The sequence below is a fragment of the Hemiscyllium ocellatum genome, chromosome 49, assembly GCF_020745735.1.
Source record: "Hemiscyllium ocellatum isolate sHemOce1 chromosome 49, sHemOce1.pat.X.cur, whole genome shotgun sequence".
Lineage (NCBI taxonomy): Eukaryota > Metazoa > Chordata > Chondrichthyes > Orectolobiformes > Hemiscylliidae > Hemiscyllium > Hemiscyllium ocellatum.
The window spans coordinates 15392007-15536185 of record NC_083449.1 but is presented as its reverse complement, the minus strand read 5'-3'; the positions used below and the strand labels follow the sequence as shown (position 1 = coordinate 15536185).

Below are 144179 nucleotides of genomic sequence, written 5' to 3'. Positions count from 1 at the left end.
GAGCTTGGTTTGGCTGTGTCTGCAGCGAGATTTATTCCGTCAGTGCTTCTTCTCCCGGACCAGAGGAGACAGGAAGTGAGAGAGATCTATTTTGCTGAATTTGCCGTTTTGCCAAGGGCGTATATTTGTGATGCTGCTGCATTGGAACAGTGATAAGTCATAGCTAAATAATCTGCTGTTATTATTACATCTCTCAATGGAAGTAAAGTTATGGTACTTCTTCTTTAAATACTTGCATTTCACGGTATTGTAAGAAGAAAGTGTGTTTTGCTTAGGACATAGTAATTTGTCGAATCAAATCACATCTGTAATGCGGAACTATACACTTGCCTTAAAATAAGATAAAACTTTAGGTCTCGGGCATTCTTTGATTTGGTCGAAGGGGCACGATGTTACCTTTCATATCAGTATGTCCAGACGTAAAATTATCAATTGATCCAACATCTACTGCCTCTTCTGGAAGGCAGTCCTGGTCCTGATTCTTCGTTCGTGCGTTGCAATCTCCCGAACACATTTTCAGAAGCATTCCCAAAATCAGAATGAAAAAGCATCAGAATAGTTCCCAGAATGAGAATTTTTTTTTCAGAAGGATAGATTGAAGGTGCTGCGGCTGTTCTCCTTGGAGACTTGAACGATGAGATGCAGACGTGATTGAGCAGTTCAGAACCACTGTTGTGACAATGCACATGTGCAGCAGATGGAGAGAATCTGTTTCCATTACGAGTGGAACTGGAAGGAGAGGGAAAAAAATACAAAGTGATTCACAAACGGAGCAAGCTGACGTGAGGAAAGCCTTTCTCAAACAGAAAGCAGCGAGGGTTTGGAATGCACTGCCTGGAAATGTGATGGTGTCATGTTCAACTGAAGCGAGAGGGCATTTAATGGTTATTTGGATAGAAATGGCGAACAGAGATATTTGGTAAAGGCGGGGTATTGGCCCTAGTTCATAAACTGGACCAGATATTGTCAGACTAATGGGTTCTTCCTGCGCTATAACGACACTGTGAAGGCTCTGGAATATGATCATGAGCAGTAACATGTACATATTGCTATTGCCTATCTACTTAACACAGAGGAGCCAGGAATTGTTGACGAGGGTCTGTGATGACGTTTCGTCAGTGGGACGTACTTGTTACAGTTTCAGAATTACTGGTCTCCACTTTTAGAAAATGAAAAGACAGAACAAATGCTCTCCAGAGAACGTAAAGAGTTGCTGAGCCATTTGCCCAGAAAGCCGATTGGAATCTGTAGCAGTGAATAGGAATATGTCCTGTTGAATATTTTCGAACGTGGGTTACAGAGATAGTTGATTAACAGTGGGGTAATTGGTTAATAGGGATAGGCAGGAAAGTCATTCTCGACCACATTCAGATAAATCATTACGTATGTCTCTGGAGAGGAGACACGAGGTCCCACCCGATCTATGTTTGGTTTTTTTGCCTCATGAACTTGAGAACAGGTAACTGAATGGAACGTTTAAAAATAATGTGGAATTGCTGAATAATTGTGTGGAACAGAAACCCTGGGTGGATTGTCCTAAATTTATTTGGATCCCTGTGTCGATTCATTCCACCCTAACGTACAGTTATTGATCAGAATCATTCTATCCATATCTGCCTTACCATTTAAGTGTGTGTGTGCATCCTTTTAAAATTTGGAAGCACCATTTTTCAGAAATAGTGAAAATAGCCAATGTCTGCGGAGACTCCCCTTTTTTCATTACTCTGATTGATCATATTGTGATATGTACAAAACATTAAAATTTCCACTTAACTGTTGAGTACCTTAAGTGGCTGTATGTAGGTCAAGCACAAAGATGACACAGACACACCAAATTCAATGTCTTAGTTGTTACAGATAGAAATTTCAGATTCCTACTTAGTGAAACAAACTGATGATCGTTGTGTTACCCTAATTTATTAATCTATGGTCACTCCTCATAGGCAACCTATTGACGATCACAGTCCTGTTACGGGGAAAGTGCGGCCTTACAAAATGTATTACTTGTTACTTGGTGGCCATGGCAACTGCGGATCTACTCGTCATTATCCTCGATGCAGCTTTGAGACAAATTCCTATCGTTTATGCGGCACCATGGTATTCGATTCAACGTTGTAACATCCACGCTGTCTTCCTTTACGCTGTCACTGATTGTTCTGTCTGGTTCACTGTCACTTTCACCTTTGATCGATTTGTAACCATTTGTTGTCAGAAACTGAAAATTCAATACTGTCAGCAGAAAACGGCAGCTCTCATTCTGGGTACGGTGACTGTCCTGAGCTTTTTAAAGAACATTTTCTGGTATTTCATGTTCACAAGCTTGTATTCATTTCTGAACAGTCCCTGGTTCTGTGTGGTGCTAGTCAGTCAGACGGAGTCATCGGTCTGGGCAACAGTTGAGTTCCTGCACCATATTATAACCCCATGTATCCCATTTGTTTTGATTCTTCTGCTTAATATTTCGACCATCAAGCACATTGTATTGAGCAGCAGAGCCCGGAAGAGACTCCTGGCCCATGGCGCTGGGGAGAAGGCTCGAGACGCAGAGATGGAGAGCCGAAAGAAATCTATCCTGTTGTTGTTTCTCATCTCGGGAAATTTTATCGTGTTGTGGTCATTGTTTATGATCTATTCTGTCTGGTACCGCATGTGGTATTTAGGTTATCGGTCTGTGTTTTTACCTCGTCCTGTTGCAGAACTGGGATTTATGTTGGAGCTTCTGAGCTGTTCGTCCAACACTTGTATCTATGCTGTGACCCAGGCTAAGTTCAGGGAGCAGGTGAAAGACGTGCTGACATATCCACTTACTCTGATTCCAAACTGCATCCAACGTTAACAGAACTGGACATTTCCAACTTTCGCATGAATTGAGAAAGTGAACGTGCTTCATATGGTGGGACCAAACATCTTTGTGATGGTTTGACAGTGTTCGATCAACATGTAACTGCTGTGTACACTAATGATCCTATCCCGAACACACTGAGGGCAATAACGTTAAACAAACCGCATATTCCCAATAAGATGATGAGTTGGAGTTTGATTTATTATTGTCACATGGACCGAGATATCGTGAAAAGTGCTGTTTTACTGAAGGTTTTATATAAAAAGGTGACATCGCAGCTCAGACAATGCATTGAAGGCGTGAGGTTAGAGTCAGTCTGTATTCCAACCTTGTGTCAGACCGCTCTATTTCCAAAATAGGAATGTATAAAATGTCACATGGACAGATTGTGTGCGTTTTGAATAATACAGAATGCGTCTGCAAATGCAAATTTGCATATGAAAATTCATAGCTTTACATGTGTTTGTGCGTGTGAGGGAGAGAGTGAGTGTTCGTGTGGGAGAGAGGGAGAAGAGAATACGTGTAAGGGAGAGGGAGAGATTATGCGAACGTGTGTGTGCATGTGAGTGCATGTTTGTATACTCGCCTGTGGTTTGATGGAGTGTGAGTGAGTGCAGTATATAACTGTGAGAAAGTGTGTGCATGAGTGTGAGTCTGCATGTGTATGAGAGAGAGAAAGCGTGCGTGTGTATACACAGAGGGTCTGAATCAGTGCTTAAGTGTGATCATGTGTAAGATTGTGTGTGCATGCGCGTGGATGTGTGATTGTGTGTGAGTGTGTGTATAAGCGTATCTAGAGCTGTGGAGTCACCTGTACTGTGATGTGAATCCAAGATCCCCGTTGAGGCGTTCCTCATGGTAAGCGAACTTCGCTAGCAGCCTCTGCTCGCCCTCTCTCTGTGTTGATGTATATCCACAAAGCCTATCTCAGTCCGACTGACTAGAATCCACACAGAACCAGGGATTGTTCAGAAATGAATAGAAGCTTGTGAACATGAAATATAGGGGACGATTACCCGAATATTGTATGGCAGACCCTTGTTCACGGCAAACTGCCTGGCCTTCAGGACCACATTGAATACAGCACCGTACAATCACTACAAGGTATGTCAGATTGTTGAAGTGAATACTACCATCACACAGACTTTTTTCTGGGATGATGACGTCAGCCTGTACGAGGGAACATAACTACAAAGTCTTTGATGGATAGATTTAAGACAGATGTCAGAGGCAGGTTCTTTAATCAGAGAGTGGTAAGGGCGTGGAATGCCCTGCCTGCCCATTTAGTTAACTCAACCACATTAGGGATCTTTAAACAATCCTTGGATAAGCACATGGATGATGATGGGATAGTGTCGGGTACGAGCTGAGAATAGTTCAAAGGTCAGCACAACATTGAGGGTCCATCTCTGTATTGTTCTATGTTCTATGTTCTATCTCACATTAGAAGCACTATTCACCAGGCACTCACGTGACTCGGCCAATGTTGTGTGTATCATGCGCTGCAGCCAAAGATGCCCCGAGGAATGGTACATTGGCGAGACCAAGGAGACGCGTTGACAACGGATGACTGGACACCAAGCAACAATCACCAGACAGGGATTTGTGTGTGTGTGCGTGTTTGTGTGTGTGTGTGTGTGTGTGAGAGCGAGAGAGATAGAGAAAGAGAGAGAGAGAGAGAGATTGTGTGTGTGAGAGAAAGAGACACTGAGAGTGTGTGAGTCTGAGAGAGAGAGAGAGTGTGAGTGAGAGAGAGTGCGTGTCTGTGAGAGTGGAGATTGCAAGTGAGGAATGGCTGGCTTGTTGACTAAGCCTTTGGCAATGTTGTGCTTATGGGATGCTGTTAAACTGAGTATTAAGTATAATGCTTCTTAAGTATTTTCATTGAGTTAGATTTACACCAAGTCTTCATTTGTTTATACTTTACCTGCTTTCTAGGAATAAACTATGTTTTGCTTCACGCCAAACATTGGGACAGTCGAATCTTATCTGGACCACAACACATTACACTTGCCTTCAGAGAAAATAAAACAGTGCTAGTGCATGTTATCACCTTAATATATTTTGAGGGTGTCTGATCTATCTCATGCGCTGCAGGCACAGATGCCATGAGGCATGGTACATCGGCGAGACCAAGCAGATGCTACAGCAATGGATGGCTGGACACCAAGCAACATTCACCAGATAGGGATGTGTGTGTGTGTGTGTGTGTGTGTAAGAGTGTATATGTGTGTGTTAGAGAGAGACACTGAGAGTGTGTGCGCGTGTGTGTCGAGGTGTGTGCGCGCGTGCGTGTGTGTGTGTGTGTGATAGAGAGAAAGTGAGAGAGAGAGAGTGTGTGTGAGAGCGAGTGTGTGTGGAGGAGATCGCAATTCAGGAGTGGCTGCTCTGTTGACTAAATCTTTGGCAATGTTGTGCTTTCGCAATGGGATGCAGTCATATTGACTCTTAAGTATAATGCTTATTAAGTATTTCTATTGAGTTAAATTTATACCAAGTCTTCATTTGTTTATACTTGACCTGTTTTGTTGGAATAAACTATGTCTTGCTTAAAGCCAAACAGTGGGCCAATCGAATCATAACACACTACACTTGCCTTCAGAGAAAGTAAAACCGCACGAGTGGAGGTTAGCTCCTTGATATATTTCGTGGATGTCTGGTGTGGTCCGTAACACTAGTTATCGACAGGAAGTAAGAGAGTGTTAGAGATACAAAGAGTTTTAGTTGATAAAAGCCCCAGAACATGAGGAATCGCAGAGGCATACAAAGTAATAATGTTTTAAAGAATACTAGAGAGTTATAACCTGATAACGATTCTCAGAGTCAGACAGATATGGACTCCTGGAGAGTTAGAAAGGCACCACCAGTCAGAGAGATGTTTAGAGATTTTAGATTCAGAGAGAGTTATAGAGCGACAAAATGTCGTAGAGTCATGTAGTGAGGGGCTTGCAGTCACAAAGAGTCAAAGAGAGTAATTGAAAGTCACTTAGTCACAGGGGGTCGCAGAGAAATATCGAGATTCATGGTGAGTAATGGAGTATCATTGAGCGTCATGGAGAGGCATGGAGAAATGTAGCCACAGAGATTCATGAAAAAGTACACAGTCATAGTTACAGGGTATCACAAAGGAAGGGATATGCATTCATAGAGTGACAAATTTGGAGAGTTCTGGAAACATTGATCATCATCGATTCCAAGAGAGTGGAAATCTATTATCTGATTATTGATAATTATTGGAGAATGAAGGAGTATTGAAAGACAGAGAGTGAAAAAGCAGGAGAGACATGGGGTCTTTGAGATCGATAACGATGCATAGATAATAATGCAGTCATAGAGACCAAGCGAGACTTGCAGAGAATCATGGAGTGACATAGATACTCACCGAGTCATATAGATATGCAGAACGGCAGATTCATAGAAAATCAAAGAGTCACATTGGCTTAGATTTAGAGACATTTGGAGAAAGTTACAGATTCATAAGGAGACATATTGTCAAACTCACAGAGGGACAACGAGTAGACGAGTCAAAACTCTTTTGCAGTCATCTTGTTAGAGAGAGTAACTGAGGGATTGTTGCCAATTTCATCGGGGTATCCCTGGGAGTCATCGAGTCGTACAGCATCAGGAAATGCAGTGTCAAAGTTGGATAACGTTGTCCGACTGAGACAGGCAAGGAATGGTAAGGTGAAGGAGTCTTGGATGACAAGGCAAGACGAAATTTTCCTCAGGAGGAAGAAGGAAGCTTACTTAAGGTTGATGAAGCAAGGATCTGGTACAGCTTTAGAGGATTACAGGGATGATAGGATAGAACTCAAAAGTGGACCGAGGAGATACGGAATGGGCACGAGAAAGCCTTGGAGGGAAGGATTAGGGAACACCAAAAGACGTTCTGCACTTATATGAGGAATAAGAGAATGATCAGAATGAGTGTTGAAGTGATAATGGAGGGAACGTGTGCTTGGAATTTGAAATGATAGGGGAGGCCCTAAATTAATTTATTGCTTCAGTATTCACGAGAGAGAGGAATCTTGTTGAGTGGGAGAACACCGTAGACTGGTTTAACCGGCTTGAGCAGATTGATATCAAGGAAGTAGATGTGCTGGAAATTCTGGAAATCATCAAGGTAGATAAGTCCCCAGGTTCGGTGCAGAAATATCCAAGGTTAGTGCAGGAAGTGAGGAATGAGATTGGTGCGCATCTGCTGATGACCTTTGCATCCTCACTCTTCACGGGATTAGTACCGGCTGTTTGGAGGGAGTGAATGCTGTTCCCGTGTTCACGAAAGGGAATAGGGAAATTGCTGGGATTCACCGACTAGTCAGTCTTACCTCTGTGGTAGGCAAGGTATTCGAAATGATTCTGAGAGATAGGATTTATGAGTATTTGGAAAAACATAGTTTGATTAAAGATTGTCAGCACGGCTTTGCGAGGGGCGGGTCATGCCTCACAATACTCATTGCGCTTTTGACCATGTGGTGAGACAAGTTGATGAAGGTTCAGCAGTGGATGTGGTGTCTATGGATGTCATTAAGCTCCTTGATAAGGGTTCCCATGGTAGGCTCTTTCAGAACGTTAGGAGGTATGGAATACAGGGGAATTTATTGTTAGACACAGAATTGGATGGCCAAAAGAAGACAGTGAGTGGTTGTGGATGGAAAGTATTCTGCCTGGAGGTTGTTGACCAGTGGTATCCCGCAGGGATATGGTTTTGGGTCTCTGCTCTTTCCAATATTAATAAACGACTTGGATGAAGAAGTGGAAGTCTGGGTTAGTAACTTTGACGATGACACAAAGCTAGGCGGTGTTGTAGATCCTGTCGAGGGCTGTTGGAATCTACAACAAGATATTGACAGGATGCAGAGCGGGACTGGGAAGTGGCAGATGGATTTCAACTTGGACGAATGTGAAGTGATTCACTTTGGAATTCGAAGTTGAATGCTGAGTACAGGATGAAGGAGAAACAGAGGAACGTTGGGGTCCATGTACATAGATGCCTCAAAGTTGCCACCGAAGTTGATAGGTTTGTTAGGAAGGGGTATTGAGTTTTGGCTTCCATTAACAGAGGAATTCAGTTTAAGAGTCGTGAGGTTTTGCTGGTTTCCAAAGCAATGGTTAGACCAGACTTGGAATATTGTGTCCTGTTCTGGTCGCCTCATTATCAGAAGAATGTAGATGGCAGCACCCCGAAGGGTCTGTTTCCATCTTTACGACTTTATGACTCTATGACATCATGCACAGCTTCTCAAAAGCCTGCCGGGATTTCAGTGTTACAATCAGCCTGAAGTAGAAGACCAATGGGTTGGGTCAAGGCGTTGAGAGCCGCCCCCCACTCACGTCATTACCAGCAATAACTCCGAGCTGGAGGTTCCACAAGTTTACACACTTTGGCTCCCCCATCACGGACAGTCTCACTCTAAAGTCAGAGATCAACAGACGGATCAGTCGGACAGCCTTAACATTCGTCAGCCTGACAAATAGAATCTGGGAGAACAGGAAGTTGATGATCCACATCAATTTTGCAATCTACTGGGCCAGCTCCCTCGGAACACTGAGGCCGGCACCTTGGCATAGTGGTTAGCACTGCTGCCTCACAGCGCCAGAGATCTGGGTTCAATTCACGCCTCAGGCGACTGACTGAGTGGAGTCTGCACATTCTCCCCGTGTCTCCGTGGGTGTGCTCCGGTTTGCTCCCACAGTCCAAAGATGTGCAGTTCAGGTGAATTGGCAATGCTAAATTGACCGTAGTGTTAGGTGAATAGGTGTGGGTGGGTTGCGGGTCAGTGTGCACTTGTTGGGCCGAAGGGCCTGTTTCCACACTGTAAGTAATCTACTGTAATCTAATCACACTGCTTCAGGGCAGTGAGACCTGGAGCCTCTACTCCATTCAAGAGCAGTGTCTCACTGGCTACCCTTTCGCAGCCTGAGACACATCCTGGACATAAAGTGGACTGACCGAATCATCCACAATGAGGTGCTGGCACACGCCCAGATACCCCGCCTCTTTACACTGCTTCAACAACGCCGTCTCCATTGGCTGAGCCACATACACTGCGTGTTAGACAGGAAGAACCTGAAAGACCTGCGGGACGGGGAACTGGCCTCCGCCCAAGGGAGCACAAGGCCAGCCCCATCTTCGGATCATAAATGGCTGCAAGAGAGACAGGAAATCAATGAACATGAACGTCGAGAGGAAGGAGGAGACTGTCAGTGATCACTCTGGCAGGAGGCTGGATTGACGCAGAGGTCTCAAAACGAGGAGAAGTGAAGCTGAGGCTTCCTGCTGATGTAAAGATCACCCACCGAGGAGACACAGCGCCAAGACAACACCGGAAGACAGTGCCTTCAGGTACAGCCGTCACAACCGAGACTGCCACTCCCGGGTGTGCATCTCCAGCCACAACCGATGCTGCTCGACCAACAAAGATTGAAGCAAAACTTCGCAGGGGCTGATCCATGGTCTCGCAGATGCCACCATTCAGATGCTTTAGAGACGGTCACAGAGGAGGTTTACTGGGATGCTGCCTGGATTGGAGGATTTGTCTTTCAAAGAGAAGTTGAGTGAGCTTGGACTTTCCAGACTGGACAGAAGGAAATGAGGTGACCTGATAGAGGTGCACAAGGTAATGGATGGTACAGATAGAGTAGACAGCCCGAGACCTTTCCCCAGAAAAGGCTGTCACGGCGGGTCATTACTGTAAGGTGATTGGAGGGAGGTATAGTGGAGACCTGAGAGGTAAGCTCTTTACTCAGAGAGTGGTGCGGGCGCGGGATGCACAGCCCGCGGTGCAAGAGGAGTCAGAGACATGAGGGAGGTTTAAACAAGTGCTGGACAAGGACATGGAGGGCAGTAAATTGAGGGGTGTGTCGGTTCGGTTGATGTTAGATTAAAATAAATACTCGGCACAATGCCATGGGACAAAGGACCTGAACTGTTCTTTGTTCTATGTCCTATAAAGAATCATAGCTCATCCTGATTTGGATAAAAGTAGAGTCTTGGAATATGGAAGCATCACAGGGTCCTGGAGCTTCATAGTTTTACGGAGAAGCACGAAGTTATGCAAATTCATGGGGGATTTCAAGATATCCCGACAGTGTGGATGTAGTCCATCCACCCATGCTGCATCCCATACTCGATGCCTACATTTGACATGCCTAATCACACAAGGATGGACAATTTAGAACGTCCAACCCACCTCCATACTGTGTGAGGAAACTAGAATACCCAGAATATAACCACGCAGACACGGGGAGAGTTTACAAACTCCACACAGACAGTTACCCAAAGCTGGAATCGAACCTTGATCCCAGGCGCTGTGAGGCAGCACTACAAACTGTTGAACCACCATGCCGCTAAAGTGTGACCAGAGTTAACCTGACATTGTTTTGTCGAAACATACAGATGAAGAAACGTCGATAAGAAATAAAACAAAATCTCAGACGTTCATCGAGTATCAGAGGGCCTCAGAGGTTTATAGAGAGTAATTGAGAATTACAGCCGTTCATTCATCGTATCTTAGAGAGTTATAGATTCATAGCTTCCCAGAGTCGCAGAGACTCATAAAGATTCAAAGCGTCATATTGATCATTATTGATAGACACTGAGTGACAAGATAGGAGCGTCATTAAGGGTGAGAGGGTAAGAAAGTTCAACAGGAGTCATATAGATTAATAGAATTATAGAGAATTGCAGTGTTGTTGCCAACCTTAAACTCTCATGTGGCAGCTGAGAATCATTGAGATTTCAACAGAATAATCAAGAATCACAGAGATATGCAGAGACTTGGAGAATCGGAGATTCATAGACAATCAGTGATGAACAGAAAATCAGAGAGTCGCACATTCGGACAGATGTACAGAGTTCAACGGAGAATTTTAAAAAAAGCAATGGGGAGCCATTTCGTCATAAAGGTACAGAAAATCATCAATTCATAGGGTCAATGAAGTATTGCATCATTGGGAGTCACAAAACATACTTTGTGTCTTAGAGAATTATTGATCGTCTTTGGGATTGATTGAGAATCATGGAGATAAATCGCAACCTAGAGAGATTAGGTGTGGTAAAGAGTCATAGGGTCATGGAGAGTGACAGAAAATTACTTGTCACTCAGTCATGCAATGTCGTAGAGAATCATAGCAAATCGCAGTGTCAGAGAGAGTGAATGAATTACAGAGCATAAGTGATCATGGGCAGCCTTCAAGTCGTAATATCAGTTTCATAGATTCATGGACCGGCATAAAATGATAGAGGTTTGAAACCTTATTTTTTTGATTATGCAGAGACAGTATGTGAGAGAATGATAAAAATTCACAATGTCAGAGACAGACATAGATTCATTGAGGCGAATATTCACGAAGGTATCTTGTTATTCAATTGTGGGATGTGTACTTCGCTCGCTCGCAAGCATTTATTGCCCATTCCTAGTTACACGATTTCACCAAAGATCCTCAGACAACACATTCCACACCCACCAAATGTATGAGAACACCACCCTGTGAAACTTCCCCTCCAAGCCAGTCATTATCATGACTGAGCAATTTATCTCCATTCCTGATTAAAATGCTGGAATTCACTCCCTAATGGCACTGTCGATCACTTAAAGCGGTTCACCAGTACTTTCTTAAGATCATGTGGTCTAGGGCACAGAGAGTCACAGAGCATCATTGAGAGCTGCCATGTCAGAGTGAACTATAGAGAGTGGTAGATCGGCAGATACACATCGAGATTTATAGATTGTCGTAGAGATTCATACAGCGCCATAGAGAATCATGGACAACCAGAGAAATTCACAGACATTCATAGATGTTCACGTCATGTCGTAATACAGTCATGAGTCGAGAGTGTGGTGAAGAAAAACACAACAGGGCAGGCGGCATCCAAGGAGCTGGAGAATGGACTTTTCAGGCATAAGCCCTTCATCAGGAATAAGTGCCATAGAGAGTTATTGATCATAGCATCGGATTCATCGAGAGTTATAGATACCTCATATTCCAGAATCTAAGCGTCATGGAGAGCCATAGCGAGCTACAACACTTTTGTGAAGTGAGGTTTTCAAGGCTGTGCGGCTGAACATTTTTAGGTGTCGTAGTTTAACACCAGAATGGGCGTGGCCAGTACTCTCAGGTCTGGTTTATTCAGTTGCAATAGTCACAAGGAGTTTTCAGTACCAGAAAAGTTGTAGGTTCCAGTCAGTGATGTCGCAGACTTTCTGAAATCTCTTTCTGTATGTTGTTTCCTCCCATCCTTAAGAATCGGTCTCTGAATTTGTCTTTTTGCCAAGGTTTGTGTTTGTGGGATGTTGCGAGATTGGAGCAGAGAGTTTTCCGTATCCATTCGGTTAATAATGAAGACACACTAAATTGCGTAGTGTTTAAATAAATTCGCTTTGCTTACAGCCCAGTGGTTGGACCAGTTGCATCACCACTGGAGCACTCACTTCACATCTGCCTTCCAAATAAGAGCAAGTCGGGTTGAAGGCTTCCTTCTAAAAATACTTTCAGGGAGTGTGACTTGGTCCCTAACAAGAGCCACAGAGAGATCGCGAGGGATAGTAACTCATATTGACATTGAATGTGGAGTGTCAGAGAATAGTGTCATGACGTCATAGAGATGTACAGCATGGAACCAGACCCTTCGGTTCAACTCATCCATGCTGACCAGATAACCCAACACACTCTCGTCCCACCTGCCAGCACCTGGCCCACATCCCTCCCACCCCTTCCTATTCATATACCCATCCAAGTGTCTTCTAAATGTTGCAGTTGCATGATTGCACAGACACGTATCACGCTCTGCATGAAAAATGGCCCCTCAGGTCTCTCTTATATGTTTCCCCTCTCACCATAAAACTATTTGCTGTGCTTCTGGACTCCCCCAAATCCAGGGAATAGACTTTGTCTGTATATCCTATCCATGATGCTCATGATTTCATAAGTCTCTATAAGGTCACCCCACAGGCTCTGACACCGCAGGGAAAACAGCCCCAGCCTATTCAGCCTCTCCCAACAGCTCAAATCCTCCAACCCTGCCAATATCCTTCTAAATCTTTTCTGAACCCTTTCAGTTATCGCAACACCTTTCCGATTGGAAGGAGACCAGAATTGCACGCAATATTCCAGCAGTGGCCTAACCAGTGTCCTGTACAGCCGAAACATGACCTCCCCATTCCTGTACTCTACACTCTGACCAATGTAGGAAAGCATACCAAATGCCTTCTTCAATATCCTACCTACGTATGACTCCACTTTCAAGGAGCTATGAACCTGCACTCCAAGGTCTCTTTGTTCAGCAAAACGTCCGAGCACCTTACCATTAAGTGTATAAGTCCAGCTAAGATTTGCTTTCACAAAATGCAGCGCTTCACATTTATGTGAATTAAACTCCATGTGCTAATTCTCAGCCCATTGGCCCATCACAGTTCTGCCCAATTTACTTTCCTGTTGCAATCTGAGGTAACCCTCTTCGCTGCCCACTACATCTCCAATTTTGGTGTCATCTGCAAACTTACGAACTGTACCTCTTATGCTCACATCCAAATCATTTATGTAAATGACAAAAAGTAGAGGTTTCAGCACCAATCCTTGTGGCACTCCACTGGTCACAGGCCTCCAGTCTGAAAAACAACCCTCCACCACCACCCTCTGTCTTCTACCTTTGAGCCAGTTCTGTATCCAAATGGCTAGTTCTCCCTGTATTCCATGAGACATCACCTTGGTAATCAGTCTCCCATGGGGAACCTTGTTGAACGCCTTACTGTTCACAACATCTTTCGGTTAGGAAGGAGATGGGGATTACATGCAATATTCCAAAAGTGGCTCACGGAGTCATTATGCAAACGTTGTCAATCACAGAGTTATGGAAAATGATCAAGAATTATAGATCCAGAGAGAGTCTTCGCGAGTCTTAGACAGACATTGAGTCATACAGTTATAGATGACTACAGCACGGAGACAGAGCCTTTAGCCCAATCAGGATCACTCTGACAAGAATCTCAATCCACAAGCACCCCGTTTCCCTGCACGTGCCCCATATCCTTCCAAACGCCTCCAATCCATGTGTCTGTCCAAACGACTTCTCAATTTTTGGCTTGAGTCCACCACAACCACTTCCACTGTTACCTCATTACATATGCGTACCACCCTTTGTGTAAAAACGTTGCCCATCAGGTTACCTTTTATTCATTCCCCCCTAACATTAAACTGATACCCTCACGTCCTTGCTTCCCTAACACTGGGAAGAAGACTGAGCACAGTCACCCTGACCGTTCCTCTCACGACATTATGCACATCTATTAGGAACCCTCCCCCCACCACCCCCAACCTGCCAGTCTCCTACACTCTGAAGAAAAGATTTGTTCGTTGTCTCCTTGTAAGTTAGATCCTCGAGTCTTGGCAACGTTCTTGTAAATCTCTTCAACACTCTTTCCAGTTTAACGACAGCCTTCCGAAAGTAAGTTGAGCAGAACTGAACACAACGTACTGTATAATTGCACATAACTTCGTAACCTCTACACTCAGTGAACTGGCTGAGGAAGGCCCGTGTACAAAAAGTGTTCCTCACTGCCCTGTACATGTGTGTCTCCGCTTTTGGACATGAACTTTCACGGGAGGTCTTTAAGCTTTATTGAGTCATAATGGTCTACATAGTCATAAAGGGCTCAGAGCCAATCAGAAATCTTAGAGTCACAGAGGCATTGAGTTATTGACAATCAGAGAGCATTGACATGCGACAGAGAATTATCATGAGTCAAAGGGATCATAGTCAGTCACAGAGTCAAAGAAATGTAGAGAGCATCGAGATCATAGCGAGTCATTAATTCATGAAATGTTGTCAATAATAACAAGCCATAGGGAGGCATGCAACATCGAGAGGCCTAGAAAACTTTTGAGTCAGAGAGAGGTGTCAGGTCAGACTTCATCATAGACCCATACACCCATGTGATCAGAGTCATAGAGAGTTTGAGGTTCATCGTGTCATGTGGACTCCAAGACCGTCCGAGTGTCAGAGTAATAGAAGAGAAACGTCATTGAAATTCTTAGAGTCAGAGTGAATTCTGGAGATGCAGAAGCAGTATTAGAACCAAAGAATCGAAGAGAATTACAGGGAGCCATAGAGGGTGATGGATGTCGTGACAGTCACAGAACCACAGAGACAAGTCCGATCTTGTAGGGTTGAAATAGTCATTATGAATTTAGGAGAAACATAGAGTGATACAAGAAGAGTGTTATGAAGATTAATTGAGTCAAAGAGAGCAATTAAGTGGTAGTCAGTCTGAGAATCATAGAGTCAGTGAGTCATAGTGTCGGGGAGATTGAGAGAGAGAGAGCCACAGATTCGTTGAAGTTTTGGGAGTTATTGAGTAAGAGTCAGAGGTAGTATGTCCATAGAGATGCAAAGAATGTTACAGGCATAAATTGTCATCGTGTTTCTTGCAGTCATCTAGACTTAGAGAACAATGGAGTATTTCATAGACAATTATGTTTCATAGATTTTTCTGAGCTTCCTGCTATCTGACAAAATGGATACATACAGATTCATGCAGAGTAATATAGCATCATAGAGAGTAGCAAAGACATATGTAATTGCAGAGTTAGAGAGAGTCAACGTGTCATTGTCTCTCCAAGAGTCATCGGATCTAATACCATGACAAAGAATCATGGACAGCCTTCAAGTCGTATTGTTATTTTCATAGATTCTTAGACAGGCATAAAGTGATAGAGGTTCAAAACCTTGTTTGCTGATTGTGCAGAGACAGTACGTGAGAGAATGTTAAAAATTAACAATGTTTGAGAGAGACATAGATCCATTGAGGCAAACATTCAGGAAGTTATCTTCTTATTCAGTTGTGGGATGTGCACTTCGCTGGCTGGCAAGCATTTATTGCCCAGTCCTAGTTGCACTTAGGAAAGCGCTAGTGAACCGCTCTAGTTGATCCACAGTGCCATTAAGGAGTGAATTCCAGCTTTGTAATCAGGAATGGCCATACTTTACTAAGTTAAAATAATGAGTGGCTTGGTGGGGAAGTTGCACGGGGTGATGTGTTTTCATAGTTTTGGTGGGTGTGGAATGTGTTTTATGAGGAACATTGCTGAAACCCTTCAGGATATCTTGTCGAATTTCTTGGTAGTGGGGCATTTAACGGCGATCCGTGTGCTTCCCATTGCTACTGTGTGCCTTTCTCTATGGAGCGTCTGTCAGCGCAGATCCACATATTACTTTCACCAGCACTATTTAGCTTTCAGTTCAAGCAAGTGCTTTGGATTTCGAGATGAAAAAAAACCTGAAAGTATAGCTCGCAGCTTGAGGCAATTCGTCAATAAATGTAGCCAGACTTCTGCGTTAACAGAAGTTGGTGAGTAGTGACAACAAAAGGACCACTCTGCAGTGTCTGTTGAGCGAATGGAATTGATGTCTGTCCCCACAGATCCTAATTGAAACATTGGGGATTTCGCCTTTCTTAAATGAGCTTCAAACATCAGTGCATTCTGCATTAGCAACAGTGGGAGCAAGATCTCTGCAACTTCACTGCATCAGTGGATCCAAGGAGGGACGTGATGGACAAGAGCCACACATTGAATATCGAGACTGAGGGTCCTCTCGTTAAGGTTCAGAGAATCTACTACCCCTTGCTCGTTGCTGTTGGAATTCCTGGTAATTTCCATATTAAGGCAGCAATTAACTGGCTAAGTATTCATGTCCCACGTTGTGCACAGAATAATTAATTTGCAGCTTTTTTTACACTGTCTGTCTGTTGTCATTGATATCAGTCAGTGAGTCCTGTTGATATATTTGGAATGCAGTGAAGTATGAGCGTGCAGTGCTCGGATTAACATTGAAAGGCGGGCATGGTGGATGAGAACAGGAACCTGGGCACAGACAACTGAATGCGGCATGTTAGGAATGCAGCAGATAGCGAAGTACGGAGTGTCCTTGGCTTTATCACTGAGGGTGTAGCATACAAGAGCAAGGAGGTGACACTGAACTGGTACCAGAGACTTGAGAGACCTCAGCTTCAACCTTACGTACAGCTGTGTGTGCCACGTTAGAAGAACAATAGGACGGTGATGGTGAGAGTGAATCTGTGTTTTTAAGATGGGCTTATTCTTTTCTTGGTGAAGATGATAACAAATCTGGTACTGAAGTCAATTCAATTCAATTCAATTCAATTCAATTTAATTCAATTCAATTCAATTCAATTTAATTCAATTCAAGTGTCTATTTCTCAGAATGCCGAAAACAAAACATCTTTCTCTTTAAAAATATGTAGACAAAGGGAGCGTGAATGGGTGGAGTTCCCCTCACACAGATACAGGTTCTTAGTATTTATTTCGGTTGTTGATTTTGGGGTTTTGGAATTGATGTTACCCAGCTATCTCTGTCTGCTTCCTCAAGAGCTTGGTTTGGCTGTGTCTGCAGCGAGATTTATTCCGTCAGTGCTTCTTCTCCCGGACCGGAGTAGACCGGAAGTGAGAGAAATCTATTTTGCTGAATTTACCGGTTTGCCAAGGGCGTATTTTTGTGATGCTGCTGCATTGGAACAGTGATAAGTCATAGCTAAATAATCTGCTGTTATTATTACGTCTCTCAATGGAAGTAAAGTTATGGCAATTCCTCTTTAAATACTTATATTTCACGGTATTGTAAGAGGAAAGTGTGTTTTGCTTAAGGCATAGTAATTTGACGAATCAAATCACATCTGTAATGCGGAACTATACACTTGCCTTAAAATAAGATAAAATTTTAGGTCTCGGGCATTCTTTGATTTGGTCGAGGGGGCACTATGTGTCCTATAATATTAGTAAGTCCAGGCGTAAAATTAACAATTGATCCAACATCTACTGCCTCTTCCGGAAGGCAGTCCCAATCCTGATTCTCAGTTCGTGCGTAGCAATCTTCCCGAACACATTTTCAGAAGTGATTGATAAGAATTGTTCCCGGAATGAGAAATTTTATTCAGGGGGATAGATTGAGATGCAGATGTGATTGAGCAGTTCAGAATCACTGTTGTGTCAATGTACACATGCAGCAGATGGAGAGAGTCTGTTTCCATTCCGAATGGAATAAGAGGGAGAGGGGAAAGATACAAAGTGATTTACATCCGGAGGCAAGATGACATGAGGAAAGCCTTTCTCAGACAGAAAGCAGCGAGGGTTTGGAATGCACTGCCTGGAAATTGAATGGAGTCATGTTCAACCGAAGCATTTAGTAGTTATTTGGATAGAAATGGTGTGCAGGGATATTTTGTAAAGGCGGGGAATTGGCCCTAGTTCATAAACTGGACCAGGCATTGTCAGACTAATGGGTTCTTCTTGCACTATAACGATACTGTGAAGGGTCTGGAATATGATCATGAGCAGTAACATGTACATATTGCTATTGCGTACCTACTTAAAACAGAGGAGCCAGGAATTGTTCAAGAGGGTCTGTGAAGACGTTTCATCAGTGGGACGGACTTGTTCCAGTTTCATAATTACTGGTCTCCCCGCTTAGAAAATAAGAATAAGGAACAAATGCTCTCCCGAGAATGTAAACAGTTGCTGAGACATTTGCCCAGTAAGACGAGTGGAATCTGTAGCAGTGAATAGGAATATGTCCCGTTGAATGTATTCGAGCGTGGGTTACAGAGATAGTTGATTAACAGTGGGGTAATTGGTTAATAGGGATAAGCAGGAAAGTCAGTCTCGACCACATTCAGATAAATCATTCCGTATGTCTCTGGAGAGAAGACACTAGGTCCCACCCGATCAATGTTTGGTTTTTTACCTGATGCACTGTAGAACAGGTAACTGAATGGAGCGTTTAAAAATAATGCGGACTTGCTGGATAATTGTGTGAAGCAGAAACCCTGGGTGGATTTTCCTAATTTTATTTGGAACCCTGTATTGATTCATTCCACGCTAACTTAAAGTTATTGATCAGAATCATTCTTTCCATAACTGCCTTACCACTTATGTGTGTGTGTGTGTGCATCCTTTTAAAATTTGGAGGCACCATTCCACAAGAAATAATGAAAATAGTCAATGTCTGCAGAGACTCCCCTTTTTTTCATTACTCTGATTGATCATATTGTGATATGTACAAAACATTAACATTTCCACTTAACTGTTGAGTAACTTAAATGGCTGTGTGTAGGTCTAGAACAAAGATGACACAGACACACCAAATTCAATGTCTTAGTTGATACAGAAAGAAATTTCAGATTCCTAATTAGTGAAACAAACTGATGATCGTTGTGTTACCCTAATTTATGAACCTATGGTCATTCCACATAGCCAACCTATTGACGATCACAGTTCTGTTACGGGGAAAGTGCGGCCTTACGAAATGTATTACTTTTTACTTGGTGGCCATGGCAACTGCGGATCTACTCGTCATTATCCTCGACGCAGCTTTGAGACAAACTCCTGTCGTTTATGGGGCACCACCGTATATGATTCAAGGTTGTAACATCCACGCTGTCCTCCTTTACGCTGTCACTGATTGTTCTGTCTGGTTCACTGTCGCTTTCACCTTTGATCGATTTGTGGCCATTTGTTGTCAGAAACGGAAAATTCAATACTGTCAGGAGAAAACGGCAGCTGTGGTTCTGGGTACGGTGACTGTCCTGAGCTTTTTAAAGAACATTTTCTGGTATTTCATGTTCACAAGCTTCTATTCATTTCTGAACAATCCCTGGTTCTGTGTGGTGCTAGTCAGTCGGACGGAGTAATCGGTCTGGGCAACAGTTGAGTTCCTGCACCACATTATAACCCCATGTATCCCATTTGTTTTGATTCTTCTGCTTAATATTTCGACCATCAAGCACATTGTATTGAGCAGCAGAGCCCGGAAGAGACTCCTGGCTCATGGCGCTGGGGAGAAGGCTCGAGACGCAGAGATGGAGAGCCGAAAGAAATCTATCCTGTTGTTGTTTCTCATCTCGGGAAATTTTATCGTGTTGTGGTTATTGTTTATGATCTATTCTGTCTGGTACCGCATGTGGTATTTAGGTTATCGGTCTGTGTTTTTACCTCGTACTGTTGCAGAATTGGGATTTATGTTTGAGCTTCTGAGCTGTTCGTCCAACACTTGTATCTATGCCGTGACCCAGGCTAAGTTCAGGGAGCAGGTGAAAGACGTGCTGACATATCCACTTACTCTGATTCCAAACTGCATCAAACGTTAACAGAACTGGATATTTCCAACTTTCGCATTAATTGAGAAAGTGAACGTGCGTCATATGGTGGGACCAAACATCTTTGTGATGGTTTGACAGTGTTCGATCAACATGTAACTGCTGTGTACACTCATGAACCTATCCCGAACACACTGAGGGCAATCGCGTTGAACAAACCACATATTCCCAATAAGATGATGAGTTTGAGTTTGATTTATTATTGTCACATGGACCGAGATATCGTGAAAAGTGCTGTTTTACTGAAGGTTTTATATAGAAAAGTGACATCGCAGCTCAGACAATGCATTGAAGGCGTGAGGTTAGAGTCAGTCTGTATTCCAACCTTGTGTCAGACCGCTCTATTTCCAAAAGAGGAATGTATAAAATATCACATGGACAGATTGTGTGCGTTTTGCATAATACAGAATGTGTCTGCAAAGGCAAATTTGCATATGAAAATTCACAGCTTTACATGTGTTTGTGCGTGTGAGGGAGAGAGTGAGTGTTCGTGTGGGAGAGAGCGAGAAGAGATTGCGTGTAAGGGAGAGGGAGAGTTTATGCGAACGTGTGTGTGCATGTGAGTGCATGTTTGCATACTCGCCTGTGGTTTGATGGAGTGTGAGTGAGTGCACAATATAACTGCGAGAAAGTGTGAGCATGAGTGTGAGTCTGTGTGTGTATGAGAGAGAGAGAGAGCGTGCGTGTGTAGACACAGAGGGTCTGAATCAGTGCTTAAGTGTGATCATGTGTAAGATTGTGTGTGCATGCGCGTGGATGTGTGATTGTGTGTGAGTATATGTATGCGCATATCTAGAGCTGTGGAGTCACCTGTACTGTGATATGAATCCAAGATCCCCGTTGAGGCGTTCCTCATGGTAAGCGAACTTCGCTAGCAGCCTCTGCTCGCCCTCTCTCTGTGTTGATGTATATCCACAAAGCCTATCTCAGTCCGACTGACTAGAATCCACACAGAACCAGGGATTGTTCAGAAATGAATCGAAGCTTGTGTACATGAAATATAGGGGACGGTCACCCGAACATTGTATGGCAGACCCTTGTTCACAGCAAACTGCCTGGCCTTCAGGACCACATTGAATACAGCACCGTACAATCACGACAAGGTATGTCAGACTGTTGAAGTGAATACTACCATCACACAGGGATGATGACGTCAGCTTGTACGAGGGAACATAACTACAAAGTCTTTGATGGATAGATTTAAGACAGATGTCAGAGGCAGGTTCTTGAATCAGAGAGTGGTAAGGGCGTGGAATGCCCTGCCTGCCCATTTAGTTAACTCAACCACATTAGGGATATTTAAACAATCCTTGGATAAGCACATGGATGATGATGGGATAGTGTCGGTGGATGAGCTGAGAATAGTTCACAGGTCAGCACAACATTGAGGGTCCATCTCTGTATTGTTCTATGTTCTATGTTCTATCTCACATGAGAAGCACTATTCACCAGGTACTCATGTGACTCGGCCAACGTTGTGTGTATCATGCGCTGCAGCCAAAGATGCCCCGAGGCATGGTACAATGGTACATCGGCGAGACCAAGCAGACGCGTTGACAAAGGATGACTGGACACCAAGCAACAATCACCAGACAGGGATGTGTGTGTGTGTGTGTGTGTGTGTGTGTGTGTCTGAGAGAGAGAGTGAATGAGAGAGAGTGCGTGTCTGTGAGAGTGGAGATTGCAAGTGAGGAATGGCTCGCTTGTTGACTAAGCCTTTAGCAATGTTGTGCTTATGGGATGCTGTTATGTTGAGTATCAAGTATAATGCTTATTAAGTATTTTCATTGAGTTAGATTTACACCAAGTCTTCATTTGTTTATACTTTACCTGCTTTCTAGGAATAAGCTATGTTTTGCTTCATGCCAAAGAGTGGGACAGTCGAATCATATCTGGACCACAACACATTACACTTGCCTTCAGAGAAAATAAAACAGTGCTAGTGCATGTTATCACCTTAATATATTTTGAGGGTGTCTGATCCATCTCATACGCTGCAGGCACAGATGCCATGAGTCATGGTACATCGGCGAGACCAAGCAGATGCTACAGCAATGGATTACTGGACACCAAGCAACAATCTCCAGATAGGAATGTGTGTGTGTGTGTGTGTGTGTGTGTGTGTGTGTGTGTGTGTAAGAGTGTGTGTGTGTGTGTGTGTAAGAGTGTGTGTGTGTGTGAGAGACACACTGAGAGTGTGTGAGCGCGCGTGTGTGTGTGTGTGTGTGTGTGAGAGAGAGAGAAAGTGAGTGAGAGAGAGAGAGTGTGTGTGTGCGAGAGCGAGTGTGTGTGGAGGAGATCGCAATTCAGGAGTGGCTGCTCTGTTGACTAAATCTTTGGCAATGTTGTGCTTTCGCAATGGGATGCAGTCATATTGACTCTTAAGTATAATGCTTACTAAGTATTTCCATTGAGTTAAATTTATACCAAGTCTTCATTTGTTTATACTTGACCTGTTTTGTTGGAATAAACTATGTCTTGCTTAAAGCCAAACAGTGGGCCAATCGAATCATAACACACTACACTTGCCTTCAGAGAAAGTAAAACCGCACGAGTGGAGGTTAGCTCCTTGATATATTTTGTGGATGTCTGGTGTGGTCCGTAACACTAGTTATCGACAGGAAGTAACAGAGTGTTAGAGATACAAAGAGTTTTAGTTGATAAAAGCCCCAGAACATCAGGAATCGCAGAGGCATACAAAGTAATAATGTTTTAAAGAATACCAGAGAGTTATAACCTGATAACGATTCTCAGAGTCAGACAGATATGGACTCCTGGAGAGTTAGAAAGGCACCACCAGTCAGAGAGATGTTTAGAGATTTTAGATTCAGAGAGAGTTATAGAGCGACAAAATGTCGTAGAGTCATGTAGTGAGAGGCTTGCAGTCACAAAGAGTCAAAGAGAGTAATTGAAAGTCACTTAGTCACAGGGAGTCGCAGAGAAATATCGTGATTCATGGTGAGTAATGGAGTATCATTGAGCGTCATGGAGAGGCATGGAGAAATGTAGCCACAGAGATTCATGAAAAAAGACAGAGTCATAGTTACAGGGTGTCACAAAGGGAGGGATATGCATTCATAGAGTGACAAATTTGGAGAGTTCTGGAAACATTGGTCATCATCGATTCCAAGAGATTGGAAATCTATCATCTTATTATTGATAATTATTGGAGAATGAAGGAGTATTGAAAGACAGAGGGTGAAAAAGCAGGAGAGACATGGGGTCTTTGAGATCGATAACAATGCATAGATAATAATGCAGTCATAGGGACCAATCGAGAATTGCAGAGAATCATGGAGTGACATAAATACTCACCGAGTCATATAGATATGCAGAAAGGCAGATTCATAGAAAATCAAAGAGTCACTTTGGCTTAGATTTAGAGACATTTGGAGAAAATTACAGATTCATAAGGAGACATATTGTCAAACTCACAGAGGGACAACGAGTGGTCGAGTCAAAACTCTTTTGGAGTCATTTTGTTAGAGAGAGTAACTAAGCGATTGTTGCCAATTTCATCGGGGTATTCCTGGGAGTCATCGAGTCATACAGCATCAGGAAATGCAGTGTCAAAGTTGGATAACGTTGTCCCACTGAGACAGGCAAGGAATGGTAAGGTGAAGGAGTCTTGGATGACAAGGCAAGAGGAAATTTTCCTCAAGAGGAAGAAGGAAGCTTACTTAAGGTTGAGGAAGCAAGGAACTGGTACAGCTTTACAGGATTACAGGGATGATAGGATAGAACTCAAAAGTGGACCGAGGAGATACGGAATGGGCACGAGAAAGCCTTGGTGGGAAGGATTAGGGAACACCAAAAGGCGTTCTACACCTATATGAGGAATAAGAGAATGATCAGAATGAGTGTTGAAGTGATAATGGAGAGAACGTGTGCCTGGAATTTGAAATGATAGGGGAGGCCCTAAATTAATTTATTGCTTCAGTATTCACGAGAGAGAGGAATCTTGTTGAGAGTGAGAACACCGTAGACTGGTTTAAACGGCTTGAGCAGATTGATACCAAGTAAGTAGATGTGCTGGAAATTCTGGAAATCATCAAGGTATGTAAGTCCCCAGGTTCGTTGCAGAAATATCCAAGGTTAGTGCAGGAAGTGAGGAATGAGATTGGTGCGCATCTGCTGATGACCTTTGCATCCTCACTCTTCACGGGATTAGTACTGGCTGTTTGGAGGGAGGGAATGCTGTTCCCGTGTTCACGAAAGGGAATAGGTAAATTGCTGGGATTCACCGACTAGTCAGTCTTACCTCTGTGGTAAGCAAGGTATTCGAAATGATTCTGAGAGATAGGATTTATGAGTATTTGGAAAAACATGGTTTGATGAAGGATAGCCAGCACGGCTTTGCGAGGGGCGGGTCATGCCTCACAACACTCATTGCGCTTTTAACCATGTGGTGAGACAAGTTGATGAAGGTTCAGCAGTGGATGTGGTGAGGATGCAGAGCGGGACTGAGAAGTGGCAGATGGATTTCAACTTGGACGAATGTGAAGTGATTCATTTTGGAATTCGAATATGAATGCTGAATGCAGGATGAAGGAGGAACAGCGGGACGTTAGGGTCCATGTACACAGATGCCTCAAATTTGCCACCGAAGTTGATAGGTTTGTTAAGAAGGGGTGTTATGTTTTGGCTTCCATTAACAGGGGGATTCAGTTAAAGAGTTGTGAGGTTTTGCTGGTTTCCAATGCAATGGTTAGACCAGACTTGGAATATTGTGTCCTGTTCTGGTCGTCTCATTATCAGAAGAATGAAGATGGCAGCACACCGAAGGGTCTGTTTCCATGCTGTACATCTGTATGACGCCATGACTCTATGACGTAATGCACAGCTTATCAAGAGCCTGCCGGGATTTCAGTGTGACCATCAGCCTGAGGAAGAAGACCAATGGGTTGGGTCAAGGCGTTGAGAGCCGCCCCCCACTCACGTCATTACCAGCAATATCTCAGAGCTGGAGGTTCCACGGGTTTACACGCCTTGGCTCCACTATCACGGACAGTCTCACCCTAAAGTCAGAGATCAACAGACAGATCAGTCGGACATCCTCGACATTCATCAGCCTGACAAATAGAATCTGGGAGAACAGAAAGTTGATGACCCACATCAATTTTGCAATCTACTGGGCCAGCTCCCTCAGCACACTGAGGCCGGCACCTTGGCATAGTGGTTAGCACTGCTGCCTCACAGCGCCAGAGATCTGGGTTCAATTCACGCCTCAGGCGACTGACTGAGTGGAGTCTGCACATTCTCCCCGTGTCTCCGTGGGTGTGCTCCGGTTTGCTCCCACAGTCCAAAGATGTGCAGGTCAGGTGAATTGGCCATGCTAAATTGACCATATGTTCAGTGAATAGGTGTGGGTGGGTTGTGGGTCAGTGTGCACTTGTTGGGCCGAAGGGCCTGTTTCCACACTGTAAGTAATCTACTGTAATCTAATCACACTGCTTCAGGGCAGTGAGACCTGGAGCCTCTACTCCATTCAAGAGCAGTGTCTCACTGCCTACCCTTTCGCAGCCTGAGACACATCCTGGACATAAAGTGGACTGACCGAATCATCCACAATGAGGTGCTGGCACACGTCCAGATACCCCGCCTCTTTACCCTGCTTCAACAACACCGTCTCCATTGGCTGAGCCACATACACTGCGTGTTAGACAGGAAGAACCTGAAAGACCTGCGGGACGGGGAACTGGCCTCCGCCCAAGGGAGCACAAGGGCAGCCCCATCTTCGGATCATGAATGGCTGCAAGAGAGACAGGAAATCACTGAACATGAACGTCGAGAGGAGGGAGGACACTGTCAGTGATCACTCTGGCAGGAGGCTGGATTGACGCAGAGGTCTCAAAACGAGGAGAAGAGAAGCTGAGGCTTCCTGCTGATGTAAAGACCACCCACCGAGGAGACACAGCGCCAAGACAACACCGGAAGACAGTGCCTTCAGGTTCAGCCGTCACAGCCGAGACTGCCACTCCCGGGTGTGCATCTCCAGCCACAACCGATGCTGCTCGACCAACAAAGATTGAAGCAAAACTTCGCAGGTGCCGATCCATGGTCTTGCAAGACTCGCAGATGCCACCATTCAGATGCTTTCGAGACGGTCACAGCGGCGGTTTACTGGGATGCTGCCTGGATTGGAGGATTTGTCTTCCAAAGAGAAGTTGAGTGAGCTTGGACTTTCCAGACTGGAGTGAAGGAAATGAGGTGACCTGATAGAGGTGTACAAGGTAATAGATGTTACAGATAGAGTAGGTAACCCAAGATCTTTCCCCAGAAAAGGTTGTCACGACAGGTCATTATTGTAAGGTGATTGGAGGGAGGTATAGTGGAGAGGTCAGAGGTAAGTTGTTTACTCGGAGAGTGGTGCGTGCGCGGGATGCACAGCCCACTGTGCAATAAGAGTCAGAGACATGAGGGTGGTTTAAACAAGTTCTGGACAAGGACATGGAGGGCAGTAAATGGAGGGGTGTGTCGGTTCGGTTGATGCTACATTAAAATAAATGCTTGGCTCAACACTGTGGGCCGAAGGGCCTCAATTGTTCTTTGTTCTATGTCCTACAAAGAACCATAGTTGATCCTAATTTGGATCAATGTAGGGTTCTTGAATATGGACGTATCACAGGGTCCTGGAGCGTCACATTTTTATGTCGAAGCAAGAATTTATACAAATTCATGGGAGATTTGGAGGAATCTCGACAGTGTGGATGGAGACCATCCATGCCCATGTTCCATCCCATACTCGATACCTTAATTTGACGTGTCTAATCACACAAACCTGCACAATTTACAATGTCCACCCCACCTTCGCACTGTGGGAGGAACTGGAATCCCCGGAGGATAAGCAAACAGAGACGGGGAGAATGTACAAACTCCGCACAGATAGTTACCCAAGGCTGGAATTGAACCCAGATACCTGGCGCTCTGAGGCAGCAACGCTAACTGCGGAACCACCATGCCGCTTAAGTTTGACAAGAGTTAACCTGTCATTGCTTCATCGAATCACACAGATATAGAAACGTATAGTTGAAATAAAACAAAAACACAGAAGTTCATCGAGAATATGACGGCCATCGAGGTGTATAGAGAGTACAAAGAGCAGAGAACAAAGACAATTTACAGCCCAGGAATAGGGCCTCCAGGCCTGAGCAGATCCAAATTCGCTGTCTAAACCTGTCGATCAATTCCTAAGCATCTGTATCCCTGTGCTCCCCACCTTCTCACACATCTTATTTGAATCTACATTGCCCGCCTCTACCACCTCTGCTGGCAACGCGTTCCAAACGCCCACCACCCTCTGTGTGAAGTACTTGCTGCGTGTGTACCCTTAAACTTTGTTCCTCTCACTTTGGAAGCGTCACCAATCGTTATTGAATCCTTCACCCTGGATGTGGAGTCATGGAGAGGACAGAGTGATGCAGCATGAGAAATTCAGAGACCCATAATTTTGCTACAGTATCAAAGAGAATTTTGGAGAGAGTCAGCGAGGGAATTAACTGTATGAAGAGGTATAGTGTTCTGGAGAGTCAGAGAGACGTTCAGATTCAGAGAGATTAATTGAGTACCGGAGAGAGATAGGGAAATTCAGTGAGCCACAGTGAGTTGTAGAATCCTATCGGGTCACAGCATAATTGAGATGTATGGTGTCATGTTGCTTTATAAAGTGTTACAGAGAGACACAGTGTGATAGTTTAAAACAGTCATGGTGTCATTGAGGGTCATAGAGTCACAGAGAGTCCCAATAGAGTCATGCAGAGGCGTAGAGTCACAGAGAGTTTTGGGCACATTGCTAAGGTGGAAGGATTATAAAGAATCAAGTGTTTCAAGGGATTTATAATTTCATAAAGCATCTTAGATTCGCAGAGTCATCGAAAATCCTCGAATTGTAAAGAGAATTTTTGAGAGACATAGACTCATAGTGGTTTATATCATCATAGAGCCTTGAAATGTTAGAGAATTTTAGAGCCATGGATCACTCTAGACAATGATTGAGATATGTTCAAACATAAGGAGTCATATCGTTATATACAATTATCAGCAGTTCTTGGCTATCATGGATCGAGCGGGACACATCGTGCTGTAGAAATTACTAGAGGACTGGCGAGTGTAATAGGAAGTCATAGTTTCATCCACATGGAAATGAAACCTTTGGTCCAACTGTTTCATGCTGACCAGATTTTCCAAACTGAACTTATCCTATTTGACTGTCTTTAGCACGTGTGTCTCTCAAACCCCGCCCCTATTCATTTGGCTATCCAATTGTCTTTGACATGTTGTAATAGTACTTGCATCCATGACTTCCTCTGGCAGTTCATTCCATGTACAAAGTCATAGCGTCATGAAGAATGGTTGTGTCAGAGAGAATAATAGAGAATAATAGCATCGCAGAGAGAACAATAGAACTCACTGATGACGTGACAAAATATCTGAAAATGAACTTTCCAGTCCAGCGAGCAAACCTAAATACGGAACAATAGAACCCGAGACATCCATGACGATTCTTGCTGTCATATATTCACAGAAAGTCATTGAGTCAATGGTTGACATATAGAGAATCACATGTCTCTTTTATATCTGCCCTCTCTCATCCAAAACCTATGCCCTCTAGTTCTGGACTCCCCGACCACAGGGAAAAGACTTTGTCTATTTATCCTATCCATGCCCCTCATAATTTTGTAAACGTCTATAGGTTCACAACTCCGCCTCCGACACTCCAAGGAAAACAGCCCCAGTCTGTTCAGCCTCTCCCAATAGCTCAAATCCTCCAACCCTGCCAATGTCCTTGTTAATCTTTTCTGAACCCTTTCAAGTTTCACATCATCATTCCGATTGGAAGGAGACCAGAATTGCATGCAATATTCCAACAGTGGCCTAACCAATGTCCTGTACAGCCGCAACATGACCTCCCAAGTCCTGTACTCAATACTCTGACCAGTGTGGGAAAGCATACAAAACGCCTTCTTCACTATCCCATTTACCTGCGCCTCCACTTTCAAGGAGCTATGAACCTGCATTCCAAGGTCTCTTTGTTCAGCAACACTCCCTAGCACCTTACCATTAAATGTATAAGTCCAGCTAAGATTTGCTTTCCCAATATGCAGCACCTCACATTTATCTGAATTAAACTCCACCTGCCAATTCTCAGCCCATTGGCCCATCTGGTCCAGATCCTGTTGTAATCTGAGGTAAGCGTCTTTGCTGTCCACTACAGCTCCAATTTTGGTGTCATCTGCAAACCTACTAACTATCTGATGCTCACATCTAAACCACTTATTTAAATGACAAAAAGTAGAGGACCCAGCACCGATCCTTGGGGCACTCCACTGGTCACAGGCCTCCAGACTGAAAAACAACCCTCCACCATCACCCTCTGTCTTCTACCTTTGAGCCAGTTCTGTATCCAAATGGCTAGTTCTCCCTGTAATGCATGAGATCTAACCTTGCTAATCAGTCTCCCATGGGGAACCTTGTTGAACGCCTTACTGTTCACAACATCTTTCGGATAGGAAGGAGATGAGAATTACAAGCAATATTCCAAAAGTGGCTCACAGAGTCATTATGCAGACGTTGTCAATCATAGAGCTATGGAGAACGATAAAGAATTATAGATTCAGAGAGAGTCTTCGCGAGTCTTAGACAGACATTGAGTCATACAGTTATAGATGACTACAACACGGAGACAGAACCTTTAGCCCAATCTGGTTCACTCTGACAAGAATGTCAATCTACAAGCACCCCGTTTCCCTGCACGTCTCCCATATCCTTCCAAACCCGTCCAATCCATGTGTCTGTCCAAACCACTTTTCAGTTTTGGTCATGAGTCCACCTCAAACACTTCCACTGTTAGCTCATTACATATGCGTACCACCCTCAATGTAAAAACATTGCCCAACAGGTTACATTTTATTCATTCCCCCCTAAAATTAAACGAATACCCTCTTGTCCTTGCTTCCCCAACACTGGGAAGAAGACTGAGAGCAGTCACACTGCCCGTGCCTCTCACGATTTTATGCATTTCTTTCGGGAACCCCACAGTCTCCTACGCTCTGAAGAAAATTGTCCCGGTTTGTTCATCATCTCCTCGTAACCTAGACGCTCGAGCCCTGGCAACATTCTTGTAAATCACTTCAACACTCTTTCCAGTTTAACATTCGACTTCCGAAAGTAAGTTGAGCAGAAGTGAGCGCAACGTCCGGTATAATTAAACAAAACTTCGCAATCTCTACACTCAGTGACCTGACTGACGAAGACCCGTGTACAAAAGTGTTCCTCACTTCCCTGTACATGTGTGTCTCCGCTTTTGGACATGAACTTTCACGGGAGGTCTTTGAGCTTTATTGAGTCATAATGGTCTACATAGTCATAAAGTACTCAGAGCCAATCAGAAATCTTAGAATCACAGAGGCATTGAGTTATTGACAATCAGAGAGCATTGACATGCGACAGAGAATTATCATGAGTCGAAGGGATCATAGTCAGTCACCGAGTCAAAGAAATGCAGAGAATGTCGAGATCATAGCGAGTCATTAATTCATGAAATGTTGTCAATAATAACAAGCCACAGGGAGGCATGCAACATCGAGAGGTCTAGACAATTTTGGTGTCAGAGAGAGGTGTCAGGTCAGACAGCATCATAGATCCATCCACCCATGAGCTCAGAGTCATAGAGAGTTGGAGGGTCATCGTGTCATGTCGACTCCAAGACGGTCCGAGTGTCAGTGTTTTAGAACAGGAACGTCATTGAAATTCTTACAGTCAGAGAGAAATCAGGAGATGCAGAGACAGTAATAGAACCAAAGGGTCGAAGGGAACTATAGGGATTCAGAGAGGGTAATGGATTTCTTGACAGCCACAGAACCACAGAGACAAGTACGATCTTATTGGGTTGAAAGAGTCATTATGAATTTAGGAGAAACATAGAGTGATAAAATAAGAGTGTCATGCAGATCAATTGAGTCAAAGACAGCAATTAATCCGTAGTCAGTCTGAGTATCATACAGTCAGAGAGTCACAGTGTCGGGGAGATTGAGGGAGAGAGAGCCACAGATTCGTTGAAGTATTGGGAGTTGTTAAGTGAGAGTCAGAAGTAATATGTCCATAGAGATGCAAAGAATGTTACTGGCATACAGCTTTCTTGTAGTCATCTATGCTAAGAGAACAATGCTGCATTTCATAGACAATTATGCTCCTTCATATATTTTTTGTGAGCTTCCTGCTGTCTGACAAAATGGTTTCGTACAGATTCATGGGGAGCAATAGAGCATCATAGAGAGTCGCAAAGTCATATGTAATTGTAGAGTTAAAGAGAATCAACGTATCATTGTCTCTCCAAGAGTCATGGGATCGAATACAATCATAAAGAGTCATGGACAGCCTTCGAGGCATAATGTCAGCGTCATAGATTCATGGACAGGCATAAAGTGATAGAGGTTCAAAACCCTATTTGCTGATTATGCAGAGACAGTATGTGAGAGAATGTGTCAGGTATGAGCCCAACAATGGGAATGCTATTCCGGTGATTCCCCTTGTTACTGTGTGCCTTTCTCCATGGTGCGTCTGGCAGTGCAGATCCACTCATTATTTTCAACCGCGCTATTTAGCTTTCAGTTCAAGCAAGTGCTTTGGATTTCGAGATGAAAAGAAACTGAAAGTATAGCTCGCAGCTCGAGGCGATTCGTCAATAAATGTAGCCAGACTTCTGCGTTAACAGAAGTTGGTGAGTAGTGACAACAAAAGGACCACTCTGCAGTGTCTGTTGAGCGAATGGAATTGATGTCTGTCCCCACAGATCCTAATTGAAACATTGGGGATTTCTCCTTTCTTAAATGAGCTTCAAACATCAGTGCATTCTCCATTAGCAACAGTGGGAGCAAGATCTCTGCAACTTCACTGCATCAGTGGATCCAAGGAGGGACGTGATGGACAAGAGCCACACATTGAAAATCAAGACTGAGGGTCCTCTCGTTAAGTTTCAGAGAATCTACTACCCCTTGCTCGTTGCTGTTGGAATTCCTGGTAATTTCCATATTGAGGCAGCAAATAACTGGCTAAGTATTCATGTCCCACGTTGTGCACAGAATTATTAATTTGCAGCTCTGCTTACATTGTCTGTCTGTTGTCATTGATATCAGTCAGTGAGTCCTGTTGATGTATTTGGAATGCAGTGAAGTATGAGGGTGCAGTGCTCGGACTAACATTGAAAGGCGGGCATGGTGGATGAGAACAGGAACCTGGGCACAGACAACTGAATGTGGCAGGGTAGGAATGCAGCAGATAGGAAAGTACGGAGTGTCCTTGGCTTTATCACTGAGGGTGTAGCATACAAGAGCAAGGAGGTGACACTGAACTGGTACCAGAGACTTGAGAGACCTCAGCTTCAACCTTACGTACAGCTGTGTGTGCCACGTTAGAAGAACAATAGGACGGTGATGGTGAGAGTGAATCTGTGTTTTTAAGATGGGCTTATTCTTTTCTTGGTGAAGATGATAACAAATCTGGTACTGAAGTCAATTCAATTCAATTCAATTCAATTCAATTCAATTTAATTCAATTCAATTCAATTCAATTTAATTCAATTCAAGTGTCTATTTCTCAGAATGCCGAAAACAAAACATCTTTCTCTTTAAAAATATATAGACAAAGGGAGCGTGAATGGGTGGAGTTCCCCTCACACAGATACAGGTTCTTAGTATTTATTTCGGTTGTTGATTTTGGGGTTTTGGAATTGATGTTACCCAGCTATCTCTGTCTGCTTCCTCAAGAGCTTGGTTTGGCTGTGTCTGCAGCGAGATTTATTCCGTCAGTGCTTCTTCTCCCGGACCGGAGTAGACCGGAAGTGAGAGAAATCTATTTTGCTGAATTTACCGGTTTGCCAAGGGCGTATTTTTGTGATGCTGGTGCATTGGAACAGTGATAAGTCATAGCTAAATAATCTGCTGTTATTATTACGTCTCTCAATGGAAGTAAAGTTATGGCAATTCCTCTTTAAATACTTATATTTCACGGTATTGTAAGAGGAAAGTGTGTTTTGCTTAAGGCATAGTAATTTGACGAATCAAATCACATCTGTAATGCGGAACTATACACTTGCCTTAAAATAAGATAAAATTTTAGGTCTCGGGTATTCTTTGATTTGGTCGAGGGGGCACTATGTGTCCTATAATATTAGTAAGTCCAGGCGTAAAATTAACAATTGATCCAACATCTACTGCCTCTTCTGGTAGGCAGTCCCAATCCTGATTCTCAGTTCGTGCGTAGCAATCTTCCCGAACACATTTTCAGAAGTGATTGATAAGAATTGTTCCCGGAATGAGAAATTTTATTCAGGGGGATAGATTGAGATGCAGATGTGATTGAGCAGTTCAGAATCACTGTTGTGTCAATGTACACATGCAGCAGATGGAGAGAGTCTGTTTCCATTCCGAATGGAATAAGAGGGAGAGGGGAAAGATACAAAGTGATTTACATCCGGAGGCAAGATGACATGAGGAAAGCCTTTCTCAGACAGAAAGCCGCGAGGGTTTGGAATGCACTGCCTGGAAATTGAATGGAGTCATGTTCAACCGAAGCATTTAGTAGTTATTTGGATAGAAATGGTGTGCAGGAATATTTTGTAAAGGCGGGGAATCGGCCCTAGTTCATAAACTGGACCAGACATTGTCAGACTAATGGGTTCTTCTTGCACTATAACGATACTGTGAAGGCTCTGGAATATGATCATGAGCAGTAACATGTACATATTGCTATTGCGTACCTACTTAACACAGAGGAGCCAGGAATTGTTCAAGAGGGTCTGTGATGATGTTTCATCAGTGGGACGGACTTGTTCCAGTTTCATAATTACTGGTCTCCACGTTTAGAAAATAAAAATAAGGAACAAATGCTCTCCCGAGAATGTAAACAGCTGCTGAGACATTTGCCCAGTAAGACGAGTGGAATCTGTAGCAGTGAATAGGAATATGTCCCGTTGAATGTATTCGAGCGTGGGTTACAGAGATAGTTGATTAACACTGGGGTAATTGGTTAATAGGGATAAGCAGGAAAGTCAGTCTCGACCACATTCAGACAAATCATTACGTATGTCTCTGGAGAGAAGACACAAGGTCTCATCCGATCTATGTTTGGGTTTTGCCTCTTCAACTGGAGAACAGGAACTGAATGGAGCGTTTAAAAATAATGCGGACTTGCTGGATAATTGTGTGAAGCAGTAACCCTGGGTGGATTTTCCTAATTTTATTTGGAACCCTGTATTGATTCATTCCACGCTAACTTAAAGTTATTGATCAGAATCATTCTTTCCATAACTGCCTTACCACTTATGTGTGTGTGTGTGTGCATCCTTTTAAAATTTGGAGGCACCATTCCACAAGAAATAATGAAAATAGTCAATGTCTGCAGAGACACCCCTTTTTTTCATTACTGATTGATCATATTTTGATATGTACAAAACATTAACATTTCCACTTAACTGTTGAGTACCTTAAATAGCTGTGTGTAGGTCTAGAACAAAGATGACACAGACACACCAAATTCAATGTCTTAGTTGATACAGAAAGAAATTTCAGATTCCTACTTAGTGAAACCAACTATTACACTAATTTATTAATCTATGGTCACTCCTCATAGCCAACCTATTGACGATCACAGTCCTGTTACGGGGAAAGTGCGGCCTTACGAAATGTATTACTTTTTACTTGGTGGCCATGGCAACTGCGGATCTACTCGTCATTATCCTCGACGCAGCTTTGAGACAAACTCCTGTCGTTTATGGGGCACCACCGTATATGATTCAAGGTTGTAACATCCACGCTGTCCTCCTTTACGCTGTCACTGATTGTTCTGTCTGGTTCACTGTCGCTTTCACCTTTGATCGATTTGTGGCCATTTGTTGTCAGAAACGGAAAATTCAATACTGTCAGGAGAAAACGGCAGCTGTGGTTCTGGGTACGGTGACTGTCCTGAGCTTTTTAAAGAACATTTTCTGGTATTTCATGTTCACAAGCTTCTATTCATTTCTGAACAATCCCTGGTTCTGTGTGGTGCTCGTCAGCCGGACGGAGTCATCGGTCTGGGCAACAGTTGAGTTCCTCCACCACATTATAACCCCATGTATTCCATTTGTTTTGATTCTTCTGCTTAATATTTCGACCATCAAGCACATTATATTGAGCAGCAGAGCCCGGAAGAGACTCCGGGCTCATGGCGCTGGGGAGAAGGCTCGAGACGCAGAGATGGAGAGCCGAAAGAAATCTATCCTGTTGTTGTTTGTTATCTCGGGAAATTTTATCGTGTTGTGGTCATTGTTTATGATCTATTCTGTCTGGTACCGCATGTGGTATTTAGGTTATCGGTCTGTGTTTTTACCTCGTACTGTCGCAGAACTGGGATTCATGTTGGAGCTTCTGAGCTGTTCGTCCAACACTTGTATCTATGCCGTGACCCAGGCTAAGTTCAGGGAGCAGGTGAAAGACGTGCTGACATATCCACTTACTCAGATTCCAAACTGCATCCAACGTTAACAGAACTGGACATTTCCAACTTTCGCATGAATTGAGAAAGTGAACGTGCTTCATATGGTGGGACCAAACATCTTTGTGATGGTTTGACAGTGTTCGATCAACATGTAACTGCTGTGTACACTAATGAACCTATCCCGAACACACTGAGGGCAATCACGTTGAGCAAACCGCATATTCCCAGTAAGATGATGAGTTGGAGTTTGATTTATTATTGTCACATGGAGCGAGATGTTGTGAAAAGTGCTGTTTTACTGAAGGTTTTATATAGAAAGGTGACATCGCAGCTCAGACAATGCATTGAAGGCGTGAGGTTAGAGTCAGTCTGTATTCCAACCTTGTGTCAGACCGCTCTATTTCCAAAATAGGAATGTTTAAAATGTCACATGGACAGATTGTGTGCGTTTTGAATAAACAGAATGTGTCTGCAAAGGCAAATTTGCATATGAAAATTCATAGCTTTACATGTGTGTGTGCATGTGAGGGAGAGAGTGTGTGTTCGTGTTGGAGAGAGGGAGAATAGCATGCGTGTAAGGGAAAGGGAGAGATTATGCGAACGTTTGTGTGCATGTGAGTGCATGTTTGTATACACCCGTGTCCTTGATGGAGAGTGTGAGTGGGATGCGCTATATAACTGTGAGAAAGCGTGTGCATGAGTGTGAGTCTGTATGTGTATGAGAGAGAGAGAGCGTGCGTGTGTATACACAGAGGGTCTGAATTAATGCTTAAGTGTGATCATGTGTAAGATTGTGTGTGCGTGTGTGTGGATGTGTGTATAAGTATATCTAGTCCTAATGTTATTTTCATAGATTCATGGACAGGCATAAATTGATAGAGCTTTAAAACCTTATTTGTTCATTATGCAGAGACAGTACGTGAGAGAATGATAAAAATTCACAATGTTTGAGAGAGACATAGATTCATTGAGGCAAATATTCACAAAGTTATCTTGTTATTAAGTTGTGCTATTAAGTGTACTTCGCTGTCTGGCAATGTGGGTGTGGAATGTGTTGTATGAGGAACTTTGCTGTAATCCTTCAGGATATCTTGTCGAATTTCTTGGTAGTGGGGGATTTAACAGTGTTAACACCATTGAATGTCAAGTGACGGTGGGTTGATTGACCCTTCCAGGTGATGATCGTATTGTGTGACACGAGTACGCCCTCTCACTTGTCATGCTCAGTCTGGGTACTGTCTCAGACATCGTTCCATTTGAGCGTGGAATGTTTCAGTATCTGAGGAGTCACAAATGCTACTGAATATTGTGTACTCATCGGTGAACATCAACCTCTGCACTTCTGATGAAAATGCTTATTCCTGGCCTCACAAGGCCGTTTGACTTCATCTCATCCTTTGCTTCCCATTATCTACTCCCTCCATCTGAGTGAACTGTTCTGTCCGGAGATGAGATGAATTTTAATGCACTTTCTGTCACTTGCAAATACTCTTGCATTTTAGCAGGGATGGAAAATTTCCTAAAACAAACCAGACGAGTGTGGCATTGTATCACTTTAAACAAAAAGGTGAACAGACAGAGGAAGAGGGTTGGAGGGAGGTTTTGACACCCGTTTCAATTATTCATCCCCAGCACAAAAGAGTTCCTGTTGTACAGAGATGCAGAGGCAGAGATACAAACATACATATACACACAAACGCAGGAACACACATAGCATGTAATGAAGGTAAGATATGAACAGAGGGGTACTGAGAGACTTATATAGACACGATAACAGATAAACACGGACACAAATTGGGAGACACATACTTTGGCATCGAAACACACATGGTGTTATCGAGTTATACAGAGACTTTGAAAACAGATCTATCAGGCCATACAGTCCATTCTCACGATAATGCCCAACTAAACCATTCCCGCTTGCCTGCAGTTGGCCCTTTTATTTCAAACTTTGTCTTAATTCTTGCATTGAATCAAATGTCTCCTAAAAGTTGTAACTACACCCACATCCATCACTTCCTCAGGATGTTCATTCCATCCACGAACCACTTTCTGTTTAAAAAAAAACACCTCATGGGTCCTGATCAGGTTTCTGTGGGAAGCTCGGGAACTGATTGCTGGGCACTTTGCCGAGATATCTTTATCACCAGTAGCCACAGTTGAGGTACAGGAAGACATGAGGGTGGCTAACGTGATGCCATTATGAAACAACCTTTGAGAAGGAAAAACCAGGGAATTATCGACTACTGAGCTTAACATTTGCGGTGGGCAAGCTGTTGGAGGGAATCCTGAGGATAGGATTTACATGTATTTGGAAATACAAGGTCTGATAAGGGCTGGTAAACCTGGTTGTGTGCATAGGAAATTATATTTAATTAAGTTGATCATTTTGGAAGAAACATCGAAGAGGATTGATGACTGCAGAGCAGGGGTCATGACTTTTTGTCAATATATTGACAATATTGTAGGCAGCACGGTGGCACAGTGGTTAGCACTGCTGCCTCACTGCGCCAGATACGGGTTCAATTCCCGACTCAGGTGACTGACTGTGTGGAGTTTGCACATTCTCCCTGTGTCTGCATGGGTTTCCTCCGGGTGCTCCGGTTTCCTACCACAGTCCAAAGATGTCCAGGTTAGGTGAATTGGCCATGCTAAATTGCCCGTAGTGTTAGGTGAAGAGGTAAAGGTAGGGGTATGGGTGGGTTGCGCTTTGGCGGGTCGGTGTGGTCTTGTTGGGTCGAAGGGCCTGTTTCCACACTGTAAGCAATCTAATCTAATTACTCATGGTAGACAGACACTGTAAATCTCATGGAAAATAGGAAGAACTAGTCACTCGGATTTAGTGTGAAGTTAGAAGATAGATAGTGGTGGAGTAGGGTTGCTTTTTAGCCTGGAGGTCTATCACCAGTGGTGTGCCACATGCACCAGTGCTGGGTCCAATGCTGTTCATCATTTATATAAATGGTTTGAATGTGAACATAGGACGTAATTCGTTTACAGATGACACCAAAATTGGAGGTGTAGTGGACAGAGAAGAAGATTATCTCAGAATACAGCGAGATCTTGATCATGTGGGCCAACGACCTGAGGAGTGGCGGATGGAATTTAATTTAGATAAAGGTGAGGTTCTACGTTTTGGAAAGGAAAATTCGGGCAGGACCTGTACACTAAATGGTAAGGTTTCTAAACTGAACAGCAGGTTCGAGGGTAAAATGGCCTACTGCAGCCCCTAACCACACGTGCCGCTCCTTCACTGCAATCCTCAGCGGTCTTACAGAGGCAGAGGAAGTCCCAATTCAGCCAGTCAGTACCACTGCGATGAGACAGGCTGAGTCCATTCTGCCTCCCCAAAAATTTACACAGGAATAGAATGAAGTATTCATCACGTCATAGAGATATACATTACGGAGCAGATCTTTTACTCCTACTTACCAGATGTCCTAATTTAGTTTAGTTTCAATGTCAGCATTTGGCCCATTTCCCTCTAAACTATTCCTTTCTATATACTGATTCAGATGCCTTTCTAAGTACAAGCCTCCACCACTATCTCAGGCGACTGAGATACACGCATCATCCTCTATGTGAAAACGATGCCCCTTGGATCCCTTTTAAATATTTTCCCCTCTCACCCTCAACCTATGCCCACTCGTTCTGGACTCTGTCACCCCAGGGAAAAGACCTCGCCTTTTTACCCTATCCATTTGCAGCATGATTTTGTGAACCTCGATATGATCACCTTTCAGAGAGAATAGTTCGTTTTAATGTGCTGTGACTGTGGAGATTTTTCAAGACAGCATCAAAGACCAAAAATGAAATTAATGATTAAAAATACCTGTATTGGTTGTGTTGTTAAAGAGACACATGTTAATTAGGAATAGAGCAAATATCCTCCCCTCCTCAATGTGTGCCCGTTGAAAATTGAACACATGACCGTGATTGCAGAATGGATCTCCAGCTGCATCTGTAAGAGAGCATTTTTGACCATGTCGTGTTCTACTCAGAAGTGAGTCTACGTTCTGTGCTTCTCTTTTAAATTCTTTAGAGATCAGGATCATTGACAGTACGATCTCAACCTCTGACAAGAAATGGTCCTAATGGAGTATTGCTGAGCTCAGAAACACCTTGACAATCAGCGAGACGGCACAGCAGGAGGCAATATAGCCTTTCTAAGCTGCTACACAGGAACAAGGGAGCCCTGGTTAGCTACAAATTAGGGGTAAGGGTAATTACAGATTTTCAGTTTGGAAAGCTAATACAAATGCGATTTCTCAGGGATCAATTTGAGGTTATGAACAAATTACAAACTAGATTAATGATTTGAATAAATCGGCTGAATGGATTGGAGCTTAGTTTGCTCATACACCGTGATAGCCATTCAATAAGGTATCAAATGGAGACAGAGCATCTGCAATGGGACACAGACAGGGGAGGAAATTGAGCAAATCATTGTCAAAAAGTGAAATAGCACAAAGTGTGCGTTGCGAAATTTGTGCTTTGGAGAAAGCATAAAACAACTTCAAATTATATAATTGGAGACAGAATGCAGATTTCTGTGTCTTGGTACACAAACCACATCAAGGTAGTCTGTAGATATAGCACATGATTTGGAAAATAAATGGAATGGCACTGTTTCTTGCAAACGGTATCGGGTCTGATTTTAAGGATGATTTGCTGCATTGGTACAGGTCATTCCTGTGACCGTACCTGATGTACTGTGTGTGGTTGTAATTCTCTGAAGTGAAAAACCAATGGCTTTGGAAAGCTTTCAAAGATGTGTCTCTTTGGTCATTCTTGGGACGAAGCTGTTATGATACGCACGATTAGTAGTTTAGGCCTTTGAATGAGGAATGTTCTTAATGTCCACATAAGGTTTTGAGCTAGTGCTGAATATTTTATTTTGTATGGGAGCATAAAACTGGGAGGTTATTTAAGAATAAAACGCATTTATTGAAACACAAACATCGTGAAAATGCTAAACACTGTATTTTAAAATTATATTGGCACATTTGAACGCATATTCAAGTCTAATGGGGCTATTTGTTACGAAAGAAATGGCTTTGTGTACAACAGCAACAATGATGTGACTACATGGAACATGGAATGTGATGAATTCACGCAGTTTGGTCACTGTTCAAACAGAACTCATTCGGTCCACTTTGGGGCTAGATAATATTGCTGTGAGATGCAACTCAGAGAGGGAGCAGGGCAACGGCCTATTGCTCCCTCCCTCTCGCCGTATTCCTCCTCCCAGTGATAACTGCGAGCTGAAAACTCTTCAGTCATCTTTACCACTCGTGGAGGATTTCTGACGAAAATTCATTGGAATGTCCCCACTGCCGGAAGCAAAGGGAATTCAGCCCAATCCAACTGTTCCGGGAAGTAGTCAGATTGACAGCAGCTTGTAAGAACAGAATGCCTTCACAAGTTGAAAGCTGACACAATGATAAATCATTGGTGAGTTGTTGGACAGGATTGTCAGGGATGGGATTTACACTCATTCTCAAATGCACCGACTGATTAGGCATGCTCAGCATGGCTTTGTGTTTGAGAAATCATATCTAACAAGCTTGATTGCCTTTTGAAGAGGTGGAAAATAAGATTGATGAAGGCAGAGTTGGAGGCGTTATTCATATACACTTCAGCTCGGCGCTCGACGGGATCCCATCTGGCAGACAGGTTAGTAATACGAGATTTAAAATGAATCCTAGCTGAGCTCGCCAATTGACTACAAAATTAGATTGAAGATAGGAGATAGAGGTTCATACCGGATTGCTTTCCAGACTGGAACCCTGTGACCACTGGTGTACCACTGGTGCTGAGTCCACTAATTTTTGTCATTTGTATAAGTGATTTGAATGTGAACATTTGCCTTCTTAGCGTGTTTGCAGATGACATCAAAATGAGAGGAACAGTGGCCAGTAATGTTTACCTCAGAGTACAATGGGACTTTGGTTAGATGGGTCAATCGGCTGAGGAGTGACAAATTGTGTTTAATTTGTACAAATTTGAGGTGTTCCATCTTGGTAAGTTAAAATAGGGCAGGACTTGCACAATTTATGGTAGGGCCCTGGAGAGTATTGTTGAACAAAAGGCTGCAGGCTCTGTACTGGAGTCACAGTAGACAGGGTCGTGAAGAAGGAGTTTGGCATGCTTGACTTCATTGGTCAGTGCATTGAGTATGCAACTTGGGAGACGATGTTGCGACTGGGCAGAACTTTGGTTGGTCCGCATTTAGAATAATGTATTTAATTTGGTTCTCGCTGCTACAGGAAAGATGTTGCAAAACTTGACAAGGTGCAGAAAAAGATTTACAAGCAGATTGCTGGAACTGGAGGAATTGACCTACAGGCAGACGCTGGGCGGGCGGGAGTTTTATTTTTCACTTTGGAGCGTCAGAGGCTGGGGCATGACATTATAGTGGCTTATAAAATCATGTAGGGTCTGGATAGCCTGAATAGCCAAGGTCTTTTTCCCAGGATAGTGGAGCCCAAAACTAAAGGAAAAATGTTTAAGGGGAGACGACAAAGATGTAAAAGGGACAGAATTTTGATGCGGAGAGTGGGGTGTGTGTGTAGAACGAGCCGTCAGAAAAAGCGATGGAGGCTGGTAACGTCACAAATTTGAAAGGCACCAGGATGTTCATATTAATAGGAAGGAGTGGAGGGATTTGGGCCTGATGATGTCAAGTGGGACGAGATCTGATTGGGATGAATGGTCAATGTGGACACGGTTCCATGATGTATGACTCTGTCAGAGAGCTGAGGGGAAAAAAAGGCGTTTAGAGTGGGAAATCTCTTCCCTCAATGTCTGTGGTGCCTCTCTGTTTACATTATTTTCCAAATTCCTCTCTTAAATTATTTAAAAAAGGAATGATTCTGGGATAATTAGATACAGGCAGGAAAGTTCCTAGACAATTCCTGTCGTTCGTTGTCCTCTTTTTGAAGAAAGCACTTCATGATCCTACACCATGACTAACTGATATGAGCAATAGAGGTCAATACAAGGACTTTCTTAAGAGCAACTGGCCCTGATATCAAGGCAGAATTTACCTGAGGATGACATCAAGGAACCTGAGAAAAATTGTGCTTCATGAAAATCCATTGCAAACTCCCCATTTTTGGAGTCATTCAGAGTACAATGGAGGATGTTTATCCTCCATTGTACTCTGCCCCCGAACATCTGCGGATGCAGTCTGTGTGCATGTGCAACAAGACCTGGAGAACAGTCAAGCTTGTGTTGTTCAAGTGTAGGTAACATTCATGTGACAGCGTTGCTGGACTCTTCACATTTCCACCGAAACTGAAGGAGTTCATTCAGTATTGCAACTTGGCTACACAAGGATGTGGAGAAGTCATTCAGCTCATCAAACCTATTGGGGAAGAAGAGGTACAGCCCATTCAGTCCCTCCTGCCTGTTACACAGGACGACAAGAAGTCTGCTCACTTCCACGTGTCACTTCCACGGGATCAGAAAGGCCGTTTCAAACCTCGAATCATTTACAAAGGAACAAGGAAAGGTCATTCAACTTCTCAAGTCACTAACACAAGAACAAGAAGGTGTCAGAGATGCTCCAATTTCAGAAGCAAATGTAGCAGGAACTGCACAGATGGACTGTTCCCTGTTGTTCCTCGTGGCTTCTTTACTCCTGCTACGTATATATTACTTCAACATGGTTTTCTGGCAGTGGGAATGAAGCTTTTTTTTTAAACAAGTCTCAAAAGCATCTTCCATCGCTGAGAGAGCAGAACCATGTTCTCTCTGGACGTCACAAGCTAGTGTGGAATGGCTAACTGTTTCAGAATTAAGGCATTGTATTTGTTGACAGGGTTGTGAACAATATAACGTTGAGTGCGGTGTCACATAGTTCTTGCGTAATAAAATGTCCAGAATTCATTCAGAGCCTGTATCTCTCTGTCAATCGATATGGGATCTCTGTGCAGGCATGTAAACTATTGGAATTCCAACATACTATGGATAGTATGGAATTTCTCACCTTCCATGGCTGTTTGGGACATACTGAATGTGTGTCCATTACCATAAAGTTTCAACTTCTTATTCTCTCACAGCACTAAAGATTAAACACATAACTACTGCACTCTCTTCTCATGCTAACTTCATGCCAGGGTTTAGTCTGGTGAAACTCCTTTGCACTCTCTCGTTGACATAGAGATCATGATTTACTAAGCAGACCAAATCTGTACACAATGTCCCAAATACTCTCTCAACAAAACACAACAACTGAGTATGGTATATTTACCCTGATACCTTAATGATTTTGCATGAAGTACCACATATCATTTACAGTTATGATTACTTGTGGCCCTGCATGAATTCTGCTACTGAATTATACTCAAGGTCCTTTTCAACAAGAGCACGTCGCAAACTCGCCCTGCTTAATAAACATAAATTCGAATCCTGATGCATGTTGTTCTGATCTGAATCATTTTTATACCTTGTAAGCAGGTAATTATTCAAGCATTGGTCGTTTTGATACCCCACAATCCTTCCGTCCAGAGGAAAAAAAACTGTCTTCATTTTGTCCTTTAATCAATTTTTATCCGTATGGTATGTATTCCATTCATACCTCCCCATGGAATCTAATATTCTCCACTCACCTATATTCAACGATGTCAAATGTCTTCTGAAAATTCAAATATTTCACTCCCACTTGTTCTCAATTGTCGAAGTCACAATGGACACTCTCAGCAAACTGCAGGAGTTTGATTAAAGATCATTTCCCTTTCCTGAATTTAGACCGACTCTACCAAATCATGCAATTATTCGCAAGTTATCACATTCCTTATGAAAAGTTCCAATATTTTTCTCACAGCTGACATCAAACTATTTAGATTTTTTTGTTTTCCCTCTTTGTCCTGTTTAAAATACTTAGGTTCACAACAGCTGCTTTCCAGGCTGCAGGATCCTTTCCACAATCTAACCAGCTTTGAAGAAGCTCTTCCTCCCTCTACAAGGCTTGAAGAAGCTCTCTTCCTCCCTCTACAAGGACCCTCTTCATTCCTGATGAAGGGCTTATGCCCGAAACATCGAATTTCCTATTCCTTGGATGCTGCCTGACCTGCTGTGCTTTAACCAGCAACACATTTTCAACTGTGATCTCCAGCATCTGCAGACCTCACTTTTTACTTGAAGAATAGTCAGTCATTCCTTCGCTATCTCTATTGCCACATCCTCAATACACGAGGAGGAAGATCGTCAGATGCAGCAACTTACCAATCTGCAATTTAATGAAATTTTCAAAAGATCATATGCTTCATTAATTCTAATTTCCAGCAGTTCCTCATTTTCACCAGACATACTGTAAATGCAGTACCCATATCTCATCCAGAAAGGGGTCACCAGAATTTCGGGTCATCCTGAATGAACGCAGCAGCTGATAACACACACCCGAGGAAAGCATCCACAGCAGCTCCACTGACTTTCCAATGACAGGAGCAAGTCAATTCCCCACACACATAGTGCACCCATTCAGTGTCGAAAATGCGCCCCTCTCCTCAGTTTTACTTGCTGGCTGAGAAAGTCGTTACATTTCTGCACAGTCCCATAGTAACAGTTCCTCTGACCAAAGACGTAGATGACAATTCACATTAGCTTCTCTGTATCTCAGCAAGTATAATGGCAGCACCAGTTTTGCCAACGATTTGATCAAAATACCCAGAGAAGAGAGACAGAGGGAACAAAACTCACTTGAAGCAGGACATACCTAAATGGACGTGATATTCAGTAACATGAGAAAATCAGAGAAGTTAAAATAAACTCCCGTTTTATTTTACTTCCAATTCATCATTAGGAATCCCTTTACCGCCTTTTCCTTTCTTTATCCAATTTCTCTTTCTGGGCATTTCTCCATCCATTCAAATCAAACCATACAATCCACTACCCAGCCCTCCCTCCAACCAAACCATCCTTGATACCAACATATAATATTATTTCCCAGTTGCTTTCTCTTCTGATGTAAGATACATTTTCTGAACTCGAAATTTATCTTTTTTTTCTCCCGACAGAGCCTGCCATGCCTGCAGAGATTCCCCGACACTTTCTGATACAGGAGAATTTTATTTCAGAGCTCCAGCATTCAGTTTTGTTTGGTTTATTTTGCCTTTAATAGTGTTGTTTCACGTTGGATCTGAAGTCACACTTCGTCCAGACCGTGTATTAATGTTAAGTTTCTTTACTAAAGACTATCAGTGAAATAATAAAGTAAATCCTGATGCTTTATCGTTTCCATGAGTGAAATTAGGTTTCATTCCAATATTTGCCATTCGAATTTAAGTGGTCGGACGACAACTCGAGTCATAAAGCCTGAAGTTAACAAAGGGGTAGAGGACGGCTAATTCAGCAATAAAATTGAGTCAGAACTAGAGAACGATGATGTTATAGTTGTGAAAGTAGGCGGGTTTGATGTCAGAGAGAATACACCGACACAAAACAGTACAGTGTGAAAGGCAGACACAAGGTTCTGAACAATTTTGTTCTTTCTTAGATGATTCTGACTGAGGAGTCGGACATCATGGAAATGAAGGGAAGTTTGTAACTGAAACTGAAGATAACAGTTTATGTCTTTGCTAAATATACATAAAAGAAATAGCAATAACCGTCACCTCAGTTTATAGAATTGGCAGAATCCTAGGAAGAGAATTGCCCTCCGTCATACTAGCCCATCCACTTGGAACTCCGTAATCCTGTTGACAAATCAAGGTGCAATTCCTGCTTATTTGCAATGCTCGGGATAAAATCTTCTCCTCTCTGTAACTTCTGCTCCAGATGTGGGTCATGTTACAGTCCCAGATTTACTGTGAGTACAGCTCCCATAACCTACGCAGGGTTAGCTCACTCTAATCATCTGCTCTCCCTGAATTCATCGATGCACAACATGACTTCTCGGCAAGTAACCAGTTACTTTGCAATAACAGAACATGTTAACGTTTGTGGGAAGTCCAACCAACTCCAGCTCGTTGAGGGAACTGGATCGGGAGTGATTGAGAGGAGTTAATGGGAAGTATTTAATCTGCAGCCATGCAAAGTAAGTAGAGGGGTCATGAGCAGGAAAGGGTACTTGCTGCAAGTGAGAGATCTCCTATGGTGGTTATCCTCAACAAGTATTCGTGTTGGATACTGTTGGAGGTGGGGGACTTATCAGGGGTAAGCAATGGGGCACTCCCTCTGCGGCAGAGTCCGTCTTTGGGTGCTCAGACGGGAAGGGGATGTGGAACAGAGCTTTAGTCATTGGGGCCCGCATAATTAGGGGGACAGGTCGGAGGATTCATGGGAACGATGGAGAATCACGTTCAGTGTGTTTCCTCTCTGGTGCCAGGTTTCGTGATGTCCCTGATCCTGGTTTTGCGATGCTTGAGGACGAAAGGGAGCAGGCCCAAGTCGTGATGCACATTGGCACCAATGACGTAGGTAGGAAGAAAGGTGGGAATCGCAGGCAGAAATTCAGGAAGCTAGGGTGGAACCTTAGAGCTGGAACAAACAGAGATGATATCTCTGGTTTGTTGCCCGTGACACCTACTAGTGAAGTGTGGGACGGGGTGGGAGCAGAGCTGAACATGTGGCAGCAGGAATGGTGCAGTAAAGAGGGCTTTTGATTCTTGGATAATTGGAGCTCTGTCTGGAAAACGTGGCTCCTCTACAAACAAGATGGACTCCACATGAAACAGACGGGTACAAATAGCCCGGGGGTAGGGGGTTGAGTTGATAATGTTATTCGGAGGAGGGCTTTTAAGCTAATACAGGAAGAAGATGGGAATCTGAATTGTAGTACCAGTGTATGGGCGGCATGGTGGCACAGTGGTTAGCACTGCTGCCTCACAGCGCCTGAGACCCGGGTTCAATTCCCGACTCAGGCGACTGACTGTGTGGAGGTTGCACGTTCTCCCCGCGTCTGCGTGGGTTTCCTCCGGGTGCTCCGGTTTCCTCCCACAGTCCAAAGATGTGCGGGTCAGGTGAATTGGCCATGCTAAATTGCCCGTAGTGTTAGGTAAGGGATAAATGTAGGGGTATGGGTGGGTTGCGCTTCGGCGGGTCGGTGCGGCCTTGTTGGGCCGAAGGGCCTGTTTCCACACTGTAAGTAATCTAATGAACAGGAGTTTGGGGTTGTGAAGCCAGGGATAGGATTACAAGGTTGGGGCGGGTGTACCAGCAATCAGGTTTTTGGTGTGAAATGTGTGTACTTAAATGCCAAGAGCACCTAGAATACGGTCGGTGAACTTACAGCCGGGATTGGTATGTGGGATGTCGATGTTGTGGCCACTTACAACAGCTGAGATAATGTTTGAGGACGCATCCACTGCGTAGTTTAGCCGAAGTTTAGAAATTGGGAAGGAAAGGTCGCCCTGTTAGGCGTTTTCTATAGGACTCCGAAACGTACCAGTGATGTGGAGGAAAGGAGTACAAAGATGATACTCGATAGGAATGGAAGTAATAGAAGAGTTTTTATGGGTGAGTTTAACTGGGAATAATATAGTTCAAGTAGATTCGATGGTTAAGTTCATGTTTAATGTGCGGGGGAGGGCTTTCTGACACATTATGCAGACAGGACAACAAGGGGCGATGCCATTCTAGATTTGGTACTGGGGGATGACCGCGGCCAAGTGTTAGTTTTGGAGATAGGTGAGCACTTTGGCGATCGTGATCACAACTCGCTTATGTTTACAATAGCAATTGGCAGGGATGAGTATATACCGCAGGGAAAGAGGGATAACTGGGGGAAAGGCAATTATGCAAGATTTAAAATGCATAGAATGGGGAAAGAAACTGCAGGGGATGGACACACGTGGCATGTTGGAGCTTGTTCAAGGAGTGACTACTGGGGTTCCTTGACAAGTATATGCCTATCAGCCATGGTTTACTAAAGAATTTGAATCTCTTGTGAAGAGGGAGAAGATGGCTTGTATGAGGACACGGTGTGAAGCCTCAATTGGGGAGGGGGGTGGGGGGTTATACATTAGTCAGAAATGATCCACAGAGAGGGCTGAGAAGAGCCACATGTGGATATGAGAATTTGCTACTGGATAAGATCAAGGAAAGCTCTAAGGCTTTTGATAGGAATATCAGGAATTAAAGAATGACGAGAGGAAGATTAGGCCAATCAAAGATAGTAGTGGAAGGTTGTGCGTGGAAGTTGAGGGCATAGGGGAAGCGATTAATGAAGACTTTTTGTCAGTATTTACATTGGAAAATGACAATATAGTGAAAATAAGGAGATGCAGGCTCCTAGATTAAATGAGACAGCGGTTGACAAAGAGGGGTTTTATCCATTTTGGAAAATCAGAAAACAGATAAGACCCCTGGACTGGATGGGATTTACCTTCGGATTCTCGGGAAACAAGGACAAGATTGCAGTGCCTTTGGCTTTGAACTTTATGTCATCATTGTGAACAGGAGTAGTGTCAGAAGACTGGAGGACAGCAAATGCTGTACACTGGTTTAAGAAGGGAAGTCGGGATATACCTGATAATTATAGGTGAATAGACAGGTTCTGGATAAGGTGTTGGAAAATATTGTAGGAGTTAAGACTTAGATCAGCTGGAAAGGAGTAATTTGATGAGAGACGGTCAACACGGTTTTGAAAAGTGTAGGTCGTGCCTCAACAACCCTACTGAGTTCTTCGAGAAGGTGACAAAACAGGTGAATGAAACCAAAGTGGCTGACGTGTGCATAATAACTTCAGTCAGGCATTTGATAAGCTTCGACACGGTACATTATTGTACAACACAGAGTTTTGAGATTGAAGGTGATTGAGCGGTTTGGATCAGAAATTGGCTAGTTGAAAGAAAACAGCGGGTGGTGATTGATCGAAAATGTTCATCTTGAAGGTTAGTTATCAGTGGAGTGCCGCAAGGATTTGTTTTTGGCTCTCTTCTGTTTATCATTTTTGCAAATGATATGGATGTGGGCGTAGAAGAATGGACTAGTAAATTTGCTGATGACACTCAGGTAGGCAGAGTTGTGGATAGTGCCGACGGATGTTATGGGTCAGAGAGGGAGAGAGATAAGATGCAGAGCTGGGCTAAGAAGTGGCAAATGAAGTTTAATGCAGAAAAGTAAGAGCTAGTTCGCTTCCGAAGAAGTAAGAGGAATGCAGAGTACTGGGTAAATGGTAAAATTCTTGGCAGTGCAGATGAACAGAGAGATAACTTTGTCCAAGTGCATAAATCCTTGAAGTTTTCCACCCAGGCTGATAGTGTTGTCAAGACGGCATACGGTGTGTTGACTTTTATTGGTAGGCTGACTGCTTTCAGAACCAACAGGTCATGCTTCAGGTGTACAATACACTTGTATGGCCAGACATGGAGTATTTTGTACAGTTTGGGTCACAAATTATAGGAAGGATGTCGAAGCTTTGGAAAGGGTTCAAAGGAGATTTACTCGGGTGCTGACTTAATGTAAGAAGAGTTTGATGAGGATAGGCTGAGGGAAGTGAAACTGTTTTCGTTGTAGAGATAAAGGTTGAGAGGTGACTTCATGGAGACGTACAACATTATCCAAGGGTTTGATAGGGTGAACAATAAGAGCCTTTTGCCTCGAATAGTGAAGGTTAACACGTGGGAACGCAGCTTAAAATTGATGTGTGATCGATTTAGTTCAGATACAATGGGCAGTTTCTTTACTCAAAGAGGACTGGTGGCATGGAATGGCCTGGCTGCAACAGTAGTAGACTCCCCGACGTTAAGGAAATTTAAATGGGCATTGGACATACATATGGACAACAACGGAATGGTGCAGGTTAGATTGGTATCAGATTAAATTTACAGATCAGCACATCATCGAGGGCCGAAGAATCTGTAGTGTTCTGTAACGTTCTGTGTTCGATGAAATACTCCGTGACTTCTCCTGTGAAGAACGATGTAAAATATTGGAGTCAATTCTCTGCCTGTTCCTTGAAATGCATTCCACAGTTCCATTCTCCAGTTGTCCCACATCTGATATCCTGAGTTTCTTCCAAGGATCACACCCATATTGTATTTTGTTTAAATCTGTACGGAAAAACTCTTGTAACTGTTTCATATATTTTTTGCCAATTTTGTTTAACATTTTCATTTTGCTTAGTGTGACTTGCTTCTGTTTCCGAAAATAAACATCCCAAATCCGGAAGACACTATTGCTTGCCTATCTGAATTCTTTAGTGTGTGTGTCGTTTGTATCATTGACAGACTTTGTGCACTATGGGTGGTTCATCTTCTTCTCCAGTCTTTCTATTTACCCATAATCAATCACTGCTGCGTGTAATGCAATAGATGCTTAAATGTCTCCTCCACACATCCACTGACCTTCAACTCGATCCATTTTCACAGACCATTTTAGATCAGATATACGACACAATTCTGCAATTGAAATGTCGATTTCGTCCCAATCATTCAGGGAGAAACTGCATTTTCCCAGTTTTTTGCTCTGTCATTTCTGTTTTTCTATTTACCGGAACAATAGAAAAAAAAGAGAAACAAAACTGAGGGGTAGGGGAAAAGAAAGACAGAGTGAAAAATGAGACACTGCAAGAAAAAAGTGTCAGGCAGAGATAACGATGCAAAGCAAAAAACGAGAGATCTATTAAAAAGGAGACAAGTGTCCATGCGGGACAGAGAGATAACGAGATATCAGTGAGATCGAGCCAAAGAGGAATGAAATTGTTCGAGACTGAGACAAAATGAAGCAGAGAGGTATGGAGAGAAAGCTGAAAAAATGGAATGGCAAAAAGATGAGGGGAGAGAAAATTGAAGAGAAAGTGACGGGAAGAGAATGAAAGTGAACACAAGGATAAGAAGAGTATCTGGTCGAAAGAAATAGAAGTGAGAGATTGAAACAAAGCAGGATGGCGAGCAGGAGTGGAGCGGGAATTTTTATGAGATCGTTACAGAGAGAGAAAGAGAGAAAGGGCAATACAGCGTTTGAGAGAGATACAGGCATTAAACCAGAAGGAGAAACAGAGTCCGAGTGAGATACAGAAAGGCAGAGACCAACTGGTACAGACAGGAAGTTTGAATAGGGGATAGTCAAGCAAAGACAAACAGGAGTTAAGGGTAGACATGTGAGAAAATGACAAGCTGATAACGATGAGTGCATTGGAAGCTAACTATTTCTGTTGATAATATTTCACACTTCTTCTCTCCTATGAGGGGCTGAACATATTTTGTTTATTTTTTGGTTTTCTTCCCCTCAATGCTTCAGGCAGAGGGTAAGCTAAATGATCAAAGCTGGCATTGATATCCCAGCAGTGCCTATACTCTTTCTCATATCCCTGTTGCAATGTAGAATGAGCAGGAGGTGAGTATGCGGGTATTTTCCGTGTATGGACATGTGTGGTTGTGACTGTTTTGTGTGTGTGTGTGTTTGTGTCCCTCTGTGACCACCCCTACATGCAATGCCAAACACTTTAAATGAATGAAATACAACATGATGACTCAAACTCTAAGAGTTCCTATCTCCCTGTCTGTCCTGAATCCAGAGAGATGGAATCCCATGCTTTGCAATACTCCCTACATTACCGCACAACTATTCAATGTTTGCTTTTTGAATGCAACATCAATTCAGGAAAATCCCTCAAATGGCTCACATTGATAACCGAGTCCTCCCGGAGAATGAAACAACCACAGTCACATTGGACCTGCTATTCTCCAGGGATGGCATTATGTTTAGCACTGCCGCGTTCAGTTTCACCCTTGGTGGGTATCTGTGTGGAGTTTGCATGTTATACCTGTGTCCACAAGGCAGTCCTTTGAAGCTACGGAGAGACCTCTTTGGGCTGAATGGCTTGTTTCCGCACTGTAGGTATTCTATGGGAGTAGACCGTCCTTAATAGCATTGACAAACTGATCAAAAGTTAGAGGGAAGTTGATAAACTTCTTCCAAGTTTGTTTACGTTTTATTTGGGGATGTGAGGGTAATTGTGTTATTGCGGAGGTCTTCGGACAGTTGTACTGCACAATACAGTGACTTGTGCAGATACTGGGTCTGATGCCAACACATTTCTTTCCCAAAATGTGAGAGGTGTTGACAGAAGTCATTAGGAACATTTCTTTCTTTCTTTCTTTGGGTGTTTGCTTGTTTGTTTGTTTGTACTCATTTTTCCTTTATTTACTTCTCTCCCTCTTTCTCACTTTCTTTCTTTCGTTTTTCCTTTATTACTTTCTCTCTTTCTTGCTTGCTTCCTTGTTTTCTTTCTTTATTTCTTTCCTTCTCTCGTTCTTTCTTTCACTCCTTATTGCTTATTTTCAGTAAACGTCAGCTCGAGGATTTACAGTGCTCGACATTCGTGAGGATTCTAGAATTTGCGTTCATTTGTCAACATTTGTAACAATTGAACACTTACAGAATCGAGTCTTGTGAGTCAAAGCGACCAGTAGGATGGAAGACAACGCAGCAGTAGACAATAGGACAGAAATGCCATCAGATGGAAGCGCGGTGTGGGAGGGCAGGACACTCCAGAGATAAATTCCCCGAAAAGCACAGCTCCACTCAATTCACTAAACATTGATTTCTTTTCACTGATGGGTCGTCAGTGACCCTGGCAGTTCTGTTATTTGTCGCTCTCATAGTTGCCTCATTTGCAAATGTATGGGGATGCGAGTGAACATCTAACGGAACCATTTGCTAGCCAGGTGCTCTGGGGGTCCCCACAACGAAACGATTGGGAGAGAATTCTGGGATTTTTGCAAATCAGGGTGGTGAGTGGATCAGAGAGAAATTAGCAGGGCGGTGGAATTCCTGTATATCTGCCGCCGTTCACTTTCGAGATGAAAGTGACCATGGAAATGGAAGGAGCGGCTTATTATACACCTGTTCATATTTGACATTCGCTATCGACTTAAACTGTAAGATTCTAAAGGAGGCGACTGCATTTATGGGATTTGTTGGAGTTTCATTCACCTCCATCCCCCAAATTAGCGACAATATCATTCGTACTGCGCAAAATCTGTAATAAGACACATGACACGACATGTAAGCAATGCGGTGGGGGCTTTATTCACGATTCAATAGAAATGGAGAAGGTTTTATTGGAATGTACACATTCACGAGCGAATAAATTGCAGAGCCAGCAGCTAGCTTCAGCCACAGTCTCAGATGCACCTTGGTAGCCCGCACGTATACGCTTTCACGATTCATTTTCAGGCGACTTTGCAGCACTTGAGAAGCAATAGGCAGAACGCGTCCACCTCGACTTGACCCGGTGGGCAGTCTCCAACTCTGCATTTCCCTCCAGCCTGTTGGCAGGTCGGGGGCCCACCTGGAAAGCAAAGATGAGGAGGTAATTGATGAAATGGTGAAGTAATTCTTATCTTAAAGGAACCATTACAAATGCTTCTGAACTAAAATAAATTCCACACTCATGGGAAATAACTGCAATGATTCACCAAATGCTGTGAGACTGGAGGGTGAACTTGCAGGACAGTCCCCAGAATCACAATCCAGAACAAGCTCATGTTCTGGCGACCTGTCTTTGAATCTGTCAATGGAAGGTAATGAAGTTTGAATGACGTTCAAATTGTGAAATGAAACTAGGAAATACCTACTCAACTCATATCCTTCAGGAAAAGTAAACTGATATTCTTATCATTTCTTCTTTACATGACTGCAGAGTCACAGAAATGTGATTCACTTCTGAATGTCCTATGGGACCATAAGGAAGGTGCAAACAAATGTTAGCTTTGCCAGAGATGCGTCCATTCCATGGCCGGCTTTTGTAGATATCAATTGATTCTTTCTAAGCATTTGTAAATCGATATTTCTGTGTATAATGCAGAAGTTGCAGGATCAGTTCATTCCAAAAAGGAAGAAAGATCCTAGGAGGAGGCATGGGTGGCCATGGCTGACGAGGGAAGTTAAGAAACATATAAAGTTAAAAGAGAAAAAGTATAACACAGCAAAGATAAGTGGGAAAACGGTGGACTGGGAAGATTTTAAAGAACAAAGAGGATTACTAAGAGGGAAATATGCAGAGAAAAAAATGAGGTATGAAGGTAAACTGGTCAAAAATATAAAGGAGGATAGTAAAAGCTTTTTTAGGTCTGTGAAAGGCCAAAAAATGGTTAAGACTAAAATTGGGCCCTTGAAGACAGAAACAGAGGAATATATTACGGGGAACAAAGAAAAGGCAGAAGAATTGAATTTGTACTTCAGATCTGTGTTCACTGGGGAAGACACAAGCAATCTCCCTGAGGTAACAGTGGCTGAAGGACCTACACTTAAGGGAATTTCTATTTACCAGGAATTGATGTTGGAGAGACTGTTAGGTCTGAAGGTCGATAAGTCCCTGGGGCCTGATGGTCTACATCCCAGGGTACTTAAGGAGGTGGCTCAAGAAGTCGTGGATGGCTTGGTGATTATTTTCCAGAGTTCGATCAGTTCCTGCGGATTGGAGGGTGGCTAATGTTGTACCACTTTTTAAGAAAGGTGGGAGAGAGAAAGCAGGAAACTTTGGACAATTTAGTCTGACCTCAGTGGTGGGAAAGATGCTGGAGTCTATTATAAAGGATGAAATTACGACACATCTGCATAGTATGTTAATGATATAGAAGATGGTATTAGTCATAACATTAGCAAATTTGCTGATGATACAAAGCTGGATGGCAGAGTGAAATGTGATGAGGATGTTAGGAGATTACAGGGTGACCTGGACAAGATAGGTGAGTGGTCAGATGCATGGGCAGATGCAGTTTAATATGGATAAATGTATGGTTATCCACTTTGGTGACAAGAACAGGAAGGCAGATTACTACCTAAATGGAATCAATTTAGGTAAAGGGGCAGTACAAAGAGATCTGGGTATTCTTGTGCACCAATCAATGAAGGTAAGCATGCAGGTACAGCAGGTAGTAAAGAAGGCTAATAGCATGCTGGCCTTCATAACAAGAGGGATTGAGTATAGAAGCAAAGAGGTGCTTCTGAAGCTGTACAGGGCCCTTGTGAGACCACACCTGAAGTACTGTGTGCAGTTGTGGTCTCCAAATTTGAGGAAAGACATTCTGGCTATTGAGGGAGTGCAGCGTAGGTTCACGAGGTCAATTCCTGGAATGGCGGGATTACCTTACACTGAAAGATAGGAGCAACTGGGCTTGTATACCCTTGAGTTTAGAAGTCAGAGAGGGGATTTGATTGAGACATATTAGAGTATTAAAGGATTGGACACTCTGGAGGCAGGAAACATGTTTCCACTGATGGGTGAGTGCCGAACCAGAGGACACAGCTTAAAAATACAGGGTAGACCATTTAGGACAGAGATGAGGAGAAACTTCTTCACCCAGAGAGTGGTGGCTGTGTGGAATGCTCTGCCCCGGGCCGCAGTGGAGGCCCAGTATCTGGATTCATTCAAGAAAGCGTTGGATAAACCTCTCAAGGATTGTGGAATCCAGGGTTATGGAGATAAGGCAGGGAGCGGATACTGATTAAGGATGATCAGCCATGATCATATTGAATGGTGGTGCAGGCTCGAAGGGCAGAATGGCATACTCCTGCACCTATTGTCTATTGTCTACTACAGAAGAGAATGTAGTTTTCAGGGGATGAATCACATTCATCTGACCTTCTAAATGCTTCTAAAGGATGTTTGAGGAAACATGGACTCACGTTTAAAGAGAGCAGGTGGTTGCACTCCTTCATCAGCAGTGCCCAGCTGCACTGTCACCAAGAATCCAAGAACTAAGAACAGGGCAGTTCTCATGGTCGCTGATTTCTTCTTTCTGCACTATGAACTAGCTGGAGAATTGGAACTCCTTATATGATAACGCAAACTACATCGCTGTTAATAATTGCAAAAGCAAGGAACGATTCCGTGATGTGTATGAGAAAGGATCATTTCGCTCATCAGTGAATCATCTACTGAGATTTAGGAGATCTGTTAGTGAAGAGACAGAAATGAGTCATGATTAACCTGGTGAAAATGAGCAGGAGCTCTCTGCAGTTACTCAGCTAAGTATAATCAAATAAGGAGGGCTAACATCTGACCATTGTTCCAGAACTGAAAACCTCAAAGGGTAATGTAAATGCTCTTCTTGTTCATCCCGTTGACGTGGCTGATCCAAATATATTGTACATCTCTAATTATTCAGTGGGACTTTGAAAAGACAAGCACATTGCAGTGAGTTTGTAATCCCATGCAGCTGGTTTCCTTCCCTGGAGGACATTGAGAAACTCATCAGTGTGCACCCCGCCTGCTGCATATGGTTACATAATATCTAAGATGGGTGATCACTGTTTTTTTGGACAGGCAACAGTGTAAGACCTGCGTCGTTTGGACAACAATGCGATGTCTTTGAAGCATAGCGCTCATCAGTGTGCCAAATATGCATTGTCTCAAGCAATACCATATTGAAAGTGTTGCAATATCTCAGTGAGGGATGACGGATCCTTGGAAATTCAGCATTGTTCTGCCTGTGAAATATGTAAGGACTGCAATGCCGATAATGGAGGACAATTAATGTTTGGACGCTCCGGGGTGTGCAAGTTGTACATTGTTCACAATTCTGCAATTTCTGCGCTATCTTGTTACGAATACTTCGACACTCAGCAGTGCAAATGCCGTGTAATTTTTCACAGAAACACAAGTCTACAGGACTAAAATGCATACTATGTTTCAGGTCGATATTTTCCCACTCTGCTGTGTGCAGATGATTTATCGTCTGCAATAAGACAATGATGACAGCGGGGGATAACTGAAATTTGGACATTCAGCTGTGTGCATTCTGGGTATTGAACACACAGGCGCGCAATGAGGTGTTGGACCCTATCCAGCTTTATCTTGGGACAGCACATTGTTTGTTGAATTCTGCCAGACTGAATGGAGCCTTGTGGCCAGAGAGATCCGTGTTAAACTCAAAGTTTTAACAGACTAGTTATTTCCCACGACAACATAATCTCCAAGCAATTGATTGCATCACCTTTATACTTTATGAAAGCATAATCACACTTTACACAAACCAACTTTATACATATCTACTTATCTCATAGTGATGAATATCTAATTACTGTCAGAAACCTTACCATACTTTGTTCAGCCAAAGACTGCATCAAAACATTTGTCTCATTATAAGATGCGATTTCTTGGATGGAACTTTATTCTGTAGTCATCAGCCGGTATCATGAACATTGTCTGATTCGTAGCTTCTTCCTTCTTAACCAAGTTTATATTGCCATTTGTCTTTGACTATTTCTGTCCATAGCAGTGGCATAGTCCCCCACTCAGTTAGCAGGACGGTTGGGTTCTGATGCAGAAGAAGGCCAATAGCGCAGGTTCAATTCCCCACACTGACCGAGGTAGCTATGAAGGGCCCGATTTCTAATATCTAAGATGGGTGATCACTGTTGTTTTGGACAGGCAACAGTGTAAGACCTGCGTCGTTTGGACAACAATGCGATGTCTTTGAAGCATAGCGCTCATCAGTGTGCCAAATATGCATTGTCTCAAGCAATACCATATTGAAAGTGTTGTAATATCTCAGTGAGGGATGACGGATCCTTGGAAATTCAGCATTGTTCTGCCTGTGAAATATGTAAGGACTGCAATGCCGATAATGGAGGACAATTAATGTTTGGACGCTCCGGGGTGTGCAAGTTGTACATTGTTCACAATTCTGCAATTTCTGCGCTATCTTGTTACTAATACTTCGACACTCAGCAGTGCAAATGCCGTGTAATTTTTCACAGAAACACAAGTCTACAGGACTAAAATGCATACTATGTTTCAGGTCGATATTTTCCCACTCTGCTGTGTGCAGATGATTTATCGTCTGCAATAAGACAATGATGACAGCGGGGGATAACTGAAATTTGGACATTCAGCTGTGTGCATTCTGGGTATTGAACACACAGGCGCGCAATGAGGTGTTGGACCCTATCCAGCTTTAACTTGGGACAGCACATTGTTGAATTCTGCCAGACTGAATGGAGCCTTGTGGCCAGAGAGATCCGTGTTAAACTCAAAGTTTTAACAGACTAGTTATTTCCCACGACAACATAATCTCCAAGCAATTGATTGCATCACCTTTATACTTTATGAAAGCATAATCACACTTTACACAAACCAACTTTATACATATCTACTTATCTCATAGTGATGAATATCTAATTACTGTCAGAAACCTTACCATACTTTGTTCAGCCAAAGACTGCATCAAAACATTTGTCTCATTATAAGATGCGATTTCTTGGATGGAACTTTATTCTGTAGTCATCAGCCGGTATCATGAACATTGTCTGATTCGTAGCTTCTTCCTTCTTAACCAAGTTTATATTGCTATTTGTCTTTGACTATTTCTGTCCATAGCAGTGGCATAGTCCCCCACTCAGTTAGCAGGACGGTTGGGTTCTGATGCAGAAGAAGGCCAATAGCGCAGGTTCAATTCCCCACACTGACAGAGGTAGCTACGAAGGGCCCGATTTCTAATATCTAAGATGGGTGATCACTGTTTTTTTGGACAGGCAACAGTGTAAGACCTGCGTCGTTTGGACAACAATGCGATGTCTTTGAAGCATAGCGCTCATTAGTGTGCCAAATATGCATTGTCTCAAGCAATACCATATTGAAAGTGTTGTAATATCTCAGTGAGGGATGACGGATCCTTGGAAATTCAGCATTGTTCTGCCTGTGAAATATGTAAGGACTGCAATGCCGATAATGGAGGACAATTAATGTTTGGACGCTCCGGGGTGTGCAAGTTGTACATTGTTCACAATTCTGCAATTTCTGCGCTATCTTGTTACTAATACTTCGACACTCAGCAGTGCAAATGCCGTGTAATTTTTCACAGAAACACAAGTCTACAGGACTAAAATGCATACTATGTTTCAGGTCGATATTTTCCCACTCTGCTGTGTGCAGATGATTTATCGTCTGCAATAAGACAATGATGACAGCGGGGGATAACTGAAATTTGGACATTCAGCTGTGTGCATTCTGGGTATTGAACACACAGGCGCGCAATGAGGTGTTGGACCCTATCCAGCTTTATCTTGGGACAGCACATTGTTTGTTGAATTCTGCCAGACTGAATGGAGTCTTGTGGCCAGAGAGATCCGTGTTAAACTCAAAGTTTTAACAGACTAGTTATTTCCCACGACAACATAATCTCCAAGCAATTGATTGCATCACCTTTATACTTTATGAAAGCATAATCACACTTTACACAAACCAACTTTATACATATCTACTTATCTCATAGTGATGAATATCTAATTACTGTCAGAAACCTTACCATACTTTGTTCAGCCAAAGACTGCATCAAAACATTTGTCTCATTATAAGATGCGATTTCTTGGATGGAACTTTATTCTGTAGTCATCAGCCGGTATCATGAACATTGTCTGATTCGTAGCTTCTTCCTTCTTAACCAAGTTTATATTGCTATTTGTCTTTGACTATTTCTGTACATAGCAGTGGCATAGTCCCCCACTCAGTTAGCAGGACGGTTGGGTTCTGATGCAGAGGAAGGCCAATAGCGCAGGTTCAATTCCCCACACTGACAGAGGTAGCTATGAAGGGCCCGATTTCTCAACCTCACCTCCCCACCGGAGGAGTGGTGATCCTCAGGTTCAAAAACCGTAATTGGTGTTTCTTTCATGACAAAGCAGCTCTATGGTTCTCTGGGACAAGAACGAATTTATCCCAGCATTTTAAAATTATCATTTCATCTTACATTGTATTCCTTCAAGCTCTGGTGAAATGCAGTCTCATTTTGATCACTGTCAGCACGTGTTACCCATTCTGCACATTCCTGCCCACTCCTTCATAATCCTTGACTCGTTGTTATTCACGAGTCTGATTGTCTGTGTCTCTGAAATATTCAATAACACTGCCTCCAATGCTCTCTGAGAAGAGAGTTTTAACAAAGTCTCGCAATACTCTGAAAAAAGAAAATAAATCTTCTCATCACGGTAATAAAATGAAGATAATATACAAAAGGAAAAAAGATGTAAAACGTGTCTGCTAGCTGTACTTTTAAACAACCCTGTGTGAAGGGCGTATTGCTGCAGATATACCAATCTGATTGAGAACACATACAGAGAGCTTTGTGTGAAGTGTGTTTGGTGTCCTTACCTGATGAAGTTACATTCGAACCTGCTCAGATATGTTCAACATCAGTTACTCCCAGGGTGAAAGGCTTATATTATGTGGTTTTAACCAGTGAAATGAAAGGTGATCTTCAAGTGTTATACAGCAATTTGAGGAGAGTGGATCAGTTGCATACTCGATGGGTGTTTTTTGCTGTCCAAATTTGTTGCCATCAAGCTTTGTACTCTCGTAACAGAAGCACACTTCAGGAATTAGCCTGCTATTTGTTGTTGACTAAAGAAATCTGCCTGACTTGTTCCTATCGCTGAACCTGACCCCGTCTGAAACTTTACAATTAGCCATATCACCAACCCGGTTACATTTAAAATCTGCTGTGACCAGCGGATAAATGGGATGAGGCAAGGTATCCTCTCACCTCGGTCATTTAGGAATGAGGAAAAATTCACAAGTTGGGAATTCATTCAAGTTGGAGTTCTCTTTCCCTGAAATTTGTATTGGCTTAATCTATATGCTTTATCAAGTCTACCTTAGATTGATTTTTGATCGACAGGTCAATAAGAGATTATCCAATTCTCCGACCTTGTGAATCCTGAGATGAAGTCAGACACGGTTTGGATCAAGCCCCAGAGCGGAATGAAAATTAAAATTCTACATGGACTGTGTTTGAAGGCAGGTTGCCTGCACTTTTATTCCAGAATTTATTCTTATATCTTCATTGCTGGACTTTTTCTACTTCTCCATTTTTCCAAGTACAGTCAGTAAAAATCATGGTGTTTTTGTACCTGAAGAGGTGTAGGTAAAGTTTGACTGTTCTCATTTGAGGACATGAAAGAATAAAAGCTAATTCAACATCTAATTCTCAAGGTATGCATACTATTTCTGCAGTTGGGCAGTTTATGTCAGGTCAGCAGAGTTCAAAAGTGGTGAAGTTAATTAAAATATCCTTTGATCTTTGGTATGGTCTCACCTGAGACACTGTGTAATATTATTATCTCAGTGTCTCTCGGTGAGACTACCTCTTAGAACATTGTCTGCACTAATGGACTCTCTGTCTCTCAGCAATAATGTTAATTGGAGCACAGCGCTTAGTTTTGATGTTAACATTTTTCGCTTTGTACATACTCTGAGATATTTACACAATTATGACATCGTTATCCCTGGACAGACTTCACTTAGAGCACTATGCACCGTTTTATCATCGTCATTTCTCTTGCAGTTCGGTGAGAACTGTTCTCAGTTATGATACCAATATTTCTCAGCTCAACCATATTCAGCGAGACATCCACAATTATCAGATTAGGTTAGATTTTCTGTGGTGAGGAAACAGGCCACTTGGCCCAACAAGTCCACACCGATCCTCCGAATACTAACCCAACCAGCCCAATTCCCCTTCCATATACTTACCCCTGACTCATGCACTTAACACTATGGGCAATTTAGTACAACCAATTCACCTTGCCTGAATATTTTTGGAAAACCCGAGCGCCCAGGTTAATCCCACACAGACATGGGGAAAATATGCAAACTCCACACAAACAGTCACGAGAAGATTGGAATCGAACCAGGGTCCCTGGTACTGTGAGGCCACCAGAGCAAACCACTGAGCCTTCGTGTCAGCCTAGTTTGTACTGGCTACCATTAGGACACACCACACTTGGAGCTTTGGGCATAGTTTTCGTCTCCATATGTTTTTGCGAGATCTCACGTGTTTTATTGATCTTTGTTTTATTTTCCTTATTCCATTGACTGCCCACACACGCAACAACACAGTAACATTGTGCCTCTTTTTCCTTCGCTTGGTCTACACTAAACCAATGTGGGATGGCACGGCAGCTCAGTGGTTAGCACTGCTGCCTAACAACAACAGCAATCGATAATAACCTCAGGCGTCTGTCTGAATGGTGTTTGCATGTTTGCCTATGACTCTGTGGGGTTCTGCCAGATGTTCTGATGTCCTCCCACAGTTCAAAGATATGAAAGTTATGTGGACTGGGCATATCAAATTACCCACAGCAATTAGAGATTTGTAGATTATCTGTGTCAGTCAGGGGAAACATAGAAACAGAGAAAAATACGGCGCAGTACAGGCCCTTTGGCCCTCGATGTTGCGCTGACCCAAGCCCACCTAACCTACATTAGTCCACTATCCCCCATATGCCTATCCAATGCCTGTTTAAATACCCATAAAGAGGGAGAGTCCACCACTGCTACTGGTAGGGCATTCCATGAACTCACGACTCGCTGAGTAAAGAATCTACCCCTAACATCTGTCCTATACCTACCTCTCCTTAATTTAAAACTATGCCCCCTGGTAATAGCTGACTCCATACGTGAAAAAAGGTTCTCATTGTCAACCCTATCTAAACCCCTAATCATCTTGTACACCCCTCTCAAGTCACCCCTAAACCTTCTTTTCTCCAATGAAAACAGCCCCAAGTGCCTCAGCCTTTCCTCATACGATCTTCCTACCATACCAGGCAACATCCTGGTAAACCTCCTCTGCACCCATTCCAGTGCCTCCTCATCCTTCCTATAGTATCGCGACCAAAACTGCGCACAATACTCCAGATGCGGCTACACCAGAGTCTTATAGAACTGTAACATGACCTCAGGACTCCAGAACTCAATTCCTCTACCAATAAAGGCCAGTACGCCATATGCTTTCTTCACAGCACTATTTACCTGGGTGGCAACTTTCAGAGATCTGTGCACATGGACACTCTGCTCATCCACACTACCAAGTATCCGACCATTATCCCAATACCCCATTTTCTTGTTACTCTCACCAAAGTGAATCACTTCACACTTACCTACATTGATGGACAGTAAATGGGCCGGGGCGGGATTCTCTTTGGCGTGTCAGTGTAGATTGGTTGGGCTGAATAGCTTGTTTCCACATTGTAGTGATTCTAATAATGATCAAACGAGATTGTATTACGTGATGCAGCCATTGCAAGATACTTTGCAAATATAAATGCAAATACATTGGCAAATTGATTACAAACAGAATTTTCTCATAGTACTAAAACTTAAACTTGAACACAATTCCAGACGAAGTACCATGTTTTTCGCCATCTTTGAGTTCTTGAACAGTACAAAATGACCTAACCTTTTTATTGAGTATTTGGAAGTAGGAATTTTAAAGAAAACTGAGAACATAATTGAATATGTTGTCCCATATAAATACGATTTGCCAGAATTCAGCAATGTGAAATTATTTGATTTGTTTACATATTTGATGCCACAGCATGCCTTCAACAGATGTTTCGCTCGGTCATTGTTTTTACTGCAAACAACACATGGTGATTACTAAACTGGAGTGAATTTCCTCATCATTGAACATGTGGCTACCTGTGGTGGCATCCTATTATAAATTCAGCAATATGATATGAAAGCGGGGTGTTGCAATAAATGAAAACATAACATACATCTCAGAAACTGTAAGGAAATGTTAGAAATCAATCTTCAAGGCTGCTGAGACTGGGAGAATTAGACATTTTTGTGGCATCGTGGGACCAAGTAGTCAGAATGCGTGGTTAATCCTGAGCGAAAAACGAAAATGGTAGTACACGTCAGCTAATGAAAGTTGTGCCACGTCTTAGTGACAGATAATCATTTGCAGCTGTATGGACATAAATCCCATTAAGACACCTGTGGCAACCAATCACTTCCTTCAATGGTCTCCATAGTAACTATTTTCTTTAGGGCCCGGGTGTCCTTGGAGAAGGAGCACGCGGTGTCCACCAACACCCTGGAGTTGTTCAGGGAGAGGTGGGCGCCGCAGGGAGTGGAGTGCATCATTTCCCCCTCCAACTCTATTTTGATTTAGTCCCTGCCCTCCCCTTCACTGTTTTGATCACACAGCATTGCCCTTTGATGTGAAGGGCACTGCTCGTCACAGGCCACTCGGGTGTTTTCCTACTTTTCCTGGTGGTGGAAATTAAATAAAGATTTGTGCACTTTATGTCTCTCACTGTGTCTCACAGCTGCACACACACACACACACCATGGGTGCTGGAAAAAAAATAGGCACTACCGCAGTTAGGCGGTAGTGTGGGGGTTAATTAAAAAAAAATATAACCAGGGGAATAAAAAAAATCAAGATTTGTAAAAAAAAAACTAAACAGGAAGGGCACTGCCGGTCACTGGCCACTCGGGTGTTTAAAAAAAAAGAAAAAAAAAAAAATTAACTATTTTCTTTTCTGACTACCGAGGTTATAAGTGAAGGAATATTTACTTTTTATTATACAGACTGCTGCAGGCATCAAACGCAGACTCCATTGTGTCATGGATCACTTGCCCTCATGTAGTCAGAGTTATGTAAAACATAGACCAGGACTTTCGTTTTCCTCTGTATCTGTAAAGCGCTATTTTTTTTTGGAACAGTTTTGAATTGAATGATTTTCAACACAAATTGGTGAGTTACAAATCATAGCGACTAACTTCCAAACTGACAGCAAACCCTAAATTCCATGCAATTCTGGAATCTCCCACCAGTTGACGAATACTTCAATGACTCTGTGCTGTATCATGCATCACGGCCACTATTTAACTGTATAACTTGAATCAGTTATGCGCGTAAGAAGGCATTTCATTTCTGTCTCACGAAATCATCAATTCTCATCCATGTTACCACAAAAAAAAATCTTTGCTGTGCTCATGAGGACTACAAAATGCCAAAATTCAAATTATTTCACAATTAATGCGACTTGAGAAAAGTGCAATGACTGCCTATCAAAGAGTAACTGATGAACTTCACGTCACATTTGGCGTTAAGTGCAGATGGTAAACGTCATTTTATTGTACTGTTGTGAAACAAAACGTGTGCTTAGGTTGTTCATGGTATGATGTTGTACTTATTTACTGAATAATATAATTTTGAAAGCTGGAAATCCTTATAAACTAGAAATCGCCAGTAAAACGAGAAACTATGTTTAACCTTTCAGGCTCAATAAATTTCTCAGAAACATGCAGGATTTAGACATTAGAAGATTCCACACGAGTATGAGTAACCACCTGTTGGACTCATCGATAAATTGTCTCACTGTTAGCCGACAGTAAGCAAATCAACAACAATCAAAAATCCTCAATAAACATTGAAACTTAATCTTAAAAGAAACAAATTATTTTGGTGTTCTAACGTTGCAGTCTGTTGCAGTCCATACAAATAACCCCTCACTGGCTGATTGTTCATATTTTGAACGGTATGCAGCTCAGTGCAATTTCTCACCTGGCAGTGGAGAAACCGTTTATTTTCAGTGTACCTCCGTTTCTGCATCAATTACTTCCTGTTTCCTCATTAGAAATTCAGGGTTTTAAGGGAAGAATTTCAGAATCCTAAACAAGGCCTAAGGCCAACGATTCTTTTTGCTTTAAAGCAGGAAAGGTTTATAAGCATATTGCCGAGAGTAGAGATTTTGAATTATAAGGGGAATATCGATAGGCTGGGACTTTTCTTTCTAGAACATAGAAGGTTGAGGTTAGAAATCTTACAGAACTTTATAAAACCGAAGGTCATAGGTAAGTTGAACAGAAAGGGTATTTTTGCTTAGGGGTAGGACAGCTCAAAACTTGGAGGAATAATTTGAAGATAAGAGGAGAGATACTTAAGAGGAACATGAGTGTCTCCTTTTTCTTCAACACACTGCGTAGTATGCATTTGAAATTAACTACCAAATACATTTACACCATTTTAAAATACATTTGGAAAGCCTCATAAATAGGAAAGTTTTGGAGAGATATGAGACAAACACAGCCAAATGAGATTAGTCTTGCTTGGAAATTATCATCGACCTGAACGATTGGCCAAAGGATTTGTTTCCATGCCTTATGACTTAATGACGCTCAATCTCTATGTTTAATCACAACTTTTGAAAGACGTTATGTATCTCTGTTTATCATATTTTTAATCAGTTTACTGTCAGGTATCTTCCATCTTTTTTGTCGTTGTTTATTCCCTTTCTGTAATTAAGCAATAACACCCGGAAATATTACTGAAGATTGTGAGCCCTAGGAATGCTGGTACATGATGTGATGTTTTATAAATGCTGCAAGAATTTAAAACATTAAAGCATGGAACAGAAGAAAAAAATGCAAGTTTAGTACAGAAAGGGAGATTATTCAGCTTCATTGCCACAGTATTTGTTAATTAAATAATTAATGGGCCTGGAAAGGAATATAGATATCTCTCTGAAGTGTGATGGTACATAGAGTGGGAGGACCAAAAAGCGAATCCAACTTACATACTGCCATGAGTTGGAAAAGATCGCTCAGGGTTAAGACACTGTGATTCCTGTTGCATTGAAAAGTATCCTTTCGTTGTGAATCATATTGATGACCACGAACGTGCCAGGCAAAATGAATCGGCAACTAGACAGGTATTAATCAGGAAAAGTCAGCATGTTTCACTCGGAGGGAGTCTAAACTGACTACCTTGATTGATTTCGATTATGCACACACAATCTCTCTCATGACGATGAAACGGCAAGTGCCTGGGCAATAATTAAAATTTTCCACACTTATTAAGAAACTGAACGTGTATAATGGGGACCTTAACACAAAAGAAACAATGAACCCGACTGAAATTTAGAAACATCTTGAAAACTAAGCAGAATTGACTCTCAGACAATGAAAGCAATTAAAACTCACTTCTGACAACTGAGTTGGATTCCTGACTTGGAGATTGTGCAAACCATCGCTTTCACTACAGAAGGGAGAAGGGAATCTGGATTATAAATATCGATGGTTGTGTGAAACTGAAAGGTGTGATGCATGACGTCTCTCCTGTGGGTAATGAAGAAATTGCATCAGCGGTCCACACAAATGGGAAAACATTTGCTGGGTATCTGAATTTGCAATGTAGTGCTACAATTAATATCACATAGTGTTGAAAGTAAAAGCCTGGAGGAATGCACGGAAATGTCTAGATTGACCACCAGTGTATTAGGAATGGCTGTATCATTTTAGAGTTACCATCCAGGTGGATAGTGCTGTTAAGAAGGGATATGGTGTGTTAGGATTCATTCGGAGAGGGATTGAGTTCTGGAGCTGCAATTTCATGCTGCAACTATACAAAACACTGGTGCGCCCACCCTCCTCGCCTCGTATGCAAAATGATGATAGCCTCAATACACCCAATCATGTCCTTCTCCCGACTCGTGCAAACATTTTGCTGCACATTAACAGGAACATACTGTCCATAAATTCTCTTTATCTCGCTTGGACAGCCTCCCACTTGACAGATGTCCCTTTACCTGCAAACAGTTTCCCCCAGTCATCTTTTCTAATTTCTTCCTAATAACATCTAAATATTCCTTGCTCTAATTTATAACGTTAACTTGTGGACCAGGGCCATCCTTTCCCAGAACTATCTTTCAAACTAATACAATTATAGTCACTGGTCCCAAAGTGCTCCCACTGTAACAGCACAGTTACTTGCCTTGTCTTATTTCCTAAGGAAAGGATATTATTAAATGGAAAGAGTGAAGAAGACATTTACGAGGATGTTGCCTGGACTCAACACTCCGAGCGTTCGGTAGATTTCGGACAAGCTGCGACTTAGTTTTATTAGAGCCTGGGAGACTGGGTGGGAGCCTCAGAGAGGTACAAAAGATTATGAGAGGCATGGTTAGCTTGAATGCACTCAGTCTTTTCCCAGGGTTGAGGAATAAAAGACTAGAGGGCATCAGTTTAAGGTTAGAGAAGAAAGAAAAAAGGGAACCTGACGGGCAACTTTTTTTGAAACAGTGGGTGGTATGCATATGGAATGAGTGGTCAGTGAATGTGGTTGAGGCGGGTACGCTGACAAAATTTAAAAGGCATTCAGAAAGATACGTGGACAGGCAAGGTGATGAAGATATGGGCAAAATGCAGGGAATGGGATTGCGTGGGTGGACATTTTGGTCAGCATGGATCTGTTTGGAACAAAGGACCTGTTTCTGACCTGTAGGGCTCCATGACTCCATGTCTGTATGTCAACAAAGCATCCATTTTGCCTGTCTGCTAACATTCAGCTTGTTTCAGGACATTTCAATCAATTCTCCCTACAATTTGGAACACTACATTAAAAAAAACCTTGAAAGTTAGATAAAGTGTTATAAAATTTGTCTCAATCGTTTCCAAAGTTCTTCACTAAAAGTGGCTGGACACAACTCTACATCTGTGGTTAACACAGCTCCCACTGCGGGACAAATATCTAGCCCGGATTAATTGATCGATGCTCTGATGTTGTCTGCATAGCTCCCGGTGATGGACAGATGTCTACTCCGGATTGGGAGATCAAAGCACTGCTATGGTCTGCATTGTTCTCCATGCTAGACAATTATCTAGTCCAGGTTTATATATCAATGCATTGCTATAGCCTGCATAGCTCCCTGTGCTGGACAGATATTTAGCTCGGTTTGTAGATCAATGTACTTCTCTGGCCTGCATCTCTCCCAGTATTGGACTGATATCCAGTCCTTCGTTCATAGATCAATGCACTATTGTGGACTGCATAGCTCCCAGTGCTGGCCCGATGTCCAGTTAATTTTTTTTAATAGATTAATGGACTGGCGTTGTGTGCACATCTCCAGGTGATGGACCGACAGCTAACACGAGTTTATCAATCAATTCCCTACTGTGGCCTACATAGCTCCCGGTAATGGGCAGATATCTAATCTGGGATTGTAGATCCATGCAGAACAGTGGTCCGCATAGTCCCCAATGTTGGACCCATATCTAATTCGCGTTCATAGATCAATTCACTGCTATGGTGGTCGTCACTCCCCGTGCTGGTCAGATATATTGTCTGGAATAGTGGTGCTGGAAAAGCCAGCAGTTCAGGCAGCATCCGAGGAGCAGTAAAATTGATGTTTCGGGCAAAAGCTCTTCATCAGGTATTTTGCCCGAAACGTCGATTTTACTGCTCCTCAGATGCTGCCTAAACTGCTGTGCTTTTCCAGCACCACTAATCCAAGAATCTGGTTTCCAGCATTTGCAGTCATTGTTTTCACCTCAATATCTTGTCTGGGTCTGTATCAATGCCCTGCTGTGGTCTCCTGGTGCAGGACCAATATCTTGTCCAAATTATAAATAAATGCACGGTTTTCGCCTGCCGAAAACCCGGTGCTTGATGCATATCTAGCCTGGTTTTACAGAGTAATGCACTGCTCTGGTCTTCCTAACTCCTGGTGCTGGACAGACATCTAGTCTGAGTTTATAGATCAATGCACTGCTGTGTTTTGCATATCTCCGTGTGATGGACAGGTTATCAAGTTCAGGTTTGTAGCTCAATTCACTGCTGTGGCTTGTATCTCTCGCCGTGCTGGATAGATATCTCGTGATTCCTGCTGAAGGTCTTATGCTGTTCTTCTCCTGCTCCTCGGATGCTGCCTGACCTGCTGTGTTTTATCCAGCACCATACTATCGACTCTATCTCCAGCATCTGCAGTCCTCACTTTCTCCCCCTGGACAGATATCTCATTCGTGTTTATAGACCAATGCACTGCTGTGGCCTGCACAGTTCCCAGTGATGGACAGATACCTAGACTGGGTTTATACATCAATGCACTGCTGTGGTCGTCATAGCTCCCCGTGCTGGACAGATATCGAGCTCGGTTTATAGATCAATATAATGCTATGCTCTGCAGAGGTCCCCGTGCTGCACAGATATGGAGTCTGGGTTCAATGATCAGTGCACTGCTGTGGTGTGCATAGTCCCCTATGCTGTGCAGATACCTCGTCCGGGTTTATAGATCAATGCACTGCTGTGGTCTGCATAGATCCTGGTTATGTCAGATATCTATTCGGGCTTGATAGGTTAAAAAATGCAGCAGTCTGCATTGCTTCTCATCCTGGGACAGATATCTAATTTGGATTTGTAGATCAATGCACTTCTGTGGTCTGCATAGTCCCATGTGCTGAACACATATCTAGGTTGGATTCTCGATCAATGTAATGCTTGCGAGTCCAGCTTCATCAATGGATCTACTACCGCAGTCTGCATATCTCCCGGTGGTAGACAGATATCTCGTGCGAGTTTATGTTCAATGCACTTCTGAGTTCTGCACACCTGCCTGTGCTGGACAGACATCTTGTCTGGGTTTATAGATCAACACACCGCTGTGGTCTTTAAATATCTCGATGCTGGACACATATTTAGTGCAACTTGATAGATCAATGTACTGCTGTAGTCTGCGCAGCTTTCTAGTGCTCTCTAGTGATCAATTCACTGCTGTGGTGTGCATAGCTCGTAGTGCTGGACAATTATCTAGTCAGGATTTATAGATCAATTCACTGCTATGGTCTGCACAGCTCCCCGGTGCTGGATGTATATTTATAGAGAGTCCGGTTTTATTGATCCCTGCACTGTTGTGGACTGTGTAGTTCCCAGTGCTGGACAGATATCTAGTCCTGTTTCAGAGATCAATGGACTTATGTAGTCTACATAGCTCCTGGTAATAGACAGATACCTCGTCCGGGTTTATCGATCAGTTCACTGCAATGGTCTGCACAGCTTCCAGTGCTGGACAGATATCTAATCTGGGATTATAGATCCATGCACAATTGGGGTCTGCATATTTCCCGGTTCCTTCACAGATATCTAATCCGAGTTTGTAGATCAATTCACTGCTGTAGTCTGCATATCACCCGGTGCTGGACAGATATCTGGTCTGGATCTATAGATCAGCGCAATGCAGTGGTTTTTATAGCTCCCCCTGCTGGACAGATATCTATTCCAGTTTCAGAGATCAATGCACGGGTATGGCTGCATACCTCCCAGTGCTCGACAGATATTTTCTCCAGGCTTATAGAACAGCAAAGATTGGGAGTCAGCAAAGTTTTGGAAAGAATTCTGCGGGATAGGATTTATGAGTATTTGGCAAAGCGTAGTGTAGTTAAAGGCAGTCAGCGTAGCTTTGTGAGGGGCAGGCTCATGCCTCACAAGTCTTATTGACTTCTTTGAGGAGGTGTCAAGACAGATCTACGATGGTCGAGCAAAAGGTGTGGTGTAGATGGACATCAGCAAGGCATTTGATAGGGTTCCCCATGGTAGACTCATTCATAAAGTCAGGCAGTATGTTATACAGGGAGATTTGGGCATCTGGATTCAGAATTGGCTAGCTGACAGAAGATACAGAGTGGTTGTATTTATCAAATTCTCTACAGTGTGGAAACAGGTCCTTCAGCCCAACAAGTCCACAACGCCCCTCCAAAGAGTAACCCAACCAAACTCATTCCCTGACCCTATATATTCCCCTGACTAATGCACCTAAAGCAGTAGGCAATTTAGCATAGCCAATTCACCTAGCCTGCACATCTTTGGCTTGTGGGAGGAAATCGGAGCACCCAGGTGAAACCCCCGCAGACACGAGGAGAATGTGCAGATTCCACACAGACAGGCGGGAATCGAACCCAGGTCACTAGCGCTGTAAGGCAGTTGTGCTAACCACTGCGCTACCGTGGGAAAGTATTCTCCCGCGAGGTTAGTGTTGAGTGGGGTACCGGAGGATTCTGTTCTTGGGCCTCTGCTCTTTGTAGTTTTTGTAAATGACTTGCATGTGGAGGTTGAGGCGTGGGTTACTAAATTTGCAGATGACACAAAGTTTGGAGGTGTCATCGATAGTATAGAAGGCTACTGTAGGCTTCAGCGCGACACAGACAGGATGCAGAGGTAGGCTGAGAAATGGCAGATGGAGTTCAACCTGGATAAATGCGAAATGATGCATTTTGGAAGGTCGAACTCGAATGCTGAATATAGGATTATAGACAGGAGTTTTGACAACGTGGAGGAGCAGAGGGATCTGAGTGTGCAAGTACGTAGATCCATCAAAGTTGCCACCCAAGTAGATAGGGTTCTACAGAAAGCTTATGGTGCTTTGGCTTTCATTAACAGGGGTATCGAGTTTAAGAGCCACGAGGTTTTGCTGGAGAGACCACACTTGGAATATTGTGTACATTTCTAGTTGCGCTCATTTAGGAAAGATACAGAACAAATGAGGCTGAGACTTTCCCTCCGCCAGGACTGTGAGCGACAGATCCATCTGTGACAAGGAGTTTGGTGAGAATGTTTTCCACTTTCCCATCACTTCCACATTTTGGCTGCTGTGCATTTGAGGCCTCTCCTTGCTCATTCAGTGTGGGCCTGTGGACTCACTTCATAGATGAGGAACATTGAGGCCCCACACCCAAAGTATGTATTGTGTTCATGTCACCCTCAACGTTTCCTCCAATTTGTTTTCAGCATCTAGAGGAACAGAGTTACCACCGAGCAGTGATGAGGAGGGCAGTAGATGTCCAACATCAGGTAATTTCCGAGACTACCTTTGACCTGTTACCATGAGGTTTCCTGGGTTCTTGAATCGATCTTGGAGAATTCGGGGGCAACTCCTTTCCTGGTTGTATTCCGCGTTTTCCACAACACTGGTGGGTCGTCCGTCTGCTGGGACGAGATATACCCAGGGATGGTGATGGGGCATCTTGAAACATTACCATCAGGTCTGAGTCTGTGAGGTTGACGGTGTCAGACTGTTTCCTTACTGCGTCCATATGCGGAATAAAGGTGACCATGGGACTTAGGTGGATATGATTTAATGGCATGAGTGAGAGCTGGCTACAGTGACACCAATATTGGGAATTGAACATCCAGAATATTTTATATTTTGGAGACTTAAACAAAAATGAAAAGGAAGTGGGGGAGAGCTTGGAATAAGTGACAGAATCTCTATGTTCGTAAAAGAAGGTCTTACATCAAATGATTGAGATAAATGGCTTAGCCATATGGATTTTGTGGCAAAATCAGTTGAGTTGAGTTTGACGAGAGATTCCCACCTTGAGTTTGAGTGTGTCTCACCAAATATAATGGGCAGAAGGGCCTTTATGATGTCGCCCTTTATGACACTATCACGTTCCTTACCAACAATTCCCCAGAATGTTCTATCCCGGAACGTCACTGAATTGAACAAAGGGTAAGAACCCAAGGGAAGGGATCTCGTTCCAGGGAGAAGGAAACGTTGTTCCGAAGTCGCCTCAGGCATTTAAAGGGGCGAATACATTTTCCCTGTGTTTACATTTCTTCACGACATAGGATTGACCACAATTCTGAATATAAAACTGAAACTTTCATCCTCAGTTTGAGTTCAAGGAATGGAGAGACAATCCTCAGGACAGAAACATTTCCATCCTCCGAATTAGGAATTGGGACGAAATGACTTATGTCTGCTCTTGAGTGATGAGTGTGTGAGAATGTTTGAGAAACAATCTGGTTTTATGAATGTGCCTTTTTGTGTTAGAAGAGGTAGGGTTTCTTGTGTCTTACATCACATTTTTGTCAGTAATTGAGACCTTTCTATTTGTTATTTCAGTTATTGGACGGTGAAGTGGCTTTATGAATCATTATCCAACAGGTCTGATTCTCTGAGTATGACAACGTCAGACTGTTTCCCGATTGGTCAATATGAGGAATAAAGGTGACAATCGACTAGGGCTAAAAATGGGCTAAAAAGCTGAATGAAAGACATTCGGCCTGAATGTGTGTTTTATTCTCAAACCAGACGGAGGAATTCACTGGCTACATTAAAGGAAATGGATATAATTAAATGACATTAGAGAGACATGGCGACAGGATGACCAATATTGGGAACTGAATATCCAGAACATTTTACCGGTGGGAGTGTTAAACAGAACAGAAAAAGGAAATAGTGGGAAATAACTAAATAAGGGATGACATCTGCATTTTCATTAAAGAGGATCTTACATCATTCTGCACCCAATGTGCTCCAAAACATTCTACCACCAACATTCACTGAAACATTCTACAACTGATATCCTCTGGAACACCCTCCAGATCATTCTGTAACTGACATTCCTCAGAACATTCCATGCCCGAAATTCCCCAGAATTCAACATTCTATACCCAACATACTATAACTGACATTCATGGAACATTCAATACCCATCATTCCCTGGAACATTCTGCTCCCAACATTCTTTCACCGACATTCCCTAGAACTTTCTATTCCTGACATTACTGATGAACGGCCTATCTTCAGTGAATTGAACAAAGGAAAAGATCCTGAGGGAAGAGATCCTGTTCCAGGGAGCAGGACACACTGTTCTGAAGTAGCCACAGGTATTCAAAGGTTGTCATGGATGCATCTCTGTCTGATTGGGGAGGGAGTTTCTTGTGTTTTACATCACGTTTTTTGTCAGTAATTCAGACCTTCCTTTTTTTTTATTTCTCTACAAATTATTTAAAGACATCTCTGAACATGGTGACACATTTGACAATTGCACTGGGTCCTTAATCAAACTGGTCACTTTGTTCCCAGGATGATCGATAACGTGTTTGTTCTCCTTCCTCACAGTTTACGTAGTGACGATCTACGTCCTACTTAATAAAGATTGTGGATTATCTCCATGTGTCTGACGTTAGCTGGGAGCCATGGCAGTAGTGGATCTACTGATCATTATTCTCGACCTGATACTGAGACACATAGCCATTGTTCATCAGGCACAGTTTTATTTCGTGAGGTCCATCCCCGTTTGCGATGTCCGTGCTGCCCTGCTTTATCCAGCCACTGACTGTTCAGTCTGGTTCACTGTCACTTTCACCTTTGATCGGTTTGTGGTCATTTGTTGCCAGACGTTGAATATTAAATATTGCATTGAGAAAACGGCGGCTGTGTTTCTGGGAGCAGTGACTGTGCTGAGCTGTTTAAAGAAAATTTTCTTGTTTCTTATGCTCAATGCTAGGTATTGGCTGATGAATGCAACCTGGTTCTGTGAGGTAACATGCGCTGTTCATGTCTCCCTTTTCTGGGTCACAATCGAGTTAATCCACCATATTCGAACCCCTCTCTCATTTCTCCAGATTCTGCTACTCAATGGTTTCATCATCACACGGGATATTTATTAGTGGATATAGACCCAACATAGGTAAATTGGGCAGTCAAACACATGCAAATGAGGGTGGTGAGTGGCTTGGACTAGACCTTGATGATGGTTGTCTTCCAATTTAACTTCACAATTGTCTTCTGTTTGAAAGTTCTATGTAAGGACCTTTGATAAGTTTGTACATGGCATTATTTAGATGCCAGATATGGCTGCTGATGTGACTAATTATGGAAACTGCGCAGCAGTGATCAATTTTATGCTGTAATCCTCTCTAACTCTTTGACTCTATATAAACTTATTGGGTCCAAGCTTGTGAGGGACCGGAGGTGTCCTGCAGCAATAACTCACTTCATATTCTAAACAGCCTGACCACCATCGACATGGGCTTATGCCAGAAATGTCAAATATTCCTGTTCCTCGGATGTTGTGTTTTTCCAGCACCACACTCTCGACTCTGATCTTCAGCATCTGGAGTCCTCACTTTCTACTGCACGGTGGATAAGACACCAGCAGAGGTTGTGATGGATTGCATCCCATTTGACCAGATTAATGAAGCGTCATCCCTCGTCCTCTGATTCTCAACAGCAACAATATCTGCCGACCAAACTGTATTATGTAGAAATTTACCGATATTCCTTACACAGCATTTAATATTAATTTGATCTTAAATGCGGCAATAACTTTCACTTTTTCAAAGTTCCTCATTGCGTGCGGTGCACTGTTGTCATTATATGGTATTCATAAAAACTGGACGAAATATCTGAATGGATTTGTGCTGACTGGAGAACCGAAATCTGTGTTTTATCAAAGCACGTATGAATACCACAATGAAACTTTGTTCTTTATGATCAGTACGGTGGTGAAAATATTTACATAGGTATGTATAACTTGAGGCACAAACAATTCTGTTTGGACATTGACAGTGTGAAGCTGACACAGACTTGGTTTTGTTTATGAGTGATTCAAAACAACATGCTCTGTGCTGCGGTTTTCCACCTCATTCGTCACACATTCTCTAAGGATCTGTTCCAGGGTGTAGAAATATGAAGCTGAGGTGGCACACCAGAATTCAGCAGCATTGATGAACCTGCGCCACATGGTTGATAGTGTATCATTTGAGAAGAATATGCAATTGCTTTTAAACATGTGCTAAAGCCCCTGGAGAAGTATTGCCCAGCCTGTTCCATGCATTTCCTATTATTCCGGGATGTTTTTAGATGCACTGTTGTGGGGATTAGATGACTAACAGTTCAGATCCAGTTAAGGGGATGACGACTGCTTGGTAGGAGGGGAGGGGGTTAGCTATTAAACCCAGTCACACCGTTTAACGCAAGGTTCTTTTTAAAAGCCATTTTAAAAGTATTTTTGGTTGTCTGCATGCAGCTGTGCTCACTGATCTGATCATGAATCGGCTGTTTAATACAGTCGTGAAACTGTGCAATAATTAGATGTGCATTTGTTAATTTAATTATTGTTCACTTCATTTATCATCAGCTAAAATACAATGACGTACGGTTTGTTTCAAATACCAAAGAAGGAAAGTGATATTAACTGCTTCTTGTATAAAACAAAAGAAAACTGTGGTTTATTATTCAGACTAATGAAGCAATAATTCGACATGTTTGTAAAGGAGGATGCTGTGACCAACCTCTGCCCCACACAACATTGTTATTTTCGATGACCTGTACTCTTCCACCGAAAGGAGAGAGCCCACAGAAAGATCAGCCCCTTTGAATACAGTCATTGTAGCGCCCATGATTGATGACATAACACAAAGTTGTGATTGAACGGTATGATTGAAAATCACAAGGTTTTGGTGCACTGTTCCTTCATAGATGAAGTGACTTGATGAAGGTAAAGCACACTGAAGGTTTGCGATTTTGCATAAACATTTCAGTCTATAAACTGGTGCCGTGTGACTTCTGACTGCGTCCACCAGTCCAACAACTGCACCTTAACATCATGGCTTGCAATTTATGCCAGAATGCATAATTACTTGTGACATCAGGTTAAGCACGAGCAAGAAAACCTGTCTCTCATTGCCACGTACCACATCACTCTGATGAGTACTTCTCCATTTAACAATATTGAATAAATCTAAATCTAAATGAAAACGTAAATGGAAAATCCCTGAGTGTGCATTGTTTCTGTGGTTGAACTTTAATTTTACATGAAAGATTGATGTGTTAAGTTGTTGCTTGCTTATTTCCAATTCAATTTTGTGATATTGATGTTATGACAGTGACAAGTATGATTGATGATCTGACTGTAAAGTCTCTGAGCTTTTTTCTGAATAGCAACCAGTTATAGATGTCAAAGGCCTTCTTGTAACGAACAACTATGCAATTGGCTGCCAGATAGGTGAACCACTTGTGAATACGAATAGTGGGGACACAAAAATAGACCTCTGGAAGGGAAGGTGCTGATTTAGCTCTCTAGTGAGATGAACATATAGCCTTGAAGAGAGCCATTACTTCCCCCTCACTAGCTACTGTGCACAATGAGTTGCAAATTGTAAGTTTAAATTTAAAAATAATGTTCAATCTTTCAGTTTATCTGTCTTTTAGACCCAGATAGACAGGAACAACGGGCCAGCTTTCTGTATTTCAGAAAGAATGACTAACTGTTACAATCAGCTGAAGATTGACCACAGATCAAAGATTATGAAACATCAACATACAAGTATCTATGTATGCACTCATCTATTTATGATATTCATTTACTGCACGTAGATACAGACAGGCAGACAGAAGTAAAAGTAATAAATGGTGTTATGAATAGGTGAATACAAAACACTTTATAATTATGAAATGGCATTGCTTTGTCTGCTGGAAACAGGCGAAATTCTTTGCAGAATGCAGATTAAGAGGTTTGATCATTGAAAGGATCATTACACTGTCAAAACTTGTGGCGTGGGAAAGGCGCAGTAGGTTATGCAGCATCCGAGGAACAGCAGAATCGACATTTTGGGCAGAAACACTTTATCAGGAATGTGAGGGTCAAAGGGGCTCTGAGACAAATGGGGGTGCGAAGGGGGAGAAGGTAGCTGAGAAGGCGATAGGTGGATACAACTGGGGTGGGGGGGGGGGTGTAACATTCGGTGGAAAGCCTGGAGTGGATAGGTGGGAAGGAAGATGGATAGGCAGGGCAGTTAAAGAGGGAAGTGCTGAATTGGAGGGCTGGATCTCGGATGAGGAGAACCCTCCCAATCGGTATCACTTTCTGCACTTATCCTACCTGCCCATCTTGCTTCCCACCTATCTGCTCCTCCCTCCCCGCCAGTCTAATGTTATTACTCCCCACCTGCCACCACTTACCTCCTTCCCAGCTACCTTCATCCAAATCTATCCCTACCCTAGCAAATATCTCTAAGCCCCCTCGACATTCCTGATGAAGGGTTTTTTTTCTCCCAAAATGTCGACTCTCCTGCTCCTCGGATGCTGACTGGCCTGCTGAGCTGTCCAAGCGCCACACGTCTTAACTCTGACTCCTGCAGTTCTCATTGTTTGCTGAAGGGTCATTTCAGTAAACCATGCAGGTAGGGGTCATTGAAATGCCTTCGCAATGTTTTCCTCAGCATAGAAATGTCTTTGTATCTTATGCAGCCATAAAGGAAGCTGAAAGTTGTATGCTTTGTTAACTGCACTTCGACTATCCTAATTACTTCAAGAGTTAGTATATGTACATGCCTAGTGTTCTCTTCTCCTTAAATCTACGTGCATAACGTACACACTTCAGTCTACTTTCAGATGTAAAGACTCTACTGCCTATGAGTTTCGATTACCGTTCTACATCAGCAAGCTCAGAGAAACTAAGGGCCGACCGGAATCCCACAATTTCGATCTCATCTTGGAAACTTGGAACCGAGGCCCGACCAGCACAAAGGCAAGACATGACGCTACGGTGCCTCGACATCGAGGAGACCTGACTAGGCCAACTGCAGGACACTCTGAATGCTCATGAATGGGACTGCTGTCGAGGACCCCAGTGAATGCATCTACCTACCCTCCGGACTTTGGAACCACAAGCCTGATAGCCTTCCTGTCTCTCATGTGTCAGTCTCGAGAAAACCCAGAACTGAAGCCCCACGACCGCTTAAACAAGGAACATGATGACACCACATCTTGGAGGCCCCTACGAAGCAGGATAGAAGACCCTCACAACAGTCAAGGTTGTGGCTGGCACACAGGACCAAAGCACGACCACGTCCATACATCACTGATGCCAGGGATCAACAAAAACCAGCCAGTATCCGGTAAATGTGGGAGATGGGCTGGACTTCAGGTCAGACTGAACTGATGTGGTTTCTTGTCCCCCCGAACACCCCAGCATACTTCTTTCAAACAACTAAGCTATTGACTAAAACGATCTGAAGAATAGACTTACCTTCCAAAGGGAATTGGGAGAGTGCTGTGTGCTTTGTTTACATGCTCTGTTTACAGATGGATGGTTCATACCTGCTGCATCTGACAGTCAATCATAGAGTCTGTACAATATCATAGAAACTGTACAGTGTGGAAATAAGGCATTAAGCCCAACAAGTCCAAACCAACCATCTAATGTGTACCCCATTCAGACACATTCCCTTACATTTCTCCCAACTAATGCCCTCAGTTTACACATTCCTGAAGACTATGGGAAATTTAGCAAGGCCATTCACCTATCATTTTTGAACTGTGGGAGGAAACTGGAGCACCCGAAGGAAAACCATGCAGATGGAGGTGAAAGTGTAAACTCCAATAGACAGCCACCCACGGATGGAATCAAACCTGCGTCCCTGACGTTGGGAGGCAGCAGTGCTAACCACTGAGCCATCGTGTAGCCCAACAATGCTTCACAAGCTGAGGGTTTCTCAGTTCACAAAATGAATGGAGTATCTTCAATGGGCGATGGAAGGGCCGGTGGATTTTGCTTCCAATCAATACCTCCTTGTGCTCAGACGTGATGACCCGGAGGAGTTACCGCTGCCCCAACGTAGAATATCTTACAGCAAAATATCATCTCTACTACTTACTGCACGGCTTCACCTCTGCTACCCTGACAGGAGTTTACATCCTACCCTATCTTGAAGTGAAAATTGCACTTGCCAATGTTGACAACACTACAAACAGGTTTAAGGTAGAATACCCCGAGGCCTTGTTCATCACAGCTGGTTAGTGCAATCAGCCCAACCATGAAAGGATCCTTCCAAAGTACCATCAACAATTCTCCCATCCGCCTAAAGATCCAAACATATTGACCGTTGCTACACAATGATCAAAGACGTCGACCATTCCATATCCTGTCTCCACTTTGGACAATCAGATCACAACTCTGTGTTCCTATTGCATCCGCTGCACCCGATGTGGCCTCCTCTATATTGGGGAGACAGGCCGCTTACTTGCGGAACGCTTCAGAGAACACCTCTGGGCCACCCGGACCAACCAACCCAACCACCCCGTGGCTCAACACTTTAACTCTCCCTCCCACTCCACCGAGGGCATGCAGGTCCTTGGACTCCTCCACCGGCAGAACATAACAACACGACGGCTGGAGGAGGAGCGCCTCATCTTCTGCCTGGGAACCCTCCAACCACAAGGTATGAATTCAGATTTCTCCAGTTTCCTCATTTCCCCTCCCCCCACCTTGTCTCAGTCGGTTCCCTCAACTCAGCACCGCCCTCCTAACCTGCAATCTCCTTCCTGACCTCTCCGCCCCCACCCCACTCCGGCCTATCACCCTCACCTTGACCTCCTTCCACCTATCCCACCTCCATCGCCCCTCCCCCAAGTCCCTCCTCCCTACCTTTTATCTTAGCCTGCCTGGCTACTCTCTCTCATTCCTGATGAAGGGCTTATGCTCGAAACGTCGAATCCCCTATTCCTGAGATGCTGCCTGGCCTGCTGTGCTTTGACCAGCAACACATTTTCAGCTGTGATCTCCAGCATCTGCAGACCTCATTTTTTACTCTGTGTTCCACACTGACAAGTGACAACCCCGTTGAGGAAGTCGTGCAGTCCTCGTTTGAGGCAACAGAACGGCGTCTACCGGAGTGCTTAGAGACAGTGGACTTGGCCATATTCAAGATCGCTGCGTTCCACTTAAAAGAAACGTGACACTACCGTTTAGATTTGGGGAAGCTGGTATTGGATTGGGCTGGACAAAGTTAAAAAAAACCACACAACACCAGGTTAAATTCCAACAAGTTTATTTGGAATGATGAGCTTCCGAGAAACTGCTTCTCCATCAGGTGGTTGTGGAGCAGAATCATAAGACAAGGGCTTTATAACAATAGGATTGCAATGTCATAGAATGTAAGATTGCAAAACATTTAGCTTATGTCTTTCATCTTTAAGAATGACCAAGTTCGTTTGGTTCCTTCACATGTAAATCTGAGAACATTTTAGAAGTTATATTCTCAAGATATTTTAACAATAGGTGTCATCTCAGCTAAGATAATGCACTGAAGGTGTGAAGTTAAAGTTTGTTTGTGTCCCAATGTTAGATTCTATTTCGAAAGTGAGAGTTACAAAATCTTATATGGATTTTTGCAGTTTTCGAGCAAAACAAAATGCGATTCTGCGAGTACAAATTCACCCAAAAAACTTTTATGTGCGTGTGTGCAAGGGAGACCGACTGAGTGTATGCACTTGGGGTGCATGTGGGGGTATGAGTGTGTGTCTGTCTGTGAGTGTAATGGGATATATTTCTGTGAGAAGTTGCGTGTGTAGGTGTGAATGTGGGTTGTGTGTGTGTAAGCTTTTGAGAGATAGCTTGTGTACGAGAGAGGGTCTACATGAGTGTATGCATCTGGTGTGTGTGTATGTGTGTGTGCTTGCTGGTGTGCATGTGTGTGTGAGAGAATGTATAATGTAGTGGGGTTACCTATAGAGCGGCAGGAACCCACGGTTCTGGTTGAGACCATTCCCAGGGGCACCGAACCTGGCTATCAGCATGTGCTCAGTCACTTTGCATTGCTGTCTGTACCAAAGTCCACCTTGGAGGATGGTCACCCGAAGGTCCGAGGCTGACTGTCCCGGGACGCTGAAGTGTTCCCCGAATGGGAGGAAACACGCCTGGTTGGTGATTGTTGTGCGGGGTCCATTCTTCAATTGCCATCGCCTCTGCTCGGCGTCACCAATATACCACACCTCAGGGCATCCTTAACCTGAAGCGTATGAGATAGACAACATTGGAGAGGTCACATGAGTACCTGCGACGTACATGGTGCATGTATCCCGTAGTGCAATGGTGGTATACACCATACCACTATTACACCTGGGGACATCACCCACTATGAATGCCACAGATACTCATGTGACGTGGCCAAACTTGTCTATGTCATATGCGTTAGGCAATGCTGCCCTGAGGCATGGTGCATTGGCGAGACAGAGCAGAGGTAGCAGCAATGGATGAAGGGACACCACACAACCTCACCAGTCAGGAGTGTTCCCTCCCAGTCAGGGAATACCTAAGTGGTCTGGGACGTTCAGCCTTGGACCTTCGGGTGGCCATCCTCCAAGGTGGAATTCGGAACAGGCAATAACGCAAAGTGGCAGTGCAGATGCTAATAGGCATGTTCAGTTCCCATGGGTTTGGCCTCAACGGGGATCTTAGGTTCATGCTACACCACAGGTGACCCCACTGCACTATAAACTCTCCTCTCTCTCTTTGCCTCTCTCTCCCTCTCTCTCTCTCACACACACACACTCGCGCGCATTCGGGCGGGTGCGCGCGCACACACACACACACACACACACACACACACACACACTTATACGTTTGTGGGGTGAATTTGTAATTCTAGAATTACGTTTTATTTTGCTCAAAAATAGCACAAATCCAAGTAAGACTCTGTAACTCCCACTTTCGAAATGGAATCACTATCACCTAACATAGGGACACAGACTTTAACTTCACACCTTCAATGCCACCTTACTGAAACGCCACCTATTGTTAGAAGCTATCTTGAGAATGCAATTTTTTTAAAATGCTGAGATTTACATATGAAGGGGCCGAAATTAACATGGCCATTCTAAAAGATGAAAGGCGGAAACTAAAGCTATTTAATGTTACAATCCTGTTACATTAACAATGTAATACTATTGATGTAAATTCTATGTCTTCTGATTCTGCTCCACAGCTGCCGAATGAAGAAGCAGCGCTTCGAAAGCTAGTGTTTCAAAATAAATCGGAGAGACTCTCTCCTGATGTTGTGTGATTTTAAACATGATCGTTAAATTTGATTTGTAAGTGTGTGGGAGATTATATGCTGAAGAAGATAGCTCAAATGTTGCCCAACTGGAAACCACGCATGAATCAGCAGATCCAATGCCTACTGAACTTCAGGCCTGTAGCGGATTTCAGGCAATCCTGACCTATGCAGAAAGTTCATTGAAGTACTTTGACACACCATCAGAGAATCCACGAGTCAATACTATAAGCTTGAGATCCCGGCGAACTACGTGTAACCAGTTGTTTGGCAAAGATTACATGACATAGAAGGCACTAAATGAATTCGAACAGAATCTTGGCAAAAGTACATCCCTACCCGATGTGTCCATTGCATTCTCCACTCGCATTGAGCAGGAGGTCAATGAAACACCATCGGATGGACTTGCATCCAAAGTCACCACTGCAAACGTTCGGTCGGCCTTTGTGCAAGCAATCATCATGGCATGCGATCGTCCTGGATGGTATCCCCACCGGTGGTGTCACATGTTGCGTAGCAAGATGACGGGAGTATTCGCAGATTTTTTAAAACTCCTTCTTACTGTGATCTGCAGCTCCCACCTGCTTCAATAAGACTACCATCACTCCAGTGCCAAATGAAAATCATGCAGAATGCCTCAATGGCCACTGCCATGTGGCTCTGAACTCTATAATTATGAGGTGTTTTGAGACTTTAGTCATAGCTCACATCAATGCCAGCCTACAAAATTCGCAATTTTGCCAATTCGTGCAATGGACCCAAAGTAGACATCATCTCAATGCCCTACATTCATCCTTCGACTATCTGGATAACAAGGACACATACATCCTGCTTATTGACTACAGTTCCACCTTCAACATGCAATGAAAATTGTCTCGAATCTCCGAGATTTAGGCCCTGGTTCCTGCTCTGTAACTGGATCAAGACTTTCTGACCCACAGACAACAATAATTAAGAATCGCTGTTAAAACCTCTTTCATTATTATCCGAAACACCATGGTCCCGCAAGCCTGCTAATTCAGCCCCTGCTCTGCATCTAACGCACTCTTCACTTCATGGCAAAATTCTGTCCCAACACAATTTTATAATCTGGTGACGCCATCACTCTTATAAGGCGGATATCAAGTAACGATGCGACACAATACAAGAAAGAAATAGAGTGATTTGCAGCATGGTACAAAGACAACAATCTCTCCATCAACATCAGCAAGATGAAAATGCGAGTCATTGACTTCAGGAAGCGACGTGGAGGACACACCCCTGTCTATATATGTCAAGTGCTCTGACAGTTCCTGTGAGTGATGTTCACCAACAATTCGTCCTGGCCCTCCTATGTAGATGCCATGTTCAAGAGAGGAAAATATTTCTACTGAAGGCTAAACAATTTTGACATTTCCACAATGACTCTTCCAAAGTTTTATAGATGCACGATTGAAAACATTCTATGTGGATGCTTCACAGTGCCGTTTGGCAATTGCTCTTACAAAAACACCAAGAAACTAAAGAGAGCTGTCAACTCAACCCAGTCCGGAATGCAGAGCAGAACTCTATCCATTGATTGAATCTAATCTTCTTCTAACTCAGGACAGCGACCGACATAATCAACCACCCCTTCCACTCTGGTTAAACATTTTCCCACACTCTCCCGTATCTATATATGAATAGACTGAGGGCAGCTTTTCCCCCGACTATTATACTTCTGAATGGATCTCCCAAATTTTAAATTCAAAGTTCATGTCGTTCTCTGTGCATGTTCTCCGCAGCCGTGCTGTTGTATTTCTCGCTGTATTCTACTAGCTCATGCATGTTGTATCATATGGTACACACATATTTCACGAAAACGAATGTTTTCAATGTATCTGGATTCACGTGACAATAATAAATCAAACAAAATCAATCTTATAATTCGGTATTTGCTGAGCATTATGGACATTTGGAGATTTATTTCTTAACCAGAAAATGCAGAGCCATTTTATCAGCTTGCCAATCACACTGACGCGGATATTGCTAACTGAGAAAGGTCTTTAAGTTGAAATTTTCACTCTTATTCTCACCACATAGATAGCACCTACATTGTTGGGATTTTCGGACATTTAAACACATTTTATTCAAAGACCAATCGCTGTGACAATGGGCTCGATATTTATAACTGCACAAGGGAAACCATAGATCCACAAATTATCTGAGTTGCAGTCCTCCCATGAGATATTTGAATTGAATTTAAAGTTAATTTTCTTCAGGAGGAACTTATGTAGCCTGGAATACATATTACTGTCAGCGTACTAGTTGACTGCAACAAATAAACCTTTAACATCCCATATTTCTCATCAAATATCGAAACACAGTAATATTTTGATTTGTTTTCTTAATGTCGCATGTACCTCCGTTTTCGTGTAGTATGCAGGGATTTTATGATACAGCGTGCACAGGCTAATAGAAGAGAGCGAAAAGTATAATAACGTGGCTGCAGTTTACTCTTAACTGCGTTCAGACCAATAATAGTCGACAGAAATGCTGGCTGTGCTAGAGACACCTAAATCATATGCATTAATAAAAGAAAACACACTTTAAGGAGTGTGCCTAGGATTGTCATGTTTCAACCTGCACATAACATGTTGATATTTGAAGCATAAGTTTAGAGAGTGTGGCTGGAAAAGCACAGGAGGTCAGGCAGTATCCGAGGAGGTGGACCATTGACATTTCGGCATCAGTCCTTAATCAGGAATTCACATCTGTCAAATTTGTGCTCAAGTTGATCATCACTCAAGATTCGATACATATTCATCAGATGCTTCTCAGGGACGATTAATTTCCGTACTGCTTTGAGTTTTGCGATTTTTGTATTCATCAGAATCAGTGCAAATAGAAATTCTTGGCCGTATGCATTTACTTTCACCAACAGTCACAGTTTGTTTTGTTACTTTGTATAAATTAAATGTAAAACAAATGTAATCCATTATTTAGTGGATAGCATTATCACGTTGAATCACGCTGATATTCCATATGGCACAGATACACTGCAGCAGTTCGTTTTCACTAAACTGCAAAGTTGGGTGTGGTGAAAGCTTTCCTATGACTTTGAAAGTTAGTCTTCATATAGTGTAATTCTCATTATGTTCTGGTGAAAAGGAAAACTTACTAAAAATAAAAAAATAACAAAAACCGTCGATAGAAAATAAGGAATTCCTGTGTTGTGCCTTATATCTTGCTGCATTAGGATAACCATTTCATGGCAGAAATTGAAAAGTCTGCCGTTCTAACTTGACGACAGGTAAAAATTCCATGAATAATATCCTCTGTGGTAAGAGGTAGAAAATAGTCATCACGGAAGATTTGAAATCATGTGCTTGACTGTCACATATGATATTACTTCTTCACCCACAACAATCACATTATTGTAATGAAGAACAAGAATAACATAGAACATAGAACATGCTTCGATGTTGTGCCGACTTGTGAAACCAATATGAAGCCAATGTATCCTACATTACTCCATTTTCATCCAAAGCTTTGTCCACTGACCATTTAAATGCCCTTAACGTTGGTAGATCTACTACTTTTGCAGTGTGTTCCATCCCCCTACTCTCTTTGAGTAAAAACAACAACCTCTGGTACGTGTCCTATACCTATCATCCTTCAATTAAAAGCCATATCCCTTCTTGCTAGCTATCTAGGGATGGTATCGATACAGCAATTCAACAGAAGCAGGATCGATCATGCAGAAAAAAGAATCATAATAAGAGAGAAGTTTAGGAAGTGAAACCTTTGAAAGTAGCTATGGGGCCAGTTGGGATTATTCCCAATGATCTTGAAGAAGGCCAGTTAGGAAATTGAAAATGCCATGAGGATTATTTTCTGAACTTCACAAGACATAGATGCAGAGAAATTAAACAAAATGCAAACGTGATTCAGTTGTTTAAATTAAAAAAAAAACAAAGGGGACGACAAAAAGAAGTGCTGCGTCAATTGTGGACAAATCGTTGGAATCGCTACTGAGAGACCAGAAGAAATGTCACTTAGAAAGGCATAGTCAAGTCAGGGATAGTCATCATTTTAAGAAAATCACATAAAGAACAAAGAACAAACAAAATTTACAGCACATGAACAGGCCCTTCGGCCCGCCAAGCCTGAGCTGATCCAAATCAACTGTCTAAATCTGTCGTCCAATTCTTAAGCATCTGTATCCCTCTGCTCTCCACCTACTCATGCATTTATCCAGACACATCTTAAATGAATCTACTGTGCCTGCCTCAACCACCTCTGCTGGCAACGAGTTCCAAACGGCCACCACCCTCTGTGTGAAGAACATGCCGCGTGTATTCCGCTTCAACATTCCACCTCTCGCCATGATAGAGTGACCTCTCGTTATTGAATCCTTCACCCTGGGAAAAAAGCTTGTCGCTATCCACCCTGTCTATACCCTTCATGATTTTGTAAACCTCAATCAGGTTCCCCCCAATCTCCTTTTTTCTAATGAAAAAAACCTAACCTACTCAATCTCTCTTCATAGCTAGCACCTTCCATACCAGTCAACATCCTCGTAAACCTTCTCTGCACCCTCTCTAATACGCCCACATCCTTTTGGTAATGTGACGACCAGAACTATACACAGTATTCTAAATGCGGCAGAATCAATGTCTTGTACAATTTTAACATGACTTGTCAGCTCTTATAACTCAATACCCAGCTAATGAAGGCAAGCATACTCTATGCCTTCTTGACCACTCTATCCAAATGTGCAGCAAACTTCAGGGTACAATCAACCTGCACTCCCAGATCTCTCTGACCATCAACTTTTCCCAAGGCTTTTCCGTTCGTTGTATAAGTCACTTGAGAATTAATCTTGGCGAAATGCATCACCTCACATTTGTGTGGATTGAAAACCATCTGCCACTCTTCGGCCCATCTCTCCAATCTATCTATAGCTTCCTGTATTGTCTGACAGTCCCTTATGCTTTCTGCTACTCCACCAATCTTCTTGTCATCTGCAAACTTACTGATCATGCCAACAGTACCCTCTTCCAGATCATTTACATGACAAACAACTGTGGCCCCAACACTGACCCCTGACTACCTTTTTCCATTTCGAGAAACTCCCTTAAGCTACGACTCTCTGTCTCCTGTTGATCAACCAGTTCTTTATCCACAGAGCTAGAACATCCTGCACACTATTGACTTCACTTTCTCCATCAGTCTACCATGGAGAACCCTATCAAACGCATTACTAAAGTCCATGTACATGACATCAACAGCCCATCCTTCATCTATTCACTTGGTCACTTCCTCGAATAATTCTATTTAGTTGGTATGGCACGGTCTCTTCCGCATAAAACCATGTTGCCAATCACTGATAAACCCATTTTTTCTAAATATAAATAGATCCTATCTCTCAGTACCTTATCCAGCAACCTTCCCACCACTGACGTCAGGCTCACTGGTCTGTAGTTACCCGGAATTTCTCTACTGTCCTTCTTGTACAGGGGACATTAGCAACGCTCCGGTCCTCCTGCACCTCACCTGTACTTAAGGATGCCACAAAAATATCTGCCAGAGCCCCAGCTATTTCTTCTACCGCCTCCCTCAGCAACCTGGGATAGATCCCATCCAGTCCTGGGGATTTGTCAACCTTAATAACCTCTACCTTAACCAACATTTCTTCCCTACTCATGTCAACGTGATACAGACTAATCAAACATTCATCTCTAATATCAACATTCATCAATTTCCTTTCCTCAGTGAACAGTGATGCAAAGTAATCATTCAGAATCTCACCCATTCGCTATTGTTCGACTCACAGTCTTCCTTCGTTATCCTTTAGTGGACCAATCCAATCTCTCGTTACCCACTTGTTTCTGATAAAAGAGTAAAACGCTATGGTATTCTCCTTCATTCTGCTCGCTAAAGCTATTTCATGACCCATGTTCTCCCGCTTGACATGTTTAAGACATATCCTACTCTTCTGATATTCCTCCAGGGCCAGTCTGCTCTTAGCTTCCCAGACCTTACGTACGCTTTCCCTTTCGTCTTGGCTACTTGTGCAATTTCTCCTGTGATCCACGGTTCACGAGTCTTTCCATTCCTATGTTTTGTCTTCAATGGGACATGACTATCTGTTACTATCTTTAAAAACCTCCCACATCTCAAATGTTGACTTCCCTTCAAATAGCTGCATTCAATCACACATCCGAGCTTCTGCCTAATTTTGAAATAATTGGCCTTGGCCCATTGTTCTTTATCTGTGAGTATTCTAACACTTACAGAATTGTGTTCAATGTTCCGAAAGAAATCCCCTACCGCAACGTCTACCACCTGTCCTGGATCGTTCCCCAGTACAAGGTCCAATATGGCCCTTACCTTCGTCGGACTATTGACATATTGCTCTAGAAAACTCTACTGGACGTTTCTTAAAATTCTATTCCATCCAGACCTCTGACGCTAAGTGTATCCCAGTAAATGTTGATAAAATTAAAATCTCCCATCACCAATACCCTATAGCCTCTACATCTTTCCATAATCTGTTTACCTATTTTTTCATTTACCTCACACTCATTGTTGGGAGGCCTGTAATACACCTCCAACAATGTAACTATACCCTTCTCATTTCTCAGCCCCACCCATAACGCCTCACTACCCAAGATTTCCATAGTGTGTTCCGTTACCACAGCTGTGATATTGTGTCTGACCATCAATGCTAACTCCACATCCCCCTCCCACCCCTTTACATCCCTCCCTGTCCTGCCTGAAGCGTCTATATCTTGGAACATTTATTTGCAAATCATCATGCTCTTCCTTCAACCAAGTCTCTGTGAGTGCAATAACGTCATACTCCCAGGCAGCAATCCCAGACCTAATTTCATCTGCCTTACACACTGTACTCCTTGCATTAATGTAGAAACATTTCAAGCCACCAGTATTTTCAGTGCTCATCTGCTTGCTACCTACTCTTCCCTTGATTAATTCTATCTCATAATCTTTGTTCTCCGGTCTCCACCTCGGTGCCTACTTGTTTTCTCTTCTAGTTCTTAGCCCACTGCCACGTTAGTTTAAAATCTCCCTAACAGAAGTAGCAAAAACTCCCCCAAGGACATTGGTTCTGGTCTGGTTCAGATGTAGACCGTCCATTTTGTAATGGACCAACATCCCCCCCGATCCAGTCCCAATTTCCAACGAATCCGAATGCCTCGCTCCACCTGTCAAGCCACATGTTCATTCTACCCTTTTTTCGCTTCTACGCTGGCTCTCTCCTAGCTCCCTGAATTATTCTTTTGTCACCTCATCTCGTTTTCTACTTAGATCGTTGATGCCTATTTGCACCAAGACAAAAGGCTGTTCACCCTACCCTTTTTATATGCTCTGCAGCCGATCAGTGACATCGCTGATCTGAGCACCGGGGAGGCAACATACAATCCGGGAATCCCGTTTTCGGCCCAGTTACAAGTGGAGTTCCGCAGGGATCAGTTCTGGGTCCTTTGCTGTTTGTAATTTTTATTATTGACTTGGATGAGGGAGTCGAAGGGTGGGTCAGTAAATTTGCAGATGATACGAAGATTGGTGGAGTTGTGGACAGTGAGGAGGGCCGTTGTCGGCTGCAAAGGGACTTAGATATGATGCAGAGCTGGGCTGAGGAGTGGCAGATGGAGTTCAACCCTGCCAAGTGTGAGGTTGTCCATTTTGGAAGAACAAATAAGAATGCGGAATACAGGGTTAACGGTAGGGTTCTTAGTAAGGTGGAGGAACAGAGGGATCTTGGGGTCTATGTACATAGGTCTTTGAAAGTTGCCACTCAGGTGGATAGAGCTTGTAAGAAGGCCTATGGTGTATTAGCGTTCATTAGCAGAGGGATTGAATTCAAGAGTCGTGAAGTGATGTTGCAGCTGTACAGGACTTTGGTTAGGCCACATTTGGAGTACTGTGTGCAGTTCTGGTCGCCTCACTTTAGGAAAGATGTGGAAGCTTTGGAGAGGATGCAGAGAAGATTTACCAGGATGTTGCCTGGAATGGAGAATAGGTCGTACGAGGACAGGTTGAGAGTTCTCGGCCTTTTCTCGTTGGAACGGCGAAGGATGAGGGGTGACTTGATAGAGGTTTATAAGATGATCAGAGGAATAGATAGAGTAGACAGTCAGAAACTTTTTCCCCGGGTACAACAGAGTATTACAAGGGGACATAAATTTAAGGTGAAGGACGGAAGGTATAGGGGAGATGTCAGGGGTGGGTTCTTTTCCCAGAGAATGGTGGGGGCATGGAATGCGCTGCCCGTGGGAGTGGTAGAGTCAGAATCATTGACGACCTTTAAGCGGCAATTGGATAGGTACATGGATGGGTGCTTAATCTAGGATAGATGTTCGGCAAAACATCGTGGGCCGAAGAGCCTGTTCTGTGCTGTATTGTTCTATGTTCTATGTTCTAAAACAGCCTATCTACTCCCCTTACAACAGAATTCCCTGTGACCATGGCCCTACGAGTCTTTTTCCCGCCCTTCTGAATAGCAGTGCCCATCGCGGTGCCATGATCCTGGCAACTGCTTCCCTCCCCTGGTGAGCCATCTCCCCCAACAGTATCCAAAATGGTTTACCTGTTTTGGAAGGAGATGACCGCAAGGAACACCTGTTCTGTCTCCTATTCTTTATCTGTCTTTTGCTCACTTATTCACTATCCTCCTCAGCAATTCTGACCTGTGGTGTGACCAGTTCACTAAACGTGCTATCCACGACCTCCTCAGCATCGCGAATGCTCCACAGTGGGTCCATCCGCAGCTCCAGAGCCGTCACGAGGTCAAACAAGAGTTACAGCTGGACACACTTCTTGCAAGTGAAAGAGTCAGGAATGTCAGACACGTTCCTACCCTTCCACATCAAGCAAGAGGCACATACCACTGGTCTGAAGTCCCCTGCCATTGTAAGCTTAACTTTATATGAACTAACTAATACCAAACAATGTTTTTAATTTTATGGAAAAGAAAGATAAAGAAAAAATAAAAGCCTTACCTCATTGAGGTAAGGACTCCATAGTTCCAAATTTAATTGAGTTCTTTCAGGAAGTGAGTAGGAGGATCGATAAGGATTATATTTGTTGCCGATATAAATTTTGGAAAGTTTTTTGACATGGTCCCACATGCCCAAATGTTCAAGGAGCAAGAGCCAATGGGATACAGGGTCATGTCTAGAGTTGGATCCAAACTTCGCTTGCTCAAAGAAACACAGTGTAATGTCGATAGATGTCCTTGTGAATGGAAAGCTGTTCACAGGGTATTCAGCAGGTCCTGGTTTTGTCATCTCTGTTGTATGTTTTAATGGGGAAGATGTGAAAGTGGCAGTTGGAGTTCAACTTTGATAAGTGTGAATTAATGCATTCTAAGAGGTCAAATAGTAGAATGGAATATAGGTGAATTGAAACGTATTGAGAGGGTTGTGCATGAATTATAAGAACGCAGGTCTTTGTTCCACTCTGGAAACGGAGATTTCACAACAAAATTTATACCTTTGAGGAGCGAAGTGTTAATGTTGCCGATCAAAGAACATATCACAACGAAGGTTATACTCTGAACATGCTTCGACAGTGATAATAATTTATTATTGTGATAGCCGAGTTCAGAAGTTCAATAATGCATCGTTCAATTTGACATTATGCAAGTGGATATAGCTCACTTCTTTAAACTGCAGATTTATTGCAGTCACGTAAATGAACATCGTCAAAATTCAGAGGGGATGTCGTAGTTGTAGGTAAATTCACCGAGCTTGGAAGTTGATTTGCAAAGGTTTTGTCCCCTGTCTCGGTGTCATCTTCAGTACTATGAACCATTCTGTGAAGCGCTGCAGTACTGTACCTTCTGGAATTGATTTGGTTTGATTCCTGCTACTTCGAGTTGTCATTTTCCTATTGTTCATTGTATTGACCGCTTTATATTGGGTCTTGAACTATGGTCATATTGCTGGAGCTCATGAATGAGAGTCATGGTGATAGAAATTCTCTGGCAGTGAACTGTTCGGCTTCTGCTATGATTTTGTTGCTGTCGTAGTCTAAATTGTGCCTGTCATAATCTCTGTGTGTAGTTACTAGGGAAAACTGGTTGTCGCATTTAGTATCTAATTGGTGTTCGTAGATGCAGAGTGCTAGCTGTATGCCTGTTTGTCCTATCACGTGTTTTGTTCAGTCTATGCATGGAAAATTGCAAATTGTCTTGAATATTATGGGTGTAGGATCTATTGTCATTGTGAGTCATTGTCTGAGGTGGCTGTTGGTTTATGGCACCATAATTTTGACTGGAGCAACACACCGACCAGAGGTCAAGCCAAACAGATGACAGCCAGAAAATTTTATCGAAGCATGCCATTCATTCGCGGACTCCATCGAAAAACACATAGCCGACACTCAATATGCCAGTGACTACAACTGGAACAGACAACTGGAAGTAGCAAGAATGGATCCAAGTAAATTCCACCAGACACAGCGCAGCAGCACGTTTCAGGAAGCTGCAATGCACTACGTCTGAAAATCAACTTCTCAGGTCGGCGAACATATCCACAACTATAATAACTAGCAAGCAAGCTTCAAATTCAGAGTAGCTTTTTATGCATCCAAGCGATGTGGGGAAACAAAACACAGAATTTCAAACATGTAATTCATGATGTTCTTGCTAGTCCCTCTTCCCTCAGCTCTGAGTTTGACATTTGGACCAAGTTCAAGAAACCAGCTGGCTTGATGGATTTTTTTTTTCTGGTCCGTGTAGTTATCTCAATCTATAATAGTCGACGTGAAGAGAAATATTCCACTTAATTTAATAAACAAATGCACCCTTATCCCATTTCTGAGCGAGAATTTAGATCAACATATTTTTCTGCGTCATTCTGCTCAGTAAAATTTGCTGAATTCAACGTGAATGATGGAATATTGATGGGCTGGTACTTCAAAACACACAAACCTGATTGTCTGGTTCATGGGGTTTAAGTCCCACTGGAGAAGACGATGAAGCATGCTTGCCAAAATTCGCTGCTGGAAGTCATTTTGCCATCCTGAATTGGCCTGGACAACACTACGATTCCATATATATAACAATATTATTGACTCTTAGGTGCTGCTTGAGCAATTCCAGATGGACAACAACTGTTATTCTAGCCACTTTTCCCCACAGACTATGAACAAATACGTATTTACAAAAAAAAAACAAAACTAATGACAATGTTTGGAAATGAGTTGTCTTTTCTAAAATGTGGATATTTGATCAATTTTCAACTTGATCTCCAAACCGTGATTGAATGACTCATAAGGGAATGTGTATGTGCAGCAACTATAAATCGGCAACATAACTCCCACTCAATTTCAAATAGCACTGTAAGTGTTGACTTTAGTTATTGAAATATTCCAATGCAATATATCCACAACATATAGATACAAAAGAGACAGCAGGACAAAATATAAAGGTTACGCAGCCCTCCCAACATTCAATGAGAGCACAACTATTCAATGTTAGCGTCAAATCTATATTTTTACAACCCTAAACCCACTCCGAATTTTCTTTCAAACTCCAGGGTGTCAAGAAAGTGTTCAGCTCTGCCATAAAAACATAAAGATTTTGTGTTCAGTATATTTTGAGGAAGGATATTTCAAACATTGAAAACCGACTGAGATATTTTCTCTCCCTAACCTTACCTTAATGGACGGCCACTAATCTAAGAGCTGTAGTTCTAGATTATTTCTCAAGAGGACACTTTCTTACACAGCCATCTGCCAAGTTCCCTCAGAATCGTATCTGTTTCAAGCAAGGCATCTTCAAATCTTACAATACCCAAAAAGATACACTTGCATCATCAGATAACCGCTCATTCCACATATTGTTCAGCAAACATTTTATGAACTGGTTCCAAAGTATCTATTTTCTCCATACGTGCAGTAACATGTAACAAACACTGTATTTAAGTACTCGCCAATTCCCTTCATACTTGTCACATTTTCTCCATGTAAGTACATTTAGCTCACTGCATAGTAAAACAGAGCATTTGATCAGCTGTCCGAATTAACTGGAGAGATCAGACATGAAAGACATATGGTTGCCCGAGTATATGGATCGTTGGCCTTTTGAAACGTTCATCAGACATTATCTTTCTTTATTTGATTATGTCTGTCAAAATGTATAGTGACAAAATTTCTCTCTTTAAATACCTTTTGTGAAACCATTTTTCACTCACTTTAGCTACTTTTTAAATTCCTTTGTGGGCTCTTTTAGCCATCTTCACGCCTCACTTGCCAATTTATCTTTGCGTCATCAACAAATCTAGCAGCAATATTTGCAGTTGTTTCAGGTTAGTCACTATAAAAAATGCAAATTATGGAGAACTCATTATCTACTTGTGGTACACCACAGATGATAACCACCAAAGTTGAAATTAAGTGCAATTGCTTTGAGACTGTTTTCTGTTATACAGCCATTCTTCAATTTATATCAGATGCTGTTCCCAATGTCAAGCATAGGCTACTCTTTTTGCAAGAAACATATGTTGAGGCACGTATTCAACCTTCTGGAAAACTATGTGAAATGCATCAACTGGTACCTCTTCACACTCAAGAGAAGCTAGTGGTGTGGAAGTGATAGTCTCAAGTACCCCAGGATGTCGATATCTGTGTAGCTTCCTTTTTTTTATTCAAATCACTCTTCTACCTAAGTTAAATCTGATTTCTATTTTACAAAACCATGATTTCTCTTTCCAAGTATCTTTTTATGTGGTTGTGCGATGTGGAAAACTTACATCTAGCATTTACAGCTCATCTCTACTTGCCCTTGATATTATTGTGTTGAGCTGCTGCTTTTAACTACTGCAGTCCATATGAGGTAGGTAGATCCACAATGGAGTTATGAAGGTAATTCCTGTGTTTATTTTTAATCGGGGACCCTGAAGGAAAAAAATAACGAGACATTGTGAAGCAAGACTGCTGAGAAACTTAGAGTGTAACTTCCACTGATGATGTTTTCATGCATGTGCCGCCATTGTCCTTCGAGACAGAAGTGGTTATGTGTTTGAATGGTGCTCTCCAATAATCTTTCACATATTTCTGCCATGAAACTATCAAACATACCTGGTGTAATGCTATGAATAATTGGTTCTAATTTTCTCCTGAGGGAATATGTGCAGCTAAGTCGCCTGCCTCCTTCGTTGTGTTAAGGAGTTAGGTTATCTCTTTTCCAATTGAAAGGGAACTGCTCAAAATCTAATGAATTTTCAAAGTTTATAGCAAACGTATCAAGTATTTTAGTCATTTTTTGAAATAGTTACTGGCTCGAAATACATTATTAATATGAAACTGCCAGATATGGCATAAAGTAAAATAAGAGGTAGCTTTCTGCACTGTCCATCGCTGTCATCCATCAGCCGTTACAAAGTCAATTGAAAATTAAAATGTTCCCACTGTTAAAGCCTTCAATAGCAGAATTGTAGTGAATGACAGAGATAGTGCTGAAACAGTCATGAATCAGAAGATTCCAAGATTGTGAGCCCTGCATTCGTTTTAGAACAAAGACCTCCTGTGTGTTGCCTATCATTAGGTATTAGGGATTCGATTAGGGATAGTCAGCGCGGTTTTGTGAAGGGTAGGTCGTGCCTCACAAGCCTTATTGAGTTTTTTGAGAAGGTGACCAAACAGGTAGATGAGAGTAAACCGGTTGATGTGATATATTTGGAATTCAGCAAGGCATTCAATAAGGTTCCCCACAGTAGGCTATTGTACAAAATGCAGAGGAATGTGATTGTGGGAGATATAACAGTTTGGATCAGTAATTGACTTGCTGAAAGAAGACAGAGTGTGGTGGTTGATGAGAAATGTTCATCCCGGAGTCCAGTTGGTAGTGATGTACCACAAGGGTGGGGGTTGGTTCCACTGCTGCTCATCAGTTTATAAACGACGTGGATGAGGGCGTAGAAGGGTGGGTTAGGAAATTTGCAGACGACACTAAAGTCGGTGGAGTTGTTATAGTGACGAAGGATGTTGTCGGTTACAGAGAGACATCGATAAGCTGCAGAGCTGGGCTGAGAGGTGACAAATGGGGTTTAATGCGGGCAAGTGTGAGGTGATTCACTTTGGTCGGAGAAATCAGAATGCAAAGTATTGGGTTAATGGTAAGATTCTTGGAAGTGTAAATGAGAAGAGAGATCTCAGTGTCCAGGTGCACAAATCATTGAAAGTTGCCACCCAGGTTGACAGGGTTGTTAACAAGACATACAGTGTTTTAGCTTTTATTAAAAGAGGGATCGAGTTCTGGAACCATGAGGTTATGCTACAGCGGTACAAAACTCTGCTGCAGCCGTACTTGTAGCATTGTGCACAATTCTGTTCACTGGATTATAAGAAGGATGTGTAAGCTTTGGAAAGGGTGCAATGGAGATTTAGGATGTTGCCCGGTCTGGAAGGAAGATTTTAGTATTGGAGGCTGGTACAATTGCAACATTTAAGAGGCATTTGGATGGGTATGTGAATAGGAAGAATTTGGAGGAATATGGGCCGGATGCTGGCAGGTGGGGCTAGAGTGGGTTGGGATATCTGGTTGGCATGGACAGGTTGGACCGAAGAATCTGTTTCGATGCTGTACATCTGTGTGACTGTATGAGTTGAAGCTGTTTTCCTTGGAGAGAAGGTTGAGAGGGACTTAATAGAGCCATATAAAATAATCAGAGGCTTAGATAGGGTGGACAGGGAGAGCTTTTTTCAAAGTATGGTTGCGGCGAGCAGGAGGGGGCATAGCTTTAAATTGAAAGGTGATAGATATAGGACAGATGTCAGAGGTAGTTTCTTTACTCAGAGAGTAGATAGAGTATGGAATGCTTTGCCTGCAATAGTAGTAGATCCTCCAACTTTAGGGCAAGCATATGGACGTACATGGAATAGTGTAGGTTAGATGGGCTTCAGATTGGTATGACAGGTCGGCACAACATCGAGGGTCGAAGGGCCTGTACTGCGCTGTAATGTTCTATGTTCTATTGCTAGAAGTGTAAAGGCAAAGCTACATGAAGTGATTGTTTTGGGAGAACTCAAATGCAGAATCCTTGGTGCAACATTTTGTTCTGGCAACATCATCTTTATTCATAAAGGAAGGGAGGCAACATGTGGGAAATTTCAGACCATATAATCTAGTGTCTGTTATTGGGGACGTGTTCAAATTGATTATCAGTGGAGCAGTGTCAGGATATTTGGAAAGTCAAAATGTGATCTATCAAATTCAGCATGCTTCATGAAGGGCAAATCATGTTTGACTGACGTTGTTGCAAGCTTCGAAGATATAACATTCAAAGTGGATAATGGGGATTCTGTAGGTGTCATATATCTTGGCTTCTGTACCTCAATTTTAAAACGGCCACACAGAAGATTAATTAACAAACTTCAATCATGTGGGATTAGAGTTAATTTGTTAGAATGGAAAGGTGATTGACTGATGAACTGATGACAGAGTGTCGGGATAAATATTTGTTTTTCTGGACAGCAAGAAGTATCTAGTGGCGGCACGGTGGCTCAATGCTGTTAAGCACTGTTGCCTCACATCATCAGAGACTCAGGTTTGATTCCAGCTTCGGGCGACTGTCTGTGTGGAGTTTGTATATTCTTCCTTTGTCTGTGTGGGTTTCCTCCGGGTGCTCCGGTTTCCTCCCACAGTCCAAAGACGTGCAGGTCAGGTGAACTGACCATGCTAAATTACATTAGTCAGAGGAAAATGGGTCTGGGTGGGTTACTCTTCGGAGGATCGGTGTGGTCTGGTTGGGCTGAAAGGCCTGTTATCCCACTGTAGGAAATCTAATCTAATTTAGTAGGGCGACAGAGGGTTCAGTACCTTGGACCATCTATTTGGAATCTACATGAACGATTTGGCTACAGGAATTAACGGCTCCATGGGCAAATTTGCAAATGACACCAAAATAGAAGGGACCATAAATTACAATGAGGAAATTAAAACCTTACAATGGTTACAGATAGATTAGGAGATTTTAGCCATGTATTTTAGTCGGAAAAATGGGAAGGGATATTGTTATCTAAATGGGGAGAGATGTCAGCATGCTCCTTCTTCATGAGTTACAGAAAACTAGCAGGCAGTTACAGCAGATAATAAAGAAAGCGAATGGTGTGTTGAGTTTTGTATCTAAAGGAATAGAATACATATGTAAGTATTTACTGCAGAGTTGAGGATTTGTCTTATGAAGAGGGTTTGAACAGTTTTGACATATACTATATGGAATTTGGAAGAATGGGGAGGTAAAATTGAGATATCAAAACTGATAAAAGGGATGAATAAAACAAACGTGGATTTGACGCTTCCACTTGTGAGACAATTGAAGGCGAGAGGACGTCATCTTGGATATAGGGTAGCAATTTAAAACGTAGTTAAGGATAAACTAATTCTCCCACAAGGTTGTGAATTTCTGGAATTTGCTACCCCCAAGTGCCATGGATGCAGTGATGGCGATTCACTTTAAGGAGGAATTAGACATAGTTTCAATTGGCATTCTGTTTAAGGATTATGGCGAGAAGGCAGGAAAATGGTGATGAAGAGCGTATCAGACATGATCGTAGAGTAGAGGAGACTCCCGATTGGCCTAATTGTACTCCTGCATATTATGACGTGATATAATTACAACAAAACGATCAAAGAAACAAATGACAGTGAACTGATCATTATCCTAGAGCGCAATGCCAAAGAAATAACATTGACAGAAATGCACATAGAAGTGAAGTCCACGCAATGTACTGTAAAATGTGATATTTTGTAATCTGTCTCATTAAATTATGAAGGAAAAGAAAATCAGGTGTTGCAGCAATGACTCCATTTGGAAAATGTTATAATGGTGAATCCAAAGTTCCCGTAGAAGAGGATCACAACTGTCTGTAAACTGATTGAAAGGCAGAGTAATAAAAATTCCCTGTGAGATAGCTTTGGAATACCACATTCACACAAGATAATTCGTTGAAGACATTTGTTTGGTGAGATTGTACAAGTGTGAGAGCTTAGGATACATATTAAGTACAAAAACCACGCACCCATACATGAATAAGTCTTCTTATACTTCGACCTATAAAGGAAGATAAGGTTCACTGTGTGCCATTTACAAAACTCACAGCAGAACTTCACCCAATATCCTTATACAGAACCTTCCAAACCCACAATGATTACTATCCAGAAGGACAAGAGAGGTGGATAAATGGGGAGACGACACACTGCAAACTCCCCTTCAATCACTCACCATTCTGCCTTTGAAATACATTGCCGTTCCTCAGTGTCTCTTGGTGAAAATCCTGGAATTCTTCCATTAATGGTATCGCACCTGTGTACCTGAGGCATATGAACGGTGCAAGTTCGTAAGAACAGACCATCACCAACTTCTCAGTTGGTAGCTATGGAACAGCAAGAAACAGATTTGAGAAAGGAGCTGGCAAAGGTTGGATGTGAAGGATGCCTAGCACATGAGACTCTGGAGCAACAACAACAGAAATTTCTTGTATGCATTCAGGAGATATTCGTCACAAGGAAGAATCAGACGAAGCAACAATATAAAGACAGACAGCGAACTCTTCTATAAATACATAAAACGAAAAGGAATGGCTGAAGTAAACGTTTACGTTTAGAGGATGAAAAGGGGCATTTAATTATGGGGTATGATGAATTAGCTCATGCTTTGAACATGTTATTTTTTGTATGACTCTTCGCAGAATGGAAGACTGATACTTTGCCAGTAATTGACAAAGGTAGGCGAGGGCCTGATGACGGGATTATGCGTGAAACGTCGATTCTCCTGCTCCTCGGATGCTGCCTGAGCTGCTGTGCATTTTCAGCATCATATTCTCGAATCTGATACCCAACATCTACAGTTCTCACTTTCTCCTAGAATGTAGGTGAGACCCTGGAAACAATCATTACTGCGGAAGAGCTAATGTTGGGTAAGCTCATGGTGCTAAGGATAGATAAGTTTCCTGGCCTTGATGGAATTGATCCCAGGGTATTAAAAGAGATAGCGGGAGAAAGAGCTGGATCACTGGCGGTAATTTCCCCAAATTCCCTGGACTCTGGGGCAATCCCAGCAGATTGGAAAACAGCTAATGTGATGCCACTGTTTGAAATGGAGGTGGACAAAAGATGGGGAATTATAGATCGATTAGCTGAACCTCTATAGTGGGGAAGATGCTTGAGTCTTATTACAAATGAAGAAATAGTTGGGCTCTTGATCGAAATTGCCCCGTTGGGTTCATGAAGTATAGGTCACTCTTGACTAATCGTTTGGAAATCTGTGAAGATATTTCGAGCAAGGTAGACAACTGGGAGCCAATTTGTGCGGTGTCGAATTCCACAAGGACTTCAGCAAGGTGCCACACAAGAGGCTACCGCATAAGATAAGGATGCATTGCGTTAAAGTTAAAGCAACTGCATGGATAGAGGATTGATTGACAAACAGGAAGCAAAGCTATTCTGCCTGGTATTCAGTAATGAGTGGTTTATTTCAAAGATCGGTGTTAGGATTGTAATTATTTCAAGTTGACATAGATTATTCGCAGTTGGGGACCACGTGTAGAGTGTCAATGTTTGCAAATGAAACTAAGAAGAGTAGCAGAGCTAAGTGTGCAGAGGGCTGTAAATCAGCACAGGAACATAGACCATGAGTAGGTAAAGGTCTGGCAATGGAATACAACGTTGATAAATGTGCTGGTCATGCATTTTGATAGGAGTAACAGTAGTAAGGATTATTTTTGATTGGTAAAAAGTTCCAGCATGCTGCTATGCAGAGGGACATGGCTGTCTTTGTGCATGAAACACGAAAGACTGGTCTGCAGCTACAATCAGTGATTAGGAAAGCAAATATAATGTTGACCATCATTGGTAAAATGAGTGAGTTTAAAAGCAGAGTAGTAATGTTGCAGCTGTAAAAGTTACCCGTGAATCCACACGTGAAGTACTGTGTGCACATTTCGTCTTTTGTCTTGAGAAAAATATGTATTAAAAGTTGTGCAGAGGAGGTTCACTCGGTTGATTCCAGAGTTAAGGGGTTTGGCTTATGTGGAAAGACTGAGCAGATTGGAATTATATTCATTGGAATTCAGAAGAATGGTGGTGGTGGTGGGGGGGGGGGGAGGGGGTCGGTGGATTTTATGGAAACACATAAAATAATGTAGGAAATGGCTAAGAAGTAGAGAGGATACTTTGAGTGACAGATGAAGCTAGGACAAGAAGGCATAGCCCCAAGGTGAGAGGGAGCCGATTTAGGGTTGACCTGAGAAGGAACTTCTTCACGAAGAGGGTTGTTAATTTATGGAATTCCTTGCCCAGTGAAGGAGTTGACGCTACTCTGTAAACTTCAGTTTTTAAAGATAAGGTAGTTTTGAAAAAAAAATAAAATTATGGAATTAAGCGAGATGGAGTGAGCACGAATAGGTGGATCTGAGTCCACGGAAACATCAGCCATGGTCTTATTGAATGGCGGAGCAGTTTGGAAGGGTGGAGGCGGAGTTCTCATGTTCTTATAGGGGATGCAATGGTCAGAATTCAAACAAAAGAAACAGCGTGTAATGTGGTGAAGATGTGTGGGATGTCAGATGACTGGGAAATGTTTAAAAATCAACAAGGAATCCCAGAAATAAAAGTAATAAGCGGGAAGAAGATGAAAAAAATATTTTAACCCAGCTAACAGTATAAAGCAAGAAAGTTTTAAAAAATAAGTGTGGCTCAGGTTGAGGTTCTGGATGTAAGTTTGCTCGCTGAGCTGCAAGGTATGGTTTCAAATATTTCATCACCATACGAGAAAACATCATCAGTGAGCCTCCAGTGAAGTGCTAGCGTTTGTCCCACTTCCTATTTGTGTGCTTAGGTTGCTTTGGGTTGCTGATTTCATTTCCGGTTATTTTTGTCAGAGATGGGTTCGAAATCGATGTGTTTGTTGATAGATTTCCAGTTGGAATTCTATACTTGTAGGAATTCTCGTGCGTGTCTCTGTTTGCCTCGTCTTAGGATGGACGTGTTGTCCCAGTCAAAGTGGTCTCCTTCCTCGTCTATATGTAAACATACTAGTGGTTCATGTCTTTTTGTGGCTACGTGATGTTCATGTATCCTGGTGGCTCGTGTTCTGCCTGTTTGTCCAATGTTGTTTTTTTAAAAAAAGTACTTGCAAGGTATTTTGTTAATGACGTTCTTTTTGCTTGTTGTGTATAGCGTCTTTTAAGTTCATTAGTTGCTGTTTAAGTGTGTTGGTTGGTTTATCGGCTACCATGAGCCAAGGCATCTGAGTAGTCCGGCAGTTATTTCACAGATGTCTTCAATGTAATGTAAAGTAGCGCGGCTATCTTGGCGGGTTTTGTCTGTAAGGGAAAAGTAACAGAAAGGAGAGACAGTGAGGGTGACCGATTGGTTTTCTTAACATCTTTGACAAAGTGCAGTGTAAGATAATGCTTCAAATAATGAAGATCTTATTAAGATTGATCGTGCTAAGCGGTGTAACCTGTATGCCTTACGCTGTCCAGGTTTTTTTCACCCTCTGATCTGTGCTTGCTTACTATGATCTGTCATTACCACTAGTAAACAAAGCTTTGAGAATAGATAAATAGATAATAGTCTGAACATTGATAGGTTCCGAGTGCCATTGTGGGATTCATCCTAGGATTCTCTGGAAAACTAGGGAGAAGGATGCATAACTTTTGGCTTTGATGTTTATGTCATTATTGTCGACAGGAATGGTGCCAGAAGACTGGAGGATAGCAAATGTTGTCCCCTTGTACAGTTTTAATTGTGGGTACAGTATTTCAAGGATTATAAGAGAAATGATTAAGAGCATGTAGTAAGAAAAATTTAAGTTAGGGACAGTCAACATGGTTTTATGAACGATAGGTTGTTCTTCACAGACTTTGTTGATTTCTTTGAAAAGGTGACCAAACAGCTGGGCGAGGGTAAAGTGACTGATGTGATGGATATGGATTTCAATGAAGCATTTGATAAGGTTCCCCGCAGTAGGCTATTGCGGAAAATTTGGAGGCATGTGATTGAGGGTGATTTAGCAATTTGGATAAGAAATTGGCTAGCTTATAGTAGAAAGAGGGTGGTGGTTCATGGGAAATGTTTATTCTGGAGTTGGGTTACTCATGGTGCACCACAAGGATCTGCTTTGAGGCCATTACTGTTTGTCATTTTTATAAATGGCCTAGATGAGAGGGGAGAAGGATGGTTTAGTATATTTGCTAATGACACTAAAGTCGGTGGGTTTGTGGACAGTGTGGTAGCATGTTGCAGGTAACAGAGGGACATAGAGAAGCTGGACAGCTGGCAAATTGAGTCTAATGCGAAAACGTATGAGGTAATTCACATTGGAAGAAGTAACAGGGTACAGAGAACTGGGCGAGTGGTAAGATTTTTGGAAGTGTGGATGAGCAGAGAGATCTCGGTGTCCATGTGCATAGCTCCCTCGAAGTTACCACACAAGTTGATAGGGCAGTTAAGAGGTCTTATGGTGCGTTAGATTTTATTCATAGAGGGATTGAGTTTAGAGCCATGAAGTCATGTTGCAGCTGTTAAAAAAAAAACCTTGGTGTGGCTGCACTTGGATTATTGTGCACAGTTCTGGTCACTACATTACAGGTAGGACGTAGAAGCAATGGAAAGGGTACAGAGGAGTGTGAGCAGGATGTTTCCTGGTATAGAGCGAAGGTCTTATGAGCAAAGGCTGAGGAACTTGAGGCTGTGTTGCTCAGGGAAAAGAGGTTCAGAGCTCGCATAATAGAGACATAAAAGGTGATCAGAGGATTAATCACTGCGGACAGTGAGACATTTTCCTCAGGTGTTGATGGCTAGAATGAGGGGACAGAGCTTTCAACTGAGGGATGATTGATATAGGACAGATGTCAGACGTAGGTTCTTTTCTCAAAGAGCAGTCTTGGCGTGGAATGAACTGCCTGTGACAGTAGTAGACCCGCCAAATTTAATAGAATTTAAACGGTAATTGGATAAATGTATGTTTAATAATGGAATAGTGAAGGTTTGATGGGCTTCAGATCTTTTACAGGGTGGCAACTGGTGTCTCTTGGAGCTATGCACTTGTCAGTGTTGAGGCCAAAGGTATTCTCGTTTTACATTAATGATCTGGACGAATGAAATGTCTGCATTGTTACTAACTTTCCAGATGAAACACAGAAAGGGAGAGCGAAGGAGGAGCTGCCCAACGGTTTGAACATTCTCGAATCGTGCAAAGATGTCACAGATGGGTTACGATGTGGAGAAGTGTGAAGTTTGGTTGGTACGATAGAGGCATAGACTTTGTTTCTAAGGTTTCTGAAAAGGTTTCAGAAACTTGACCAAAAAATCCACTGTGTCATCCTCAATCACAGTACCCAAAATATTAAAATGTAGCTTCAACTGACAGTCATGAAGGCAAATACAACTCAGCAGTCATTTCAAGACAGCTAGAAATCAAGAGCCGACATGTATTGTCAGGCTATATCAGATTCTGGTCATCTGACATTTGGAATATTCTGAGCAGTGTCAGGTCCAGGGAATCTAAGGAAGAATGCGCTGGAAAGGGGGACGCCCAGATTATGTTTGAAAACTGATCTTGGTGTTTAAGGGCTTGTCATAGGAGTTGTAGATGAGCAATCTGTATCTGAACATGAATTTAGAAGACGTCTCAAGAAAATAGAAGTGTGATATAAAATACTTGAACCCAGTAACTTGTGATGGCAAAAAATCTATTCATGTAGTAAAATGTTCAGTAAACAGTTCGTGGATTTCACCAATCTTTGTTGACCCATGTTCCATTAGATGTCATACATTTCATGTTGTGGATTTCACCCTTAATCCAAAAATCGATAGATGCTCTGCAGTGCAGTTCTGATAATGTTCCGTGCCGTGACAGGCTTATTTATAACTGTTGTTGGCAATGAGTAGATTCGAAGTTGTATTCACAGTTGAAACATGAGACAGGGATTACAATAAGAAGTAAAGTTGACCCATACCTACAATTAATAGAGAAGAATGAATGCTGGCTGATTAGCTTGCAGTGTTGCTACATAGCACCAGGGGACGGGGATGTATTCCAACGTCTCACGAATGCCTGTGTGCAGTTTGTGCATTTTTCCCTTTTTTGTGTGAGTTTTAACTGGGTGATTCAGTTTCCTCTCACGATCGAGGATGTGCATGTTGGATGGCTTGTGATTATTAAATTTCCCAACGTTTCCAACGACATGTTCGTTTGGATGATTAACCCATGAAAACTGCAGGGATACAGAGAAAGGATCTGTGGGTGGGTCTGGCTGGGGTCGTCTTCAGTGGGTGCTGTGGCATGAAAAAAGCATTAGTTCTACTGCCCATGCCAATCGAAAGTAAATGAATAACTGAAGCTAATTTTCCAAGACACGTGCAGCTGGCAGAATATGTTTAGGGAGAGCAAGCAAAGTTTAACCTGTTGTAATTGCAGAAGCGCCGTCAAATGTTATGATCTACCAAGTGAGCATGAAATGCTTGATCAGATTTGTAACTTTTTGTTATGTTCAGACTAGACAATACTTTCATCAATGGGGCTTACTCATTTATTCACTCACAGGATTGGGGTATCTTCGGCCAAACAACATGTATCCCCCCAGACGGCAGTTAAGAGTCTATCACATTGCTGTGGAACTGGAGTCATACGTCGGCAAGACTGGGTAAGCACGGCATTTCTCTTTCCCAAAAGGACATTAGTGAACCAGAGGGGATTTCCCTCAACAATCAACTTATAATTCCAGATATTTATTGAATTCAAAGTCCACTACCTGCAAAGACGGGATTTGAACCTGGGTCTTTATGCAAGCAGTCCTAAGAGGCTATCACCTCCCCTCTTCAGAGTATAAAGAGTGTAAAGACCTGAAATTCTACAAAAAAGGCTAACAAACATCAAAATCAATGATCACGAAAGTGAACCATTATTTGCTAACTACAACTCATCATAGAAACTGAATATATTTCTCAGACAACAAATTCTCCCAGGAACATAATGTCACATGGTTCACGTGAGAAAAAAATCAATTCTGATATCTACCAGCTTTCCCTAAATTCAATGGAAGTGCCTAAAGATTAGAAGATTCCAAACATTACTGCCTCGAGTAATGAAATGATCAAGAATAAGCTCACAAATTACACTTCCGGCTTTTGAACAATTGACATGAATACACTTAAAGCCGGTGTTGAGTTAGTGTTACACGGATATGGACTGGTTCATGATGAAGACACAACATGGATTTCCAAAGCATAAAATTACATTTAACCAAATGTCTGCTCTTTCGTTTGGAGAGGTAACAAGTAGAGAAACACAGCTGATATAGTGAATATGGATATTCAGAAAACATCCGATTTTGTGGAATGGAACAGGATTGTGAGGACGGTAATAAGTCACAATTTGGAAGAACCATAGCACGTTTGATGCAAAATTCCACAGGAATTTGTCAGTGGAAAGGCGTAAATAAAAAAGACTGTTTTCAGTCAGATGGATGTCTTGTAGTGGATTTATTCTAAGTTAAGTATCAAGAGCCTTGTATTTCTAAACACTTTTCAAATATCAAAATTTTGCCAAGGAGCCTAATTCTCAAATATTTTCAATGACACAGAACTTGGAAAATGTACAAACTGTGAGAAGAAGTGTATAGACCTTTTGCACAACATAGATATATTCGTGGCTTTAGCTGATGCACAGTGGATATATTTCAATGAAACGAATTGTGTGTTGACACATTTTTCTAAGAAGATAAGTGGAAGGCCACATAAGATAGAGGACACAATTTCCAAGACTGTGATACAGCAGAGGGAAATGGGGGGGGGGGGGGGGGGGGGTTGGGTGGGGGGGGGGGGGACAAGTATCAGGTGCAATAAATAATGCAAACAATGACACTGGCTTTGGTAATAATTGTTGAAAAATGTGTTGCTGGAACACATTTTTCAGCTCTGATCTCCAGCATCTGCAGTCCTCACTTTCTCCTTTGGTAATAATCGTACCAAGTTAAATAGCGAAGAGGTACTGTTGAACTTCATTCGAGCAATTGTGAACCTTTTTTTTACTATTGCATACAGTTGTGAGTGCAAATTTTTTATGATGGATTTGAATCCATTGGAAACAGTGCAGAAGTGGATTACAAGAATGCTTCCGGATGTACAAGTCGTCAGTAATGAGGTTGGATTGATCAATTTGGGGTTTTTCCACTTGGAATGCAGAAGTTTCAGAAAATTCCTATTCGAGCTTTTCAAAATTATGGCAGAGCTGAATAGAAGATAAAGCAACAACGTGCACCGTCTCGTAATGGTAAGTGGAACAAGATGCTAAAATAAGCAAATTGTAAAGAAAAAAGCATCGAAGCTAGAAAGAAATAGGAGAGGCGCTGGCCGAGTGATATTGTTGCTGGGTTGTCAATTTACAGATCCTGGTAATGGTCAAGGGATCCGGATTCCACTCCTTCTATGACTGTTTTTTATTAAGAGTTTGCAAATACGATTCTCATGATTACCATGATTCCTTTGTCAGTTGTCTGGAGATCAGCACATCTGCTTCACTCATGCCTTTTTGGGAAGAAAACATCTATCTTCACCTCATCTAGCTAGATATGACTCCAGACCGAAATAAATGTAATTTACTCTTAAGTGTGCTCTCGGAAATCTGATCCCCGGATGCTGCCTGACCTGCTGTGCTTTTCCAGCACCACTCGAAGCTAGACTCTGGTTTTCAGCATCTGCAGCACTCACTTTTGCCATGATGAAAAAAAGTTTGACTAACCAGCGACATCCACATCCCGTGAATGAAGGTCATGATGCATTTAGAGTCTGCTCTTACGTTCACTCATTATCATGAATATCCATCCATCTGTCTGTCATTTTTCCGCTTTCATCCCATAATCTTTTGTGCCTTTAGGCCTAAGATCTACCTCTAGTTCTTTTCTGAAGACATTCAAATCTTTAGTCTCAATTGCGATCATGCAGAGAATTGCGAAAGCTCAGAATATGCTGGATGGAAAGAACGACGAGGTGTAATAGTCATGATCTGCCTAAAAATGAAGTGACAGGGGACCTCGTTCCTCGGTGAGTAATAAGCGTGCAGAAAGGACTGGAAGGGGTTTCACATTAGATATTTCAGAGCACCAAGGGTGAATATTTAACAAATGTAACGCAGTTAGGTAAGCGAACTTGCAAACAATAGGCATTAGAACTGTAGGAATAAGTAGGGAACTAGATTTGAAGCAGGGATACTGAAAAAAAATTAACATATCAGTTTTGGAGAATGACTAATGGACAATATCGCTTCTGCTATCAACTGAAATCAACATTTTTGGCTTGGGACCAAGACCACATACCGTTTTGCAATATTGGGCAATTGCTTATTGGCGTGCAGGAATGTAGCAAAATCGAAATTTCATGTCTGAATCTATTTTCCCCAATGAAAAATACAACTTGGTTGCTTTGAGCTTAACCTACAAGTTTGCCAGGTACCATTTGTAATCACGTATCAATTAAAACTTAATGACAATTGCCCAGTACACTACTTTAGAATTTTACTTTTATTTGACAAATGTCAAGTTCTACATTTGATTTCCAAACATAACCGACTGTTCTAACTGGAACAGGAAAGAAAGGAAGGAAGTAGGTTACAACCAGATGCAAGCAAACATTGGAACGTTGCTTGAAGCAGATAAGTGAGAATGTGAGGAACAGAAAATATTTAAAGGAAGCACGTGCGATTGCATATACTGAAAATTGGTTAGCAGACAAGAAACAGAGTGGGTTTTTTTTCCCTAAATTGAAGGCTGCAATCAGTGGGAATGAGGACCCCAGCTACTCACAATAAATGTGAACGATTTTGATGAGGAAAACAATTAGTATCTTAAATTGTGCCAATGGCACAAAGCGTTTTGGAAGTTTCAGCTATTTGGAGTATGCAGAGATGATGTAGTCTGATTTAGACAGGTCGAGTTAGTGGACTAACGCAGTATATTGTGGATAAATGTGATGTTACCCACTTCAGAGGCAAGACTGCGAAGTCAGAGGTATATTAAAATGGCTCTAAATTGAGAGATGTAGACATTAATTGAGGCCTTCTTGGTATTGTCCACAAGTTGAAGACAGTAAGTGGGCAAGTGCTTTAGGATGTAAAGAAGAGTAACTGTGGACTCACCTTTGTAATGAGAGAATTCGAGTTGAGGAACACGAATATCTTCCTAAACATACATGTACCGCATGTTGAGAGTACATTTGGGAAACTGCGCATAACTGTGCTTTCCATGTCCGAGGGACGACGTTATTGAAAGGAGGGATTGTTGTGATGCTTTACCAAGTTTATTTCGGCAAAGGTAGGACTGATGTATGAGGAGAGATTGAATTGGCTAGGCTGAAATTCACTGGCATTCGGAAGAATAAGGGGAGAATGCATAGCAACCTAAGCATTCTAACAGCAATAAACGGTTTGGATGCAGGAAGGATGTTCCCGATGGCAATGAAATCCATAACTTGGGTCGCAGTTTAAAGGTAAGGCATGAACATTATAGAATAAGATGAGGAGAAAATTCTTCACCTAGAATGAGGTGAATTTTCACAGCATCTGGCAACGGAATGTGCTTGTAAATAAAATGGTATGCGTTTTCAAGAAGGAGGTAGATACACTTATTGTGACTAACGGGATCAATTGATATTAAAGTGGGCTGGATGACCTGCGTTATCGTGTTGAATTAGAGAACAGTGTAGAGGGGTGGAGCAGCATAATCCCGTTCCCAACTTCTGTGTTTCCATGTTGAAATAGGCTGGCAAACCAATCAATAATTACAGTCACAAATGTTGATCTCAACAGATTCAACCATACCCCTCGAAATGCACTGAAATGAATAATGAATAATCCATCCATAAAAATTCGTCCTATCAAACTGGGAAAAAAATACATTTGCTGGCTAATTATTTGCATTGCAAAGAAGTTTGACTACTTATTTCACTAAACCTCTTTTCACCTTCGCCTGAGCTTGTTTTCCCTATGACTTTGCATTGTAATTAATGTTGGCTAACGTATTCACTGGACTGGAATGACTGAACAGATGCATCCTAGTCCAATTGAATTGTTGAAGCAAGTCGTGTGTACATTCACTGAAAAAAGTATTCTTCCCTGTCTTCCACAATTTTCTATGCTCTTCCACTAAGGAAGAGAGGAATTATGTCCAGCCATCACTCATGTCGTCCTTCATAACTTTATCTACACTATTCTGGCTCTGAGCGCAAGCAAGCAACAGTAAACCAATATAAGTTAAAGAAACATCTCAATTAAGTGGAGGAAGTGCTGTTGGCAATTCACGCAGGACTGTGTGAAAATTTGAAAATCATTTCCCATTAAACAATGATAATGTAGCATGTCTTGTAATCCTATGAATGATGATGCTTGAAATTGTGCTTGTTGATCATCTTATCATAATTTACCAGGACAATGGTCTTACTGGCTGGGCCTACAATTACTGCCTATTGCCTACTGCAATTGAAACGGTGGGGATAAATCGACCTCTTGACCTACCACTGTACATATGCGTTGTCACACGTGCAGTGTTTTAAGAAGGTCCACTACTTCTACACAAAGACAGTGAAACAGCTGCCGATGTGTTTTTAAATCCATTTCTAACCTGTTGTCTCTCTCTACAGGAAATGTCCTTTTATATACTACCCATTAACTATAGCTGTTTAAGAAGAATGTTCCCAGCCATGTTCTGAAGGGTGTGTGCGTGTGTGTGTGTGTGTGTGTGTGGGGGGGGGGGGGGGGGGGGGGGGGGGGGGGGTTGGAGGAAGGGGCGGAGCTATTAATTATGGCCCAGCCAGCGGTGCCTAAACCTCACAAATGAATAACAATTACAGCAAGGAAGACATTAGAATTTGTGTCTACTTCCCATGAAAACGTCATTTTCCTGTAGATAGATGCCTTGCTAATGTTACATCGATTTGACAATGCCTTAAAAAAATACCATGAACAAACTTGTAACAGTTGATTACTTCAGATAGCACTGCCTCAGCAATGTTCGGCATTGGCTGAAAGATAATGATTTTCTTATCCGTCTCTGATTGTTTGGGACAATTAGGTTACTAAAATAAATAAAGCAATTAGAGTTTGCAGAACATATACTTCAGACAAACCTAATTCCTTAATAGGTAACGGAATTGGTTGTGATGATTCCAGTCCACAATTTAGCCAAGAGATTACCTACTCCGAAATGACATTGGTTTTGTAACAGGAGAGGAATCAAAGTGAAACTAAATTCTGTGAAATAGCACTAACTGCACTAGAGTGGGGAAAATGCATATGCAAGCGGAGATATCCGCTATAAGGAGTCGTCACCACAATTGGTATGAGTATTTAAGTTGTTACGACGCTGTCAGCTCAGAGAAGATTTGATAAGCTCTTCGATTGCAAGAGCTGAGATGTTATGTGCAGCACACAGAAGCTGAGTAATCTAACAATGAATTTTAATCCTCGAAAAATTCTGTTATGTTCACGAGGACAGAGCTGAGATCCAGGCATTTACACATGGCTCATTTACCAATTTGATAATCACACCATCACTGTAATCAGAAACGAACTGTACTCACGTGAATCACAATATCAAAAGATAGGAAAAGCAGGGGCGGCAAGGTGGCTCATTGGTTAGCACTGCTGCCTCACAGCGTCAGGGTCCCTAATGGGATTACTTCCTTCTTTGATCACTTCTGTGTGGTGTTTGCACACTGCCCCGTGTCTGCGTGTCTGTCCTCCCAGAATCCGAAGATGTGCAAGTCAGGTGAATTGGCAATGCTAAATTGGTTATAGTGTTCGGTGCATTAGTCAGAATTAAATATATGATACGGGAATGTGTCTGAGTGGGTTAATCTTCAGAGGGTCAGTGTGTACTAGTTGGGCCAAATGGCCTGTTTCCAGGTCCTACAGCCCACGCCACCATTTCATGGCATCATGGATGATTCAACATTCCTCACGTCCACCTTATTGCTGCTATTTTATCACCATTATTACCCCGGCTGATCAAAAATGCATTTATCTCTCCTTTTAATCCATACATATAGTGTCCTTCACTATCTGTGGCAACGATTTCCACAGATGAAGAACGCTCTGAAAGAAGAACTTTCTGCTTATTTTAGTCTGAATTTGGCAAGCCTTCTTCAAAGCACATGCTCCTCGGTCCTAAATTCACACACCAGGAGATACATTCTCTCAGAATTTACATTCACATTCATCAAAGAATTCTATATATTTTGATGAAATTACCTGTCATTTGTAAGACATACATGAGCGCATTCCCAACCCGATTAGCACTTGTTCGTGATATAATCCCTCCACACCGGGATCACCTTACTGAGATGTCTCTGCATTCGATGAAATTATCAATCTACTTACAGTTCTCCGATGTGCTCTTAGTCATAGATGCACATCATAGAAATACACCCTTTGGGCCAACTCGTTCATGCCAACCAGATATCCCAACCTAATGTAGTCCTACTTGCCAGCACACGGTCCATAATCCCATCGAACCCTTCCTATTCATGTGCCCATCCAGATGCCTTTTAAATGTTGCAATTCTGCTAGCCTCCACCACTTCCTCCGGTAGTTCATTCTATTCATGCACAACCCTCTGCGTGAAAAGGTTGTCCGTTAGGTTCCTTTTGCATCTTTCCCCTATCAACCTAAACCTATGCCCTCTCGTTCTGGACTCTCCTACCACAAGGAAAAGGCCTTTTGTATTTATCCTATCCACGCTCTTCAAGGATTTATAAATCTCTATAACGTCAGCCCTCGGCCTCCGACGCTTGAGGGAATACATGCGAAGAGTATTCAATGTCTCCCCGAGTACAAACCTCCTAAACTGATAACATCCTTGTAAATCTTTTCTGAACTCTTTCAGGTTTCACAACATCCTACCAATTGACACCAGAACTGAAGATATATTCCAGAAGTGGCATAACCAACGTCCCTTACAGCCACAACACGACTTCCCAACTCCTATACTCACTGATCTGACCAATAAAGGAAACCAAATACCTTCTACACTATGCTGTCCACCTGCGACTCGAATTTTAAGGAGATATGCACCTGCACTCCAAGATCTCCTTATTCAACAACGTTCCTTATCTTTAAGTGTATGAGTCCTGCTAAGATTTCTTTTCCCAAAATCCAACACCTCTCATTTATCTAATTTAAACTCCGTCTGCCATCCTCAGCCCATTGGCCCAACGGATCAAGATTCCCTTTCAATCTGAGGTAACCTTCTTTGCTGTCCACTACATCTCAAATTGTGGTGTCATCTGCAAACACACGCAACATACCTCCGATGTTCACATCCAACTCATTTATGTAAATGAGGAAAAGTAGTGGACCAATTGCAGATCCTTGTTGCACTTCACTGGACACAGGTCTCCAGTCTGTAAAATGACCCTCCACCACCTTGGAACCAGTTCTGTATTCAAATGACTAGTCCCCCCTGGTATTCTTATTAGAGTCTTACTCAATTTCATTGAGACTTTCCCCAAACACAATCAAACTCCAGCACCTTTGGCATAAGCGCCAACAATGCATGAGCATTCAAGGTTGCCTTCTGAACCTATTGGCTGGTTTACTGTGTCCCGTGTACACAGCAACACTCTGGAACTCTGTTTGATCCCCTTCTCCTCAGCCTTAAGTAAGTTTCCGTCTTTTGCTTGGCCAGACATTGTACGTCCCTTGTCACCAAAGGTTCCTTTGCCCTACTATCCCGTCCTTGCCTCGGTGGGATGAACATATCCAGCTCTATCAGCAAGTTCTAACTAAAACGCCTTCACGTTTCCGTTTTGCATTTTCCTGAGAATATATGTTCCCAATTTATGCACCATCTTAGAGTATTGTAGTTTCCCTTCAATGATTACATATTTTCCCATACTGTTTGCTCCTATCCCTCTCTTTGACGATCGTGACGTTAAGGGAGTTGTAATCACTATCACTGAAATGCCCTCCCACCAAGAGTTCTGATATCTGGTCTGGTTCATTGTCAGCACCAAATCCAAGATTCTCGAAAGCCCTTCTCGTCGGCATATCTACATATTGACTCAGGATCCAGTCCTGGGCACACCTGGCAAAAACTGCTCCATCGGAACTATTTGAACCAAGGTGGTTTCATTCAATGTTACATAAATTAAATTCACCCACGACCAAAAAACCTTGTAACTTCTGCACCTTTCCAAAATCTGACACCAGTCTGCTCCTCCGTGTCTCTATTGCGACTGGGGAGGTCTGCAGGAAATCCCAATAAAGTGAGTGCTGCTTTCCCGTTTCTGACTTCTGTCCATACTGATTCTGTGGACAAACCCTCCTCGATAACGTTCCTTTTTGCAGCTGTGAGACTATGCCTGATACTATGCCTGATTAACAAAGCCACCCCCCACAACTCCATTATCTAACCCCATCCCATAACATTACACAAACCTAAACCCATCCACGAACCAATCCTACCCTTGTGATATCTATGTATCCGTAAGATATGACCACAAGATCATATTTGCAAATGCCGATCAATTCTTTAATTTCATCATCCTTACTCCTGAAACAGTTGTTTGAAAATAGACACACTTCAACCCATCACATTGACTGCAAATTTGTCCTATACACTGTCTATCGCTCCTCGCAGACACTGTACATGCTGTATCTGACTTCACAATCGCTACTCCATCCTTAGATTCATATCTCTTGATCCCATCTCACTACCAGTTTAGTGTGAGCTACCCACACTTCACGTAGACTTCTGGCAAACCTCCTGCCCCCGAGGTCGGTGCTCCTCCAGTACAGATGCAACGTACTCTTCTTGTAATAGTTCCCACCGTCCTTAGAAGGTATCCCAATGATCCATAAATCTGAAACCCTCCCTCTGACACGGACTCTGCAGCCACATGTTCATGCTCCCTGTTCCTATCCTCACGAACCGTTTCAATCTTGACGGTTCAATCTTGGTACCAATCTTGACCTTACCACTGTGTTTGTCCTCTTTTAGCTTCCAAATTGCCCCCCTTTATTCACTTCTCAGGTGCTAAAACCTTTTCCGAGCTTTGTCATTGGTACTAAAGCGTACCACCAACTCTGGCTGCTCTCCCTCCACCTTAAAAATCATGTAAACTCGATTGAAGGCATCCCTGATCTGGGCACCTGGGAGGCAATGCATCATCCGCAAGTCAGTTCTCGACCACAAACTATCCTGTCTGTTCCTCTGACAATAGAATATCTTACCATTATCGCTTTCCTGGTGCCCCGTGAAATTTATGTTGTAGAGTGGTGGGTGAGGCCAGACCACTCAAAAAAGTCTTAAGCAGGCACACCAGACTTTGCAATTTGTTTCGATGAGGGTGCAGTGAAAATTAGTCGGAGTAGACTAGCTAGGTTGACTACTCGATTATAAAACAGACAGAAAACTTGTTCACAAAATTACACAATGAAAGACAAAAAAACAGAACAAAGAGTCAATACAGAAGTCAATTTACCCAAATAAGACCCAAGTATGCTGTTCTGTATGTACACAACAGTCCCAGTAAGCAAACTCAATTTAATAATCAGTAGAAATGGAACACATGCTGACAGGTTGAATTTTAAGGGCCGAAAAAGAGAGAGAAAGTTTCCACACATCTCACTATTCAACACCACTCCAGTTCAGGACTGGACTAAACTGCTCAGCTGGAGAGCTGACTGCTCCCCTTTCAATGTACAGGTCACGTATAAAACATGAGTACTTTGGACTGAAGCCTCATCTGTTTACAGCTAAACCAAAAGCCTCTCAAAATGCATTACATCTCTGTACCAGACCCGACTGATCAGAGCCAGGCCTGGATTATTACCCCTCTGAAAAAAATCAAGCATAGAACATCCTTGAGCCAACGAACATCTTTTAGGACTGGCTTTGTGTAACCTACCTCCTAAAAGAAATGAATCACCCATACCAATAGATGGCTGTATTTTTCCCTGTTCAAAACCCGTTTAGAAGTCTAAACACATCTATCCAATATACTAACTATGGACATGCAAACCTGCACAACAATGTGTAAATTCAGGCCGCGGTGCACTCACCACCAAAAGCTTAAACGCTATTCCTTCACCTTTGAATATTTCTGTTGATAAACGTTCAACTTCCTAAAAAGATACCCGATGTGTCTTTCTATTCCCTCATCTTTCTCCTCCAGGAGCACTGCAGTGACACCCACGTCAATGGCATCGATAGCCACATTAAAAGGCTTTATGTAATCCGGTATGGCTAAAACTTGAGCAGCGATTAACACAGTTTTTAGGTTGTCAAATGCATTTTGACAGTCCGCTGTCGATTAAAACTTCTTGTCCTTTTTAAAATCAGTTCCGTGAGTGGAGCAGCCACACTGCTAGGGTTTGGTATAAGCTTTTAGTAAAATCCACTGAACGCCAGGAACCATAGTACTGCTATTTTGTGTCGACGTTGTTGGAAATCCCCCAATTACTTTTTCTTTCGCATTACGTGGGGCCATTTGTCCACGTCCAATAACATGGCCCGGGAAGGTGACTCGGGATTTGGCAAGTTCAATACTGGCTATGTTTTCCACTACGCTTGCCTTCCAAAGTCAATCGAACAAGTCTGATAAATGGTGTAAATGTTCCTTCCATAAGTGACTAAAATCACCAGGGCATCAGCGTACATCACACAGTTGGGTTATTTGGCAATTACCTTATTAGTCAGTCTGTGAAATGTGGCTGGAGCATTTTTCATACCAAATGGCATGTTTTTTAACTGGTATAGTCCATTTGTGTTACGAAAGCCGAAATTGCCTTTGCTCTCTCTGACAGAGGTAATTTTCAGTAACCTCTGAGACAAATCCAGCTTAGAAATGTAGGTTGCTTGTCCAACTTTTTCATTTTGTCCCACAGTCCTCCAGTTGTGGAAGTGGATCTTCATAAGTCTTTGTAATGGCGTTAATTTTGCGATAATCCACACACAACCATTGGGTACCACCTGGCTTTGGCAACATGATTACTGCTGAGCTCCAGTCGCTGTAACTCCAGCATGCCATCTTGAAGCATGCTCTTTATCTCCTTCTGTACCTGTATCAACTTCAGATGGTTATGCCTACAAAGATCCTGCTTAATCGAAACAATATGTCCAATACCTACATCATGCACAACTAGGTTAGTACTTCTCATTTTACTTTCGCATATCTCCCCATGTGATCGTAATAGCTCTTTCAGGTCATTTCGATTTTCTTGTGGAAGGTAACTCAGTAATGTTTTCCAATTATTGTCAACTTCCTCCTTGTCCAATTTGATTTGAGAATTGTCCAACTCATAATCCCCTCAACTTGGTTCTTCATAGTGTACCGAAATCATTAACACCTTTTCCTCTTGTTTTCCTTCCCTATCATAATACGTTTTGAGCATATTCACGGTCTGCGAGATTTATTCCTGTCTGGTGTCCTTATCAAGTAGTTCACCTCACTCAATTTTATTTTCTCAATTTATTATGGTCCACTAAACCTTGCTTTTAAAGGTTCACCTGTGCCTGGAATTACCACCAATTCCTTATCCCCAATTGTAAAATTGCGAATTTGTGATTTAATATCCTTTTGTTTGTGATATTTTTAAAATGCTGTCTCGCCCACTCTCCAGCTCTGTTTAATCGTTCGACAAAATTTGACATATAGTCCAAATGGGCAGTATCTGAATTCTGACTTATTAATTTCTCCTTAATCAACTTTAATGGCCCTCTTGCTTTATGCGCCAAAATTAATTCAAATAGACTGAATTTGGTCGATTCATTCAGTGTATATATGATTTAATTAAGTGCGAACATAACTCCCTTATTCCAATCGTCTGGTTAATCCTGACCATAAGCCCCCAACATGGTCTTTAACATTTGATTTCATCTCTCTAGTATTCCCTGCGATTCTGGATAGTATGCAGTAGATCTGAATTTCTTTTTTTGCAAGTTACCCATAACCTCCTTGAATAGTCTTGATGTGAAGTTTGATGCTTGATCTGACTAGATCTCTATTGGCAGTCTGTATCTGTTAAAGAAAAATAAGTAACTTTGTACAACCCTTTTAGCTGTGATGTTGCATAATCGGAATGCCTCTGGAAAACTAGTCGTTAAATCAATTATTGTTAATAAATATTTGTTCCCACTTTTTATTTGAGGTAGGGGACCTACGCAATCAATCAAGACTCTGGAAGGTTCCTCAATTGGTGCAATAGGTATTAAAGTTGTAGCTGAGGTTTTCCAACTAGCTGACATGTGTGACACATCTGGCAAAATCCAACTACATCTTTGTGTAGTGCAGGCCCGTGAAAATGCATTTGTATTTAAACTGTGTTTTACTTAGCGCGAATTGACCTCCAAGTTGTATCTTCTGCTCCATTTTATGCACCCTACGGACAAAACAATTTGATGAATCTCTGCCCTTGTTCTCATCTGCTTGAATGTGTGACGGTCTCCATTTCTACATTAAGACATCTTTGCTTAAGTAATAAACACAAGAACGTGTTATCTGTTTATGTCTTTTGATTTAACTGCTTTAACATCTCATCTTTCTGCTGTAATTCAACCAGCTTCCAAAATGTAAACATGCTTGCATGTTTGCCTATTTGCTCCTTCTCCGTTCGACGTATCTGATGGAAGAGAGTTTCTGATCAAACTATTTCAGCTTCATTATTTGTGCCTTTTGATCCCTCCTGTTTCAGCTTATTCCTCTGAGATCTTGTGATCACCCAATCAGGGAATGTTCCTGGATAAACACTCTCCATGTCGTCAGTTGCCTGTGTCTCCACTGGCCTTCCAAGCAGTGAAGGCGACACGCCTACCAGTGAATCAGCTGTATCATATGCAAAGCCAAAGTGTATTCCTGGAGCTAACAGTTTGACCAGAAATCCTACCGCAAATGTTTCGCTCTCCTCTGGACTCTCCAGCCTCACTTTACAGAACTGAGCACTTTTAGTCTCACCATGAATTCCTGCTACCAATTTTTTTTTCTGGCAGCAATTCCTTGGAAGTGCATAACTCCTCATTCTTCAGCATTACAAACTGAAACGATCCTGTGTCTCTTAATATTCCTTCCTTACTACTCCTGGCCTCTGTGAATACACTTGACCCTTGCATGCATGTTGTTTTAAGAAGATCTGGCACTTCCTCCTTAATCAACCTCTGATCGCCTTGTACACTCTGAGGCAGTGGTCGACCTTCCTTTCTGCTATTTGTTACTACTTCAACAAACGTTCCAGACCGGTCTTGCACTCTGGCATCTGGCATTTTTCCTAACTCGCCAACGCTGTGATTTTGTGTGGCCCACTTTATGACAATGAAAACACCGGAGCTTTTTAACATTTTTGTCCCACTCAAGGATTTCTTTTTCACCCTGTTGTAAGTTATCCTTATGATCTTCATTGAGATCTACCTTCCCCCTATCCACGTGAGGAGTTCTCTTGGCCCCGGTTTCTATCCCTCTTGGACTGAAAATGAGTCTGGAAGCCAAACCCTGTTCTGTGAAGCAGCTCATAATCATCAGTCACTTCAGCTGCTAACCATGTGTTTTCATTCTTTGTTCTTCCAAATGAATTCTCAATACTTCCTCACTAAGGTTACCTTCATCGTCTAGCTCCAGCCTTTTAAGCTGAGTTTTCTTTATATGTGTCGGGTTTTGAAATTCAAAAGATCTTGCCTTTTCCCCCTCTGCTCTCTTTTCCCTCTCTCTTCTACTACTCTCTCTTTTCCCGCTCTCTTCTGCTGCTCTCTCTTTTTTCTCTTTGTTCTGATGCTCTCTCTTTTTCCCTCTCTTCTGCTTTTAATCGGAAGTCAAACTGTTTAATTTCTGCTGCCCTTTTCTTATCTCTCGCCTCTAAATCAAACTTCTTCATTTGCAATCATGCTCTTGCCATCTCCATAGCTTCTGATGCTTTCTCTTGCAAGTTTAAATGCTGAGCTACTGTAGTAATGATCTCTGCTTTCCTCAAAGAAGCAGACAATTCCAATTCCAGCTTCTCTGTTTATTCCTGCAGCTTGGTCTTATTTACCTTTTGTAAACCTTCCAAAGTCGCTGCATCCACATTCAGAAAACTTTTGGCGACTGAAGCGACCATTACTATCCCAAACTTTGTCTTCTCAACCAAACCAGCAACCAAAATAAAGACACTAGCACTGATCACTCGTTGCTTAAAATCCCACAAAAGAGCCCCCAGTCTGTTATGAAGTAGGCCAGATAACTCAAAACATTCTTAATCAGCTAGCACAGACCATAACTCTGAAAATTACCTGGAATAAGTAACCTAGAGTGATTATTAGCATTTAAAACGGATAGAAATATATTCAGCAATGTACACAATGAAACACAAATAACACAGTAAAAAGAACCCCAACAGATTTCAGTCTACCCAAACTAGACTTAAGCATGCTGTTCCAAATATACACAATAGTCCCAATAAGAAAATTTCCTTTAAAAACCAGTATAAATGTAACACATGCTTACCATGTTGAAATTGAAGGTGAGAGAGAGAAAGAGAGAGAGAGAGAGAGAGAGGGGGGGGGGGGGGGGGGGGGGGGGGGGGAGAGAGAGAGAGAGAGAGAGAGAGAGAGAGAGAGAGAAAGAGAGTTTCCACAGAGCTCATTGATGAACCTCTCACCAGTTCAGGATGTACTAAATTGCGCAGCTAGAGAGCTGATCACTCCTCTTCCATTATACCAGTCACGTCTAAAACGTGGCCACTTTAGCCTGAAATCCCATCTGTTTACATGTAATCAAAAGACCTCTCAAAATCCTTTTTTTTATCTATGTACCAAACCAGACTGATCGGAGCCAAGCCTGGATTATTACACTTCTGAAAAAAAAAGAACAATGATAGAATATCGTTTGAAATTAAAACATTTTGTGAAGAGATGAGCGCCATATTGATTGATAAATTTGAATATATTCGTAGGAGTGCAGAATATCCTGAGGTAAGTGTCAGGAGCTTGGTCCTTCTGGACAAGTGTTAAGGATTTAGCTTGTGATTAGAAGCCTGAATGTCTAAACGTTTCCAAGGACGCAAAACTTGGAAAAATATATACATTGTGAGTAGAAAGGTTAGAACCCTTGAAGGACATCGGCACATTAGTGGATTTAGCTGATAGGCAGTAGATATATTTCAATGAAGAAAAGTTTGTGGTGATCCATTTGGTCACAAAATAAGTGAAAGATCCAATAACATAAACAATCCAAGTTCCAGGTGCGTAAGAGTATAGGAACATAGTTGCATATGTGTGCAGGTCACTGAAATTGGCATGACAGGTCCAGGAGACATTCCATACTGCACACAATGGAATCGGAGTTACAAGTAAGGGTAACGCATAAAAGAGCATAGCTGTGATGTTGAACTTGATTCAGGCAATTTCGAAACTTCTGTTGTAGAATTGTGTACACTTGTGAGTGCCATCTGAAACGATGGATTTGAAACATTTGCAAGAGTGCAAAAGAGGTTCACGAGAATGCTTTGGGAGATGAGGAACTTCGGTTTTACGGTTAGATTGAAGAATTTAGGGTTATTCCACCTGGAGCCAAGAATGCTCAAAAATACCTGACAGATTTTCAAAATCACATAAGGGATGGATGCATAAGAACAATATGCACCCTATCGCATTAGAAAGAGGAACAAGGTGCCATAGATTCAAAACATCTTATAAATTAAACAAACGAACACAGAAACTATGAGCAGAAAGGAATGATGGTATCCCAGTGGCATTGTTGATGGACTGTCAATACAGAGAATCTGGTAATGTTCCAGGGACCCGGATTTCAATCCAAAAATTGCTCTTGTGTAAATTCAATTCCGTAAAAGTCTGCAATTAAGACTCTCATAATGGCCGTGATTGTGTTGTCGGTTGTCCAGAATTGAATGCATCTGGTTCACTAGTGCAGTTATGGCAAGGAAACATCTATATTTACCACGTCTACCTACATGCGACACCTCACAATTAGAAATATAACTAACCCTTAACTGGCATCTACATAATTTGGGATTGTCAATAAACCCTTGACGAGCCAGCGACGTTTTCATCCTGTGAATGAAAGACATTATGCACTTAGAGTCTGCTCTTCCCTGGTTCAACACGCACCTCTCAGTACAGCTCCTGCCTTTATCCCGCACCCTTTTGCAACCTCAGCCCCATAAGCTATGTTTAGTTACCTGAAACATTGAATGTATTACTTTCGAATGTCTTCTTGCAGGAAATGACAAAAGCTCTTCACGATCCAGAAGAAGAAGTGTCAATTTGCATTAGTTGCAGTCAGCCTAAAAAAGGATTAACGTCGAACGTTATTTCTTCAGAGGGTAGTTAGCGTGCAGAACACATTGGAAAGGGGTTTCCCATGTGACATTTAAGAGCGTAAAGAATAAACATTTAACAAAGTTTATGAAACAAGAGGTACAAGGGGTTGCAGAAGCCAGGCAAAGAACTGCAGGAAGAAGTAAACAACTCGAGTTCAAGCGAGGTCACATGAGATTTTTTTCCCCCCAGTTTTGTTTAGTGGGCTCTTCAATGTTGGTAGCAAACTGAAATCAAACATTTTGCCTAGAGGTCAACATCACACGAGAATTGCAATTTTTGGTTATCGCTTTGGATAGATGCAGTAACGCTGAGAATTCGAAATTTGACCTGTGAACCTAATCATTTCAAAGAAAAGCAAAAGATGATTGTTTTATGATTAACCTGGAGATTCTATATGCCCGATATCACTTAGAAATTAAAACTTGAAAAACATTGCCCAGAATATTTTTTTTAAATTTTACTTCATTTGAACAAATGCCTAATTTCTTTAAATTTTGCAACATTAACGATACTGGAACTTTCAAAACAATTTTTGAAATGCAAAAGTTCTCAGTTTTTCCTTCTCTGCTCTCTTTTCCCCCTCTCTTCGATTTCTCTCTCTTTTCCCCCTCTCTTCTGCTGCTCTTTCTTTTTCTCTTTGTTCTGATTCGCTCTCTTCTTCTCTCTCTTTTGCTTCTAATCGTAACTCAACCTGTTTAATTTCTGCTGTCCTTTTCTTACTTCTCACCTCTAACTCAAGCTTCTTCATTTGTTCTTGTGTTGTTGCCATTTCCATAGATTATGATGCGTTCTTCAGCAAGTTTAAATGCTGAGCTATTGTAGTAGCCCTCTCCATTCCTCAGAGAAGCAGGCAGTTCTAATTCCTATTCCATGTTAATTCCTGCAGCTTGGTCTTATTCACCTCTTGTAAACCTTCCAAAATCACAGCATCCACATCCGGAAAACTTTTGGCGAATGAGAAGTTCAATACTATCCCAAACATTGTCTCCCTAACCAAACCAACACCCTAAATGAAGACACTGGCAATGATCGCTCGCTGTTAAAAATCCCGCAAAGAGCCCCCAGTCTGTTAAGGAGTAGGGCAGACCACTCAAAACATTCCTAAGCAGCCAGCCCAGACCACAACTTTGCAATTTGTGTCGTTGAGTGTGCAGTGAAAATTCCTCGGAATAAGTTGTCTAGGGTGACCACTAGAATTTAAAACATTTATTCACAAAATTGCACAACGAAACGCAAATAACAGAATAAAGAACTACTACACATTTCAGTCTATCCAAACCAGACTTAGTACGCTGTTCCGGATATGTACAGTAGTCCCAATAAACAAACTTCATTTTAAAAACAATGTAAATGCAACACATGCTTACTAGTTGAAGTTGAATGTGTGTGTGTGTGTGTGTGTGTGTGTGTGTGTGTGTGTGTGTGTGTGTGTGTGTGTGTGTGTGTGTGTGTGTGTGAGAGAGAGAGAGAGAGAGAGAGAGAGAGAGAAAGAGAGAAAGAGAGAGAGAGAAAGAGAGTTTCCACAGAGCTCATTGATGAACCTCTCACCAGTTCAGGGTGTAATAAATTGCACAGCTAGAGAGCTGATCTCTCCCCTTTCAATATAAAAGTCACGTCTAAAACATGACCATTTTGGCCTGAACTCCGACCTGTTTACATATAAATAAAAAGCCTTTCAAAATCGTTTTTATCTATGTACCAAAGCAGACTGATCGGAGCCCAGCCTGGATTATTACTTAAAAAAAGAGTATCCTTGAGAGAAGGAACAGCCTTTTCTATTAAAAAAAACTAGCATTGTGACAGAAGGATTTTGTACAGATGTAAGTGCCATATTGATTGATACATTTGATTACTTTCATAAGAGTGCAGAATATCCTGTGGTAAGTGTCGGGATCTTGGTCGTTCCAGATACGTGTTAAGGATTTTGATTTTGCTCAGAAGCCTGAATTTTTAAACGTTTTCAGTGGCACAATACCTGGGGGAGAAAAAACGTCCATTGTGAGTAGAAGAGTTTAGAACCCTTGAAGGAGATCAGCAAATTAGTGGATTTACCTAATAAGCAGTGGATATATTTCAAGGGAGAAAAGTGTGTGGTGATACATTTGATCACAAGGATCTGTTAGAGGATATGTTATTGGATTTTTCACTTGTCTTGTGTGTAAAAGTGTACAGGGACATGATTGACTAAGCGTGCAGGTTACTGAAGTTGGCAGGATAGTTACAGAGAGCAATGCATAATGCAAAAAAAATGGCATCAGAGTTACAAATAGGGTTACCATGTAAAAGAACAAAGATGTCGAACTTGATTCAGGCAATTGTCAAACTTCTATTGTAACATTGTGTACAGTTGTGAATGCCATATTAAATGATGGATTTGAAACATTTGCAAAAGAGTGCTTCAGGAGATGGGAAACCTCAGTTTTGTGGTTAGATTGAAAAATTTGGAGCTATTCCACTTGGAGCCAAGAAGGCTCAGAAAATACTTGATAGAGGTTTTCAAAACCATAAAAGGGCTGGATAGAGGAAATACGACCAATGTGCATCCTGTCGCAATAGAAAGAGGAACAAAGTGCCACAGATTGAAAACATATTTCAAAATACACAAAGAAACACAGAAATTATGAGCAGAAAGGAATTGTGATAGCCCAGCGGCATTGTAGATGGACTGTCAATTCAGAGAATCTGGTAATGTTCCAGAGACCCGGATTTCACTCCAAAGATTGTTCTTAGTGCAAATTCAGTTCCGTAAAAGGCTGTAATTAAGACTCTCATAATGGTCGTGATTGTGTCATCGGTTGTCCAGAATTGATTGTATCTCGTTCACTAATGTAGTTTTGGCAAGGAAACATCCATCATTACCTTGTCTGCCTACATGCGACTCCACACAATTAGAAATGCAATTAACCCTTAACTGGCATCCAGATGATGAGGGATCAACGCTCGACGAGCCAGCAACGCTTTCATCCTGTGAATGAAGGTCATTATGCACTTAAAGTGTGTTCTTCCCTGGTTCAATATGCACTCGCAGTACAGCTCCTGCCTTTATCCCGCACCCTTTTGCACCTTCCGCCCCATAAGCTGTGTTTAGTTACTTTGTGAAACATTGAATGAATTAATCTCCAGTGCCTTTTTGTAGAAAATGACAAAAGCTCAACACGATCCAGATGAAGAAGTGTCAATTTGTATTAATTGTAATCAGCCTCAAAAAATAACATTGAAAGTTATTTCTTCAGTACGTAGTTAGCGTGCAGAAAACACGGGAAAGGGGTTTCAGATGAGCCACTTAAGAGCAAAAAGAATACTCATTTAATGAAACTTAAGAACCAAGAATACGAGGTATCGCAGATGTCAGGCATGAGAACTGCAGGAAGAAGTAAACAACTCGAGTTCATGCAAGGTCTCATGAGTGTTTCTTTTCCAGTTATGTTTAGTGGGCACTTCAACTTCGGCAGCAAACTGAAATCAAACTTTTTGCCTAGAGAGCAACATAATATGAGACTTGCAATTTTTGGCTTTTGCTTGGGCTATGCTCAGTCATGCTGAAAAATAGAAATTTCACCTGTGAACCTCGCCATCCCAAAGAAAAGCAAAAGATTATTGTTTTATGGTTGACGTGGAGGTTCTCCAGGTACCATATGTCATCTCTTACATATGAAAACTTGGAAAATATTGTCCAGAATATGATTTTTTTTGGAATTTTGCCCTCTTTAACTCATGTCTCGTTTCATAAGATTTCGAAAAATTAATGACATTTCAAACTGGAACAGGAAACGAAGGAAGTAAAAGTTTACCAGATACGAGCAATAGCTGCAACTATGAAGTAGGTAATCCAGAAAATAGGGCATAAATGCTTTTTTAAAGGAAATACGTCGAAATGGGTGTACAGAATATATTTTATTGGACAGGAAACAGAGTGGGGGATTTTTATTTTGCAGAATTATAGGCCGTGAGCAAGATGAACATAGACACAAGCTATTCACACTATATGTCAATGATTTACTGAGGAAAGTAAATGTAGGTTCGCAAAGTTTGCCGAAGGCACATAGAGTTTTCGAAAGTTCAGCTGTGAGTGGGAGTCAGTGATGTTGTCATGTGATTTGCACAGGACGCAAAAGTGGGCCAATGCCGCATAATTTTGATAAATACGATGTCACACAGTTTAGTAGCGAAATTGGGATGTGAGGTTCATATTAGAATGGTTATAAATTCGGAGAAGGAGACACTTAACTGTTCTTCTTGCCCTGGTCCACCAAGTGTGGAAAATAACGGCGCTGGTGTTTTCGTATGTGAAGAAGATTAACTGTGCAACGATCTTCATAATGAGAGACTTCGAGTGCAGGAACACGGATGTCTGACTAAAAAGATGTGGGGCTTTTGTAAGGACACGTCTGGGAAACTGCACATAACTGTGGTTTCCATATTGGAGGAAATACGTTATTGCAAAGGATGGAGTGCTGTGATGCTTTCCCAAGTTGGCTCCTCGGAAAGTAGGACTGATGTATGAAGACAGATTGAGTTGGCTACGATCGAATACACTGGCATTCAGAGATAATGCTTAGCTACGTGTGAATGCTAACAGCATCAAACAGTTTGGCGCCGGAAGGTTTTTACTGGTGGGGATGGGGCTCTGAACCAGGGTCATAGCTTAAGGGTGCAGGGTGAACATTGTCAAAATGAGACGTGGAGAAAAGTCTTCACCCAGAGTGAAGTGAATATTTAGAGCTTCATCACGCAGAAAGTTGTTGAAAATAATACGTTACCTGCTTTGAAATAGAAGGTAGATACGGATTGTGTCATTAAAGGGACCGATTGATACTAAAGTGAGCTGGATTAGGATTAAGTTTGATGTCCAGCGTGATTAACTTCTATATTTTGATTGTGAAAAGGGCTTCCTAACCATTCAATTAGTACAGAAATAAATTTCTGTAGTCATATACAACCCGGGTAGAATGTTATAATATATAATAACAAGCAAGTATGAACAAAATAAATATTCTTCTCAAAGAAGATGAAATCAGATTTTCCAAGCAGCTAATTTCATTGGCAAGGATTTTGACAACCCAATTCAAATAACTACCACACATCTCCAGAGCTTGTTCCCCTGCAACCTTTGCATCTTTATTAATACTTGCACCTCACTCAATGGAGTGGAATCACTGAATAGATTATTAATGACCTCATTGAAAATCAGAACTATGTCGGTGGACTCAATGAATTTCATCCCGTACACAGTGATAAAACTGGCCCCTTGACTTCCTCAGCTTTCTCCGGAATGCCACTAATGCAAGGAGGAGTTATGTGAAACCATCACTCATCTTGTTCATCATAATGTTGTTTGCACTATGGTGGCTCTGAGCGCTATCAAGCAATGCTAAACTGATATGAGTTACAGAAACACTTAGCTGGATGAGATGTTGTGAGAAATTCACACAGGATTGTATGAAATGCTAAAAGACATTGCCCAGCAGGCAATCATGATGTGGCATATTGTGTGCGTGTATGAATGATGATGCTTGCAATGCCTACTCGATTGTCATAGTATCATCATTTCCCAGGATTGTGGCATGAACTGCACTTATTGCCCACCACTAATTGTAAATTGAAATTTTGGCAGTAAACTGAGTTCTTGAATTTCTGCGAGACATGGGCGTTGTGACGCATAAGGTGTGGCTTGATAATTCAGTGGTTAGTGCTGCTGCTTCATAGCTTCAAGGACCCTGGTTCGATTCTCGCCTTGGGTGCCTGTCTGTGTGGAGTTTCCCTGTGTCTGCGTTGGTTTCCTCTGGGTGCTCTGGCTTCCTTACACAGTCCAAAGGCTTGCAGGTTAAGTGAATTAATCATGCCAATTCGCCCATAGTGTTCAGCAACATGTAGGTTAAGTGAGTTCGTCAGCAGTCGAGGAATGGGTTTGGACGAGGCAGTCTTGACTGGGTTGGTGTGAAATTGTTGTGCCGAAGGGCTTGTTCCCACACAGTCGAGATTCTATAGAGTGTTGTTAATGAGGCCCACTATTTCTACGCAAAGGCAGTGAAAGAACAGCCAATGTATTTCCAACATGTATTCTTTCCCTAAGGGAAATGTCGGTTTATCTATTAACTATAGTTGTTCAAGAAGGAATGTCCCATAAACGAGAGCAAATCGGAATGGGCAATAAGTTGTGGCCCAGCTAACAATGCCGATATCCAACAAGTTAATAATGAGTCAAAAAAAAGAAGCAAGTCCGAATGTAATGTGTACTTGCCAAGAGAAATTTATTTCCCAGTACATAGATGGTTTGTTAGTATTAAATTGATGGGACAACATCTTCAGAAAATAGTACAAAAGTGTAACATGTGATTTATTTTTCATATCATATTTCCAATAATTCACCAGTTAACTTAATTTACTAGTTAATCATTGTCTGAAGGAAAACGGGTTTTAAGTCTGCCTCTGATTGATTGGGACAAATATGTCTCCAAAATAAACAAAGCAACATACGTATGCAGAATACATAGTTCAAGACAAGCCTAATTCTTCACGAAGGAATTGAATCGAATGCTCTGAGTCCACGTGGCAGCTTAGTCAAGACATTGCTCAGGCCTGAAATAATGTTGGTTTTGCCACATTAAAGGCATATAACTGAAACGGGACACTGTGAATGCAGCACAGAGTGCACTGGACTGGGGTAAAATCTATGTGCAAGCGAAGATGTCCTCTGTATCGAGTTAGCACCACATCTGATATGGGTCAGTTCAGATGCTGATAATCTTTCAGTTTAGGGGAGATTTGATAGGACCCTGAAGTGCAAATTCAGAGATAACATGTGCAGCACACAAAAGCTGAAAGTTCCAACAATGAATTCTAATCCTCCAAAACTTCTATTAAGTTCATGATAATAAAGCAGAGATCCAGGAATTTACAGATAACTCACATGTTACTTTGACTATCACACTGTCACTATGGAAAGAAATGAACTCTTCCCATGCGAATCACACTAACAAAAGATAGGAGCAACATTATGTCATTCGGTCCCTGAAGCATGCTCCGCCATTCAATGGTATCATAGATCATTCAACAATCCTCAAGTCAGATTTCCTATTGGTTTAGCTGGTTTAGAGAAACTGTGTATCTCAGTGTGAGGTTCTGGATGTAGGTTTGCTCTCTGAGCTGGAAGGTTCGTTTTCAGATGTTTCGTCACCATACTAGGTAACATTTTCAGTGAGCCTCCGTATGAAGAACTGGTAGTGTGGCCCCCTGTCTATTCATATATTTGAGTTTACTTGGGTTGGTGATGTCATCTCCTGTGGTGACAACATGGTGATATCCCATGGTGATATCATTTCCTGTTGCTCGGAAATTGGTGGACTGTGTTCATTGGGTACCCGCTCTTTTTGAATACACTGTATAGGAGATTTCCCTCTGCTCTGCGGAGTTCCTCTGTGAAGCAGTGTGTGTAGTGGTTCGTTGAAAGAATGTTTCAATGCAGTTTCATTTATTGATGTAGTGGTGATTACTTCTGTAGTTAAATATTTGGTCTGTATATACTGTTTTCCTGTAGAAGCTGGCTTGAAGTTCCCCATTGGGTCTCCACTCTTTAGCGAATGGGAGTTTGTTTTCCTCCTCTTTAGTTTATTCTATGTCAGTACGCGTATGGTCGTGAAATTTTCCTCTAATTGGTTTAGTTTAGTGATGACAAAGGTTTCATCCACATCGCAGACCCAAAGTTGGGTAGGATGGTTGCAGAGCTGTTTGTTCGAGTCTCTGCATTACTACCTCTGCCAAGAACCCTGATATTGGAGATCCCACGGTTGTTCCGTTGGTGTGTCTGTAGTTTCTCTTTTTGAAGGTGAAGTGTATCGTTAAGGACAAGTCCTTATTGTTCTCTCGTTATTGTTGATTCCTCTGCTGATCAATAATTTATCTATGATTGCTGTAATCGCATGCATATAATGTACCATCTCAGCTCTCTTTGGAAACGATTTCCCTGATGTGGAATTCTCTGAGGGAAGAAATTTATGTTTATTGCTGTCTTAAATTGTTGTCCCTGCTTTCAGAATAAATCCTGTCTGATCTTAAACTCACACACGAGGGGAAACGTCCTCTCAGTAGTTACTCTTTTCAACACTTCGATGAAATATTTCGATGAAATCACCTTCCATTTGTTAGACATGAATGAGTGTAGTCCCAACCTGATTACCTTTCGCTCATGAAGTAATTCCCCCCTTCACTCCTGGATCACTTTGATGAGTGTTGTCTACCTTCCATGCAGTTATAAAAAAAAACACAGACTACTGCAACATGGTTGCATCAGCGTCTTGCACAGATGAATTTAGTCTTTCCCAACTCAAAATCAACCCCCTTTAAACTTGGACCAGTATCACATAAGTTTTGAAGTTTGCCTGCTGAGTATGTTGGCTAATTTTCTGTGTTCCATGCAGAATTATGCTCGTGTCTGTTTCTGTTTTATCCTTTTGCAGACTTTATGAATTTAACTAGTATTTTGTTCTGTGTTTCTCCCTTCCAACATTTATAACGCCATATTTTTGTCATACTATCTTTTGTTTACCAACGTTGTGTTCACTAACTTAACCTACCAATGCTGCTCCATAAACTGTTTGCATCCCATTCATAACCTGTCTTTCGACCTGGTTATTGTATCATTGCACATATGGCCACAGGACATGTGATTTCCTCCTTGAAGTCATTCAAATATTTTGTAAATAGTTTTTGTCCTATAACTCTTGCCAATGTAAGCTCAGCTGTCATTCCTTGACATTCTGAGGAAAGAAACCTTTATTTCAAACACGTAGGTTCTTGTCTAGAACCCATTGTCTTAAAGCGTCAATTACATATTACACTACCTGTAACTCCGTGGGTTTTTTCCATATGACGTAATATTTGCTGAGGTAACTTGTCGAAATTATTTTTTTAAAGTCGAAATAAAACATATCTTGAGATTGCCCTCTGTCCACTTATATAGAAACTTCCTCAGAACCATCCATTGAATTAGACAACCAAGATTTGCTTTCATTACACCTTGCTGATGCTCTTTAAAGGGATTAAGATTTTCTGAATGTGCCCTTATGATTTCTTCTACAATTGATTCTCCAACATTTTTCCAAGTAAAGATGTCAGGCTCATCAATCCACAGTAACACGCTTTTTTTCCTCCCTCCTTTTCAGTGACCAACTTACTTTTTAACCTTCGATAAGTAGCTGTACATTGTTTGAAGGATACTGCTCGTTGCCAGAGGTAGCAACTCTGTGTGTGACATCCCCTCTCTCAGTTACATATACTGTGAGTACCTGCTTGAAAAACACGGCTGGCAGCGAGAGCACTGTCGAATACTCTTTGCGTAGATATCCCTTAATATGGGAGAGGCATGGAATATTCTATGCGTGAAACGAATCCTCTTGCAGTGAGGTGACCTGACACAAACTTTGTGGAGACTTCTCTGTTGGTGACATAAACTGATACAATATCTGTGTGAAGAGATTAGTCTTTCAATAAGTCTGCATGTGACAGTGTGCATCTACACATTGTGGGTGTGCGTTCTTGTGTGTACTAATGAGTGTGAGTGCGCGTATGAGCATGGAGACAGCATATATTTATATATTTCTGTAACAGAGTTAGAATGCCTGCGCACAAAAGAGTACATGTGCAAGTACGCACAAGTTTGAATTAATTACGTGCGAGCTTAATACGTGTATACATGGGTGAGTCTGAATGTATTATGCACTCATTTCTGAAGAGTGAAAAAACCTCTCTTTGACAGTAATGGAACAGCAATCAAGAAATTATCACATCGCTCACTATTAACTGCGTCCTTCGCTGATTCACTATGGAGGTAAATGCGTCACTTTCCTGTTGCCAACTTTACAAGACTAGAGGTGAAATATCTGCTAACACTTCGGTCTGAGATATATGAATGGGCTTGCGAATGACCTACCCTCCTGAATTCTAATATTATTGCTTAAGGTTAACTGGTCTGACCTTCACCTATCTCTATTTTTCTAATTTGTTTAATATTGGAGTGGTCTTCAAAGCTAAAATTGTGGAAGTCATTTGCGGAATGTATCGAACTTTGTCGGCTAATAATCATTGAATGGAACCTCTCTATCGTCACCTTCTTCTACAGTATAGACATTACCAGTACAAATGAAGTTCTCCCGCTTTCAGAAAAAAAAGACAAATCACAATGGGTAACAGAGGGATGGAAGAAGTGGAAAATCATAGTTGAATGTTGTCTTCACAAAGAAGGGCAAGAATAGCGTCCAAACATATTTAAAACACAGGGTCTAGGACGAAGAAGGAGTTGAGTAAATCACTATTAGGGCGGACATGATGTTGGCGAAATCACTGGGCGTGTCGACTGATAAATATATAATATCGATCATCTACCTCACATAACGAGAATGCTCCACAAGTTATGAATGCATTAGTGATCGTTTATAAAGTTTCATAAAGCCTGGAACAGTTTCGCAGTCTCAAAGGATGGATCAAGTACAAAAAAAAAGCCAAGCAGGAAGTTATAGATCTGTTAGTGAGACATAACTAACCAGCAAAATGTTGCAGTCCATTATCTAATATGTAATATCCAAGTAGTTGCAAAAAGTAAAGGACGTGCAGGAAGGACACCGTACCCGAAAAGTTAACCTTGATTTCTGATCACAGATTCTACCAGACCTGCTGAGCTTTTCCAGCAACTTCTTTTTTTTGTTTCTTATTGGCAGCATTTGTCGCCCTTCCTGTTTTCATGGGGTTTTAAGAATACAATTTCGGAAATTTAGGCCTATGATTTGGAGAAATGTCTTCATGAGCGAATACTCACCCTGTGGAATACCTGCCAACGAAAGTTGTTCAGGTCATTCATTGAATGTTTTAATAAATAGTTTTATATTGTCATGATGGCGAAAGGGGTAAAAAGATATGGGAGAAAGCGACAACAATCTCCAGAGTTTGCAAGCAGTCGTCAGTTCGTCGAACATGGGAGCTGACTGATGTGCCAAATGGTCTATTCATGAACTTTTTCTCTTTTGTATATATACATATATTTCTATCTTCTTGGGTTTTTTTGCCTGGTAAAAATGTGAAGTTAATTCTTCAGTGTAGACAGAAACAGACACCTTTATTTTATGAGAAAAGCAAGGTCGGCCAAGTTCACTGTGGCTCTGAACGTTGGCCTGGCAAGGTGTATATTAAACTAAGTAGCCCGTGTGGCATGACCATCAGTTGTGAACCTCTTTTAATGGGTAAATATTCATGCTGGTGCCGTTGGACACGAAGTATTTAGTTTTGGGCTTCCTTCTTCTAGAAAGATGAAATAGAAAGAGCGCGTCTGTTTCTCTTCGGGTAGACGACAATGACTGGACGGTGTTAACAAACGAGATTCAGGAGGTAGATCCGATTTGTAACATATTTCCGAAGCATTGTGTGGATTTTGGATGGAGTGGCAGGAGTGACGATGTTGCTCCTTTAGCAAGGTTATGCTGGGGGAGAAAGTGGAGACTGCAGATGCTGGAGTTCACAGTTCGGATTGTGGTGTTGGAAAAACACAAAAGGCCAGGCAGCATCAGAGATGCAGGAACATCGACGTTTCGGACATCATCCCTTCATCAGGAATGGTTACAATGCCCTTTTCTTTCAGAGGTCGTCACAATGGCAGAGGTTCCAATATGCTTGGAAATTTCTACTTCCTAAAGCTTTTAAGTGTTTTATTTTTAAATATACTGTTACACAATGAAAGGAGAGTTCTCCCAGTTCAGGGTTTGGTTTAGTTTGGTTTTAGCCAGCTGTTTTGTTTGCAGCTGCTGGCCGATTTTTAGCTGGGAAACCAGAGAAGCTGCTCGGGATCCAATTGAATAGCTCCATGTTGATCCTCTCTCGCTCAGAAATCTCTTTACTGTAAGATTACGTTTTTGATTTTATCTTTTTTTTGTCAAGTATTTTCTTTAAATGGGAATGTTGCAAGTATTTGGAACAGCATTAATTAAGTTGTGATAGAGTCGATTGGGTTTTCAGTAAAATTAGGTCATTCCAAGTTCGGTTCTCTTCTGTTCACAATTCATTCATATGCCTGAAATGAATCCTGTTTTCTTTAAAACTGAGTGGTTGGGGCTGCTGCATCTCTCGTGGAATATCTATTCTATACCTGTTTAAAACAAATAGATAAGTGAGGCGTCTGGGTGAGCTTCTTGAAATGTTTTGAGGGGGTTCTGGCCTTCGCCATAACAGTTGGCAGTGGGGCCTGGGTTTACTTGTTGGACTGGAAGCGGTGGCAGGGAAGAGAATGCAGAATATGTTGCCTGAGATCAACGTTGATCTGGCTTTTTCAATTGCTCCTGGGTTGACACAGCTGATGATGTGCTTCATATCGTGTGCAATAGAACTTGGTTGCATTTGTGAAAACATACCACTGCATCCCTATCCAGTTTGACAACATCTTTGATCATTTATTTTAATTCACCAGCTCTGACACGTCATGTGCAAGCCACTAGTTTCCTTTCTTCGCAATGTCCTGTTTGGCACACATCAAGTGCTGCCCTCACTCAGAAGAACAGCCAGAAAACTATTGCCTCCAAACGTTGTGGATTGTTCGAAATCTCTTATGCCAGATGGGAGTCTTAACAACTCTGCTCATGTTTGGTAAGTATCTTTGTTTTCATTCCTCATTTAAGGATTTTTATTTGCGTTTATAATGAAACTTTGGTGGAAAGACTGAAATTACGCAACTTCTTTCTCGGTGCTCACTCTGTTTTCAACACTGCAATCCTGTTCTATCCCTTGAGGTTTCTCCCCTGTTTAATCCCCGTCAGCACTTAGAGATCTGATCATCCTGCTCGACGACTTCCATGGGTTACTCAAGTTGTCAGTCAAGTTAAAACCTACACCAGTTTGCACAATATCTAAAGTTCTCATACCATCACCATGATTATGTCAATTCTCCTCTTGAGATCTGTCTTCTGCCCAACAAGTCCATGGACTTCTATCCATGCCATCAGTATTTGTACCATGCAAATATCTGTTTTCTTCTCGCCTTTCTGACTATTGATTTGTTGAAGTTTTGTGCACGCCCCTCACATAAATGATTTCAATTTAAAATTGTGCCACTCTAGACTTGTTGGAAATTCAATGGACTAATATAACTTTGTGTCTTTAAAGAAAACCAAAGTTCAAATACACGTAACAAATGTCTTAGCATTTTGTTCTTAAGTCATATCAGACAGTATCAAAAGCAATATGAGAAAGTGGATTTCAAATGGAAATGTAGTCGTGTATTAGGAAAGTTTAAATGCAATGTTGAAATTTGAATTTTGCAACATTTCTGTAAATCAAGAATTGACAAATTAAGAATTACGGTAAACTTGCTGCGTGACGCACAAGTTGATATCCGCCTGATAGGTGCTGAAACTATTCTTCCACATAAATATATAAGAAATCGGAACATGAACAGCTTTTCAGCATATTTAGCTTTCACCTCTATTCAGTCCGGTTATGACTTAATGAAACGCACCTGCTGTCCGATTTGGATGCGTTCTCATAAGGTGGATTAGTTAGGTTCCAAATTAGCAATCGACTGAACTCAGTCATGAATAAAGACACACTTATCGCTTTGTTGGAAGATTTCCAGAGATTTACGCCATCAAAGTTGAGACATGCTTCCTCATCTCCACCTTAATTGCACACTCGCGTGCTGAACTTTGCTGCCCTTGGTTACAGATTCGATCACAAGAGAGAGCTAAAATGTTTTGGCACTGCAAGTAGCCACTCCAGAATGCTTTATGCATAAGTAACGTCACCAATTATTTTTCAAAGTTTTAATTCGAAAGTTTTGTTCCTGCTGAACATTTCATTCTCAACCAAGTATTGTCTCGCAGAAACCAACAGAGTGGATTTGCTCTGCTATTCTTTAAAATCAAATGCATTCTTCCATTTTCAAGAACAGTAGAATAGCAATGGCTTTTGTGGTCTCCACAGTGATCTGCATGCATTCAACAGGACACTGTAGGCTGGCACGGCAACTCAATGGTTAGCGCTGCTGTCTCTCAGCACAACGGTTCGATTATAGCCTTGGGTGACTGTTGGTGTGGAGTTCCTCCATTCATTCTCCCTGCGTCCGCACGGGTTTCCCTCCAGGTGCTCCGGGTTCCTCCTAGAGTCCAAAGGTATGCAGATCAGGTGAATTGGCCATCCCAAATTGCCCATCGTGCTAGGTGCATTAGTCAGAGGGAAATAGGTCTGGGTGGGTTCTTTTTGGAGGGTTCGTGTGGCCTGGTTCAGGGAAAGAGTCTGCTTTCACAACGTAGGAAATCTATTCTAAACTATGTCTTCTGCGTTTAACTGCCATTTCTCTCTGAATAACTTCTTTTTCATTAGTTGATTAATTACACAACTGCAGCTTATGCACAAGGACAGATAGCAGCCAAATCGTATTTTATAGCCCACACTACAGAATTTCAATTCTCTTCACTCGCTAAACATAATGCATCATCTACGTGCAACAATGTTGGAATTCTAATAGCGTCTGTTGTATGAGGAATATGTTTCTTATGCTTTCTTTTTCTGCACACCGCATCTCCCACTCAAGATATGATATTTTATATTAAACAGGCCACAAATTTTATTCGTGTTATTTTTCTTTGTCGTTCTTCAGTACCACGTCACTGCCAGTGTGATTACATTCAATTGCATACCACTCTCTCTTTCTTGCTTTATGCTCTCCGCCACCTCCTCCTTCCTTATTGCGTAATTGATTTTGATCGCTTATAATTTGTTCACCATTTAAAGCATTTTCTCATTTTAGAACAGCTCTCATAACGTTTTGTTGACTTTCCTGTTTTTTTTTGTGAACGCCTTCTTTTTAACGTTTTGAGTTTCAAAACGACTCTACCCGAACTATTTAATGACTTTCAGTGTCCATCTACTGTTTACACATTGACATAGAACTTATTAAAGTCAGTAAAGTCTTGAAGTGAAACGTCATCTGGCACTGAGGTGTTAACTCTAATATCAATACCCGGTTCTGCACTTCCACCATTCCACCAGTCACCCCGTTTTTGCAAGTTTCCAATTAATTGACTATCTGTTTGTTATAATAATTTTTGATTCAACCCCAAACCAGAGCCAAGCATATCAACATAACCTATGTAAAAAAAGTTTCATGGAAGTCGCATTTAATTCTAAAGAGGCCAATGGATATAAAGTGCAATTTGATATAAATCTGGGTATTTCATATTGTTCACTGCAAACAGTGAGATGCCACTGGGAGGAACACAAGGATTGTTAACCGATTGCAATATATAACACTGAATTGTAAGGCAAAACGAATTCGAATATGCAGAATATGCAGAAAACTCTACAAATAGGTAGTATGAAAGCCACGTCAGTGCTGCAGTCTATGGAGATATGTTCATAGGATAAGTAAATAGGCAGAAATTTTGCCAAATGGATTGTAATTTGGGAAAATGTGAAATTGCTCATTTTGCAAGCAAGTGCAAACGACCAGAGTGTTATTTTGGTGTAAACAAAACCTGCAGAATTCGGCAACACAGAGATATTTTGGAATATTCGTACATAAATAACAGAAAACGAGCACACACAGACAGCAGCTAGTCAGCTGGCTCATGAAATGGGTGTTAGAGTGCAAGAGTAGGAGGTCTTACTGCAACTGTTAGAAATGCTGGTGAGATCACATATGAACAACTATGAGAGGTTTTTTGTTCGTGAAGATGAGGAAACTATCTCTTTTGGGCCAATTCAGTGAAATTTGAGGAGGGTGATGCTCCGTGTGAAGCTTTTGCCTCATATGATGCAAATTGGATTATTTAGGAGCCTGAGAGAGTATATTCTGAAATGTTGTCACCTCACAAGGCAATTCTTCGAACCAGATGGCGTTGTGATAGATTAGATCCCCTATAGTGTGGAAGCAGGCTATTTGGCCCAAGATGTCCACACCGACACTCCGAAGAGTAACCCACCCTCTTCTGACGAACGCACCTAACAGTATGGACAATTTAGCATGGTCATTTCACCTGAAAAAGGCGCGTCTTTGGAATGTGGGAGGAAACCGATGCAGATATAGGGAGAACGTGCAAACGCTCCACAGGCAGTTGCCCGAGGCTGGAATCGAACCTGGAACCCTGGTGCTGTAAGGCAACAGTGCTAGCCATTGAGCCACCATGCTGCTACTTATCTAATTAAGAGTGAGATGATGGCGACGTTTTGAGCCCACAGCCGATTCTGAATCATAGCTGTGTCACGAAATCCGCAAGCAAAGAGTCCTATATATTTAAGGATAAGATAAGAAGAATGTTGATCAGTCAAGGAATCAATGATTACGGGAAAATGGCAGAAAAATGGATATGATGAAAGTTTGATTAGCCGTGATTCTCTTGCTTGGCTGAGTAGGCTCTTGGAACGTAATGGGTGACTCCTGTTCCTGCTTTTGTACCTGGTTGTATTTTTTCTTTCCGAAGCCATTTTGTTTTGGGCAATATCTTGTTTATAGGTTATCTACGGAAAATGTATGGCACTTAATGCTGGATAAATCTCTTTTTACATTGCTGAACAACGTTCATTTAAATTGAATTTGAGAATGCGTTCACTTAGTTAGCAGGGCACTGACCAACTAATGAGATGTTGTTTTGAGACTGCCGAGAATATGTTGTTCTTTTAACATGAAGAAAGTAAAACACCATCATCGATGGCATTTTGCAACCTCAGAATTGTTGTGATAGCTCTTTGAAGTGCGCCTTGATGTTTTGATTCAAACATTGAACAACCACAAAACGTTACATGTTAAAAGAACAAACAGCTTGTTTTGAACTGAATACTGTTTTTTTTTCTTTCTGCCCACATGAACCCTATTACACTCAGGCCTCTCACTGCAGCTCACACAACTACCTTAACATGAGTGAATACTGAAGCAGAGTTACTGCTATGGAACCTTTATCTGTTTTCTCTCCAAAGGCACTTCCACATCTACAAAACGTCTTCAGAAATTGGTGTTTTTGCTTGAGATCTTCACCGTCCACTGCCTGTTGTTAATTGGAATACTAATGATTGATCCAGCACTATTAAAAGCCACTGACCAACTTTATATTTGAGAATCTAATTGAAATAGTTCCCCTGTCATGTTTTACTATCATATTCGCCTCTTCTATATATTCAGTTCTTGTCTTTAAAATGAGGAATCAATATACTTCACAGAATCTAACGCAATGCAGTCCAAATACATAGCCGCTCACTGCATTAAAATATGTTTGTCTTCCCCACACACACACACCAACATTTCCCTCCATACTGCTTTCATCTTAAAAAAAGAAAAAAAGAAACTGCTCTCTGCTTTAACAGCAATTCTTGTCTATCCAGTTTTATCTGAACAATTTGAGCTAAGATCTTCTCTAACATATTTCATTTTCTGTGTAATCTATTGCAGTGGCCTCGCTGGATGCTCAAGGCTGTGAGTAACCCATATTTTCTATTGTTTTCTTACTAATACTTCTGTTTGGCGAATATGTTTAAGTATTGACAATGATAATTCTCAACAAGAAACAGGTAGGGATGATGCAAATCTTAGGATTTACACAATTATATCTGAGGAGAACTTCAGATTAGATAGTCTGTGTATAAAAGGACGGAGAATGAAGAAACTGAATAATAAGCAATAGGTCACCATTGCTTAAGGGTTAATACGAACGGGAATGCTGCTTTCAAACGAAAGCCCGTAGGTTTACAGGGTATTTGTGAAGATTTTGTTTCACCAAGAGGATGGAATGACCCGGAACCAATGTCTGGAACTAGAGTTCACGGTGGTGATCTCACAGCATTTTAAAAAAATAACTTGTAGGAGCACGTAAGTATCATAATATTCAATGCTGTGGACCAAATGCTGTAAACTGAGACTAGAGCGTCGTAGTGTTTTTTTGGCAATATACACTGGAATGTTAAAGGATATCTTCTGTACTGTACAATTCCATGCTTCAATATTTTCTCCTAAGGAAAACCTCATAGCCTTTGTTCTTTTTCAAAATAAAAGTTATTAAATTTGCACTGATTTTTACGCACCTGCCGTAAGCTTTTTGCCATCATCAGATGAAACCTTGGATTAGCGTTTTGTCTCTGAAAGGCGCCACTGGGACAGTAATAGTCCCTAGTAATTGCGCTGTCATTGCCCAACTGCCTATTTCTCCAGGGTTACTGGGCTGCTAGCCTCCCAAATCCTTGGTTAAATTCGAAGACAATTTGTGTTCATTTAAGTGTTCATACTTCCTGTGTGCACTCAAACGAACATGATTGGAACGAAAACAAAATCCCTGTTCTCCAAACGATTATAACTTTGGAGAAAATGAGGACTGAAGATGCTGTTTAGGTAGAGTCGCACAGTGTGGTGCTGGAAAAGCACAGCCGGTCAGGCATCATCCGAGGAACAGCAGAACTGACGTTTCGAGCATAAGTCCTTCACCAGGAATGAAATTTGTGGCCCACGAGTTCAATAAGTAGACAGTGTGGCTGGCAGAGGGGGGTGGGGGGTGGGGGGGTTGGCTGTGGCTTGTGGCTGTCGGGTCCCAAATCGGAAGATGAGACATTCTTCCTCCAGATGATAGGTGGTTAGGATTGGACGGCTGAGGTGGGCTAGTTCTTGCTTGTCCTTGGCAGGGTACGATGAGGAGTAACGTGAATGGCCATAGGGAAGTGGGGTTATTTGGTGCGTATGTCCCAGAGATGTTCTCTGAAACATTCCACTAGTTAGCATGCTGTCTCCCTAATGTAGAGCAGACCACATTGAGAACGATGAACACATTAGATGGTGTGTCTTGAAGTAGTCAATTCTCTGCCGGATGTGGGTGGATGCTTTTGGGCTTTGGATGGAGCTAAGGAGGGAGGTGTGGATGCAGGTTTTGCACTTCTTTCAATGGCAGGGGAAAATATCGGGAGTGGAGTGTGGGTTGATGATGTCGTCTAACTAACAGGGGAGTCACGGAGGGAATGGTCTTTCCAGAATGCAGATAAGGGTAGGGATGGAAATATATCCCTGGTGGTGGAGTCTGTGTGTAGTTGGCGGAAATGGCAGAGTATAATGTGATGTATCCAGAGGTTGGCGTGATGGGAGGTGAGTACCAGTGGGGTTCTGTTATTGTTGCAGTGGAAGGGTGGTGTTCAAGTGTGAAATGGAGGAAGTGGATGATATGCGTTGGATGGCATCATCGACCATGTTTTCATTTCCAGTTGCAGCCAGTAAATGGACTGCCTCAACTTGTTCATCCAACTCAACCACTTCAAACTCTTAACTTTACAATGCGCAACCATCCACTCCCTCCACTGCAAACCCAACGTCACCAACAAATCTGCAGACTTGGTGGGGGTGGTAGTTTGGCTTATAGACCTCTACTTCGCAGAACCCAGGCCCTACGTCAGGAACACCTCCTCCTCCTGCCCCCTCGACCAACACCTCACGTCCCATCACCAACTCCCAGACGACCCAGAAACTCATCACCTCAGGGAACATCCAACGCAGAGCCTCCAAACTCAAACCCAGGACTCCCAGACTGCCTGGTTCTACCTCCTACCCAAATTCACAAACCTGACTGCTCCTGTCAACCCATCATCTAGCCTGATCCTGTCCCACTGAACTCATCTCCGCCTACCTTGACACCGTCCTGTCGCCCTTGGTCCAGGAACACCACACCTATAATCACAACAACACACGTTCCTCCACCTTCACCGTGACTTCTGTTTGCCCGGCCCACAACGCCTCATGTTCACCATTGACATCGAGTCCCTGTACACATCCATCCATCATGACAAAGGCCTCCAAGCCCTCCATTTAGAACATAGAACATAGAACAAACAGCACAGAACAGGCTGTTCGGCCCTCAGTGTTGCGCTGACCTGTGAATTACTCTCAGCTAATCCAACTACACTATCCCATCATCATCCGTGTGCTTATCCAAGGATTGTTTAAATCTCTCTAATGTGGCTGAGTTAAATACTTTGGCAGGTAGGATATTCCACGCCTTTACCATTCTCTGAGTAAAGAACATGCCTCTGACATCTGTCTTAAATCTATGACCCCTCAATTTGTAGTTATACCCCCTCGTACAAGCTCATGTCATCATCCTCGGTAAAAGACTTTCACTGTCTAACCTGTCTCATCCTCTGATCATCTTGTCGATCAAATCCCCTCTGATCTTTATTCTTTCCAATGAGAACAGACCGAAGTTTCTCAACCTTTCCTCATAAGAGCTTCCCTCCAGAACAGCAACATCCTGGTAAGTCTCCTCTGCACCTTTTCCAATGCGTCCACATCATTCCCGAAATTTGGCGACC

At 42.2% G+C, this 144179-nt stretch overlaps 1 protein-coding gene across 1 annotated transcript in view; it reads left to right on the top strand.

The window, feature by feature from the left end:
- The first annotated feature begins 136398 nt into the window (after positions 1-136398).
- Positions 136399-144179, top strand: part of LOC132837370 (carcinoembryonic antigen-related cell adhesion molecule 5-like) — a 22588-nt gene continuing 14807 nt past the window's right edge. Inside the window, exons 1-2 of the mRNA XM_060857038.1 lie at positions 136399-136496; positions 141289-141312. Of these exons, the coding sequence (XP_060713021.1) occupies positions 136466-136496; positions 141289-141312 (55 nt within the window). The 5' untranslated portion in view covers positions 136399-136465. The remainder of the gene's footprint in view (positions 136497-141288; positions 141313-144179) is intronic.